The following is a 119,467-nucleotide window of genomic DNA, read 5'->3' as shown; positions in this document are numbered from 1 at the left end:
ACCAGCTTATGATGTAGTCACCTGGAATGCATTTCAATTAACAGGTGTGCCTTGTTAAAAGATCATTTGTGGAATTTGTGGAATAAGGGTGGTATACTGCAGGTAGCCCTATTTGGTAAAAGACCAAGTCCATATTATGGCAAGAACAGCTCAAATAAGCAAAGATAAATGACAGTCCATCATTACTTTAAGACATGAAGATCAGCCATTGCGGAACATTTCGAGAACTTTGAAAGTTTCTTCAAGTGCAGTCACAAAAACCATCAAGCGCTATGATGAAACTGGCTCTCATGAGGACCGCCACAGGAAAGGAAGACCTAGAATTACCTCTGCTGCAGAGGATACGTTCATTAGAGTTACCAGCCTCAGATTGCAGCCCAAATAAGTGCTTCACAGAGTTCAAGTAACAGACACATCTCAACATCAACTGTTCAGAGGAGACTGCGTGAATCAGGCCTTTGTGGTCGAATTGCTGCAAAGAAACCACTACTAAAGGACACCAGTAAGAAGAGACTTGCTTGGGCCAAGAAACACGAGCAATGGACATTATACTGGTGGAAATCTGTCCTTTGGTCTGATGAGTCCAAATTTGAGCTTTTTGATTCCAACTGCCGTGTCTTTATGAGACACAGAGTAGGTGAACGGATGATATCCGCATGTATGGTTCCCACCATGAATCATGGAGGAAGAGGTGTGATGGTTTGGGGATGCTTTGCTGGTGACACTGTCAGTGATTTATTTAGAATTCAAGGCACACTTAACCAGCATGGCTACCACAGCATTCTGCAGCAATACGCCGTCCTATCTGGTTTGCGCTTAGTGGGACTATCATTTGTTTTTCAACAGGACAATGACCCAACACACCTCAAGGCTGTGTAAGGGCTAACTCCTTCAAGACTGTTGGAAAATAATTCCAGGTGAAGCTGGTTGAGATAATGCCAAGAGTGTGCAAAGCTATCATCAAGGCAAAGGGTGGCTACTTTGAAGAATCTAAAATATAACACATATTTTGATTTGTTTAACACTTTTTTGGTTGTTACATGATTCCATATGTGTTTATTATTCTACAATGTAGAAAATAGTAAAAAATAAAGAAAAACCGTTGAATGAGTAGGTGTGTCCAAACTTTTGACTGGCACTGTATAATCTTAGCGACTGTTCAAGCAAGAATCAAAATATCATTCTAAGTGGCTGAGAACCCCCCCAAAAGTTATTTTGTTTAGAAGTAATAAAAACGTTAATCTAGATTATGTTTCTTACTGCCGCCAAGAGTAGCGTGCATCTGTGCGTGTGTACTGTACTGGAAAGGAGTCTATAAGAAAAATGTGCTAGACCCTCCGTTAAATTACAAATTTCTCAAGGTAGGAATAATCGCAAAAAATATGATCAATGGCTCATTCGAGAGAAGACAACCGATTGCGTTATAACATCGGCCAGTATTAGAATCCGACATGTATGATAGATGCTTTAACTATCTAAAACTCGTATTCCTATACACTTCTAGTGTTGTGAGAGAGACTTTATCACAGTTCTACGTCATACCGGACAGATCTCTGCCTGCTTGAACGCCAATAACTCAGATACACATGAAAACATGAAATGACCCAGGGAATCGATATAACATCACTCAGAGATGCACAAAAAACAATATAATATTCAAATTGAGTGAACCTTTCCTTTAACCTACGGTTCTTTAGCCTAATTAAAAGCAAATTATACTTTTTTAAAAATGTAAAACACTTTATAATGTTTTATAGTATAAAATAACTTTAAATGTATATCCTATTATTGTGTGGGGATTTTTTTTCCATTTAAAACTTCTGTGTCAACAGCTTTTTTGTGTAGCCCTTCTGATTAAACAGGTGAAACTTGATACCGTAGCAAGGTCCTATGTAACACTGTGTAAGGGTCCTACGTAACAATGTTACAATTCATATAGCATCACTTGGCATCTTATTTGGGAAGATGCTCTGCTCTGCAGCCTCAGCCAACACAGGAGTGATAATAGTGTATTAAAATTGAAGATGATGGTTGGTTTGAGTAGTCATTAGTGTCTTCAAAATACCCTCAAGCTATAGACTTTAGAGTTGATCACAGCTTTGCCACGAGGACAAATACTGATACCCAATAAGACCACATGATGGCACTATGTAATATACTGTCCTCAACAAAAACTATTCTGCTGAATGGTCCATGGTCACTGCCTATATCTGGTGATAATCTCCTAAATCAGTGGTTCCCAAACTTTTTATAGTCCCGTACCCCTTCAAACATTCAACCTCCAGCTGCCGTACCCCCTCTGGCACCAGGGTCAGCGCACTCTCAAATGTTGTTTTTTGCCATCATTGTAAGCTTGCCACACACACACTATACGATACATTTATTAAACACAAGAATGAGTGTGAGTTTTTGTCACAACCCAGCTCGTGGGAAGTAACAAAGAGCTCTTATAGGACCAGGGCACAAATAATAATATAATAATCAGTAATTTTGCTCTTTATTTAACCATCTTACATATAAAACCTTATTTGTTAATCAAAAATAGTGAATAACTCACCACAGGTTAATGAGAGTGTCTTAACAACACAATTTGCCAAGGCAGGCTTCTCTGAGCGCAGCCCATTCCAGAAATCTGGCAGTGGCTTCTGATTAAATTAAATTTTCACAGAACCGCTTGTTGCAATTTGATGAGGCTCTTGTTCAGATATCGGTAAATGGACTGGAGGCAGGGCATGAAAGGGATAACGAATCCAGTTGTTTGTGTCATCCGTTTGTAACGTCCTGACCAGAGTTCTTATGTGTTGTGCTTGTTTTAGTGTTGGTCAGGACGTGAGCTGGGTGGGCATTCTATGTTGTGTGTCTAGTTTGTCTGTTTCTGTGTTCAGCCTAATATGGTTCTCAATCAGAGGCAGCTGTCAATCGTTGTCCCTGATTGAGAATCATATATAGGTGGCTTGTTTTGTGTTGGGGATTTGTGGGTGGTTGTTTTCTGTGTCAGTGTTTGTGCCACACGAGACTGTGACGGTTAGTACGTTTGTTGTTTTGTATTTTGTCTAGTTTTCATGTTATTAAATCATGGAAACTTACCACGCTGCACATTGGTCCTCCGATCCTTCTCGCCTCTCCTCGTCTGAGGAGGAGGAAGAGCTAGACTGCCGTTACAGAGTTTCTGTAAAGTACCTGCGTAATTGAGCACTCAACTCACTCAGGTGCTTCGCTTTTGACATTGTCCTAAGCTTGAGTTCATTTGCACACAAAAAATCATACAATGATGGAAAGACCTGACCTTGTTAATGCAGACAGTGAAGAGCTCCAACTTATTAATCATAGCCTCAAGTTTGTACCACACATGTAATATAGTTACGGAGAGTCCCTGTGTAACAGTACTCTTCTTGCGTTGTGTACAATTAATCATCGACAAGAACTCCAACTTGTAGCACCAGTCATGGAGCTTTATTCTGATAGGAACAGCACAAAATTGCACGTCATGCAATGCACGGCTCACCATCCAACTCTGCACTCACGCGCGCTGGTTTGGTGCTTGTTCACTGGGCAATGTAGTTACCAAAATAATACAACAATTACAATATACAATATAATATTTTGAACAATGTACCTGATAGAAACAGCACAAAATTGCACGTCATGCAATGCACGGCTCACCATCCAACTCTGCACTCATGCAGATATACGAACCCCCCCACCAGACACAGTAAGTTGCTAGCTAGTATTAGTGGGAATTCTCTACAACAAAATGCACAACAAATATTCACCAAAAAACGCTGCATCTTATGTGTGATGTTCGAATAACATTTACAAACAAATTGATATAAATTGTACATTTAAATCATCACTTGGGAGTATAAAAATCACTTTTGACGTACAGTGCTTTGCAACCAACAACTTACCGCTGGTTTGGTGCTTGTTCACTGGGACGATTCTAACTGAAACATCCTCCCTCGTAAGCAAGCTACGCAAACCAGCCAATAAGATGCCATGTTGAGTAGGTGAAGGCAAGACAAAACTAAAACCAAAAACCCATTGGCTTAACAATAAAGTGGCAAGGGGAATCACCAATATAACCCTGTTACACCTGTAATCGTAGATTCAAGTCATTCAGACGAGAAAAAAACATCACCCAGATAGACCAGTCGTGTGAGAAACTTGTCATCGTGCAAGCGGTCAGACAAATGAAAATTATGGTCAGTAAAGAAAACTTTTAGCTTGTCTCTCAATTCAAAAAATACAATACTTTGCCCCTTGATAACCAGCGGACTTCTGTATGTTGTAAAAGCGTTACATGGTCGCTGCCCATATCATTGCATAGTGCAGAAAATACACAAGAGTTCAGGGGCCTTGCTTTAACAAAGTTAACCATTTTCACTAGTGTTCAAAACGTTTTTCAAACTGTCAGGCATTCCCTTGGCAGCAAGAGCCTCTCGGTGGATGCTGCAGTGTACCTAAGTGGTGTCAGGAGCAACTGCTTGCAAGCTCGTTACCACTCTGGTATGTCTCCCTGTCATAGCTTTTCCACCATCAGTACAGATACCAACATGAGCAGCAGCTATTTGGCTACATACGGACCGTTAGTGGAATTCCCGCAAGAGAGTAAAGGTTAATGTGATTGGATGTTAATTATTTGACTAGGTTACCTGCATATGACATTGAGTCATTATTTCGCTGAACACTAGATGGTTTAATTGTATTGTTGGCAGTGAAACGAGGCTACTCAGGCGAGAAAAAAAACTCACCCAAATGTATAGCCCCGTTGTAAAATATAAATGGAATGTTTGAAAATGCGAAGAAGAAAAAAATGACAATTTTTAAAATGTATTATTATGATAAAAAGAAAATGTGAATCACATTTTTATTTGGCGTACCCCCGACGGCATTCCGCGTATCCCTGTTTGGGAATACCTTCCCTAAATGTATAGTTTTGCACTTCTCAAGGTGGAGAGGATAATAGAAAAGTGACTCCAAAAAGCCTCTACGTATAATCTTGGGCATTGTAAGACATCGGCCGATTTGACTTTAGTCTTATGAATAATACAGGACAGGTCATATAAACACACTACATGATAACCCCATGACATACTTGGCTGTGACCAGGTGTCGATCAGATTACAGTACTATATTTGCACATTTACACAAATATTATTTATTTTGCTGTTCCAGTACCCAACCTCACAGGCTGGGAACAGCGGATTGACAGTATGATTTAAAACAACATATTTTCCCATTCATGTCAAAATTCTCTGATGTGTGAACCTCCAACCATCTTTGTAGTACCATTTGAAAGGCCACATTTCAATTTATTCCCATTTTAGTACGTTTATCAGTTAGAATATTACATCCACCTTGTATTCAAGAGCATGTTGTGTCTCAACCGATGGCGGGCACGACAGAAAAACCTCAGATGGTGTAAAATAGGGTTTAAGCTACAACATTTGCGAATATGAAAAAATAACTGAGTTTGTGCGTTTTTAGATAGGTCTAATTGACGTTTAAGGTAAAAAGAATACAATAAGTAAAAAAAAAAGGTGGGGTTTTCAAAAAAAGTCAACTTTGAACACATTTATCTGTTGGATGTTTTGCCATACAAAAAGTCACCACTTCTACAATGGGCACATGTGTATGGAAGGTTTGGTTCAAATGAAAAGGGGTGCTGTCAAAAAGTGATCCGAATTCAAATGGACGTGTACATACCATGGCCTCACGGGCTCCATCCTACTTATGACACCAACGTAGCGATTATATGCGAACAGCGACAGTGTAACGCCGGGGGTCTCGATCCAGGGTCTCCCAGACCTGCTAACCACGACCGCTCCAATAAGTTCTACAGTAGGCTATATATGCATTTCTTGTGGCCATATTGCAGCCTACACATTTATTAGGCCTACTTTGAAACTCTATTACAGCCAATAAAATTAGGTATTTGGATACAGTTCCCCGTGTCTCCATGCGTAATTGTCCGTGGCCGCATTGGATTGGTTGACTATTCGTACAATGACATATTTATTTAATGTCCTGAATAAATCATTGATAGATTTGAAATTGTTTTAAATATATTTGCTAGTACTCCAATATTCAGGGTGTTTCGGATGTTATTTGTTACTCAGCTATAATTGCGCTGACATGCCCCCATGAGCTGTTATTTCTAGGTGGCGTCCAGAGGTGAGAGATGTCCGCAGAAACATTTTGTATACATTTTTCCGCCGTGCGTTTTGAGTAATGTCCATAAAATAGAGCAATTTGCATCACACATGCACGTCTGTGAGTAGGCATTTTACGGGGTTGCATGTTCATGGATAAAAATCAACCAGCATGGGCGTGGATGCAAATGGAACTTTAAACCACAGCAACATGAGATCTTACGCGACAGAGAGAGCGGAAGAGCCTGGCGCAACTAACATGATTTCGGAGGCGCTCGTTCCACACTTGCTGAAGATTGTGCAAGAGGCGGTGGAGGTGGTGTCCGCCACTTCGCAGTCTTCAACTCTGCTGATGGATAATGGCACCAGGTGCGGGGAACAAATTCGGAACTACGACAAGGTGGAGAAAGTATTTATTGGAGCGATCCTCACCACGCTCACGGTGTTTACTATCTGCGGGAACTTGCTGGTGGTGATTTCGGTGTGTTTCGTGAAAAAGTTGCGGCAGCCGTCCAACTATCTGATCGTGTCTCTGGCGGTTGCCGACCTTTCAATCGCGCTGGCAGTTATGCCATTTGTCAGTATAACGGACCTTATTGGGGGGCAATGGGTTTTTGGCCAAGTCTTCTGCAATGTTTTTATTGCCATGGACGTGATGTGTTGCACTGCATCTATAATGACGCTGTGCGTAATTAGTATAGACAGGTACGTGCCGTTCCAACTCCTATTGTCCAGTGAATACATGTATCACTAGCCACTTTAATTAAACAATGCCACTTTATATAATGTTTACATACCCTTCATTACTCATCTCATATGTATATACTGTACTCTATACCATCTACTGCATCTTGCCTATGCCGTTCTATACCATCACTCATTCATATATTTTTATGTACATATTCTTATTCATTCCATTACACTTGTGTATAAGGTAGTTGTTGTGAAATTGTTAGATTACTTGTTAGATATTACTGCATTGTCGGAACTAGAAGCACAAGCATTTCGCTACACTCGCATTAACATCTGTTAACCATGTGTATGTGACAAATAACATTTGATTTGATTTGATTGACGGACTGAAATAGGTGCGGGTGTCGTGCCGAAAATACCCCTCCTGCCAGAATCCCCCACCCCTTCTAATTTCCTTCATTTTGTGGCTTGAGTCAAATACTTTCTATGGCACACATCAGAGTCAAATACTTTCTATGGCACACATCAGAGTCAAATACTTTCTATAGAACAAACTTCACGTCAGGATAGGTAACCGAAATTAATAATTAAGGCGTGTGTGTTATATTAAACAGAGGGAGTAAAATGTTGGCAAGCAATAAACATTTCAGAACAACTATGGCACGGGGCGCCCCCCGGTGCGGACGGGCGCTGAAAGGGGGGGTTCGCCCAGGGCGCCATATTGAAACAAATAGCCAAACCGAAAACTGCAAACAAAAATGGTTTCTGCTACTAAGATCAGTGAAATGTAGGCTAAACTGACAACGGAGCGAAGAGCAGAAATCTCAACTAGCAAGCAAGTCGCAGCAATGAAGAACGCGAAGGGGGGGATTCTGATAGTGTAACGACAGTCTAGTTCTTCCTCCTCCTCCTCGGACGAGGAGAGGAGAGAAGGATCGGAGGACCAAAATGCAGCGGGTTGTGAATACATAATGATTTATTAAAGAAAAGACGAAACACGAAAACTCTGTAACACACTACAAAACAAATAAACGATGTAGACAGACCTGGAAACTTACAAAATGACGAAGAACGCACGAACAGGAACAGGAACAGACTACAACAAACGAACAAACCGAAACAGTCCCTTGTGGTGCACAGACACAGGAGACAATCACCCACAAACAAACATTGTGAACAGCCAACCTTTATATGGTTCTCAATCAGAGGAAACGTCAAACACCTGTCCCTGATTGAGAACCATATAAGGCTAATTACAAGTGACCTAAACATAGAAACACAAAACATAGAATGCCCACCCCAACTCACGCCCTGACCAACTAAACACATACAAAAATAACAGAAAACAGGTCAGGAACGTGACAGACAGGGGGGAGATTTTCGGCACAACAGGGGTACTCATTTTGGGTGCCAGTACTGTTTATATTTAGGTGCAGGAGCTCCACAATACTTTTGAGCTGATATTCTATAAGAGGGACAGGAGCTCAAGCAGTAGAACATTCGAAGTGCCGGTACTCAGCTCCAGCTCCGGTGAAGCACTGCTATTACCTACATAGAAGGACAAGTGTATTGTTTGTGTTGTTTGACAAGGTTAAATCCATTTGATTATGATTGTTAATTATGCATTTAATTGTTAATTGCATTGAATTTGTTAAATAAAAATTGTGTTTTGTGCACACATAGGCTACTTGATGAAATTGTGTGTTAATATTCCCATACGGGTTGTGCACCAATTCATGTAATAAATTAAAAAATATATATTCAAAAAATCTATCATACATATTTACATAGTAAATTGAGTGGGTAACACTTTCGCTTCCAGAACCATATTTCCCCCCTGCAGCGGGATCGAGCCCTTTATGTCTCTGCTGCACCCTCTACTCTGTCTCCCTGCTTCTGCTCCTATCCTGTCTCTGCTGCTCCCTCTACTCTGCTCCTCCTGTCTCTGCTGCTCCCTCTACTCTGCTCCTCCTGTCTCTGCTGCTCCCTCTACTCTGCTCCTCCTGTCTCTGCTGCTCCCTCTACTCTGCTCCTCCTGTCTCTGCTGCTCCCTCTACTCCCCCCCCCTGCTTCTGCTCCTATCCTGTCTCTGCTGCTCCCTCTACTCCCCCCCCCCCCTGCTTCTGCTCCTATCCTGTCTCTGCTGCTCCCTCTACTCTGCTCCTATCCTGTCTCTGCTGCTCCCTCTACTCCCCCCCCTGCTTCTGCTCCTCTCCTGTCTCTGCTGCTCCCTCTACTCTGCTCCTATCCTGTTGTAATAATATTAATACAAGCGCGTAAGGAGTTCAGAATTCCATTCTCAAAAGTATAGCCTAGCTGTAGTAGTAGGCTACATTATAATAACATTGTTATACAGTATCTTATTATAATAGCTATAGTTCATTTGGGGTGAATAACTCCCCAGTGTTTGTTTTCTGTTGGAAGTTGTTTTCTGTTCATGTAATGTATTTACAGTAGTATGTTCTGTATGTATAAACAGTTTATGTTTAGCAGCTAATTAATGATATGTATTTTTGTTGTTTTTTTCTGAGGTACCTGGGCATAACCAAGCCTCTGACCTACCCTATGAGGCAGAATGGCTGTTGCATGGCCAAGATGGTGCTGTCCGTGTGGCTCCTCTCCGCCTCCATCACCCTGCCCCCCCTCTTCGGCTGGGCCCAGAACGTAAACGACAACAAGGTGTGTCTGATCAGCCAGGACTTTGGTTACACCATCTACTCCACCTCAGTGGCGTTCTACATCCCCGTATCCGTCATGCTCATTATGTACTACCGCATCTACCGCGCCGCCAAGCTCAGCGCCGCCAAACACACCATCACGGGCTTCCCGCGGGTCAGGGAGGAGGAGGCGCGGGGGGAAGAGGAGGAAGCCATGGAGGAACAGGAGGAGGAAGAGGACAACGTGGACTGTGTGTCGGCTGCCCTGAGGCTCCACAGGGAGGTGGAGGAGTGCACGCGATTCTCGCGCCTCATGAGGAGCAACCGGAGGAACATGTCCATCTTCAAGCGGGAGCAGAAGGCAGCAGCCACCCTGGGGATCGTGGTAGGGGCCTTCAGTGTCTGCTGGATGCCTTTCTTCTTACTGTCCACGGCCAGACCCTTCATCTGCAGGGCGGACTGCCCTAGCTGTGTGCCCTTGTGGGTGGAGAGGACCCTGTTGTGGCTGGGCTATGCCAACTCCCTCCTCAACCCTTTCATCTACGCCTTCTTCAACAGGGACCTGAGGACCACCTACAGCAACCTGCTGCGCTGCCGTTACCGCAATATCAACCGCAAGCTGTCTGCCGACGGGATGCACCAGGCCCTCAAACTGGTTGAAAAGACTCACTCTGTTATCTAAATGTGACAATGGTGTTATTGTTGTGGTATTGTGGGAGTTGCCATCTAAATGGTGTTATTGTTGTGGTATTGTGGGAGTTGCCATCTAAATGGTGTTATTGTTGTGATATTGTGGGAGTTGCCATCTAAATGGTGTTATTGTTGTGGTATTGTGGGAGTTGCCATCTAAATGGTGTTATTGTTGTGGTATTGTGGGAGTTGCCATCTAAATGGTGTTATTGTTGTGGTATTGTGGGAGTTGCCATTTAAATGGTGTTATTGTTGTGGTATTGTGGGAGTTGCCATCTAAATGGTGTTATTGTTGTGGTATTGTGGGAGTTGCCATCTAAATGGTGTTATTGTTGTGGTATTGTGGGAGTTGCCATCTAAATGGTGTTATTGTTGTGGTATTGTGGGAGTTGCCATCTAAATGGTGTTATTGTTGTGATATTGTGGGAGTTGCCATCTAAATGGTGTTATTGTTGTGATATTGTGGGAGTTGCCATCTAAATGGTGTTATTGTTGTGGTATTGTGGGAGTTGCCATCTAAATGGTGTTATTGTTGTGATATTGTGGGAGTTGCCATCTAAATGGTGTTATTGTTGTGATATTGTGGGAGTTGCCATCTAAATGGTGTTATTGTTGTGGTATTGTGGGAGTTGCCATCTAAATGGTGTTATTGTTGTGGTATTGTGGGAGTTGCCATCTAAATGGTGTTATTGTTGTGGTATTGTGGGAGTTGCCATTTAAATGGTGTTATTGTTGTGGTATTGTGGGAGTTGCCATCTAAATGGTGTTATTGTTGTGGTATTGTGGGAGTTGCCATCTAAATGGTGTTATTGTTGTGGTATTGTGGGAGTTGCCATCTAAATGGTGTTATTGTTGTGGTATTGTGGGAGTTGCCATCTAAATGGTGTTATTGTTGTGGTATTGTGGGAGTTGCCATCTAAATGGTGTTATTGTTGTGGTATTGTGGGAGTTGCCATCTAAATGGTGTTATTGTTGTGGTATTGTGGGAGTTGCCATCTAAATGGTGTTATTGTTGTGATATTGTGGGAGTTGCCATCTAAATGGTGTTATTGTTGTGGTATTGTGGGAGTTGCCATCTAAATGGTGTTATTGTTGTGGTATTGTGGGAGTTGCCATCTAAATGGTGTTATTGTTGTGATATTGTGGGAGTTGCCATCTAAATGGTGTTATTGTTGTGATATTGTGGGAGTTGCCATCTAAATGGTGTTATTGTTGTGGTATTGTGGGAGTTGCCATCTAAATGGTGTTATTGTTGTGGTATTGTGGGAGTTGCCATCTAAATGGTGTTATTGTTGTGATATTGTGGGAGTTGCCATCTAAATGGGGTTATTGTTGTGGTATTGTGGGAGTTGCCATCTAAATGGTGTTATTGTTGTGATATTGTGGGAGTTGCCACACTGAGAAAGTCTTAGGTCGATGGTATCTGCTTGCCTGGTCCTCTACTCAAGATCTTGCATGTTCAGACAGTCTAAACCAGGGCTCTCCAACCCTGTTCACGGAGAGTCACCCTCCTGTAGGTTTTAACTCTAACCCTGTTACTGGAGAGCTACCCTCCTGTAGGTTTTAACTCCAACCCTGTTCCTGGAGAGAAACCCTCCTGTAGGTTTTAACTCTAACCCTGTTCCTGGAGAGCTACCCTCCTGTAGGTTTTAACTCCAACCCTGTTCCTGGAGAGATACCCTCCTGTAGGTTTTAACTCCAACCCTGTTCCTGGAGAGAAACCCTCCTGTAGGTTTTAACTCCAACCCTGTTCCTGGAGAGAAACCCTCCTGTAGGTTTTAACTCCAACCCTGTTCCTGGAGAGACACCCTCCTGTAGGTTTTAACTCCAACCCTGTTCCTGGAGAGATACCCTCCTGTAGGTTTTAACTCCAACCCTGTTACTGGAGGGTAACCCTCCTGTAGGTTTTAACTCCAACCCTGTTACTGGAGGGTAACCCTCCTGTAGGTTTTCGCTCCAACCCTAATCTAGCCACCTGATTCTAATAATTAGCTGGTTGAAAAATCTGAATCAGGTTAGTTACAACTGGGGTTGGAGGGAAAACCTACAGCTCTCCAGGATCTGTGTTGGAGAGCTCTGGTACGGTATTGGAGAGGTCTGATTATGAAACAAATATGAAGCACTCTTTCCATCTGAATGTGAGTCCATGGTCACTGGCTTTGTGTCCGTGACCATATGGTTCTTCTTCTGGGCTTTTCCCAGTTGTGCTATTTGTGATGATGTCTCACAGCAATCAATGGTGGTTAGCTGTTGCATGGAACAAAAACATTTCTGTACAGAATGTCACTACAACAATGATGGTTAGCTGTTGCATGGAACTAAAACATTTCTGTACAGAATGTCACTACAACAATGGTGGTTAGCTGTTGCATGGAACTAAAACATTTCTGTACAGAATGTCACTACAACAATGGTGGTTAGCTGTTGCATGGAACAAAAACATTTCTGTACAGAATGTCACTACAACAATGATGGTTAGCTGTTGCATGGAACTAAAACATTTCTGTACAGAATGTCACTACAACAATGGTGGTTAGCTGTTGCATGGAACTAAAACATTTCTGTACAGAATGTCACTACAACAATGATGGTTAGCTGTTGCATGGAACTAAAACATTTCTGTACAGAATGTCACTACAACAATGATGGTTAGCTGTTGCATGGAACAAAAACATTTCTGTACAGAATGTCACTGCAACAATGGTGGTTAGCTGTTGCATGGAACTAAAACATTTCTGTACAGAATGTCACTACAACAATGATGGTTAGCTGTTGCATGGAACAAAACAATTCTGTACAGAATGTCACTACAACAATGGTGTGGCTCTGTCAAAAATCAACTATGGGGTGTTGCATTTTCCAGTTAAAATTTTTATTTATTTATATCACCTTTATTTAACCAGGTAGGCTAGTTCAGAACAAGTTCTCATTTACAACTGCGACCTGGCCAAGATAAAGCAAAACAGTGTGTCACAAACAACAACACAGAGTTACACATGGAGTAAACAAACATACAGTCAATAATACAATAGAAAAAGTATATATACAGCATGTGCAAATGAGGTAGGATAAGGGAGGTAAGGCAATAAATAGGCCATGGTGGCAAAATAATTACAATATAGTAATTAAACACTGGAGTGATAGATGTGCAGAAGATGAATGTGCAAGTAGAGATACTGGGGTGCAAAGGAGCAAAATAAATAAAATAAATAACAGTATGGGGATGAGGTAGTTGGATGGGCTATTTACAGATGGGCTATGTACAGGTGCAGTGATCTGTGAGCTGCTCTGACAGCTGGTGCTTAAAGTTAGTGAGGGAGATATGAGTCTCCAACTTCAGTGATTTTTGCAGTTCGTTCCAGTCATTGGCAGCAGAGAACTGGAAGGAGAGGCAGCCAAAGGAGGAATTGGCCTTGGGGTGACTAGTGAGATATACCTGCTGGAGCGCGTGCTACAGGTGGGTGCTGCTATGGTGACCAGTGAGCTGAGAAAAGGCGGGGCTTTACCTAGCAAAAACTTATAGATGACCTGGAGCCAGTGGGTTTGAATATGAAGCGAGGACCAGCCAACGAGAGCATACAGGTCGTATTGGTGGGTAGTATATGGGGCTTTGGTGACAAAACGGATGGCACTGTGATAGACTGCATCCAATTTGCTGAGTAGAGTGTTGGAGGCTATTTTGTAAATGACATCGCCGAAGTCAAGGATCGGTAGGATAGTCAGTTCTACGAGGGTATGTTTGGCAGCATGAGTGAAGGAGGCTTTGTTGCGAAATAGGAAGCCGATTCTATATTTAATTTTGGATTGGAGATGCTTAATGTCAGTCTGGAAGGAGAGTTTACAGTCTAACCAGACACCTAGGTATTTGTAATTGTCCACATATTCTAAGTCAGAACCGTCCAGAGTAGTGATGCTAGACTGGCGGGTGGGTGCGGGCAGCGATCGGTTGAAGAGCATGCATTTAGTTTTACTTGCATTCAAGAGCAGTTGGAGGCCACGGAAGGAGAGTTGTATGGCATTGAAGCTCGTCTGGAGGTTAGTTCTATGGTTAGTTATGCTATGGTTCTATGGTTAGTTCTATGGTTAGTTATGCTATGGTTCTATGGTTAGTTCTATGGTTAGTTATGCTATGGTTCTATGGTTAGTTCTATGGTTAGTTATGCTATGGTTCTATGGTTAGTTCTATGGTTGTGCTAGTTGTGCTATGGTTGCCCAAACATGACCCCTCAGAACAATGAATGATGGTTAGGTGTTGCTTAAAGGGGCAATCAGCAGTTGCTACATCCATTTTTGTACTTAAATTAAAGATATACCCATTGATTCTGGAATGATATAACTTAGAAATCCATCATGAGCTTAGTTCAACTGTCACACACCATGAGAACCCAAAATATAATTGTCCAATTATTGTAAGCAAAGTAAATGTAAACAAACCCTATTTAGTCCCAAAACATAGGTAAAACTAATGTTGATATAATGGATGGTCAGTCCTTGCATCCATAGCTCTGTCTACGAATTTGAGAGTGGTTACATTTCTCCAACCCCATCCCTCAGCTGTTTATTAAAAAGTGGGGTGGGTGAGCTTTGTTGATGTTATAAACTGCAAATTTCCCCCTCAAGAGTTGGAAATTAACATTTTCTGAATGTCACTGCAACAATTTTGTGGCTCGGTGAAAAATCAACGATGGTGTGTTGATGTTGTACCATGTTTATGCGTTTGACCTTCAGACGTCTTTTTAATTACAGTTAATGCAGACTCTAAATGCAAAAGTTGACATTGTGATGTGTTGGACATGGGTCATAACCAATGAACAAGACAACCAACACCTGATATGTTACTTGAATCTCTGTTCATTTATGTTCAATGTCTGTTTGTTGAATGGCAGCATATAAATGTGATTGACAAGTCATTATGTACTTTTTAAAATGATTAAACAGACAGAATTGCATGGTTTTGATAATAATGGTATAAAGATTCAAAGTGTAAATATAATCCGAGGGTATTATGTTAACCATTAATAGTTTTTATAGAATGGCGATAACATTGTTTAATGTACATAGCGTTATGAATCTTTTTTTAATTTATTAAATATTTACAGTTGTCATAATTTGTGTTTGACATTTTCTTGACTAAAATGTCAGTATTCTCTCAGTCATGAATGCCCAGAGAAGTACAGGAAAGCGTAGGGGTGTAGGCAGTCACACGCACTTATTAACACCCCTGAATCGTACGTCACAAAGGCATCGTTAGTCTGATTATGAGTCAAAACCAAGACAGCTGAAGGAGGAAAAGGGATTAAGCTGGCTTTCTATTTCTGATCTAAATCCAACATTTAGCCAGTCACTCACTTTGCAAAATCGGAGAAAAAAAATACAGAACACTATAGGCTATAGATTATTGATTATAATATAAAACAACACGTTATGGGAAAACGAGTCAGTTAGCTATATATAAAAACGGATATTATAAATTGTCTGTCCTCAAACGTCTTTTGTAACTGTATGAAAAGGGTCTTTCCTGTTTGTAGCGTTCCTTAATTCTCTATCAGAATTAAATACATTTCTTATCTATCTCCATCCTCCCTGACCAGTCCCCACAGCTCCTAACACACACACACACACACACACACACACACACACACACACACACACACACACACACACACACACACACACACACACACACACACACACACACACACACACACACACACACACACACACACACACACACAACACGAATGTGTGTGTGTGAGTGTCCAGATGTCCAGTGTCTTCGTGCCCAGGACGTACCGCCCTGACAGGTCACGTGACCAGCGGTAAAACACATCTTTTAAATGAATTACTACGACGGAATGTGACAAATCCAGTGGTGGATTATCAACCACACAGATCTAAATGAGCTATTAGCACCAGCGGTCCACAAGGCTCTGGGTTATGTCATTTCATAACACATCCGCTCGAACAGCTCAACCTGGTCTCAGAACATTTTTGCATTATTATGTACGTAAATCCGAGACACTCTATTTAGTAGGATATGTTACGTTTCGTATGGTACGTATTAATCTGTGGATGTCCATCACCCATTTCTTATTATATGTTACGAATTACAATTCGAGGAGTAGGAGTCACTAGAGCACAATGAGACAGGGAAATTCCGTCTGGCCAAACCCTCTCCTAATCCGGACGACGCTGGGCCAATTGTGTGCTGCCCCATAGGTCTCCCGGTCACAGCCGGCTGTGACACAGCCTGGGATCGAACCCGAGGCTGTAGTGACACACTGCGATGCAGTGCCTTAGACCTCTGCACCACTCAGGAGGCTCAAGAATTTGCTAAATTTACAAAATTACAAATTTGCAAAACATATGAAATGTTATGAATTCCAGCCAGGTGGCTAACGTTAGCTAGCTCGCTAAGGTTAGCTAGGGTAGGGTTAGGCTTAGGGTTAAGGCTGGGGTTAAGTTTAGGAGTTAGGTTAAGGTTAGGGTTAGGGGATGGGTTAGCTTAAAGGGTTAAGTAACCATCTGTCTTATTTAATCATACCAAACGTACCATATCATACTAAATGGATTGTCTCGGATTTACGTACAGAATAATATGAAATGCTCTGAGACCAGGTTGCAAAGCTATGTCAGACTGCTGTAGGGCTATGGATGGCAGCAGAGAGATGATGACTGGAAATTACCAATCACAGGCTGCTGAGACTAAACAGCCTTGCAAGCGTCATGGCCTATCAATACAATCTTCTTAATTAATCTTTAAAAGTCGACTGATGCACCTGTGTCAATCTATTTAACATAATAAATCCCCATTAAAATCCATTTGTTTAAGCTAGCGATATAGTTTTTTCTTTGTATGGGCTGCGTCTCAATCCACCACATCCTCCTATGGCGGCTTTCCTCATCTGTGGTGGAAAGGGACATAGCTACAGAGATGTTAGTCAGACCAGGAGACATCCCGAATCTCATTCTGTTCATGAAAACGTCTGTTTGGCCTACAAACTCACACGGAAAGATGAGACTCTATGGAAAGATGAGACTCTATGAGACTCTATGGAAAGATGAGACTCTATGGAAAGATGAGACTCTATGGAAAGATGAGACTCTATGAGACTCTATGGAAAGATGAGACTCTATGGAAAGATGAGACTCTATGGAAAGATGAGACTCTATGAGACTCTATGAGACTCTATGGAAAGATGAGACTCTATGGAAAGATGAGACTCTATGGAAAGATGAGACTCTATGGAAAGATGAGACTCTCACGAACACAATGGTGTTCTCCGTTTTGCTATTCAAAGGACTCGTCTGAAGGTAACCGGTATAAAAAATGAATGAAGTATGGAAGTAGTTTTGTGCCAACAAAAATAAAGGGTTAAATATGTGTCTAAAAAATATATATATTTCCTGAGCTTTCTTATATCTCCTATATATAGGACAGACACTTCAAAACCTTATTCCTTATGATTTACACTACATTACCAAATGTATGTGGACAACAGCTTGTTGAACATCTCATTCCAAAATTATGGGCATTAATATGGAGTTGGTACCCCCCTTTGCTGCTATAACAGTCTCCACTCGTCTGGAAAGGCTTTCCTCTAGACGTCAAGTTCTTCCACACCGATCTCAACAAACGATTTATGTATGGACCTCGCTTTGTGCACGGAGGGCACTGTCATGCTGAAACAGGAAAGGGCCTTCTGTTGCCACAAAGTTGGAAGCACAGAATCGTCTAGAATGTCATTGAATGATGTAGCATTGAGATTTCCCTTCACAGGAACTAAGGGGCCTAGCCCGAACCATGAAAAACAGCCCCAGACCTTTATTCAACCTCCACCAAACTTTACAGTTGGCACTATGCATTCCCGGCAGGTAGCGTTCTCCTGGCATCCGCCAAACCCAGATGCGTCCGTCGGACTGACAGAGCATGTTTCCACTGCTCCAGAGTCCGATGGCAGTGAGCTTTACACCACTCCAGCCGACGCTTGGCATAGCGCATGGTGATCTTAGGCTTGTGTTTGGCTGCCATGGAAACCCACTTTAAAGGACAAGAGGCCACAAAATGACCAAGAGTCCCACAATACATACAACTCTTCGTGTTGATCCTGTATTACCATTCCGCTGGTGGTAGCCCAGCTCTTCCTAGTTGCATACGCTCGGGAAGCTGTGACTCGGTCGCCTTCGGCAACTCTCGGGGAAGGTTGGGAAGCCTCGGGTTCTCTTGGCAACGGGATCATCGGGGACTTCCGGGATGACTCGGGGGCAAGGTGGAAGCCCTGGACGTGCGAGCGAAGTCAAATTTCCTCTCCCTCCGTCGTTCCCGTTGTCGCCCATTCGGATGGTCAAAGTGATGAGGGAATCGAGATCCGTAGGTAACTCCCGAGCAGCAAGCTCGCCCCTTGCCCTCCTCCGAGACGCTGTGCAGGAACATATCGAACAGTTCTTCCTGGGTCCAAGCTCTCTCTGCTGTCAGTGTGCGGAAATCCACTGCATAGTCAGCCGCATAGTCACTGCAGGAGTCCTGCTGAAGCTGGATTAGCTTCCGGGCAGCTTCTCTCCCGGAGAACGGGCCGTAAAAAACCTTCTTCACCTCTCCCATGAACTGCTCCAGACTAACGCATATGGCCGGCTGCTGTTCCCATACAGCAGTAGTCCAGGTGAGAGCCCTCCCAGACATCAGCGTGATGAGGTAGGCTATCTTGGAGCGATCCGAGGGGAAGGAGGAGGGCTGAAGCTCAAAAATGAGGGCACACTGAGCTACAAACGCCCGACAGGTGCTCGACTCTCCATTGAAGCATTCCGGGGGTGGTAAACAGGGCTCCCGAGAAGGTGGAGTGGCCGATGAGACGGCGCTGCGAACCCCTGAGTTACTGAGGGGCTGTGGGGTTACCACCTTGGTAGGCTACCTCCCAGACAACCCGCAGAATTGCTCCAGCAAACTGTCCAATGCCCGGTCATGGCGTTCAGCCAACGTTTGGACCTCCTCCATGAGGCCACGAAGCAGTTCCTCGTGCCTCCCAATGGTGGCTCCTTGGGAGGAGATGGTGTCGCGCAGCTGGCCCGGGTCTGCTGGGTCAGTCATGGCCAGTTCGTATTATCAGGATAAAAGTAAGAGGGGATTGGAGGGACGCCATGTGCGTCTGACATGTTTTCCGTTTGCTCCCGCGGTATTCTTAAAGTTTGTGTGAATTTTGCAGCAGAACCGTATTTATTTTCAAATATTAGTTTGGTGATCCCTTTCCGTAAAAACCAAGACTACTTTGCTTCCGAATGTCAGCATGTCGACGAAACATAAGGCCAAAAGCATGACTTTGAGAAAACCCGGCCTACAAGACCCACTCTCATCACCGCCCTCTCCTGAGTCTGAGGGCCCGGGGACTCACACTTTACCCGGGGGTGCGGCTTGGCCTGGCGGCGCTGAAATGAACATTCTCAAGGCCATCAAACTACTACGCTCTGAGATAGTTGAAATGAAAACGGAGGTGGTTGCTACGATTGAGGCCCGAATACAGGAGGTTTCTGATACTTTAAAAGCAGATCTAACCATCCTGCGGAACGAGACGGTGCCAGCAATCACATCACTCAAAACAACAACAGAGTTGCACACTACAACGATTGAAGCACTGGAGACCTCCGCTACCAATGTCTCCGACTTAACTACATCCCTGGAGGCTGACGTGAAACGCCTAGCTGCGGATTTGAAAAAGGTGAAGGAGAGCTGTGTGAGTTTAGAGGGATTCTCTCGCCGCAACAACCTGAGACTTGTATCGGTCCCAGAGTCGGCGGAAATGCCTCGCGCCACAGATTTCGTTTCTGGGCTGCTGAAGGATGTTCTTGCCTTAGATGAAAAGCCCCTGATTGATCGTGCCCACCGGTCGCTGCGCCCAAAGCCCCAGGATGGTGAGAGGCCCCGTGACATAATTCTTCGAGTGCACTTTTTCCATGAGAAGATGGAGATTCTCCGACGAGCCCGCAATACCACTCTGAGCTTTCAAGGACAGAGCTTCTCCATCTACCAGGACTACTCCCCCACTATTTCCAGGCAGCCCGCAGCTTTCGGACAGGCCAAATGACTACTTCGGGACCATCCAGGTGTGAATTATGGACTGCGATTCCCGGCCCGTTTATGGCTATCTCATGATGGTAAAGACTACACATTTGAGTCTCCGGATGAGGCTATGTCTCACATTCAACGTCATATCAAGAAGTCTTGAACTTGCTCACAGGTCAGCAACTGTTGCTTGCGAACTGTGGATAGTAAGTAACCCACCTGTGGTACAATTATGTTTAGTTATAACATGCTAGTCTTGTATAGTTGGGGAGTTGGCGAACCCATTCAGGCTTATTTGATGTGATCTAATGTTTTGATCATCTAGTGTGCTTGCCTTACAAGCATTCAGTCATTTTATTTCATTGTATTAAGGTTTTACTTAACTCCTGTGTTTCTAGGCTGTCTCGCTCACCTATTCAGTTTGTTTACATAGTGTCTCAGTGACTCAAAATATTTTTGGTTATTTGTTTACTGCATCCGTTTGCATTGACCCAGTAAACAGTAAATATTTCCCGAGGCTACACGTTTTTTGGGGTCTTCACTTCAATTTTAAAAGTTTTGAGCGTCATTTATGCCCAGCAAACGTTCAACGTTGCGCACACGTAGTTTTTTGGTCTTGGTTGTAAGCTGTCTCAGCGTCAACTAGACAACTATTATAATTATAATTATTATTATTTTTGATTGTCTTACTACGATTTCCTTACTTCAAATTAGGTTTTTGGCTGTGAGCCTTTATACATTTTATTTATTTTCTCTCTCAATGCCTGTTATAAGACTGGGAATATAATTATATACATCTACAAGTGGTGCTTCTGTAATTTCGTTTGCACAAGGGATTCACTTTTATTTATAAAAAATATATATATATTATCTCTTTTTGCTGTTTGATCCACTAACAAAACGCGACTTTAAAGAGCGGGACTGTGGGTTTAGGTTTAAGACCGCACTCTCACTGTAACGTCCTGACCAGAGTTCTTATGTGTTTTGCTTGTTTAGTGTTGGTCAGGACGTGAGCTGGGTGGGAATTCTATGTTGTGTGTCTAGTTCGTCTGTTTCTGTGTTCAGCCTAATATGGTTCTCAATCAGAGACAGCTGTCAATCGTTGTCCCTGATTGAGAATCATATATAGGTGGCTTGTTTTGTGTTGGGGATTGTGGGTGGTTGTTTCCTGTCTTTGTGTTTTGTCTGCACCAGCTAGGACTGTGACGGTTAGTTTGTTTTGTCATTTTGTATAGTGTCTTGTTTTGTGTTAATTAAATCATGGAAAATTACCACGCTGCACATTGGTCCTCAGATCCTTCTCGCCTCTCCTCGTCTGAGGAGGAGGACGACTTAGACTGCCGTTACACTCACAGACATACTGTGCGAAGAGAACATGTTCTATTTAGGCTTGTACCTCGTTTGGGGAGGTATTGTCTGGGATGGGGGGAGGGGGTGGGGGGAGGGGTTGAATTGTTCAGTTCTAATGTTGTCATTCTGTCTTTTTAGTTTTTTTTCCTGTACTTTTTCCAAACATCTACCACCGTACATTATTACTCAGACAAGTTATTCTGGGATTTTTGGGCGCTCATTGCTTTTCCATTCTATGCTCTAATGACAGGGTTGTATAACGGGAATGCCCAGAGGGGCCTAAATAATGCGATCAAGTACATTTCGTGGAACATCAAAGGGGTTAATAACCCGGTGAAGCATAAGAGGGTGTTGACACACTTAAAGGGTTTGAATGCAAATGTTGCATTTCTACAAGAGACTCACTTGAGGACTGGTGAGCATTTTAGGATGCGTAGGGACTGGGTTGGTCAAGTGTTCCACTCTAACTTTCATAGTAAATCAAGAGGTGCTGCCATTTTGGTTGATAGCTTCTGAGGTCATTGCTGATCCTAAGGGACGATACGTCATAGTAACCGGTAAACTGTTTTCTACCCCTCTTGTTTTGGTTTGTTTATGCTCCCAATTGGGATGACACAAATTTAATTTCTTCCTTTTTGTCTGCTATACCCAATTTAGATTCTCATTTGTTGATTTTAGGGGGGGATTTCAACTGTAAAATGTCCCCAGTTCTTGACAAGTCCTCACGAACAACTACAGGCCCATCTAAATGTGCCCTACTTATTCAATCCTTTCTTCAGAAATATGCCATGTTTGAGGCCTGGCGTTTCTTACATCCTACAGATAGACAGTATTCCTTTTATTCTCATGTTCATTAAACATACTCCCGGATTGATTACTTCTTTTTGGACAAAAAACTTCTGTCTTCGGCAGTGTACTTTATTGTTATTTATTGTTAGTATTGTTATTTCTGACCATTCACCATTAGTGCTTGAACTAGAGTTTCCCCAGCTACCTCCTATGTGTTATCAATGGCGTCTTAACCCCATTTTACTCTCTCTCAGATAAGGAGTTTGTCAATTTCATTTCTTCTGAAATCACCTTATTCCTAGAAACTAATTCAACACCAGGTATATCCTGCTCTACCATATGGGAGTCTCTCAAAGCATACCTACGTGGCCAAATTATTTCTTATACAGCCAACCAAAACAGAGTTCGCTCTCAGCGACTTCAGGACCTGAGCGAGTCCATAGCCACATTGGATGAGAAGTATGCTACGGATCCTTCCTCTGATCTGCATAAAGAGCGCCAACTACTCCAATCTGAATTTGATGAGCTTTCTACCAGGCAAGCTGAACAGTTACTCTTGCGAGCTCGGTACAGAGTGTATGAACAAGGCGACAAGGCCAGTAAACTCCTTGCACATCAGATCCGTAAATCTGAGGCCTCACGTTTAATCCCACAAATAAGGACCCCGTCTGGTGCCACCACAGTTATACATAAAGAGATTAATGATCAATTCAAACAATTTTACTCTGCGCTATACACCTCAATCTCCTCAAGACCCTTTGCTGATTGATTCATTATTTAATGGCCTGAATATGCCTTCAATTGATACAGACTCCCATGACTGTCTAGAAGAAGAATTTACACCTGAGGAGATTGCAACAGCAGTGTCCGCAATGAAAAGTGGTAAATCACCGGGTCCGGACGGTTTTCCAACCGAATTTTACAGGACGTTTTCTGGTCTGCTTTGTCCATTCTTGTCTCAACTATTTGCAGAGTGCCTTAATACCTCAAAGCTACTGCCTAGTCTTTATCAGGCTTCAATTTCATTACTTTTAAAGAAAAACAAAGACCCCCTGGAATGTGGGTCCTATCGCCCAATCTCGCAATTAAACTGTGATTACAAAATCCTAGCCAAGCTTTTAGCCATCCGTATGGAAGGCTCGCTGCACCAAGTAATACACTCTGACCAGACTGGCTTTGTGAGAAATAGGCATTTGTTTTTCAATATTAGGCGCCTTATGAATATACTGTACTCCCCAGCGTCGGAGGACCCGGAGGTGGTGGTCTCACTTGATGCGGAAAAAGCGTTTGACCGCGTTGAGTGGGATTACCTAACAGCTGCCCTTTATAGATTTGGCTTTGGCCCCAAATTCATTGCGTGGATAAAGATTCTTTATTTTTCCCCCATGGCTTCGGTACGGACTAACAACTTGTCCTCTGACTATTTTCCCTTGCACCGCGGATCCAGACAGGGTTATCCACTCTCCCCCTTGTTGTTTGCTTTGGCAATCGAGCCTCTCGCCATTGCACTACGCTCTAATGATGCCATTCAAGGAATAATCAGGACGGGCTCAGAGCAGAAAGTCTCGCTATATGCGGACAACCTCCTTTTGTTTATCTCTAACCCTGATACCTCATTGCCACGCGCCGTATCTGTTCTTAAAAAGTTTGGATCAATCTCAGGGTACAAGCTGAATCTAGGCAAAAGTGAGCTTTTTCCTGTAAACAAGGCTGCTTTAAAGTGCTCTTTTACAAGTTCTCAGTTTAGGATTGTCCGGGATCAATTCACCTACTTGGGAGTTAAAGTGACAAGGAAATATTCAAATTTGTTTCAGGAAAACTTTGTTGCTCTAGCAGACAGTTTAAAACAATCTTTTACTTTTTGGAATTCGCTACCCCTTTCTCTTATTGGAAGGATTAATGTCATTAAAATGAGTGTGTTGCCCAAATTTGTATATTTATTTCAATGTTTACCCATTTTTATTCCAAAATCTTTTTTTATTTCACTGGATCAAACATTCATGCATTTTATTTGGGATGGCAAGGTACCACGGATTGGTAGAAAACATTTACAGAAGCCTAGGTCATTGGGCGGTTTAGCTCTACCAAATTTTCAGACATACTATTGGGCTGCAAATTTCAGAGCCCTTCTGTACTGGCTGCAGACTGATCCTACTGGCCCTAGACCACTCTGGGTCCAGATGGAGTCTGAATCGTGTAAACCTGCTGCACTTTCTTCTGTGTTGTGCTCGTCTCTCCCAGTGTCCCTTGGCAAAAGGTGTGTCAACCCAATTGTAAAGCAGTCTCTTAAAATTTGGAATCAGTTCCGTTTAGCCTTTAGCCTCCGAGGCTATTCTCTATCAGTTCCAATCAATCAGAACATTTTATTTCCTCCATCTTTGAATGATGGGGCTTTTGGCATCTGGCACTCACTAGGCCTCTCCTCACTAGCCCAATTATTCTTTGATGATACATTTGCCTCTTTTGCTCAGCTACAGGAAAAGTTCAACCTACCCCAATCCCACTTTTTCCGCTATCTCCAGACTAGGAACTCTGAATTTCCCCATAGGCCTGCGAATACAGCTATAGAGAGCATCTTGGAGCTGAACAAGCTTCCTAGGGGCGCAATTTCAGATGTACAGTGGGGCAAAAAAGTATTTAGTCAGCCACCAATTGTGCAAGTTCTCCCACTTAAAAAGATGAGAGAGGCCTGTAATTTTCATCATAGGTACACTTCAACTATGACAGACAAAATGAGAAAAAAAATCCAGAAAATCACATTGTAGGATTTTTAATGAATTTATTTGCAAATTATGGTGGAAAATAAGTATTTGGTCACCTACAAACAAGCAAGATTTCTGGCTCTCACAGACCTGTAACTTCTTATTTAAGAGGCTCCTCTGTCCTCCACTCGTTACCTGTATTAATGGCACCTGTTTGAACTTGTTATCAGTATAAAAGACACCTGTCCACAACCTCAAACAGTCACACTCCAAACTCCACTATGGCCAAGACCAAAGAGCTGTCAAAGGACACCAGAAACAAAATTGTAGACCTGCACCAGGCTGGGAAGATTGAATCTGCAATAGGTAGGCAGCTTGGTTTGAAGAAATCAACTGTGGGAGCAATTATTAGGAAATGGAAGACATACAAGACCACTGATAATCTCCCTCGATCTGGGGCTCCACGCAAGATCTCACCCCGTGGGGTCAAAATGATCACAAGAACGGTGAGCAAAAATCCCAGAACCACACGGGGGGACCTAGTGAATGACCTGCAGAGAGCTGGGACCAAAGTAACAAAGCCTACCATCAGTAACACACTACGCCGCCAGGGACTCAAATCCTGCAGTGCCAGATGTGCCCCCCTGCTTAAGCCAGTACATGTCCAGGCCCGTCTGAAGTTTGCTAGAGAGCATTTGGATGATCCAGAAGGAAGATTGGGAGAATGTCATATGGTCAGATGAAACCAAAATAGAACTTTTTGGTAAAAACTCAACTCGTCGTGTTTGGAGGACAAAGAATGCTGAGTTGCATCCAAAGAACACCATACCAACTGTGAAGCATGGGGGTGGAAACATCATGCTTTGGGGCTGTTTTTCTGCAAAGGGACCAGGACGACTGATCCGTGTAAAGGAAAGAATGAATGGGGCCATGTATTGTGAAATTTTGAGTGAAAACCTCCTTCCATCAGCAAGGGCATTGAAGATGAAACGTGGCTGGGTCTTTCAGCATGACAATGATCCCAAACACACCGCCCGGGCAACGAAGGAGTGGCTTCGTAAGAAGCATTTCAAGGTCCTGGAGTGGCCTAGCCAGTCTCCAGATCTCAACCCCATAGAAAATCTTTGGAGGGAGTTGAAAGTCCGTGTTGCCCAGCAACAGCCCCAAAACATCACTGCTCTAGAGGAGATCTGCATGGAGGAAAGGGCCAAAATACCAGCAACAGTGTGTGAAAACCTTGTGAAGACTTACAGAAAACGTTTGACCTCTGTCATTGCCAACAAAGGGTATATAACAAAGTATTGAGATAAACTTTTGTTATTGACCAAATACTTATTTTCCACCATAATTTGCAAATAAATTCATTAAAAATCCTACAATGTGATTTTCTGGATTTTTTTTCTCTCATTTCGTCTATCATAGTTGAAGTGTACCTATGATGAAAATTACAGGCCTCTCTCATCTTTTTAAGTGGGAGAACTTGCACAAGTGGCTGACCAAATACTTTTTTGCCCCACTGTATATGTTTTGACCATGACAGTTTACAATCTAAGGTAACGCCAAGTAATTTAGTCTCCTCAACTTGTTCAACAGCCACACCATTCATTACCAGCTTCAGCTGAGGTCTAGCACTTAAGGAATGTTTTGTACCAAATCCAATGCTCTTAGTTTTAGAGATGTTCAGGACCAGTTTATTACTGGCCACCCATTCCAAAACAGACTGCAACTCTTTGTTAAGGGTTTCAGTGACTTCATTAGCTGTTGTTGCTGATGCGTATATGGTTGAATCATCCGCATACATGGACACACATGCTTTGTTTAATGCCAGTGGCAGGTCATTGGTAAAATAGAAAAGAGTAGAGGGCCTAGAGAGCTGCCCTGCGGTACACCACACTTTACATGTTTGACATTAGAGACGCTTCCATTAAGGAAACCCCTTTGACTTCTATTAGATAGATAGCTCTGAATCCACGATATGCCAGAGGTTGAAAGCCATAGCACTTAAGTTTTTTCAACAACAGGTTATGGTCAATAATATCAAAGGCTACACTGAAATCTAACAGTACAGCTCCCACAATCTTCTTATTATCAATTTCTTTCAACCAATCATCAGTCATTTGTGTCAGTGCAGTACATGTTGAGTGCCCTTCTCTATAAGCATGCTGAAAATCTGTTGTTAATTTGTTTACAGAGAAAGAGCATTGTGTTTAGTCAAACGCAATTTTTCCCAATAGTTTGCTAAGAGCTGGCAGCAAGCTTATAGGTCTGCTGTTAGAACCAGTAAAGTCCGCTTTACCACTCTTGGGTAGCGGAATTACTTTGGCTTCCCTCCAGGCCTGAGGACAAAGACTTTCCTCTAGGCTCAGATTACAAATATGACAGATAGGAGTGGCTATAGAGTCAGCTACCATCCTCAGTAGCTTTCCATCTAAGTTGTCAATGCCAGGAGGTTTGTCATTATTGATCGTTAACAATAATTTTCCCACCTCTCCCACACTAATTTTACAAAATTCTAACTTGCACTGCTTATCTTTCATTATTTGTTTTTTTATATATATAATATAATTGCTCACTGTTTGTCGTGGGCATTTCCTGCCTAAGTTTGCCCACTTTGCCTATGAAATAACCATGAAAAGAATTGGCAACATGAAATGGTTTTGTGATGAAAAAGCCATCTGATTCGATGAAAGATGGAGTTGAATATGTCTTTCTGCCCATAATTTAAAGTACTCCAAAGTTTTTTTTCCATCATTCTTTATATCATTGATCTTGGCTTCATAATAAAGTTTCTTCTTCTTTTTGTTGAGTTTAGTCACATCATTTCTCAATTTGCAGTAAGTCAGCCAGTCAGATGCGCAGCCAGACTTATTAGCCACTCCTTTGCCCAATCTCTTTCAACCATACAGTTTTCAATTCCTCATCAATCCATGGAGCCTTAACAGTTCTAAAAGTAATTTTTTTAACAGGTGCATGTTCATTAATAATTGGAAGAAGCAATTTCAATAATTCATCAAGTGCAGCGTCTGGATGCTCCTCATTAATCACATCAGACCAACAAATATTTTTAACATCATCCACATAAGAGTATAAGTGTTGGTGGGTTTACTAGGTGTTGGTGGGTTTGCTAAGTGATGGTAGGTTTGCTAAGTGATGGTTGGTTTGCTAAGTGATGGTTGGTTTGCTAAGTGATGGTTGGTTTGCTAAGTGATGGTGGGTTTGCTAAGTGATGGTGGGTTTGGTAAGTGATGGTGGGTTTGCTAAGTGGTGGTGGGTTTTCTAAGTGATGGTGGGTTTGCTAAGTGATGGTGGGTTTGGTAAGTGATGGTGGGTTTGGTAAGTGATGGTGGGTTTGGTAAGTGATGGTGGGTTTGCTAAGTGATGGTGGGTTTGGTAAGTGATTGTGGGTTTGGTAAGTGATGGTGGGTTTGCTAAGTGATGGTGGGTTTGCTAAGTGATAGTGGGTTGCTAAGTGATGGTGGGTTTGCTAAGTGCTGGTGGGTTTGCTAAGTGATGGTAGGTTTGCTAAGTGATGGTGTGTTTGCTAAGTGATGGTGTGTTTGCTAAGTGATGGTGGGTTTGCTAAGTGATGGTGGGTTAGCTAAGTGATGCACAATAATAGGCTATTTCTCCAGGATGTCAGAAAGGGGATGTGACTGCAATAGCAAAATGTTCAAATATAATTTACAGAGAGCTTATTTATTTGATACAATTTAGCATTAAAATTATATTTTATGGATTCTTGTGCAGAATTACATTTCCAGTCTTCACAGCATGATGAATGCTGTGGCTGTCTGGAAGTTAATGACTTAAAAGCCCACACCTGAAAATCTCCTTTAACATTCATGGACCTGTCCTCTTCTCAGCCTTGTCAGCACTCAAAGACAAGAACCCCCTTTCTGTTCATTAGATGAGATATATTATTCTATTCATTAGATGAGATATATTATTCTATTCATTAGACAAAATATATTATTCTGTTCATTAGATGAGATATCCTTGCCATTGTTGACCAAGGCTTGCTTTGAGGGTTGGTTTAAGAGGTTTTATTGCCTTTGCTAAGAGAGCGGTGACAATAGTGTCGTAAAAACCATCACACTTGAAAAGTGAACCAAATTTAATTGAAGTTTGTAATATCACAGGGCATTTTGACCCCACGTCTGTTGCCATGGTGCTTGGTTTCCATAGAGCAGTCCAACCCCGCCTCCCCCTTCCTGTCTGCACCTTAAGCCCTTCCCCTTATAACAGGAATTCCATATGAGCTTTTTAATTGTTTGACCTTAAGAAAACACCATATAAGGGCATAAATAGCCTGTATCGAATAGTTATCCCCATTCACGCTCTGTAGAGCATGGCGAATGAAGGGGAGGCTCAGCAATAACAAAAAATCCCTTTGCACACTTCAACTGAAAAGTCAGCAAAGCTGGAACAGCAAAAACAACTCATCAAGCTATTAGTTTTATATTTTGTACAAATTGTTAACTCTACCCACTGGTTGAATAAACATTGTTTCCACGTCATTTCAATGAAATTACGTTGAACTAAAGTGGAATAGACGTTGAATTGGCGTATGTGCCCAGTGGGTAGTGATTATTATGCCGAAGGTGCAAACCACAACCTCCACAGTGGGAGTTAACATAAAGGTAAGGGAAGAGTTACGAGTCTGTCTGATGTCAGCTATGTAGATTCAACCACCAGTGACCTCCAGTGACCTCTACATGGCAACACGTATCCAGGGAGACATTCTGTACATGTAGAGTTGGAGAGGAGGTGTCATTCTTCCACTTAAACCTACATACCACATGTCATATAACTAAAAATAATTATTAACATTTTGTGTGATTCAACAAGAATACTTCTGATTATGTACACCAGAGAACCAGAGGAGGGGTTTGGACTCTCTCCCTGGCACAGCAGTAAATAACAATAGTGGGGCTATATACAGGGGGTACCTCTTGGACCTAGACTTGGCGCTCCGGTACCGCTTGCTGTGCGGTAGCAGAGAGAACAGTCTATGACTGGGGTGGCTGGAGTCTTTGACAATTTTTAGGGCCTTCCTCTGACACCGCCTGGTATAGAGGTCCTGGATGGCAGGAAGCTAGGCCCCGGTGATGTACTGGGCCGTACGCACTACCTTCTGTAGTGCCTTGCGGTCGGAGGCTGAGCAGTTGCCATACCAGGCGGTGATGCAACCCGTCACGATGCTCTCGATGGTGCAGCTGTAAAACCTTTTGAGGATCTGAGGACCTATGCCAAATCTTTTCAGTCTCCTGAGGGGGAATAGGTTTTGTCGTGCCCTCTTCACGACTGTCTTGGTGTGCTTGGACCATGTTAGTTTGTTGGTGATGTGGATGTCAAGGACCTTGAAGCTCTCAACCTGCTCCACTACAGCCCCGTCGATGAGAATGGGGGCGTGCTCGGTCCTCCTTTTCCTGTAGTCCACAATCATCTCCTTTGTCTTGATCACGTTGATGGACAGGTTGTTGTCCTTGCACCACATGGTCAGGTCTCTGACGTCCTCCCTATAGGCGGTCTCATCATTGTCGGTGATCAGGCCTACCACTGTTGTGTCATCGGCAAACTTAATGATGGTGTTGGAGTCGTGCCTGGCCGTGCAGGCATGTGTGAACAGGGAGTACAGGAGGGGGCTGAGCACACACCCCTGAGGGGCCCCCTAGGTGAGGATCAGCGTGGCGGATGTGTTGTTACCTACCCTTACCTCCTGATCTACATTATAGAGAATAATGCCATAAATAGCAACTTATCTGATATAGGCCTTCATTCAATTGAGCCCTTTGTTCAAATTCCCCATTGTACCTTAACTCAAAGTTTCACTGAGTCTCCTCTTCTGTATCTGCCTATAATGTGTTTCAGGAAAAGGGAGGTACATTTTTCAAAGTGCCAGTCGCTCTATTGGTATTCAGCATTCAGGTGTGATGAATGGGGTTTGCAAGGCGATCTGCACAGACTGCCTGGGGACACTGATAAGACACATTGTGATTTTCCTCCCCTGTAAATAGTGTTATCCCTAATAAATCACACTCAGAAACCCAGAAGGCTGAGAGCATTGTGTCTGTGTATGGGACGTCTCTATCATTAATCAGATTCATCAGATATATAGTGACACTTTTTTGGTACGACAATTTGAATTATAATGTGGTTGTTTGTAATCTTTTCTTGTCTTTCAATCATTAGATGTTTTATTTATTTTAACCATAGATCGAGGACCGCTTTGGAAACAAGTGTTTTAATGAATACTTTCCAGTAATATCCTCTGGGAATACAATGTACATCCTACTGTATATGTTTTTTTACCCAAATATATTCAATTGAAAATTTCACACCATAAAACGGGTCTCAGTAGGCCTGAGAACCAGTATTGAGTTTAGTTGTCATACAAACACAATTAGAGTCGTCAACGATAAAACATTTATTTAGCTAGAGGTAATGTGTTTTTGTTGATTTTCTGTCATTTTTAGTTAAATCCCCTTTAAAACAGTAACTGCATCGTTGTGGTGGTAGAACTAGAGCCCTTTTGTGGCCATCTGGCAGACCAACGCACGGTTCATCTCAGAGAACTGCTTTCTCTCTCTCTCTCTCTCTCTCTCTCTCTCTCTCTCTCTCTCTCTCTCTCTCTCTCTCTCTCTCCTCTCTCTCTCTCTCTCTCTCTCTCTCTCTCTCTCTCTCTCTCTCTCTCTCTCTCTGTCTCTCTCTCTCTCTCTCTCTCTCTCTCTCTCTCTCTTCTCTTCTCTCTCTGTCTGTCTCTCTCTCTCTCTCTCTCTCTCTCTGTCTCTCTCTCTCTCTCTCTCTCTCTCTCTCTCTCTCTCTCTCTCTCTCTCTCTCTCTCTCTCTCTGTCTGTCTCTCTCTCTCTCTCTCTCTCTCTCTTTCTCTTCTCTCTCTGTCTCTCTCTCTCTCTCTCTCTCTCTCTGTCTTTTCAGTGAAATTAGCCCGCAGCTTGTAGCCGTCTACTGACACAATAGGCCTACAGCTACACTGCGGATCTACATTATCTAGTTACAAAGGCGTTCACTGTTGACACCATGCCATATGGATGTCTGTGTCGGTGTGTTACCATGGAAACGTGATGCAATCAGAGCAGAATGTTGCCTCTTCAGGATGAAGGTGCCATCCTCACTTCCCCCCCCCCCCCCCACTAAAAACAATCCCTATTGGATTAATATCGTATCTGTTTGATGGTCGTACATATTATCTCATGTTCAGAAATGTACAGAAAAATCAAGTCTTTCAACGGTGGATTAATCACCAGAGTGAGGATACCAATAATACACTGAACAAAAATAGAAACACGACATGCAACATTTTCAAAGAGTTTACTGAGTTACAGTTCACATTAGGAAATCAATCCATTAAAATAAATAAATTAGGCCCAAATCTATGGATTTCACACGACTGGGAATACAGATATGCATCTGTTGGTCACTGATACCTTAAAAAAAAAGGGTAGGGTCATGGATCAGAAAACCAGTTAGTATCTGATGTTGTGGCATTGTGTTGTGTGACAAAACTACACATTTTAGAGCGGCCTGTGTAATGATCATGCTGTTTAATCAGCTTCTTAATATGCCACACCTGTCATGTGAATGGATTATCTTGGCAATAAATGCTCACTAAGAGAGGTATAAACACATTTGTGAGACATTTTAGAGAAATAAGATTTTGTGCGTATTGAAAATGTCTAGGATCTTTTATTTCATCTTATGAAACATGGGACCAACACTTTACATGTTGCGTTTATATTTCAGTTCGGTGTATATGCCATTTAGTAAACGCTTCTATCTAAAATGGCTTACAGTAACCATACATTGTTTATGTATGGTTGGTCCCGGGAATCAAACCCACTACCCTAGCATTAAAAGCACCATGCTCTACCAACTGAACTACACAGAGTGAGGGTACCGATCCCAGGGATCTCATTGGTTCTTACTGAAACAGAGTAGATACCTCCAGACTCTTGAATTTTAAAGGGACCAGGGCTAAAGGCATTTTTCTGAAAAGATGGCTACCGATCGCTGTGGCTTACTCTGAAACAATGTGAAGGAGAAAAGGGAATCTGACATCGCTCTTTCCCTGTTTAAAGAAAAGCTTCACTCCATTTTGAATATTATGTTGTTTTTTGTGCATCTCTGAGTGATGTTATATCGATTCCCTGGGTCATTTCATGTTTTCATGTGTATCTGAGTTATTGGCGTTCAAGCAGGCAGAGATCCGGCCGGTATGACGTAGAACTGTGATAAAGTCTCTCTCACAACACTAGAAGTGTATAGGAATACGAGTTTTAGATAGTTAAAGCATCTATCATACATGTCAGATTCTAATACTGGCAGATGTTATAACGCGGGAGAATGTCTTCTCTTGAATGAGCCATTGATTATATTTTTTGCGATATTCCTACCTCAAGAAATGTGTACTTTAATGGAGGGTCTAGTACATTTTTCCTATTTGTCTCTCTCTTTAGTCCAGGGTGCATTGCATGGTGCCGTTGCCAGAGTTATTATAGAAAGGAGATAGGAATACTGTCACGTTCTGACCATGTTTCCTGTCTTTGTGTTTTCTCTGCACCAGATCAGTTTGCCACATTTGTTATTTTGTATCGTGTTAAGTGTTCACTGTTTATCGTTTTATTAAACATGTTGAGCACTGGCTACGCTGCGTGTTGGTCCGATCCCTGTTACACCCTCTCTTCTCGTGAAGAGAGGGAAGGCTGCCGTTACAGAACCACCCACCAATCTCGGACCAAGCATCGTAGCAACGGGCAGCAGCGGCAGCAGCAGCAGCAGCGGTACCAGGAGGAATGGACTTGGGAAGAGGTGTTGGACGGAAAGGGTTGCTACACATGGGAGGAGATCCTGGCTGGTAAGGATCGCCTTCCATGGGAACAGGTGGAGGCAGCTAGGAGAGCGGAAGCAGCCGCGAAGGGGAACCGGTGTTATGAGGGAACACGGCTGGCCAGGAAGCCCGAGAAGAAACCCCAAACATTTCTTGGGGGGAGGCTAAAGGGGAGTGTGGCGAAGTCAGGTAGGAGACCTGCGCCAACTTCCCGGGCTTGCCGTGGAGAGCGAGAGTACGGGCAGACACCGTGTTGTGCGGAAAGGCGCACGGTGTCTCCTGTACGTGTGTATAGCCCGGTGCGGTACATCCCAGCTCCACGTATCGGCCGGGCTAGAGTGGGCATCGAGCCAGGTGCCATGAAGCCGGCTCAACATATCTGGTCTCCAGTACGTCTCCTCGGGCCGGTGTACATGGCACCAGCCTTACGCATGGTGTCCCCGGTTCGCCAGCACAGCCCAGTGCGGGCTATTCCACCTCGCCGCACTGGCCTGGCTACGGGGAGCATTAAACCAGGTAAGGTTGGGCAGGCTCGGTGCTTAAGAGCTCCTGTACGCCTTCACGGTCCGGTATATCCGGCGCCACCTCCTTGCCCCAGCCCAGTAACACCAGTGCCTACACCACGCACCAGGCTTCCTGTGCGTCTCCAGAACTCTGTTCCTCCTCCACGCACTCTCCCTGTGGTGCGTGTCTCCAGCCCGGTACCACCAGTTCCGGCACCACGCACCAAGCTTACTGTGCGTATCCAGAACCCTGTACGCACTGTTCCTTCTCCCCGCACTCGCCCTGAGGTGCGTGCCCTCAGCCCGGTACCACCAGTGCCGGTACCACGCACCAGGTGTATAGTGCGCCTCGAGAGTCCAGTGTGCCCTGTTCCTGCTCCCTGCACTAGCCTTGAGGTGCGTGTCTACAAACCGGTACCACCAGTTCCGGCAACACGCACCAGGCCTACTGTGCGCCTCAGCAGGTCTGAGCTGCCTGCCTGCCCAGCACCGTCTGAGCTGCCTGCCTACCCAGCGCCATCTGAGCCATCCGTCTGCCCAGCGCCATCTGAGCCATCCGTCTGCCCAGCGCCATCTGAGCCATCCGTCTGCCCAGCGCCATCTGAGCCGCCCGCCTGTCCCGAGCCGTCAGAGCCGCCCGCCTGTCCCGAGCCGTCAGAGCCTCCCGTCTGTCCCGAGCCATTAGAGCCGTCCGTCAGTCAGGAGCCGCTAGAGCCGTCCGTCAGTCAGGAGCCGCCAGAGCCGCCAGCCAGTCAGGAGCCGCCAGAGCCGCCAGCCAGTCAGGAGCCGCCAGAGCCGCCAGCCAGTCAGGAGCCGCCAGAGCCGCCAGCCAGTCAGGAGCCGCCAGAGCCGCCAGCCAGTCAGGAGCCGCCAGAGCCGCCAGCCAGTCAGGAGCCGCCAGAGCCGCCAGCCAGTCAGGAGCTGCCAGAGCCGCCCGCCAGTCATGAGCTGCCTTCCAGTCATGAGCTGCCCTCCAGTCATGAGCTGCCCTCCAGTCATGAGCTGCCCTCCAGTCATGAGCTGCCCTCCAGTCATGAGCTGCCACTCAGTCCGGAGCTGCCACTCAGTCCGGAGCTGCCACTCAGTCCGGAGCTGCCACTCAGTCCGGAGCTGCCACTCGTCCGGAGCTACCTCTCTGTCCGGAGCTACCTCTCTGTCCTGAGCTACCTCTCTGTCCTAAGCTACCTCTCGGTTCGGAGCTGTCTCCTCAGTCTGATGGGGCCCTTTGTGAGGATTCCTAGGCCAAGGTCGGCGGCGAGGGTCGCCACTCAAAGGACGCTAAGGAGGGGTGGAGTGGTGTCCTCGTCCAGCGCCGGAGCCGCCACCGCGGACAGATGCCCACCCAGACCCTCCCCTAGAGTTTTAGGGGGTGCGTTCGGAGTCCGCACCTCAGGAGGGGGGTACTGTCACGTTCTGACCATGTTTCCTGTCTTTGTGTTTTCTCTGCACCAGATAGGGCTGTATCAGTTTGCCACATTTGTTATTTTGTATCGTGTTAAGTGTTCACTGTTTATCGTTTTATTAAACATGTTGAGCACTGGCTACGCTGCGTGTTGGTCCGATCCCTGTTACACCCTCTCGCTGCCGTTACAAATACATTGAATGAAGGAACGCATAACGCCACACCCAGCTGGCTGTCGACCAATCGCGTTCACGGTGTCATGCTGCGTCACGCGGTTGCTAAGCTAATCTTCACGCAATCCCTTCTCAAAGTCAGCGTATGTCGAGAAACGTGCCTATTTTCCTAAAAAGTACGTAATTTCACGATTACGAAGCTATACGATACTACATATAGCAAGTTAATTATCTCAGATCTCGGAAAAGATTTGTAATTCTGTAGTTATTGTTGGAAAATTTTGTGCTAATGTGGGGTTCTGAGCTAGCGCCCAATAAACTCCCGTTCCCTCCTTGTCCCAGAATCACACAGAATGCACTGCGCGGCCCACTGCCTTAGAATGGGCAACGTTTCCCATCTCCTCAAAAGTTTATCTGCTGTTGTGAATGTCAGACTCCACTCTGTGAGGCACATCGATCTGCAGGTTGAACATGGCGAGATTGTAGACTCCTAAATTTATAGTGCAGTTTGTTTAGGCAATTTTACAGCTAACTAGCTACATTACATGCCGATATTGACTTTGGTATTATTGTGTGTAGCTACGTTTGCTAGCTAGCTACCTAGCTAGGGAGCCTGCAAGCCCATAGATAGAGCATTGCATTGTGGATTTTGTAGTCGACTTGTGGTGCAACAGATTTCCACAATGATTTTCCATGTTGATACCAACCTTATTATAACTCCAAAATGAAACATTTGTTCACAAAAAAATATTGTTTTCACATAGTGATATTTTACACTAAATTAAAGGAATGAGTGGTTTTGGGTGGATTTTTACTTTAATGCACTTGAATGTCACTCTCCTGCTGGGAGTTTGGGACTCTAAAGATTTTAACCATGAAGGCACCCATTCTGATTTAACACACACAGAACAGCCTGCCATGCAAACAGAACAGTAGATCCTATGGTCTACAGAATGGATTGTTGAGTTTCTTCTCCTTTCCCAGATCCTCTTTTGAGCTCACAGCAGAAGCTGCATCTCCACGGTGAATAAGTTAAGGAAGTGGCTTATCTTCCTTCTATCTTCACTTCTCTGTTTGGAATCATGCTAGTGTGACACAAAGACTCTCACTCTGTCTTTGGAGAACAGGAAGCTGGAGCTGACATTCAGAAGGTACAATGGCACAGCTGTGTGGGAAGACTTTGACTTGGCTCTGAGTAGGCTACAGTGCATTCAGAAAGTATTCAGACCCCTTGACTTTTTCCACATTTTGTTCGTTACAGCCTTATTCTAAAATTGATTAAACCTGCAGCAGGTTTTCGTCAAGGATCTCTGTACTTTGCTCCATTCATCTTTCCCTCGATCCTGACTAGTCTCCCAGTCCCTGCCATTGAAAAACATCCCCACAGCATGATGCTGCCACCACCATGCTTCACCATAGGGATGGTGCCAGGTTTTCTCCAGATGTGACACTTGGCATTCAGGCCAAAAGAGTCCAATCTTGGTTTCATCAGACCAGAGTATCTTGTTTCTCATTGTCTGAGAGTCCTTTAGGTGCCTTTAGGCAAACTCCAACCGGGCTGTCATGTGCCTTTTACTGAGGAATGGCTTCAGTCTGGCCACTCTACCATAAAGGCCTGATTGGTGGAGTGCTGCAGAGAGGGTTGTCCTTCTAGAAGATTCTCCCATCTCCACAGAGGAACTTTGGAGCTCTGTCAGAGTGACCATCGGGTTCTTGGTCACCTCCCTGACCAAGGCCCTTCTCCTCCGATTGCTCAGTTTAGGCAGGCAGCCAGCTCTAGGAAGAGTCTTGGTGGTTCCAAACTTCTTCCATTTAAGAATGATGGAGGCCACTGTGTTCTTGGGGACCTTCAATGCTGCAGAAATGTTTTGGTACCCCTGTCCAATCATTTGAATTTACCACAGGTGGACTCCAATCAAGTTGTAGAAACATCTCAAGGATGATCAATAGAAACAGGATGCACCTGAGCTCAATTCTGAGTCTCATAGCAAAGGGTCTGAATACTTATGTAAATAAAGTGTTTCTGTTATTTTGTAATTATTTTATCAATTTTAGAATAAGGCTGTAACGTAACAAAATGTGGAAAAAGTCACGTTTTCAGAATACTTTCCGAATGCACTGTATATGGGGAAGATGGAGCAGCATTGATTTAGGAGCGTGGCCTTCCAGTCACACATCTATCTGTATGTTATCTCTAGCTCTACAGTGATGTAGCCTATCTGTTATCTCTAGCTCTACAGTGCTGTAGCCTATCTGTTATCTCTAGCTCTACAGTGCTGTAGCCTATCTGTATGTTATCTTTAGTGCTACGTGCTGTAGCCTATCTGTTATCTCTAGCTCTACAGTGATGTAGCATATCTGTTATCTCTAGCTCTACGGTGCTGTAGCATATATTATCTGTATGTTATCTTTAGCTCTACAGTGATGTAGCCTATCTGTTATCTCTAGCTCTACAGTGATGTAGCCTATCTGTTATCTCTAGCTCTACGGTGCTGTAGCCTATATTATCCGTATGTTATCTTTAGCTCTACAGTGATGTAGCCTATCTGTTATCTCTAGCTCTACGGTGCTGTAGCCTATCTGTTATCTCTAGCTCTACGGTGCTGTAGCCTATCTGTTATCTCTAGCTCTACGGTGCTGTAGCCTATCTGTTATCTCTAGCTCTACGGTGCTGTAGCCTATATTATCTGTATGTTATCTTTAGCTCTACAGTGATGTAGCCTATCTGTTATCTCTAGCTCTACGGTGCTGTAGCCTATCTGTTATCTCTAGCTCTACGGTGCTGTAGCCTATCTGTTATCTCTAGCTCTACGGTGCTGTAGCCTATCTGTTATCTCTAGCTCTACGGTGCTGTAGCCTATCTGTTATCTCTAGCTCTACGGTGCTGTAGCCTATATTATCTGTATGTTATCTTTAGCTCTACAGTGATGTAGCCTATCTGTTATCTCTAGCTCTACGGTGCTGTAGCCTATCTGTTATCTCTAGCTCTACGGTGCTGTAGCCTATCTGTTATCTCTAGCTCTACAGTGCTGTAGCCTATCTGTTATCTCTAGCTCTACGGTGCTGTAGCCTATATTATCCGTATGTTATCTTTAGCTCTACAGTGATGTAGCCTATCTGTTATCTCTAGCTCTACGGTGCTGTAGCCTATCTGTTATCTCTAGCTCTACGGTGCTGTAGCCTATCTGTTATCTCTAGCTCTACGGTGCTGTAGCCTATCTGTTATCTCTAGCTCTACGGTGCTGTAGCCTATATTATCTGTATGTTATCTTTAGCTCTACAGTGATGTAGCCTATCTGTTATCTCTAGCTCTACGGTGCTGTAGCCTATCTGTTATCTCTAGCTCTACGGTGCTGTAGCCTATCTGTTATCTCTAGCTCTACGGTGCTGTAGCCTATCTGTTATCTCTAGCTCTACGGTGCTGTAGCCTATCTGTTATCTCTAGCTCTACGGTGCTGTAGCCTATCTGTTATCTCTAGCTCTACAGTGCTGTAGCCTATCTGTTATCTCTAGCTCTACAGTGCTGTAGCCTATCTGTTATCTCTAGCTCTACGGTGCTGTAGCCTATCTGTTATCTCTAGCTCTACGGTGCTGTAGCCTATATTATCTGTATGTTATCTTTAGCTCTACAGTGATGTAGCCTATCTGTTATCTCTAGCTCTACGGTGCTGTAGCCTATATTATCTGTATGTTATCTTTAGCTCTACAGTGATGTAGCCTATCTGTTATCTCTAGCTCTACGGTGCTGTAGGCTATATTATCTGTATGTTATCTTTAGCTCTACAGTGATGTAGCCTATCTGTTATCTCTAGCTCTACGGTGCTGTAGCCTATCTGTTATCGCTAGCTCTACAGGGCTGTAGCCTATATTATCTGTATGTTATCTTTAGCTCTACAGTGATGTAGCCTATCTGTTATCTCTAGCTCTACGGTGCTGTAGCCTATCTGTTATCTCTAGCTCTACAGTGCTATAGCCTATCTGTTATCGCTAGCTCTACAGGGCTGTAGCCTATCTGTATGTTATCTTTAGTGCTACGTGCTGTAGCCTATCTGTTATCTTTAGCTCTACAGTGATGTAGCCTATCTGTTATCTCTAGCTCTACGGTGCTGTAGCCTATCTGTATGTTATCTTTAGCTCTACAGTGATGTAGCCTATCTGTTATCTCTAGCTCTACGGTGCTGTAGCCTATATTATCTGTATGTTATCTTTAGCTCTACAGTGATGTAGCCTATCTGTTATCTCTAGCTCTACGGTGCTGTAGCCTATCTGTTATCTCTAGCTCTACAGTGCTGTAGCCTATCTGTTATCTCTAGCTCTACGGTGCTGTAGCCTATCTGTATGTTATCTTTAGCTCTACAGTGATGTAGCCTATCTGTTATCTCTAGCTCTACGGTGCTGTAGCCTATCTGTATGTTATCTTTAGCTCTACAGTGATGTAGCCTATCTGTTATCTCTAGCTCTACGGTGCTGTAGCCTATCTGTTATCTCTAGCTCTACGGTGCTGTAGCCTATCTGTTATCTCTAGCTCTACGGTGCTGTAGCCTATCTGTTATCTCTAGCTCTACGGTGCTGTAGCCTATCTGTTATCTCTAGCTCTACGGTGCTGTAGCCTATCTGTTATCTCTAGCTCTACGGTGCTGTAGCCTATCTGTTATCTCTAGCTCTACGGTGCTGTAGCCTATCTGTTATCTCTAGCTCTACGGTGCTGTAGCCTATCTGTTATCTCTAGCTCTACGGTGCTGTAGCCTATCTGTTATCTCTAGCTCTACGGTGATGTAGCCTATCTGTTATCTCTAGCTCTACGGTGCTGTAGCCTATCTGTATGTTATGTTTAGTTCTGCAGTGCTGTATGTGCCGTTATGTGGTTAGTCATACAAAATATTTAGCTGTGACTCTTATGTGGATGATGTTAAAAATATTTGTTGTTCTGATGTGAATAATAAGGAGCATCCAGAAGCTACATTGAAATTGCTTCTTCCAATTATTGATAAACATGCACCTGTTAGAACCCTTAAAGCTCCATGGATTAATGAGGAATTGAAAACACATCTGACTGGCTGACTTACTGCAAATTAAGAAATTATGTGACAAAACTGTATTATGAAGCCAAGATCAATGATATAAAGAATGATGGGGGGAAAAAACTTTGGAGTACTTTAAATGAAATTATGGGCAGGAAGACAAATTCGACTCCATCTTTCATTGAATCAGATGGCTTATTCATCACAAAACCATTTGATGTTGCCAATTATTTTAATGAAAACTTAGGTGGGAAATGCCAACAACGAACAGTGAGCCATCGTATTCATGCATAAAAAATCTCATAATGAAAGAAAAGCATCGCAAATTTGAATATTGTAAAGTTAGTGTGGGAGAGGTGGAACAATGATTGTCATCGATCAGTAGTGACAAACCTCCTGGCATTGACAACTTAGATGGAAAGCTACTGAGGATGGTAGCTGACTCTATGGCCACTCCTATCTGTCATATCTTTCATCTGAGCCTGGAGGAAAGTCTTTGTCCTCAGGCCTGGAGGGAAGCCAAAGTCATTCCGCTACCCAATAGTGGTAAAGCGGACTTTACTGGTTCTAACAGCAGACATATCAGCTTGCTGCCAGCTCTTAGCAAACTGTTGGAAAAAATTGTATTTGACTAAACACAATGCTATTTCTCTGTAAACAAATTAACAACAGATTTTCAGCATGCTTATAGAGAAGGGCACTCAACATGTACTGCACTGACACAAATGACTGATGATTGGTTGAAAGAAATTGATAATAAGAAGATTGTGGGAGCTGTACTGTTAGATTTCAGATTTACATTTTAAGGGGTGGATCAGCTTAATATTGCAGAAAAATTGTTGCTTCCATCAATGTAATTGTCTGCATCATTTCCAATCCCCCATATATTTTGGGAGGTAAATATATATTCATATACATATGCATACATACATATATACATACACATACCTATATAGACATACATACTTTTTTAAAGAATATACCTTCCTGTATTATTGCACAAACCCTACCACCCTTCCCCCAATTGGAGTAAACTAATAAACAATAACACTTCTACCTTCAGTTTATACATCTTATACACATTTTACAGACACAGTCTATTTTACAATAGTTATATTTTGTTTGTTTTTAGTCCCTCCTCTATTTCTGATGTCCATCCAGTTTGATTTTGATTTGTAACTGTGCTATTTCACAACATTTCAACATTTTTTTCAGACCCCGTATGTTTTACATTGGTTTTCTTGTTATTAGTCCCATCCTTCAGCTCCGTTCAACCCCTCTCATCTATCTCTCAACACCATCCATTTTGGATTTCTATTTGCCATATATTTTTCAACTGTGATGTGATGCTTCACAAAAGTACTGAACCTTTCTATTCTCATAGTTTCTACAGATTGTAAATTAAAGATAAACATTTTTGCTAAAATAATTATTATATTATTGATTGATTGACTATGGCTTTTCAAATTACCCAGTATTGCTATCTGCAGGGTTAGTTTTAGGTAAATGTTGCAATTCTTCAGCCATTCCTGGACCTGTGACTAAAAGCCAGCTACATATGGACAATACCAAAATAAATGATCTAATGACTCTGCCTCCTCACAGCAAAATCTGCAGAGCTGGGAAGATTGTATCCCCCATATATATAACATTCTATTGGTTGCAAGAATTTTGTATAGTAATTTAAATAGAACAATTCGAAGTTTTGAATCCGGCGTTGTTTTGCGTGTCAATTCATAAACCATGTGCCATGGAATGGGTACATCGAAAATCTCTTCCCAACTATTTTGCAATTTATATGGCACAGCTGTCAGTTTTTTGGTCCTTAAATGAAATTGGTATATGTTTTTATTTATCACACTTTTCTTTAACCATTTATGTTCTTTAACCTGTTTGGGCTGCAAGGGGCAGTATTGAGTAGCCAGATAAATGGTGCCCATTTCAAACGGCCTCGTACTCAATTCTTGCTCGTACAATATGCATATTATTATTACTATTGGATAGAAAACACTCTCTAGTTTCTAAAACCGTTTGAATTATTTCTCTGAGTGAAACAGAAGTCATTCTGCAGCACACTTCCTGACCAGGAAGTGGAATGTCTGAAATCGAGGCTCTGTTCTTCTTCCTGCCTATACATGGGCATGATACGTAAGAGTCTACGTGCACTTCATACACCTTCCCCTGGGTGTCAAGAGGCGGTGAGAGAAGAAATTTCGTGTTTATCTTGGTCTGAGGTGGAATAAAACCTCTTTGTATGACGTGACCGTCCATTTTCTGTTTTCTGGAGCGCGCGAAAGGGGACATGGATTTGCCTTCTGTTTAGCTGTCGTTATGGACGACTAACATCTCCAGCTATGATTTTATTTGATACATGTGACCATATCATCGTAAAGTATGTTTTTTCAATATAGTTTCATCAGATTATTGAAAATTTTTCGGGAGTTTTGCCGTGTTCCGTTCTCTGACTTTGTTGACGTTGGAGAGATCCGTGTCACTTGGCTAGTGCGCGTGCTAATTCAAGAGGGAAAGAGTCCGTTCTAATTCCAAACAATGACTGTTCTGGACAAAGGACACCTTGTCCAACATTCTGATGAAAGATCAGCAAAAGTAAGAAACATTTTATGATGCTATTTCATATATCTGTCGAACTGTGTACTAGTCGTGGGCGTCCAACGTTTTGGGTACTCTAGCTATACCGAAGCTGCATATCGTAATGAAGTTATTTTTAGAATTCTAACACTGCGATTTCATTAAGAACTAATGGATCTATCATTTCCTATACAACATGTATTTTTTAGTTATGTTTATGAATAGCTATTTGGTCAGAATATGTGTGTCAGAAAAAGTGTCAGGAAAAATCCGGACGTAGTGGGAAAAAGTAGCTAAGTTAGCACAATGTGTAACCATTGATTTCAGCTCTAAATATGCACATTTTCGAAAACATAAGTGTATGTATAACCTGATGTTATAGGACTGTCATCTGAGGAAGAAAATCAAGGTTAGTCAAAAATTATATATCTTTTGCCTGTTTGTTACGATCGCTTACTTTTGCTACTGGGAAATTGCTTGTGTTTTTGGCTATTGTGGCTACGCTAATATAACGCTATATTGTGTTTTCGCTGTAAAACACTTGATAAATCTGAAATATTGTCTGGAATCACAAGATGCCTGTCTTTCAATTGCTGTACACTATGTATTTTTCAGAAATGTTTTATGATGAGTATTTAGTTATTTGGCGTTGGTGTCTGTAATTATTCTGTCTGCTTTCGGTGCAATTTCTGATTGTAGCTGCAATGTAAACTATGATTTATACCTGAAATATGCACATTTTTCTAACAAAACATATGCTATACAATAAATATGTTATCAGACTGTCATCTGATGAAGTTGTTTCTTGGTTAGTGGCTATTTATATCTTTATTTGGTCGAATTTGTGATAGCTACTGATGGAGTAAAAAACTGATGGAGTAAAAAAAGTGGTGTCTTTTGCTAACGTGGTTAGCTAATAGATTTACATATTGTGTCTTCCCTGTAAAACATTTTAAAAATCGGACATGTTGGCTGGATTCACAAGATGTGTACCTTTCATATGCTGTATTGGACTTGTTAATGTGTGAAAGTTAAATATTTAAAAAAAATATCTTTTGAATTTCGCGCCCTGCACTTTGAGCTGGCTGTTGTCATAAGTGTACCGGTGTCGGGCTGCAGCCATAAGAAGTTTTAATACAGGGCCAACATACAAGTTCCTTTTTTCCCCTTCTACTTACCTCTTCCATTTTTGTGGTAATGCTGCAACTAGTTGGTTGTAATTTTGGGTAGAGCAGACATTTCCATATATGTCTGTGTTAGCTGCATGTGTGACATAACTCCACCAGTCCTACTTATATCATTCACAAAAATTATACATTTTTTTTAACATTTCTTCGAAAAATACGTAGTTTTTAAAAATCAATTAGTATATTTGAGTTTAACCACAATATTTGTTGTATTATTTGTTCTGTCTTTTCAGGTGGATTAAACTGAAATTGCAACCAAGTTTCTAAGGCTTGTTTAAAAAATAATGATATTTTGGAGATTATTTCCTTTTCAAACAACCGAAAGTGAGCAGGTGTAATCTGAATAAAGGGGAAAAGGCCATTCTTGAACATAGGATGAGACATTCCTACCAATTTACTAGAGAACCAGTTTGGATTTAAGTATAACTTTTGTATGACTGATGCCTTTAGTGAGAGGTCTAATGCTTTAAAATGTAATCATTTCTGCCCTCCGAATTCATATTCGTTATATAAATAGTCCCTTTTAATTTTGTCTGGCTTGCCATTCCAAATAAAATTGAATATTTTTTGTTCATATAATTTAAAAAGCAGGTCACTAGGTGTAGGCAAAACCATAAGCAAATAAGTTAACTGTGATATGACTAAAGAGTTAATCAGGGTGATTTTTCCACAAATAGACAGGTATTTTCCTTTCCATGGTAGTAAGATCTTATCTATTTTTGCTAACTTTCTATAAAAAATTATTTGGAGTGAGATCATTTCTTTCTTTTGGGATTTGTAAACCGAGTATGTCCACATCTCCGTCCGACCATTTAATTGGTAAACTACACGGTAATGTAAAATGTGAATTTTTTTGTGATCCAACACTTATCATAAATTGGTTTTAATCCAGAGAAGATAGCAAAAGTATCTAGATCCTCTATGAGGCCGTGGAGAGATTCTAATTGTGGTTTTAAAAGAAAACATGAATCATCAGCGTACAATGACACCTTAGTTTTTAAGCCACGGATTTCTAATCCCTGAATATTATTGTTTGATCTAATTTGAACAGCTAACACTTCAATGGCAATAATAAATTGATGTGCCGATAGTGGACAACCTTGTTGTACTCCTCTACATAGTTTTAAACTTTCTGAGATGTAGCCATTATTTACTATTTTACACCTCAGGTTACTATACATAACTTTAACCCATTTTATAAGAGATTCCCCAAAATTGAAATATTCTAGGCATTATATATTCAAATATTCAACTCCAGTCGTACTTTATCAAAAGCCTTTTCAAAATCAGCTTTGAAAACCAGGCCTGGTGTCCCCGATATTTCATAGTATTCTATTGTTTCCAGTACTTGTCTTATATTATCTCCAATGTATCGTCCATGTAAAAAACCTGTCTGATTAGGATGAATAATATCTGACAATACTTTTTAAATTCTATGCGCCAAGCATTTTGCTAGGATTTTTGCATCACAACACATCACAGAGGTCTCCAATTCTTTTAATGGACTGGATCTTTATATATACCACTTGGGTCCTGTTTCAGTAATAATGATATCAGACCTTCTTGTTGCGTGTCTGATAATCTACCATTTATATAGGAGTGGTTAAATCATGCTAATAATGGTCTTCTGAGTATATCAAAAAAAGTTTTGTATACTTCCACTGGTATGCCATCCAGCCCTGAAGTTTTCCCAGCCTTAAAGGCTTTCATTGCATCAAGAATGTAACGTTCGTCTTTCGGGGAGAGAGTGGACCAAGACGCAGCGGGTGATAAATACATGATGATTTAATAGACAAGACGAACACTGACACGAAAGACACTTGATAATTTACAAAACAACAAACGACGTTAAACAGACCTGAACTTGTGAACTACATATAACGAAGAACGCACGAACAGGAAAAAACGAAACAGTACCGTGTGGTGTAACAAAACACAGACACAGCAACAATCACCCACAAACAAACAGTGAGAAAAGCCTACCTTAATATGGTTCTCAATCAGAGGAAACGTCAAACACCTGCCTCTAATTGAGAACCATATCAGGCAACACATTTGACCCAACATAGAAACACATAACATAGAATGCCCACCCCAACTCACGCCCTGACCAACTAAACACATACAAAAACAACAGAAAACAGGTCAGGAACGTGACAAAGAAGTTCTTCCTCTGTAATTTGGCCTTAACATCTGTACAGAAAGACTCATGTGAACTTTACATTATTATTAGGAAACAAATCCATACAATTAGTTTCAGTTAGTGGAGATGGAGGAGAGTAAAATGAAAACATATTATTTTAAAGTATTTTACTTCCTCTTTCAAAATATCATTCTGTGAATCATGAGTGACTCCATCATTTGTAACAAGTTTCAATAAAACATTTTTGGTAGCATTTCTATATTGAAGATTGAAAAATAATTTGGTGCATTTTTCCCACCATATTCCATCCAGTTCGCTGTATTGTTATAATATATTACACTGGATCCTTCTTGAATAAGTTCCTCCATTTCTTTTTGTTTTTCCTCAAACTTATTCTGTGCCTCTATGGTAAAGTTTTTATTGCTATCTAACTGTACGGTTAGTCCTTCAATTTCCTTTGTTAATATTGTGTCACGTTCTGACCTTAGTTCTTTTGTTATTTCTTTGTTTTAGTATGGTCAGGGCGTGGTTGGGTTATCTATGTTTGTGTTTCTATGTTTTTTGTTGTTGTTTGGCCTGGTATGATTCTCAATCAGAGGCAGGTGTCGTTAGTTGTCTCTGATTGAGAATCATACTTAGGTAACCTTTTTTCACCTGGGTTTCGTGGGTGGTTGTCTTCCGTGTCTGTGTGTTCCACACGGAACTGTTTCGGTTTTCGTTCGTTCAATTTATTGTTTTGTATTTCAGTGTTCAGTTTGTTCTATTAAAGTTTCATCATGAACACTTACCACGCTGCGCTTTGGTCCTCCTCTCTTTCTCCAGACGAAGATCGTTACATATTGACTCTTTTGATCTAAATTGCTTTTGTTTTATAGATGAGTACTGAATTGCATGGCCTCTAAAGGCACATTTAAAAGTGTCCCATACAATAAGGGGATCTGCTGTACCTATGTTATGTCTGAAAAAGTCAGTTATAAATTATTCTGTCCTAGTTCTAATTAATGTATCATCTAGTAGGCTTTGATTAAATTCCCAATATCCTCGCCCACGTGGAAATTCTGTAAGAGTAATATGTATGCCAATTATGTGATGGTCCAACCACATTCTGTCCCCTATCAACACTTTTTAAACTTTTGGTGCCAGAGAGAATGGTATAAGAAAGTAGTCAAGACGACTAGCTTGATTAAGCCTCCGCCATGTATATCTCACTAGGTCAGGGTATTTAAGTCTCCATATATCCACTAATTCCAATATATCCATGACATTCATGATTTCCTTAAGTGCCTTAAGGTGATAGTTTGTAGTGTGATTTCCTTTCCGGTTCATAGAGGTATTTAAGACCGTATTAAAATCTCCCACCATAATAATAGAGTCTAGTGTTGCTTGTAGAGTTGATCAACTTAAATCAAATTTTATTTGTCACATACACATGGTTAGCAGATGTTAATGCGAGTGTAGCGAAATGCTTGTGCTTCTAGTTCCGACAATGCAGTAATGATCAATTCTTATATATATTTTCAAAGAAGCTTGGATCATCATTATTCGGACTGTATAGGTTAATAAGCCATATCTGTTTATTGTCCAATAACATATTTATAATAATCCATCTACCTTGATGATCTGTTTGGACAATTTGCACATTTGGATCAAAATTACTGTTAATTAAAACCATCACCCCTTTTGAATTTCTTTGCCCATGGGAGAAATATATTTCGGCCCCCCCAGTCCTTTTCCCACGAAACTTCATCTAAAATTGTTGAATGAGTTTCCTGTAAACAATTTATATTATATTCCTTCTCTTTTAGCCAGCTAAATACTGATCGTCTTTTCTTATTATCTGCTAAGCCATTACAATTGTAACTGGCTATACTTAATTCACCATTTACCATAATGAGACAACTTTCAATTCTATTTATCAAAATATATGTTTGTAAACGTACCATTAAAAAGTAACATGATGATTGAGTGTCTATATAGCTGTACCATGATATTTGCATTGCTACTAAGTAAACCGCCAATTGGTCCCCACTATTCCACCCGCTAAAATTGAAAATAACCTGTTGTTGAAAAAAATGTATGTGTTATGGCTTTTCAACCTCTGCCACGTTGTAGATTCACAGCTATCTATCTTATAGAACTCAAAGGGTTTTCTTTAATGGAATCTTCTCGAATGTCAAACATGTAAAGTGTGGTGTACCGCAGGGCAGCTTTCTAGGCCCTCGACTTTTCTATTTTTACCAATGACCTGCCACTGGCATTAAACAAAGCATGTGTCCATGTATACTGATGATTCAACAATATACGCATCAGCCACCACTGCTAATGAAGTCACTGAAACCCTTAACAAAGAGTTGCAGTCTGTTTTGGAATGGGTGGCCAGTAATAAACTGGTCCTGAACATCTCTAAAACTAAGAGCATTGGATTGGTACAAATCATTCCCTAAATTCTAGACCTCAGCTGAATCTGTTAATGAATGGTGTGGCCGTTGAACAAGTTGAGGAGACTAAATTACTTGGTGTTACTTTAGATGGTAAACTGTCATTGTCAAAACATATAGATTCAATGGTTGTAAATATGGGGAAAGGTCTGTCTGTAATAAAGAGATACGCTGCTTTTTTGACACCACATTCCAAAAAGCAAGTCCTGCAGGCTCCAGTTTAGTCTTATCTTGATTATTGTCCAGTCATATAGTCCAGTTCTGCAAGGAAAGACCTAGTTAAGCCCCAGCTGGCCCAGAACAGAGCGGCAAGTTTTGCCCTTCATTGTTTTTTTTAAACCTTTATTTAACCAGGTAATACCCATTGAGGTTAAAACAGTCTTTTGTGAGGGCGACCTGGCAAGAAGGCAAAACAGAGAAATAGCAGCGTGTACATAAAATATTACAGAAAAATACAAAATACACACAAAAGAGTATCACAAGTTACAGATACAATTGAAGATTCGAAACCGCAGCTATCACAAACAGTGTTGTCGATCAGAGTCTTAAAAACAGCCAAGGACACTAACTCGCCTAACTTTAAAATCTTTTGATACATGTTCCTGGATGAAGGGGCATTATGGGAAAATGATTGTTTCGCCATCTCAGTTCTAGCCTTTAAGAACAGACAAGGACAGCAGCGACTGTGAACGAAGACTGTATTGAGTGACTGATCTGGTCAGTAAAGAACAGAGATACAAAGGGAGTTGTCCCATCAATGCTTTGTACACAAAAGTGCCTTGAACATAATCCTTTCTGACTAACATTGAAAAGCAAGATGTGTGCCTCAAATAGAAACCCAATTTCAGTTAGAAATGTGCTGTTTAAAATTCATCTTTTCATCTTACCAAATCCCAAGATACTTATAGGAGGTTACCCTATTTAATTTTCTGTCATTTTATAGATCAAATCTGCAAGTGACTCCATCGGTTTTTCTTTCAAACCATACATTTTGTTTTCCTTGCATTAAGCACAAGTTTCAATTCGAAAAGGCTGCCTTTAAATAACATCAAAAGCCAAATGTAAGTCTTGAAAAGCCTTCTCAATATTAGATACGCATAAATAAATCATTGTGTCATCAGCATACAGATGGAGAGGCCTTCGATAAGTCAATAAAAAGTGAAACACAGTGATTTTTATTGTCCTAAGCATCTAGAATATCACCTATAACCTTACTTACTGCAGTAATTGTACTATGCTTGGCTCTAAAATCGAGATAAAATTGAGTTATTATAAAGAAAGTCTTTCAACTGCGAGTTCATCAGGTTTTCCAAACCTTTTGCCAGTGCAGACAGTTTAGATATGAGACGATAGTTATCCAACAGGGACGGATCTCTACACTTATGTAAAGACGTGACGTAGGCTGCTTTCCAGACTTTTGGAATGGTATTACTCGCCAATGAAAGATTTAATATATGAGTGAGGGGCAGCAATGATCGCTGTGCAAATTCTTAGAAAATAAGGTTTTAATTCATCCGGGTCAGACACTTTCTTAATATCAATGAAATAATATTCTTAATATTCTGAAAGCTCAATCTCTGTAAAAATGCAAGATGAACCATAATCAGAAGGCTGATATAAATACTATTAATGCCAGTCTCTCTTGGCTAAGAGTTGAGGAGAGACTGACTTGCATCACCTCTTTTTGATAACAAACATGAATGTGTTGAAAATCCCAAATTGTTACAGAGTTACCCCACCAGACATGCCAACATGGGGTCTTTTCACAGTCCCCAAATCCAGAATAAATTCAAGAAAGCGTACAGTATTATATAGAGCCAATATTGCATGGAACGCCGTTCCATCTCATGTTGCTCAAATAAACAGCAAACCTGGTTTCAAAAAACAGATAAAGCAACACCTCACGGCACAACACCTCTCCCCTTTTTGACCCAGATAGTATGTTTGTATGTATTGGTATTGATATGTAGGCTACGTGTGCCTTTTTTCAATATATATATATATATATTTTTTTTTTACATGTATTTCAATTGATGTAGTTCTGTCTTTGTGCTGTTCTTGTTTATTAATGTTCTGTATTATTTCATGTTGTGTGGACCACAGGAAGATTAGCTGCTGCTTTCGCAACAGCTAATGGGTATCCTAATAAAATACTAAATACCAAAAGGTTCCTGATGAGGCCTTTGGATGAAGGCTCCTTTCCTTCTCTCCTAGTTCACGAAACACTAAGCACTCTGAAAATCTTTTAGCTGGATTCGATGGTGCTGTAATATATAATTAGCCGACTATAAGGCCTATCTCTGGGTTTGAGCTGATACCAACTGCCGAACCCAGAACGCTGCCAAATGATTATCTTCCTCATAGCCATCTCATTTCAAAACATAGTGAAGAACATGATTGTGCTGTGAATGAGAATCAGGCTCATTATATCACTTCCACACATTTACAGCTTTGCAGAGAAAGAAAAAGCACAAGAACCCCCACCGTCCATGCTGGATGAACGGCCATAACTGTGACATCCGTCCCAGAACAAAACCTTTTCAATACTGTCAGCCCGGCAGCTGCCTTGTCTTGATGTGTCACTTAATCATTTAGCGTATTTCGGATGCAATTCAAATATTCTATGAATAACAACAACAAAAAAAAGCAACATCCATTATGTCCCAAAACAGTGACTGTGGAGCTGATATCAGAGTACACGAATGGATGGTCACAATACTTTGAGTGGTTTGGATGCAATTGGTTCGGGTGCAATACAGTGGAGGAAAAAGTACCCAATTGTCATACTTGAGTAAAAGTAAAAGACACTTTCATAGAAAATGACTCAGGTAAAAGTCACCCAGTAAAATTCTACTTCAATAAAATATTTGGTTTTAAATAACGTAAGTATCAAAAGTAAATGCAATAGCTAAAATATACTTTATATAAGGAATTTGAAATTATTTTTTACTTAAGTAAACCAGACAGAAACCTTTTTCTTTACGTATAGCCAGGGGCAAAACTCAGTGCATGTGTTTAGTGAGTCTACCAGATCAGAGGCAGTAGGGATGACCAGGGATGTTCTCTGTTTAGTGAGTCCTCCAGATCAGAGCCAGTAGGGATGACCAGGGATGTTCTCTGTTTAGTGAGTCCTCCAGATCAGAGGCAGTAGGGACGACCAGGGATGTTCTCTGTTTAGCGAGTCCTCCAGATCAGAGCCAGTAGGGATGACCAGGGATGTTCTCTGTTAAGTGAGTCCTCCAGATCAGAGGCAGTAGGGATGACCAGGGATGTTCTCTGTTTAGTGAGTCCTCCAGATCAGAGGCAGTAGGGATGACCAGGGATGTTCTCTGTTAAGTGAGTCCTCCAGATCAGAGGCAGTAGGGATGACCAGGGATGTTCTCTGTTTAGTGAGTCCTCCAGATCAGAGGCAGTAGGGATGACCAGGGATGTTCTCTGTTTAGTGAGTCCTCCAGATCAGAGCCAGTAGGGATGACCAGGGATGTTCTCTGTTAAGTGAGTCCTCCAGATCAGAGGCAGTAGGGATGACCAGGGATGTTCTCTGTTTAGTGAGTCCTCCAGATCAGAGGCAGTAGGGATGACCAGGGATGTTCTCTGTTTAGTGAGTCCTGCAGATCAGAGGCAGTAGGGATGACCAGGGATGTTCTCTGTTTAGTGAGTCCTCCAGATCAGAGGCAGTAGGGATGACCAGGGATGTTCTCTGTTTAGTGAGTCCTCCAGATCAGAGGCAGTAGGGATGACCTGGGGATGTTCTCTTGATAAGGGCGTGAATTTTCCTGTCCTGCTAATAAGCATTCAAAGTGTAATAAGTACTTTTAGGTGTCAGGGAAAATGTATGGAGTAAAAAGTACATTCTTTCTTTAGGAATGTAGTGAAGTCAGTTGTCAAAAATATAAATAGTAAAGTAAAGATACCCATACCTACTTAAGTAGTACTTTAAAGTATTTTTACTTAAGTACTTTACACCACTGGGTATATACTTAGTTACTGTAGATAGCCTCAAGTCACTGCAATAATTCAGCAAACTAGAAAGTTAGATTTTAGTAGGCAAGGGTTTGTATGCACAAAACTTAAACAATGGATGGCTCAACCAGGTTATAGTGTTTTATTAAACCACCTTGGTATATGTTAGCAGTACAGTATTACAAAGGAATAGTAGTGTTTTATTAAACCACCGTGGTATATGTTAACAGTACAGTATTACAAAGGAATAGTAGTGTTTTATTAAACCACCTTGGTATATGTTAGCAGTACAGTATTACAAAGGAATAGTAGTGTTTTATTCAACCACCGTGGTATATGTTAGCAGTACAGTATTACAAAGGAATAGTAGTGTTTTATTAAACCACCTTGGTATATGTTAGCAGTACAGTATTACAAAGGAATAGTAGTGTTTTATTCAACCACCGTGGTATATGTTAGCAGTACAGTATTACAAAGGAATAGTAGTGTTTTATTAAACCACCTTGGTATATGTTAGCAGTACAGTATTACAAAGGAATAGTAGTGTTTTATTCAACCACCTTGGTATATGTTAGCAGTACAGTATTACAAAGGAATAGTAGTGTTTTATTCAACCACCGTGGTATATGTTAGCAGTACAGTATTACAAAGGAATAGTAGTGTTTTATTAAACCACCTTGGTATATGTTAGCAGTACAGTATTACAAAGGAATAGTAGTGTTTTATTCAACCACCGTGGTATATGTTAGCAGTACAGTATTACAAAGGAATAGTAGTGTTTTATTAAACCACCTTGGTATATGTTAGCAGTACAGTATTACAAAGGAATAGTGTTTTATTCAACCACCGTGGTATATGTTAGCAGTACAGTATTACAAAGGAATAGTAGTGTTTTATTAAACCACCGTGGTATATGTTAACAGTACAGTATTACAAAGGAATAGTAGTGTTTTATTAAACCACCTTGGTATATGTTAGCAGTACAGTATTACAAAGGAATAGTAGTGTTTTATTCAACCACCGTGGTATATGTTAGCAGTACAGTATTACAAAGGAATAGTAGTGTTTTATTAAACCACCTTGGTATGTTAGCAGTACAGTATTACAAAGGAATAGTAGTGTTTTATTAAACCACCTTGGTATATGTTAGCAGTACAGTATTACAAAGGAATAGTAGTGTTTTATTCAACCACCTTGGTATATGTTAGCAGTACAGTATTACAAAGGAATAGTAGTGTTTTATTCAACCACCGTGGTATATGTTAGCAGTACAGTATTACAAAGGAATAGTAGTGTTTTATTCAACCACCTTGGTATATGTTAGCAGTACAGTATTACAAAGGAATAGTAGTGTTTTATTAAACCACCGTGGTATATGTTAGCAGTACAGTATTACAAAGGAATAGTAGTGTTTTATTAAACCACCTTGGTATATGTTAGCAGTGGTATTGAAAAGGAGACTGGGAAAGACATTTAGATTCATTTAGTAAAAAAAAAAAAAAAGGTTTACCGAGTTAAACCAAAAGAGCAGTTTGTGAGGGTGTTCCGTCTTATCCCGGATACTACGCTGATTAGCAGATCTGACTGAATAGGGCCCCTATATCTATGTCACACCATGCATTATCAACACGTTTACAACAAAAATAGGACTCGGTAGTGGTTGTCCCGAGTGAGATATTCATTCTGCTCCACAAAAAGAAACTAGTGTTTTTTTTTTTTTTACATGAACATTGTTGAGATGAACACAATAAAGTACTTTACTAAATCCCAAGATACTTATAGGAGGCGACCCTATCAATTTGCTGGAATTTTATAGTTAAAATCTGCAAGTGACTCCATCTGTTACCTTTCAGGGAAGAGAAAACCATAAATGTTGTTTTCCTTGCATTAAGTTTCAATTGGAAAAGCTGCCTTTGAATAACATCAAAAGCCTGTAAGTCTGTACTGTAAGTCTGTACTGTAAGTCTGTACTGTAAGTCTGTACTGTGACTCTGTACTGTGACTCTGTACTGTGACTCTGTACTGTGACTCTGTACTGTAAGTCTGTACTGTAAGTCTGTACTGTAAGTCCTGAAAAGCCTTCTGCATATTAGATACGCATAAATGAATAATTGTGTCATCAGCATACAGATGTTTTTTTTTTTTTTTTTTTTTACATGAACATCTGAGATGATCACAGTAAAGTACTATACTTTACACTATACTATACACTATACTGTTTTTTTTATAAGGTACTATACTGTTTTTTTACAAGGTACTATACTGTGTTTTTATAAAGTACTATACTGTGTTTTTATAAAGTACTATACTGTGTTTTTACATGAACATCTGAGATGATCACAGTAAAGTACTATACTTTACAATATACTGTGTTTTTATAAAGTACTATACTGTGTTTTTATAAGGTACTATACTGTGTTTTTATAAAGTACTATACTGTGTTCTTATAAAGTACTATACTGTGTTTTTACATGAACATCTGAGATGATCACAGTAAAGTACTATACTGTGTTTTTATAAAGTACTATACTGTGTTTTTACATGAACATCTGAGATGATCACAGTAAAGTACTATACTGTGTTTTTATAAAGTACTATACTGTGTTTTTATAAAGTACTATACTGTGTTTTTACATGAATATCTGAGATGATCACAGTAAAGTACTATACTGTTTTTATAAAGTACTATACTGTGTTTTTATAAAGTACTATACTGTGTTTTTACATGAACATCTGAGATGATCACAGTAAAGTACTATACTGTTTTTATAAAGTACTATACTGTGTTTTTATAAAGTACTATACTGTGTTTTTACATGAACATCTGAGATGATCACAGTAAAGTACTATACTGTGTTTTTATAAAGTACTATACTGTGTTTTTACATGAATATCTGAGATGATCACAGTAAAGTACTATACTGTTTTTATAAAGTACTATACTGTGTTTTTATAAAGTACTATACTGTGTTTTTACATGAACATCTGAGATGATCACAGTAAAGTACTATACTGTGTTTTTATAAAGTACTATACTGTGTTTTTATGAAGTACTATACTAAATCTTCAGATTACTGCATTACCACGATGATGTTCTGGACTGAGAATAAAAATACTTGATTATATTCTGTTAAATCATATTATACATAGCACACAATGGAGAGAAATATTCAGAATATGTGCAACGTTGAATACGTAGAAATAAAATAGACTGAAGTGATAAATGAAGACTATATGAAAGAAAACAGGCAGCTAAGAGAAAGAGGAAGTGATTTCAGAAAATACACGACTTCTGGAAAGAAAAACGACCTTAACAATAAAGTAAACCTCAAGATGTCCTTCATTACAAAATCAATTCATTAATTTCCCTGTACCATTAAGAGCAGCGTCTTTGACTTCAGTCCGAAGTTCTCTCTTGACGATGAGATGGTCACTCTCTTTCTCGTCTGGAACTCCACTGATGATCTGAGACAGAGGTTTACAACCAAAGTTAATCAACAAGTACCTCTTACATGACACCCACCATATCAACCTCAAATGAATGGGAATCACTATCCACAGGGCAGGGCTGAGCAGCGTAGGACCTGAGCCTCTAGGTTTGCCTTCGTGCATACCTTTTTATTTGGGTACACATCTGTGATAAACAACATACCCCCCCTAATCAACATCAACTATCAACAACCCTGCTGATGAATACATTTTAAAAATGAAGAGCTTCTGTCCCAATAGCCCTGTTGTTTCCAATAGCCCTGTTGTTTCCAATAGCCCTGTTGTTTCCAATAGCCCTGTTGTCCCCAATAGCCCTGTTGTCCCCAATAGCTCTGTTGTCCCCAATAGCTCTGTTGTCCCCAATAGCCCTGTTGTCCCCAATAGCCCTGTTGTCCCCAATAGCCCTGTTGTCCCCAATAGCTCTGTTGTCCCCAATAGCTCTGTTGTCCCCAATAGCTCTGTTGTCCCCAATAGCCCTGTTGTCCCCAATAGCTCTGTTGTCCCCAATAGCTCTGTTGTCCCCAATAGCTCTGTTGTCCCCAATAGCTCTGTTGTCCCCAATAGCTCTGTTGTCCCCAATAGCTCTGTTGTCCCCAATAGCTCTGTTGTCCCCAATAGCTCTGTTGTCCCCAATAGCCCTGTTGTCACCAATAGCTCTGTTGTCCCAATAGCTCTGTTGTCCCAATAGCTCTGTTGTCCCAATAGCCCTGTTGTTTCCAATAGCCCTGTTGTCCCAATAGCCCTGTTGTTTCCAATAGCCCTGTTGTCCCCAATAGCCCTGTTGTTTCCAATAGCCCTGTTGTCCCAATAGCCCTGTTGTCCCAATAGCCCTGTTGTCCCAATAGCCCTGTTGTTTCCAATAGCCCTGTTGTTTCCAATAGCCCTGTTGTCCCAATAGCCCTGTTGTTTCCAATAGCCCTGTTGTTTCCAATAGCCCTGTTGTCCCCAATAGCCCTGTTGTCCCCAATAGCCCTGTTGTCCCCAATAGCTCTGTTGTCCCCAATAGCTCTGTTGTCCCCAATAGCTCTGTTGTCCCCAATAGCTCTGTTGTCCCCAATAGCTCTGTTGTCCCCAATAGCCCTGTTGTCCCCAATAGCCCTGTTGTCCCCAATAGCTCTGTTGTCCCCAATAGCTCTGTTGTCCCCAATAGCTCTGTTGTCCCCAATAGCTCTGTTGTCCCCAATAGCTCTGTTGTCCCCAATAGCTCTGTTGTCCCCAATAGCCCTGTTGTCCCCAATAGCTCTGTTGTCCCAATAGCTCTGTTGTCCCCAATAGCTCTGTTGTCCCCAATAGCCCTGTTGTCCCCAATAGCCCTGTTGTCCCCAATAGCCCTGTTGTCCCCAATAGCCCTGTTGTCCCCATAGCCCTGTTGTCCCCAATAGCCCTGTTGTCCCCAATAGCCCTGTTGTCCCCAATAGCTCTGTTGTCCCCAATAGCCCTGTTGTCCCCAATAGCCCTGTTGCCCCAATAGCCCTGTTGCCCCAATAGCCCTGTTGTACCAATAGCCCTGTTGTACCAATAGCCCTGTTGTCCCGGGTCTGGAGCAGGCCCACCAATCAGATATATTTCCTGTTTGTACTAATCAGATGTAGGGCTGGGCCATATATCATACGGATGGATCCGCATACAGGTATGGGTTTTTACAATACCGTCTATAACGACTTCTTGATACAAAATTACATAAATAAGTTCTACAAATTGGACTATTTCACTGTCAGTTTTGGTTGAGTATAAACCAATCAGAAGAGAGAAAATCCATTTAAACCAGAATGGAGAAAGCCCATTAAAACCATGTAAAATGTATTTGTAGCCATCCTAGGGTCCTGCACTACTCATCAGGGGTTCGAACTGATCGTTTCGTTCTGAACAAAACCATTATTTTTTTTAAATTCCGTTCCACTGTTCCATTCGGCAAAATAAAGTTCTGAACCGGTTCGAACCCCCCAAAAAGTACCGGTGTATATTGTTCCATTCTGTTCCTTTTTTGTTATTAACCTGTGTAAAATCGACAGTTGTTTACATTTAGTTCATTAAATGACTTCACCAATCAGTGTGGATAGAGCAGGCAAGCTAGTTGTTTACATGCATGATGGACAGACAAGTGTAGCCTATGGCGCAAGATGCAACTATAGAAAAATGCCCGTAACCTAAAAGAACGTTATTAGCTGGTTCCCATGCTTTTAAAATAACGGTTCTGTTCCCGATAACCATGGATCACTTTCATTCCCGGTTCTGTTTCTTGAAAAATGTCATTATTTTCCGGTGTTCTGTTCCCTTAACCGGTTCCAACCCCTGCTACAAATAAAACATATTTAATATTTGTATTATTCAGAAACATTAAATACAGCTATACTATCAACAATAAGACATATAATTGTGATATACTTTGGCCATATTGCCCAGGCCTAATTAAACGGACGTGCAGCTGGCTGTTGGTTCTCACCGGGCGGGAGGAGAAGTCTATCGGGGAGGAGATCTCTTCCACTTGGACTTCATGGGTCTAAAGCTCATGGACGACCCCCTTTCCGTCTCTGGGGATTTCCCGCTCACCAATCCCATTATCTTTTTAGCTGCAGAGAGAAAGAGGGACGTTAAGGCTTTTAAAAAGCAGAGCAGCAAAGGCCAATAAAAAGTTACAGCCAGAGCAAGCCATTACAGTAGGCCAGAAAAAACTAGCCTGGGTGCCAGTCTGTTTCCATACTCTTGTCAACTCCTTATGGAATTATGGAACCATGCTTGACAAGGACAATGGAATAGGAAAAAGAACAAACAGATCTGGGACCAGGCTACAGAAAACGGCCCTGGTGGCAGCATCCATGGGCTAGCTGTGGACTGAGAGACCGGACAGCATCCATGGACTAGCTGTGGACAGAGACCGGACAGCATCCATGAACTAGCTGTGGACTGAGAGACCGGACAGCATCCATGGACTAGCTGTGGACTGAGAGACAGGACAGCATCCATGGACTAGCTGTGGACAGAGACCGGACAGCATCCATGGACTAGCTGTGGACTGAGAGACCGGACAGCATCCATGGACTAGCTGTGGACTGAGACAGGACAGCATCCATGGACTAGCTGTGGACAGAGACCGGACAGCATCCATGGACTAGCTGTGGACAGAGACCGGACAGCATCCATGGACTAGCTGTGGACAGAGACCGGACAGCATCCATGGACTAGCTGTGGACAGAGACCGGACAGCATCCATGGACTAGCTGTGGACAGAGACCGGACAGCATCCATGGGCTAGCTGTGGACTGAGAGACCGGACAGCATCCATGGACTAGCTGTGGACTGAGAGACCGGACAGCATCCATGGACTAGCTGTGGACTGAGAGACCGGACAGCATCCATGGACTAGCTGTGGACAGAGACCGGACAGCATCCATGGACTAGCTGTGGACAGAGACCGGACAGCATCCATGGACTAGCTGTGGACTGAGAGACCGGACAGCATCCATGGACTAGCTGTGGAATGAGAGAGACCGGACAGCATCCATGGGCTAGCTGTGGACTGAGAGACCAGGCAGCATCCATGGGCTAGCTGTGGACTGAGAGAGACCGGACAGCATCCATGGGCTAGCTGTGGACAGAGACCGGACAGCATCCATGGGCTAGCTGTGGACAGAGAGACCGGACAGCATCCATGGGCTAGCTGTGGACTGAGAGACCGGACAGCATCCATGGACTAGCTGTGGAATGAGAGAGACCGGACAGCATCCATGGGCTAGCTGTGGACTGAGAGACCAGGCAGCATCCATGGGCTAGCTGTGGAATGAGAGAGACCGGACAGCATCCATGGGCTAGCTGTGGACTGAGAGACCAGGCAGCATCCATGGGCTAGCTGTGGACTGAGAGACCGGACAGCATCCATGGACTAGCTGTGGACTGAGAGACCAGGCAGCATCCATGGACTAGCTGTGGACTGAGAGACCGGACAGCATCCATGGGCTAGCTGTGGACAGAGACCGGACAGCATCCATGGACTAGCTGTGGACAGAGACCGGACAGCATCCATGGACTAGCTGTGGACTGAGAGACCGGACAGCATCCATGGACTAGCTGTGGAATGAGAAAGACCGGACAGCATCCATGGGCTAGCTGTGGAATGAGAAAGACCGGACAGCATCCATGGGCTAGCTGTGTACTGAGAGAGACCGGACAGCATCCATGGGCTAGCTGTGGACTGAGAGAGACCGGACAGCATACACGGGCTAGCTCTGGAATGAGAGACTGGACAGCATCCATGGGCTAGCTGTGGACTGAGAGACCAGGCAGCATCCATGGGCTAACTGTGGACTGAGAGACCGGACAGCATCCATGGACTAGCTGTGGACAGAGACCGGACAGCATCCATGGGCTAGCTGTGGACAGAGACCGGACAGCATCCATGGGCTTGTTCTGGACAGAGGGATTGTGGCAGCATCCATGGGCTTGTTCTGGACAGAGGGATTGTGGCAGCATCCATGGGCTTGTTCTGGACAGAGGGATTGTGGCAGCATCCATGGGCTTGTTCTGGACAGAGGGATTGTGGCAGCATCCATGGGCTTGTTCTGGACAGAGGGATTGTGGCAGCATCCATGGGCTTGTTCTGGACAGAGGGATTGTGGCAGCATCCATGGGCTTGTTCTGGACAGAGGGATTGTGGCAGCATCCATGGGCTTGTTCTGGACAGAGGGATTGTGGCAGCATCCATGGGCTTGTTCTGGACAGAGGGATTGTGGCAGCATCCATGGGCTTGTTCTGGACAGAGGGATTGTGGCAGCATCCATGGGCTTGTTCTGGACAGAGGGATTGTGGCAGCATCCATGGGCTTGTTCTGGACAGAGGGATTGTGGCAGCATCCATGGGCTTGTTCTGGACAGAGGGATTGTGGCAGCATCCATGGGCTTGTTCTGGACAGAGGGATTGTGGCAGGTTATATTGAACTTGACCATTAAGGTGTGTTTTGTTCCACTGCAGAAGTTACTTTGACTCCAGTGTGGTTTCAGTTTCTGGCTCTTTGGTCTGATGATGATGCTGATCATATAGTCTGTGCTCGGTGCTCTATACTCTGCAGTGCTGTTCTGTGTGGGATAGACGGTCATTCTGTCAGTGCAGAGTTGCACCAAGCCATTACGTGCTACTGTCAGTGTCAACTCTTACCCTTGCTACCGAAGACTCCGATCTTCTGCATCGTTCCTTCTTTCCTGCTATGCAAGCTGGACTGGGAGTCCTGGGGCCTTATGGATCCCGGGTCTTTACTGCCACTGGCCGGAGATGGCTATAGACGGAAGAGAAACCATGACATAAGTTTTTATTTATTTAACTAGGAAAGTCAGTTAAGAACTAATTCTTATTTACAATGACAGCCTACCCCCAGCCAAACCCGGACGACGCTGGGCCAATTGAGCGCCGCCCTATGGGACTCCCAATCACAGCCTGGATTCGAACCAGGGTGTCTGTAGTGATGCCTTTAGCACTGAGATGCAGTGCCTTAGACCGCTGTGCCACTCGGGAGACCCAAAGTAAACCAATAAGTAATATAAAGACTAAAGGTGAGATGCTATACTTTATTATCCCAGAGGGAAAATCTGACAGAGCTTCCACATAAACACATAGAATGAATTGACACATGTACACATGTACACATGTACATTGTTAACACTGTCATCATAATGTACACCCCCTCCCCACCCACACAAACTGCACACCCCCTTCCCACCCACACAAACTGCACACCCCCTCACCACCCACACAAACTGCACACCCCCTCCCCACCCACACAAACTGCACACCCCCTCCCCACCCACACAAACTGCACACACCCTCCCCACCCACACAAACTGCACACCCCCTCCCCACCCACACAAACTGCACACCCCCTCCCCACCCACACAAACTGCACACCCCCTCCCCACCCACACAAACTGCCATTAGTTCATGCCAGGCAAGGCTGTGACGAGGTGACACCTCCACATGATGAGGCCCTACAGGCCAGGCTCCAGTCCATTATCATCAGCCTCTGTGTCTCCCCTACTGTTTAACAGATTTATTGACAGGGGGACAAAGTCATGTTTGTATCTGTTCAAACATAAAAGCCGTGTGTCTCACCAACTCTTGATGCACAGCCAGTTTAGGAGCCAGTCTGGTTCTGGGGTTTCTATGGTTCTCCTTGCGCACCTCATCCTGAAAAACACCAGCACAGAGATGAGAGTTAGGAGACCAGGGAGAGAGAGATGAGACTTGGGAGACCAGGGAGAGAGAGATGAGACTTGGGAGACCAGGGAGAGAGACCATAGAGAGAGAGATGAGACCAGGGAGAGCGAGACCAGGGAGAGAGAGATGAGACTTGGGAGACCAGGGAGAGAAAGATGAGACCAGGGATAGAGACCATGGAGAGAGATGAGATTTAGGAGACCAGGGAGAGCGAGACCAGGGAGAGAGAGATGCGACTTGGGAGACCAGGGAGAGAGAGATGAGACTTGGGAGACCAGGGAGAGAGAGAGATGAGACTTGGGAGAGAGAGAGATGAGACTTGGGAGAGAGAGAGATGAGACTTGGGAGACCAGGGAGAGAGAGAGATGAGACTTGGGAGACCAGGGAGAGAGAGATGAGACTTGGGAGACCAGGGAGAGAGAGATGAGACCAGGGAGAGAGAGGTGTGACTTAGGAGACCACAGAGAGATAAATTAGATTTAGGAGACTAGGGAGTTAGGAGACCAGGGAGAGCGAGACCAGGGAGAGCGAGATGAGATTTAGGAGACCAGGGAGAGAGAGATGAGACTTGGGAGACCAGGGAGAGAGAGATGCGACTTGGGAGACCAGGGATAGAGACCATAGAGAGAGAGATGAGATTTAGGAGACCAGGGAGAGAGAGATGGGACTTGGGAGACCAGGGAGAGAGAGATGAGACTTGGGAGACCAGGGAGAGAGGAGACCAGGGAGAGAGATATGAGATTTAGGAGACCAGGGAGAGAGGAGAGACCAGGGAGAGAGGAGAGACCAGGGAGAGAGGAGAGACCAGGGAGGGAGGAGACCAGGCAGGAAGAGGGGAGCGGTACCTGAGATGGGAGTTCATGCGTTGCTCTCCTTTTAGCTGGACTTCGCCATCCGCTCTTCTTAAAAAAAAGAAAGAGGTTTGTTATAAAGTTAGCAAGAATAACCTGAGTCTAATACACCGAGGGCTATATGTGTCAACCATGTACCAGGTAACTAACCAACCACAAAGACGCATAGAACATCTGACATTGATGTTATATTGACACGTGAATTACATCAGTACTAAAAGGCTACAAGGGCGTGTCATAATGTTTAGATAAATAGTTTAACAGCACATTTAAAAGTTGTAGAAGCTTCAACTTCTGGTGCTTCAAATGCATTTATCTTTAATTCTAAAACCATTGCTCTGTTTATGTGTTTGTTGTGAACCTTAAATAAAATAATTAACCGTCTAAAAGATTTAGTGGCTGTGTTTTTTTTTACACCTGGATCGCTGAAGGCAGAGAGAAAGCTGATAAAACCCACATCATGAATTTAAAATAAAACGTTTATTACTAAATAGAAAACATTGTGAAAAATATTTTGAATTGAACTCCAACTTTCCCTTGTCGTCATCTCTCAACATATCTTTCTTCATATCGTGTTCAACAGAATGCTTGGCATTTTATTCCCAGCAGTGGGGAGTCAGAGACACGGGGGAGTCAGAGACACAAACCTCAGGGAAAGACTTGTTTTTGTGTCCCATCAGATAACAGAGAGGCTGAGTAACACTAAAGATAGGACCAGGAACATCAGAGCTCCCAAAGACTCCCCCGTGGTGTTGTGTAGCTAGTTACCATGTTGTTAACTAGGGGCGGCAGGTAGACTAGTGGTTAGAGCGTTGGCCTCGTAACCCAAAGGTTGCTAGATCGAATCCCCGAGCTGACAAGGTACAAATCTGTCGTTCTGCCCCTGAACAAGGCAGTTAACCCACTGTTCCCCGGTCGTCATTGTAAATAAGAATTTGTTCTTAACTGACTTGCCTAATTTAATTAAATAAAGGTTCAAATATATACAGTATATATATTTTTAAGTACAGGCAGTGGACCAAACCCCTCTCTGCCGTCAGCGCTCTCTCTCTCTCACACAGACACACACCTTTCCCAAGTCCTCGGGTGAATCCCAATAGTATTTCCTTGTTTCCTCATGTCCTCGTCTCCTTCTCAAAGCACATTGGACCAAAAGATCTGAGGTTCCTCCCCTCAGAACTTCTTAGGGAGGTGAGGAATCAAGTAAATAAAATGGAGATTCACTCCTCCCCTATCTCCCCCATCGTCTCTCCTCCCCTCTCTCCTCCCCTCCTCTGGGACAGTCAGTAATGGAATTACTTTAGTCTCAAACTGAAGAGGTTTAACCGCATAAATACTCCTCCTATATGGACTTAATACTGCACCATAGCCTTCACTCACTCCTACGCCGCCGCAGCGGCGGCAGAGACCCACCTCCTACGCCGCGGCAGAGACCCACCTCCTACTACGCCAACGCAGCGGCAGAGACCCACCTCCTACGCCGCGGCAGAGACCCACCTCCTACGCAGCGGCAGAGACCCACCTCCTACGCAGCGGCAGAGACCCACCTCCTACGCAGCGGCAGAGACCCACCTCCTACTACGCCGCCGCAGCGGCAGAGACCCACCTCCTCCTACGCCGCGGCAGAGACCCACCTCCTACGCAGCGGCAGAGACCCACCTCCTCCTACGCCGCCGCAGCGGCGGAGACCCACCTCCTCCTACGCCGCCGCAGCGGCGGAGACCCACCTCCTCCTACGCCGCCGCAGCGGCGGAGACCCACCTCCTCCTACGCCGCGGCGGAGACCCACCTCCTCCTACGCCGCGGCGGAGACCCACCTCCTCCTACGCCGCGGCGGAGACCCACCTCCTCCTACGCCGCGGCGGAGACCCACCTCCTCCTACGCCGCGGCGGAGACCCACCTCCTCCTACGCCGCGGCGGAGACCCACCTCCTCCTACGCCGCGGCAGAGACCCACCTCCTCCTACGCCGCGGCAGAGACCCACCTCCTCCTACGCCGCGGCAGAGACCCACCTCCTCCTACGCCGCGGCAGAGACCCACCTCCTCCTACGCCGCGGCAGAGACCCACCTCCTCCTACGCCGCGGCAGAGACCCACCTCCTCCTACGCCGCGGCAGAGACCCACCTCCTCCTACGCCGCGGCAGAGACCCACCTCCTCCTACGCCGCGGCAGAGACCCACCTCCTCCTACGCCGCGGCAGAGACCCACCTCCTCCTACGCCGCGGCAGAGACCCACCTCCTCCTACGCCGCGGCAGAGACCCACCTCCTCCTACGCCGCGGCAGAGACCCACCTCCTCCTACGCCGCGGCAGAGACCCACCTCCTCCTACGCCGCGGCAGAGACCCACCTCCTCCTACGCCGCGGCAGAGACCCACCTCCTCCTACGCCGCGGCAGAGACCCACCTCCTCCTACGCCGCGGCAGAGACCCACCTCCTCCTACGCCGCGGCAGAGACCCACCTCCTCCTACGCCGCGGCAGAGACCCACCTCCTCCTACGCCGCGGCAGAGACCCACCTCCTCCTACGCCGCGGCAGAGACCCACCTCCTCCTACGCCGCGGCAGAGACCCACCTCCTCCTACGCCGCGGCAGAGACCCACCTCCTCCTACGCCGCGGCAGAGACCCACCTCCTCCTACGCCGCGGCAGAGACCCACCTCCTCCTACGCCGCGGCAGAGACCCACCTCCTCCTACGCCGCGGCAGAGACCCACCTCCTCCTACGCCGCGGCAGAGACCCACCTCCTCCTACGCCGCGGCAGAGACCCACCTCCTCCTACGCCGCGGCAGAGACCCACCTCCTCCTACGCCGCGGCAGAGACCCACCTCCTCCTACGCCGCGGCAGAGACCCACCTCCTCCTACGCCGCGGCAGAGACCCACCTCCTCCTACGCCGCGGCAGAGACCCACCTCCTCCTACGCCGCGGCAGAGACCCACCTCCTCCTACGCCGCGGCAGAGACCCACCTCCTCCTACGCCGCGGCAGAGACCCACCTCCTCCTACGCCGCGGCAGAGACCCACCTCCTCCTACGCCGCGGCAGAGACCCACCTCCTCCTACGCCGCGGCAGAGACCCACCTCCTCCTACGCCGCGGCAGAGACCCACCTCCTCCTACGCCGCGGCAGAGACCCACCTCCTCCTACGCCGCGGCAGAGACCCACCTCCTCCTACGCCGCGGCAGAGACCCACCTCCTCCTACGCCGCGGCAGAGACCCACCTCCTCCTACGCCGCGGCAGAGACCCACCTCCTCCTACGCCGCGGCAGAGACCCACCTCCTCCTACGCCGCGGCAGAGACCCACCTCCTCCTACGCCGCGGCAGAGACCCACCTCCTCCTACGCCGCGGCAGAGACCCACCTCCTCCTACGCCGCGGCAGAGACCCACCTCCTCCTACGCCGCGGCAGAGACCCACCTCCTCCTACGCCGCGGCAGAGACCCACCTCCTCCTACGCCGCGGCAGAGACCCACCTCCTCCTACGCCGCGGCAGAGACCCACCTCCTCCTACGCCGCGGCAGAGACCCACCTCCTCCTACGCCGCGGCAGAGACCCACCTCCTCCTACGCCGCGGCAGAGACCCACCTCCTCCTACGCCGCGGCAGAGACCCACCTCCTCCTACGCCGCGGCAGAGACCCACCTCCTCCTACGCCGCGGCAGAGACCCACCTCCTCCTACGCCGCGGCAGAGACCCACCTCCTCCTACGCCGCGGCAGAGACCCACCTCCTCCTACGCCGCGGCAGAGACCCACCTCCTCCTACGCCGCGGCAGAGACCCACCTCCTCCTACGCCGCGGCAGAGACCCACCTCCTCCTACGCCGCGGCAGAGACCCACCTCCTCCTACGCCGCGGCAGAGACCCACCTCCTCCTACGCCGCGGCAGAGACCCACCTCCTCCTACGCCGCGGCAGAGACCCACCTCCTCCTACGCCGCGGCAGAGACCCACCTCCTCCTACGCCGCGGCAGAGACCCACCTCCTCCTACGCCGCGGCAGAGACCCACCTCCTCCTACGCCGCGGCAGAGACCCACCTCCTCCTACGCCGCGGCAGAGACCCACCTCCTCCTACGCCGCGGCAGAGACCCACCTCCTCCTACGCCGCGGCAGAGACCCACCTCCTCCTACGCCGCGGCAGAGACCCACCTCCTCCTACGCCGCGGCAGAGACCCACCTCCTCCTACGCCGCGGCAGAGACCCACCTCCTCCTACGCCGCGGCAGAGACCCACCTCCTCCTACGCCGCGGCAGAGACCCACCTCCTCCTACGCCGCGGCAGAGACCCACCTCCTCCTACGCCGCGGCAGAGACCCACCTCCTCCTACGCCGCGGCAGAGACCCACCTCCTCCTACGCCGCGGCAGAGACCCACCTCCTCCTACGCCGCGGCAGAGACCCACCTCCTCCTACGCCGCGGCAGAGACCCACCTCCTCCTACGCCGCGGCAGAGACCCACCTCCTCCTACGCCGCGGCAGAGACCCACCTCCTCCTACGCCGCGGCAGAGACCCACCTCCTCCTACGCCGCGGCAGAGACCCACCTCCTCCTACGCCGCGGCAGAGACCCACCTCCTCCTACGCCGCGGCAGAGACCCACCTCCTCCTACGCCGCGGCAGAGACCCACCTCCTCCTACGCCGCGGCAGAGACCCACCTCCTCCTACGCCGCGGCAGAGACCCACCTCCTCCTACGCCGCGGCAGAGACCCACCTCCTCCTACGCCGCGGCAGAGACCCACCTCCTCCTACGCCGCGGCAGAGACCCACCTCCTCCTACGCCGCGGCAGAGACCCACCTCCTCCTACGCCGCGGCAGAGACCCACCTCCTCCTACGCCGCGGCAGAGACCCACCTCCTCCTACGCCGCGGCAGAGACCCACCTCCTCCTACGCCGCGGCAGAGACCCACCTCCTCCTACGCCGCGGCAGAGACCCACCTCCTCCTACGCCGCGGCAGAGACCCACCTCCTCCTACGCCGCGGCAGAGACCCACCTCCTCCTACGCCGCGGCAGAGACCCACCTCCTCCTACGCCGCGGCAGAGACCCACCTCCTCCTACGCCGCGGCAGAGACCCACCTCCTCCTACGCCGCGGCAGAGACCCACCTCCTCCTACGCCGCGGCAGAGACCCACCTCCTCCTACGCCGCGGCAGAGACCCACCTCCTCCTACGCCGCGGCAGAGACCCACCTCCTCCTACGCCGCGGCAGAGACCCACCTCCTCCTACGCCGCGGCAGAGACCCACCTCCTCCTACGCCGCGGCAGAGACCCACCTCCTCCTACGCCGCGGCAGAGACCCACCTCCTCCTACGCCGCGGCAGAGACCCACCTCCTACGCCGCGGCAGAGACCCACCTCCTACGCCGCGGCAGAGACCCACCTCCTACGCCGCGGCAGAGACCCACCTCCTACGCCGCGGCAGAGACCCACCTCCTACGCCGCGGCAGAGACCCACCTCCTACGCCGCGGCAGAGACCCACCTCCTACGCCGCGGCAGAGACCCACCTCCTACGCCGCGGCAGAGACCCACCTCCTACGCAGCAGCAGAGACCCACCTCCTACGCAGCAGCAGAGACCCACCTCCTACGCAGCAGCAGAGACCCACCTCCTACGCAGCAGCAGAGACCCTACACTACATCGACTCATTATATTCACACAACAGCCATGCGTGTGTTAGATGTAATAGGAAACTCTATAATTTACTTCCATAAAAAGAAGCACAAGCCTTTCATTTCAATGCATAATGTAAGATGGGGCAGTGAACTATTAATATGTTGAACAACTTGCTCTTCAGATGAACCTAATTAACACTTCATTATGGCTTATCTGAGGCTATTTAAACATTTTGCTTCTTGCTTGGTTTCTTATGCCATTGCAATTAGTTAGGTGGGTGACTCCTGACTTTGGACATGGGATAACAGAACTGCTGCAGTACCGATGCTCTCTCTGTAAAATGTATTTAAGATGACTGACAGGAGAGAGACCACCACCTGAATGGTAAGACGGACAGGGTCTGCAACTACAGTGGCAGAAGGACCACACAGTTGTACCCTGGACTGAACCTGCAGTAACGTCCCTCGCTGTACGTTAACACCGTCTACCTTGTCAATCTCAGAGCTCTTCCTCTTGCGGGTGATTTTGACGTTGACCACGGCCTCTCCCTGGCGTTTCAGGGCCATCCTGTTGGGCTGCAGCGGGCTGAAGGAGATCTCCAGCTCCGGCTTGGGGAAGCGGCTGGTCCTGCCCCCCTCCGTTATGATCTCTGAGGAGTCTAGCACCGACGGGTAGCCCCCAGACGCCTACAGACAGACAGGGGTACACAGGATGACAGTGAGTGTGAGTTAACCTACAGGAAGGAGTGTCTAGTCAGTTGGGTTAACCTACAGGAAGGAGTGTCTAGTCAGTTGGGTTAACCTACAGGAAGGAGTGTCTAGTCAGTTGGGTTAACCTACAGGAAGGAGTGTCTAGTCAGTCGGGTTAACCTACAGGAAGGAGTGTCTAGTCAGTCGGGTTAACCTACAGGAAGGAGTGTCTAGTCAGTCGGGTTAACCTACAGGAAGGAGTGTCTAGTCAGTCGGGTTAACCTACAGGAAGGAGTGTCTAGTCAGTCGGGTTAACCTACAGGAAGGAGTGTCTAGTCAGTCGGGTTAACCTACAGGAAGGAGTGTCTAGTCAGTCGGGTTAACCTACAGGAAGGAGTGTCTAGTCAGTCGGGTTAACCTACAGGAAGGAGTGTCTAGTCAGTCGGGTTAACCTACAGGAAGGAGTGTCTAGTCAGTCGGGTTAACCTACAGGAAGGAGTGTCTAGTCAGTCGGGTTAACCTACAGGAAGGAGTGTCTAGTCAGTCGGGTTAAGCTACAGGAGTGTCTAGTCAGTCGGGTTAACCTACAGGAGTGTCTAGTCAGTCGGGTTAACCTACAGGAAGGAGTGTCTAGTCAGTTGGGTTAACCTACAGGAGTGTCTAGTCAGTTGGGTTAAGCTACAGGAGTGTCTAGTCAGTTGGCTTAACCTACAGGAAGGAGTGTCTAGTCAGTTGGCTTAACCTACAGGAAGGAGTGTCTAGTCAGTCGGGTTAACCTACAGGAAGGAGTGTCTAGTCAGTTGGGTTAACCTACAGGAGTGTCTAGTCAGTTGGGTTAAGCTACAGGAGTGTCTAGTCAGTTGGCTTAACCTACAGGAAGGAGTGTCTAGTCAGTTGGCTTAACCTACAGGAAGGAGTGTCTAGTCAGTTGGGTTAACCTACAGGAAGGAGTGTCTAGTCAGTTGGGTTAACCTACAGGAGTGTCTAGTCAGTTGGGTTAAGCTACAGGAGTGTCTAGTCAGTCGGGTTAACCTACAGGAAGGAGTGTCTAGTCAGTCGGGTTAACCTACAGGAAGGAGTGTCTAGTCAGTCGGGTTAACCTACAGGAAGGAGTGTCTAGTCAGTTGGGTTAACCTACAGGAAGGAGTGTCTAGTCAGTCGGGTTAACCTACAGGAAGGAGTGTCTAGTCAGTCGGGTTAACCTACAGGAAGGAGTGTCTAGTCAGTCGGGTTAACCTACAGGAAGGAGTGTCTAGTCAGTCGGGTTAACCTACAGGAAGGAGTGTCTAGTCAGTTGGGTTAACCTACAGGAAGGAGTGTCTAGTCAGTTGGGTTAACCTACAGGAAGGAGTGTCTAGTCAGTTGGGTTAACCTACAGGAAGGAGTGTCTAGTCAGTTGGGTTAACCTACAGGAAGGAGTGTCTAGTCAGTCGGGTTAACCTACAGGAAGGAGTGTCTAGTCAGTTGGGTTAACCTACAGGAAGGAGTGTCTAGTCAGTTGGGTTAACCTACAGGAAGGAGTGTCTAGTCAGTTGGGTTAACCTACAGGAAGGAGTGTCTAGTCAGTTGGGTTAACCTACAGGAAGGAGTGTCTAGTCAGTTGGGTTAACCTACAGGAAGGAGTGTCTAGTCAGTTGGGTTAACCTACAGGAAGGAGTGTCTAGTCAGTTGGGTTAAGCTACAGGAAGGAGTGTCTAGTCAGTTGGGTTAACCTACAGGAAGGAGTGTCTAGTCAGTTGGGTTAACCTACAGGAAGGAGTGTCTAGTCAGTTGGGTTAACCTACAGGAAGGAGTGTCTAGTCAGTCGGGTTAACCTACAGGAAGGAGTGTCTAGTCAGTTGGGTTAAGCTACAGGAGTGTCTAGTCAGTTGGGTTAAGCTACAGGAAGGAGTGTCTAGTCAGTCGGGTTAACCTACAGGAAGGAGTGTCTAGTCAGTTGGCTTAACCTACAGGAAGGAGTGTCTAGTCAGTCGGGTTAACCTACAGGAAGGAGTGTCTAGTCAGTTGGGTTAAGCTACAGGAAGGAGTGTCTAGTCAGTTGGGTTAAGCTACAGGAGTGTCTAGTCAGTTGGAACAATACAGCATGATGTTCTGACAGATGATGTCATTCTAACGCGACACACGTTGCTAGGAGCCATCAGGGCTGCACATCGTGGAACTCATCTTTAAAAACCAAGATTTTTCTTAATCTATGTGAAAATAGCTCATAAATCACTGCGCTCCCCCTTGACTACCGTAGCTATGGAACTAGTGACGGGCATTCCGAGTCTTTCAGTGAGCCGGATCATTTAGCTCCATTCACCTAAATGAGTCGTTTAGTAGTGCTTAAAATGGACCTAAAACCATGACAAAATTGTCAATCTCTAATTTAAAGCCTAAAACATTGTGAAATGCCAGTTCAAATATATTTTTACCTGACAAAATAATTAGATCTGCCCCCCCCCCCAAAAAAATGTTTTTTACTCACTGCAAAAATGAGTGTGGACTAGAATGAGGCTCTCTCCCCACTATCTATTGTTTCTGCAGTAATTTATGTTTTTATAACAAAAAATCCTTACTCGGAGTGTCTCCTGACGCAAGAAGGTAACCATGTTGGATTGATTCAATAGCTCACATAACCTTGGTTCCATTCGTAAACTTCCATCAGAGCAGACGGACGTGGCACTAACTGACATAAGACATGCAGATGAGAACCTAGCCTTGGAAACCCGACACCTAGGCAACAGCAGTGACTCCCAACAAACCACGAGGCAGACGTGCCAGAACGTAGCAACTTGAAACCAAGGTTTGCAGGCTAAACCTTTGCAGTGGTTTTAGCGAAGGCAGTTGATGCGAACTAGCCACTTGTGAAATGCTCTCATTTAAAAAAATAACCTCAGTGATCTCCATCTTGATGGCTACTATTTTGTCGTGGGGGACGTGGGCAACAGGCGGATAAGGCAGTGACGTACTTCCTGTACGCCAAACGGACGTTTCCTTACGTACAGACGTGTTAAGCCGGAAGATTGGAACATTGCAGGAGGAAACCCAGACGTCTAGAGAGATTACCTGACTGGTCCTCTTCAACGTCTTTACGCCGTGTACTCGTTGACTGTTGCCATGGAGACTCCTCTCACGGACTTTGGGAGGGCACTCCTCTGCTTTAGTCTGCGAGAGACATCATGAACAACATCCATTGTATTAACAAAACCAACATACAACATATGGATAAGGGATTGAATACAAAGTTATATTTTGGGATAATGTGTACTGTACTGTAGAGGAGAGCTTGCAAGTAGGCGTTTCACTGTACACCCTGTATCCTGAGCACGAGACCAATAAACTTTGATTTGAAGGAGGACTGCTCCCTCACCTGATTGGATGTCTCTCTGTGTTCAGTAGGGGCTGAGACGTCGCTGCTGGCTTCGGATGCAGTTTTCAGTTGTTCCTTCAGGTTAAGAATCTCAGCGTCTCTGTCAGACATAAGGCCCTGCAGCTCCACTACCTCCACCTGGCCACGGTCTCTCTGGGTGAGAGGGAAGAATAATACAACGGTAAGGAAACAGTGGACCAATAATGCCATCAATCCATATGGTCCAAAGGTGTGTTCTTTAGCATGCTTCAGTACCACAAAAAGGTCACTGAAAGTGAACTGTGTCCCCATTACAGAGTTTGTGTCCGTTTTTATTTCAAATTCAAAATAATTGATAATAATATCAAAAACAATTAATTTGTAGAGCGCATTTCAACACGCATAAAATAAGTGCAACATTTTTGAATAAGGATAAGTGCAAAATACAAATCATTTAAAATTGAAATGACCAAGAACCCTGCACCCAACCGTAACGCTGGATTGTCTTGGACTTCTAACCCCTTCTAAACATCATGCGTTCTGGATTTAAACCATTGGATTCGTCTATTTCTTCTGCATCTATGTGATTAACTGAGCTGAGCGGTGTTTGAGACAAGGGCAGATCCTGCAAAAGGGGGCCGGGTCTTTTTTTTTTTTTACAAAAACGTCCGTAGAGTCCGAATGGTTAGAGCTACAAACTATTGAAAGCTATCAATGAAAAGCTGAAAAGTCTCACGAACACACACATGTAACATGTTTTGCTCTTACGACGCTCACAAGCTACACATAGACAATCATAAGAAATCCCAGGACATAGTGTCTATAATACTGTTATAACCTCACATAGTTGCTGTCAAAGACTCCAAACAGTTGTCACTGACTAGTTGGATATCATTGGAGGCTGCTGAGGGGAGGCCGGCTCATAATAATGTGTAGTTGGATATCATTGGAGGCTGCTGAGGGGAGGCCGGCTCATAATAATGTGTAGATGGATATCATTGGAGGCTGCTGAGGGGAGGCCGGCTCATAATAATGTGTAGTTGGATATCATTGGAGGCTGCTGAGGGGAGGACGGCTCATAATAATGTGTAGTTGGATATCATTGGAGGCTGCTGAGGGGAGGGCCGGCTCATAATAATGTGTAGTTGGATATCATTGGAGGCTGCTGAGGGGAGGACGGCTCATAATAATGTGTAGTTGGATATCATTGCAGGCTGCTGAGGGGAGGCCGGCTCATAATAATGTGTAGTTGGATATCATTGGAGGCTGCTGAGGGGAGGCCGGCTCATAATAATGTGTAGTTGGATATCATTGGAGGCTGCTGAGGGGAGGCCGGCTCATAATAATGTGTAGTTGGATATCATTGGAGGCTGCTGAGGGGAGGACGGCTCATAATAATGTGTAGTTGGATATCATTGGAGGCTGCTGAGGGGAGGCCGGCTCATAATAATGTGTAGTTGGATATCATTGGAGGCTGCTGAGGGGAGGCCGGCTCATAATAATGTGTAGATGGATATCATTGGAGGCTGCTGAGGGGAGGACGGCTCATAATAATGTGTAGTTGGATATCATTGGAGGCTGCTGAGGGGAGGCCGGCTCATAATAATGTGTAGTTGGATATCATTGGAGGCTGCTGAGTGGAGGACGGCTCATAATAATGTGTAGTTGGATATCATTGGAGGCTGCTGAGGGGAGGCCGGCTCATAATAATGTGTAGTTGGATATCATTGGAGGCTGATGAGGGGAGGCCGGCTCATAATAATAGCTGGAATGGAGTGAATGGAATGGCATCCAACACATGGAAACCATGGAAACCATGTGTTTGATTCCATTCCACTGATTCCGCTCCAGCCATTACCACAGGCCCGTTCTCCCTAATTAAGGTGCCACCAACTTCCTGTATTGGATATTCATTTCCCAGTGAGAAAACAATTTCTGTACTTACAGCATTCATGTTAAATACTGTTGAAGTAATATGGCTACAGGTTCATCTGCCTCACCTAAAGCCCATTCTGGTGGGAAGCTGCTATAGACCACCAAGTGATAACAGTCTATCTGGATAACATGTGAAATGCTTGATAATGTACATTACTAGTCTGTACAGTAGACCCTGCCACGTACAGTACCAGTCTGTACAGTAGACCCTGCCACACACAGTACCAGTCTGTACAGTAGACCCTGCCACACACAGTACCAGTCTGTACAGTAGACCCTGCCACACACAGTACCAGTCTGTACAGTAGACCCTGCCACACACAGTACCAGTCTGTACAGTAGACCCTGCCACACACACTACCAGTCTGTACAGTAGACCCTGCCACATACAGTACCAGTCTGCACAGTAGACCCTGCCACACACAGTACCAGTCTGTACAGTAGACCCTGCCACACACAGTACCAGTCTGTACAGTAGACCCTGCCACACACAGTACCAGTCTGTACAGTAGACCCTGCCACACACAGTACCAGTCTGTACAGTAGACCCTGCCACACACAGTACCAGTCTGTACAGTAGACCCTGCCACACACAGTACCAGTCTGTACAGTAGACCCTGCCACACACAGTACCAGTCTGTACAGTAGACCCTGCCACACACAGTACCAGTCTGTACAGTAGACCCTGCCACACACACTACCAGTCTGTACAGTAGACCCTGCCACACACAGTACCAGTCTGCACAGTAGACCCTGCCACACAGTACCAGTCTGTACAGTAGACCCTGCCACATACAGTACCAGTCTGTACAGTAGACCCTGCCACATACAGTACCAGTCTGTACAGTAGACCCTGCCACACACAGTACCAGTCTGTACAGTAGACCCTGCCACACACAGTACCAGTCTGTACAGTAGACCCTGCCACACACAGTACCAGTCTGTACAGTAGACCCTGCCACACACAGTACCAGTCTGTACAGTAGACCCTGCCACATACAGTACCAGTCTGTACAGTAGACCCTGCCACATACAGTACCAGTCTGTACAGTAGACCCTGCCACATACAGTACCAGTCTGTACAGTAGACCCTGCCACATACAGTACCAGTCTGTACAGTAGACCCTGCCACATACAGTACCAGTCTGTACAGTAGACCCTGCCACACACAGTACCAGTCTGTACAGTAGACCCTGCCACACACAGTACCAGTCTGTACAGTAGACCCTGCCACATACAGTACCAGTCTGTACAGTAGACCCTGCCACACACAGTACCAGTCTGTACAGTAGACCCTGCCACATACAGTACCAGTCTGTACAGTAGACCCTGCCACACACAGTACCAGTCTGTACAGTAGACCCTGCCACATACAGTACCAGTCTGTACAGTAGACCCTGCCACATACAGTACCAGTCTGCACAGTAGACCCTGCCACATACAGTACCAGTCTGCACAGTAGACCCTGCCACATACAGTACCAGTCTGTACAGTAGACCCTGCCACATACAGTACCAGTCTGTACAGTAGACCCTGCCACATACAGTACCAGTCTGTACAGTAGACCCTGCCACATACAGTACCAGTCTGTACAGTAGACCCTGCCACATACAGTACCAGTCTGTACAGTAGACCCTGCCACACACAGTACCAGTCTGTACAGTAGACCCTGCCACACACAGTACCAGTCTGTACAGTAGACCCTGCCACACACAGTACCAGTCTGTACAGTAGACCCTGCCACACACAGTACCAGTCTGTACAGTAGACCCTGCCACACACAGTACCAGTCTGTACAGTAGACCCTGCCACACACAGTACCAGTCTGTACAGTAGACCCTGCCACACACAGTACCAGTCTGCACAGTAGACCCTGCCACATACAGTACCAGTCTGCACAGTAGACCCTGCCACATACAGTACCAGTCTGTACAGTAGACCCTGCCACACACAGTACCAGTCTGTACAGTAGACCCTGCCACACACAGTACCAGTCTGTACAGTAGACCCTGCCACATACAGTACCAGTCTGTACAGTAGACCCTGCCACATACAGTACCAGTCTGTACAGTAGACCCTGCCACACACAGTACCAGTCTGTACAGTAGACCCTGCCACACACAGTACCAGTCTGTACAGTAGACCCTGCCACACACAGTACCAGTCTGTACAGTAGACCCTGCCACACACAGTACCAGTCTGTACAGTAGACCCTGCCACACACACTACCAGTCTGTACAGTAGACCCTGCCACATACAGTACCAGTCTGTACAGTAGACCCTGCCACATACAGTACCAGTCTGTACAGTAGACCCTGCCACACACAGTACCAGTCTGTACAGTAGACCCTGCCACACACAGTACCAGTCTGTACAGTAGACCCTGCCACACACACTACCAGTCTGTACAGTAGACCCTGCCACACACACTACCAGTCTGTACAGTAGACCCTGCCACATACAGTACCAGTCTGTACAGTAGACCCTGCCACATACAGTACCAGTCTGTACAGTAGACCCTGCCACACACAGTACCAGTCTGTACAGTAGACCCTGCCACACACAGTACCAGTCTGTACAGTAGACCCTGCCACACACACTACCAGTCTGTACAGTAGACCCTGCCACATACAGTACCAGTCTGTACAGTAGACCCTGCCACACACAGTACCAGTCTGCACAGTAGACCCTGCCACACACAGTACCAGTCTGCACAGTAGACCCTGCCACACACAGTACCAGTCTGTACAGTAGACCCTGCCACATACAGTACCAGTCTGCACAGTAGACCCTGCCACACACAGTACCAGTCTGTACAGTAGACCCTGCCACATACAGTACCAGTCTGTACAGTAGACCCTGCCACATACAGTACCAGTCTGCACAGTAGACCCTGCCACATACAGTACCAGTCTGTACAGTAGACCCTGCCACATACAGTACCAGTCTGTACAGTAGACCCTGCCACATACAGTACCAGTCTGTACAGTAGACCCTGCCACATACAGTACCAGTCTGTACAGTAGACCCTGCCACATACAGTACCAGTCTGTACAGTAGACCCTGCCACATACAGTACCAGTCTGTACAGTAGACCCTGCCACATACAGTACCAGTCTGTACAGTAGACCCTGCCACACACACTACCAGTCTGTACAGTAGACCCTGCCACATACAGTACCAGTCTGTACAGTAGACCCTGCCACATACAGTACCAGTCTGTACAGTAGACCCTGCCACATACAGTACCAGTCTGTACAGTAGACCCTGCCACATACAGTACCAGTCTGTACAGTAGACCCTGCCACATACAGTACCAGTCTGTACAGTAGACCCTGCCACATACAGTACCAGTCTGTACAGTAGACCCTGCCACATACAGTACCAGTCAAAAGTTTTAGAACACCTACTCATTCCAGGGTGTTTCTTTAAATTTAGTATTTTCTACATTCTAGAACACTTTTTTGGTTACTTCATGATTCCATATGTGTTATTTGATAGTGTTGATGTCTTCACTATTATTCTACAATGTAAAAAATAAAGAAAAACCCTTGAATGAGTAGGTGTGTCCAAACTTTTGACTGGTACTGTATGTGATAGAGAGGCATATTTTCTGGATGATTTAAATGTTGACTGGCTTTCATCAGGCTGCCCACTCAAGAGAAAGCTTCAAACTGTAACTAGAGCCTGCAACCTGGTTCAGGATATCAATCAACCTACCAGGGTAGTTACAAACAGCATAGGAATGAAATCATCCACATGTATTGATCACATCTTTACTAATGCTGCAGACATTTGTTTGAAAGCAGTATTCAAATCCATATGATGCAGTGATCACAATATAGTAGCCATATCTTGGAAAACCAAAGCTCCAAAGGCTGGGCCTAATATAGTGTATAAGAGGTCATACAATACGTTTTGTAGTGATTCATATGTTGTTGATGTGAAGAATATGTGTTGGTCCGTGGTGTGTAATGACGAGCAAACAGATGCTGCACTTGACACATTTATGAAATTGCTTATCCCAGTTAATAATAAGCATGCACCCGTTAAGAAAAATACTGTAAAAACTGTTAAATCCCCGTGGATTGATGAGGAATTTAACAATTATATGGTTGAGAGGGATGAGGTAAAAGAGATGGCAAATCGGTCTGGCTGTACAACCGATTGGCAAACATATTGCAAATTGAGAAATCATGTGACTAAATTGAATAAAAACAACCGATAATGCCACTCCTATTTGCCATATCTTCAATTGAAGCCTATTTCAAAAACTAAAAGCACTGTATTTGGGACAAATCATTCACTAAACCCTAAACCTAAACTAAATCTTGTAATAAATTATGTGGAAATTGAGGAAGTTGAGGAGACTAAACTGCTTGGAGTAATCCTGGATTGTAAACTGTCATGGTCAAAACATATTGATACAACAGTAGCTAGGATGTGGAGAAGTCTGTCTATAATAAAGCATTGCTCTGTCTTCTTAACAGCACTATCAACAAGGCAGATCCTACAGGCCCTGGTTTTATCACACCTGAACTACTGTTCAGTCATGTGGTCAGGTGCCAAAGAGGGACGTAGGAAAATTGCAATTGGCTCAGAGCAGGGCAGCACGGCTGGCCCTTGGATGTACACAGAGAGCTAACATTAATAATATGCATGTCAATCTCTCAAGGCTCAAAGTGGAGGAGAGATTGACTTCATCACTACTTGTTTTTGTGAGAGGTATTGACATGTTGAATGCACCGAGGTGTCTGTTTCAACTACTCGGACATCCATGCATTCCCCACAAGACATGCCACCAGAGGTCTCTTCACAGTCCCCAAGTCCAGAACAGACTATAGGAGGCGCACAGAAAGACATAAAGCCAAGACTACATGGAACTCTATTCCACATCAAGTAACTGATGGAGCAGTAGAATCAGATTCATTCAACATGTCAATACCTCTCATAAATACAAGTAGTGATGAAGTCAATCTCTCCTCCACTTTGAGCCAGGAGAGATTGACATGCATATTAATATTAGCTCTCTGTGTACATCCAAGGGCCAGACGTGCTGCCCTGCCCTGAGCCAATTGCAATTTTCCTACGTCCCTCTTTGGCACCTGACCACATGACTGAACAGTAGTTCAGGTGTGATAAAACCAGGGCCTGTAGTATCTGCCTTGTTGATAGTGACAGTAGAATTAGATTAATATAAACAGATAAAATACACGTTATGGAACAGCGGGGACTGTGAAGCAACACAAACATAGACACGTATACAAACACAAGATAACATATGCACTATACACACATGTACACATGAATATGGTGTTATAGATATGTGGTAGTAGACTGAGGGCACCACACTTAATATGTTGTGAAATCTGTTATGAATGTATTGTAATGTTTTTAAAATGTATAACTGCCTTCATTTTGTTGGACCCCCAGATGAGGATCCATAATAAATACACATTTTTTTTTTTTTTGCTTTGGCAGTCCTTCAATAAAATAAAAAAACATGAACGGTTTGTCAAATTGTTATGTTCTACTTGTAGCCCTGCTTGTCCTGAAAATAACATGGTAAAACACTTAGACTGCTCAAAAAAATAAAGGGAACACTAAAATAACACATCCTAGATCTGAATGAATGAAATATTCTTATTAAATACTTTTTTTCTTTACATAGTTGAATGTGCTGACAACAAAATCACACAAAAAAGATAAATGGAAATCAAATTTATCAACCCATAGAGGTCTGGATTTGGAGTCACACTCAAAATTAAAGTGGAAAACCACACTACAGGCTGATCCAACTTTGATGTAATGTCCTTAAAACAAGTCAAAATGAGGCTCAGTAGTGTGTGTGGCCTCCACGTGCCTGTATGACCTCCCTACAATGCCTGGGCATGCTCCTGATGAGGTGGCGGATGGTCTCCTGAGGGATCTCCTCCCAGACCTGAACTAAAGCATCCGCCAACTCCTGGACAGTCTGTGGTGCAACGTGGCGTTGGTGGATGGAGCAAGACATGATGTCCCAGATGTGCTCAATTGGATTCAGGTCTGGGGAACGGGCGGGCCAGTCCATAGCATCAATGCCTTCCTCTTGCAGGAACTGCTGACACACTCCAGCCACATGAGGTCTAGCATTGTCTTGCATTAGGAGGAACCCAGGGCCAACCGCACCAGCATATGGTCTCACAAGGGGTCTGAGGATCTCATCTCGGTACCTTATGGCAGTCAGGCTACCTCTGGCGAGCACATGGAGGGCTGTGCGGCCCCCCAAAGAAATGCCACCCCATACCATGACTGACCCACCACCAAACCGGTCATGCTGGAGGATGTTGCAGGCAGCAGAACGTTCTCCACGGCGTCTCCAGACTCTGTCACGTCTGTCACATGTGCTCAGTGTGAACCTGCTTTCATCTGTGAAGAGCACAGGGCGCCAGTGGCGAATTTGCCAATCTTGGTGTTCTCTGGCAAATGCCAAACGTCCTGCACGGTGTTGGGCTGTAAGCACAACCCCCACCTGTGGATGTCGGGCCCTCATACCACCCTCATGGAGTCTGTTTCTGACCGTTTGAGCAGACACATGCACATTTGTGGCCTGCTGCAGGTCATTTTGCAGGGCTCTGGCAGTGCTCCACCTGCTCCTCCTTGCACAAAGGCGGAGGTAGCGGTCCTGCTGCTGGGTTGTTGCCCACCTACGGCCTCCTCCACGTCTCCTGATGTACTGGCCTGTCTCCTGGTAGCGCCTCCATGCTCTGGACACTACGCTGACAGACACAGCAAACCTTCTTGCCACAGCTCGCATTGATGTGCCATCCTGGATGAGCTGCACTACCTGAGCCACTTGTGTGGGTTGTAGACTCCATCTCATGCTACCACTAGAGTGAAAGCACCGCCAGCATTCAAAAGTGACCAAAACATCAGCCAGGAAGCATAGGAACTGAGAAGTGGTCTGTGGTCACCACCTGCAGAACCACTCCTTTATTGGGGGTGTCTTGCTAATTGCCTATAATTTCCACCTGTTGTCTATTCCATTTGCACAACAGCATGTGAAATTTATTGTCAATCAGTGTTGCTTCCTAAGTGGACAGTTTGATTTCACAGAAGTGTGATTGACTTGGAGTTACATTGTGTTGTTTAAGTGTTCCCTTTATTTTTTGGAGCAGTGTATAAAGGCTGGACATGGAGATAAACGACAATCAGATAAACGACAGTCGGATAAATGAAAAGCCCATTTTCGCTGGGAGTTTTGGGACTGGGGGAGTTCATATTTGTATAGTTCCAAAGGAAAATAGTGTGACAGTCCCAACCAACTAAACAGTCCATCATGTGTGCTTGCACTGACCTCTGCTGGCTGAGAGGAGGCATGGCAGCGGAGACTGGCTATCTGTTCATCCTTGTCGGCGATGCTGGAGAGGAGTTTGGTTAGCTGGACCTCCAGAGCTGTTACCAGGGAGTCCCTCTCTTTCCTCCACTTCACTAGGTCCTGCTCCTTCTCACTGAGCTGGGCCACCAGACCTTCCTGCAGGGTCACAGACAGACAGGGGTTTCTTAGTAGGTTTTAACCCCTTCTCACTGAGCTGGGCCACCAGACCTTCCTACAGGGTCACAGACAGGGGTTTCTTAGGCTGCATTTACACAGGCAGCCCAATTCTGATCTTTTTAACCAATTATTGGCAAGATGTCTGATCTGTGTAAATGCAGCCTTTGTCTGTAGAGGGTATTGTAGCTGTATTGTAAGGAAAACCTCTCCTATGGGATCCCCAGACGTTTCACAATGTTGTTGAACTAGCTCACCTGATTCACCTTGTAAAGGGCTTGATGATTAGTTGAATCAGGTTTGATAACTGTGGAATTAGTTCATACACATGGAACGGCTGGGGGTCCCCGAGGGGAAGTTGTTTTACCACTTGGGTTTGCTGCTTGGCGTGAAGCTTGCGGCCGTCTGCAAACTTCCTCATCTCCTGGTTCCTCTTATCCTCGGCCTCCTTGGCCAGCCGGATGAGAACAGTCTTCTCTTCAAGCCACTTCCTCCTGTCAGCTTGGTGTTTCTCAGTACACAGCTAGAAACACACACGATTACTTATACTTGGAAGTACACTTACATGTACTGACTAATCCAATGTAAAAGATAAAGGGAGAAAATACACACTATCAACAACTACATATGTTGACCCGTTTCAGGAAACAAGGCGTATGTCGCAAGTCACGACTTCACAGGAGAGTGAAGTTCATCATCTTTCAAAGCAAAATTACTTTCCCGTTGTTCCTCAAAAATGTAGTGTATGATATACCATTTAGTAGCTCTGAATATCTACTTTTATCCAATGTAAAATAAAATAAAAACATTTCAAATTTTGCTACATAAGACCAAATCCATGTTGGTGAGTCACATATTGAGATGTCCACCTTTAAGGTGACTTGAGCCTGAATTGCTTCCTGTATGGCTAGCTTGGCCTCGTCCGATTGGTTGTCTCTCAGGGCTCCAGTGTCTTTCCCACTGTCTTGGTAGCGTAACAGTCCTTTCAGTTTATCCACCTCTGGGGGGGGAAACAAAAAACAACAAGAACACTTGAGTACTATCACCATGTTCAGTTGTAATCACTATTCTATGTTTAATTGACTGAACAATGTTTTGTATATACTGAGTATACAAACATTAGGAACACCTTCCTAATATTGAGTTGTACCCTCAGAACAACCTCAATACATTCAAGACAATGTCAATCTCAGTCGAACCCAGCGCCGACAGTATTCAGATCTGGGGTGAAATATTATTTAGAGTATTTCAAATACATGTACACGCATATATACAGTGCATTCGGAAAGTATTCAGACCCCTTCTCCCCATTTCGTCACGTTACAGCCTTATTCAAAAACGGATTAAACATACTTTTTTGTCTACACACAATACCCCATAATGACATCACAATACCCCATAATGACATCACAATACCCCATAATGACAAACCGAAAACAGGTTAAAAAAACGGAAATATCTTATTTACATAAGTATTCAGACCCTTTGCTATGAGACTCGAAACTGAGCTCAGGTGCATCCTGTTTCCATTGATCATCCTGGTAAGTTGGTGGTTGAAGATATCCCTCTAGTGGTGTGTATTTCTCCTGTCTCATCCGGTGTCCTGTGTGAATTTAAGTATGCTCCCTCTCTTTCTCTCTGAGGACCTGAGCCCTAGGACCATGCCTCGGGACTACCTGGCTTGATGACTCCTTGCTGCCCCAGTCCACCTGGTCATGCTGCTGCTCCAGTTTCAACTGTTCTGCTTGCGGCTATGGAACCCTGACCTGATCACTGGACGTGCTACCTTGTCCCGGACCTGCTGTTTTGGACTCTCTCTCTCTACCGCACCTACTGTCTCTAACTCTGAATGATCGGCTATGAAAAGCCAACTGACATTTACTCCTGAGGTGCTGACCTGTTGCACCCTCTACAACCACTGTGATTATTATTATCTGACCCTGCTGGTCATCTATGAACGTTTGAACATCTTGGTCATGTTCTGCCTATCCAAATACATGTGATTTGATTTTGATACCTTTTTCTTTATCTGAACGGTTTGTCTTTCACTTGCCTTTTTGTGAGTGTGCGAATAAATAAACTAGAACTTAAAACACTAAATATACACCGTCATGGAAAACTACATCTTGAGATAATCCCACCTTCAATGAGGGCGTCAATCTCATCCAGTTTGGCCTCTAACACCTGCTCCTGTTGGGTCTGGGTATCCTCCTGTTCAGTTAGAGCCAGACGCATGTCCTCCATCATACGCTCCTTAGCCTGAAGGTCTGGGGAAGCACAATGAACCCCATGAATACAAGACAGAGATACATATTGGGCTCCCGAGTGGGGCAGCGGTCTAAGGCACTGCATCTCAATGCAAAAGGCGTCACTACAGACACCCTGGTTCAAATCCAGGATGTATCACAACCGGCCGTGATTGGGAGTCCCGTAGGGTGGCGCACAATTGGCCCAGCGTCGTCCGGGTTTGGCCGGGGTAGGCCGTCATCGTAATATAAGAATTTGTTCATAACTGGCTTGTCTGGTTAAATAAAGTTTAGATTTAAAATAAAAAGACAAGAGCAGCCTAACTCCATGATTACAGGACAGAGAGAAGAGCAGCCTAACTCCATGATTACAGGACAGAGAGAAGAGCAGCCTAACTCCATGAATACAGGACAGAGAGAAGAGCAGCCAGACTCCATGATTACAGGACAGAGAGAAGAGCAGCCTAACTCCATGATTACAGGACAGAGAGAAGAGCAGCCTAACTCCATGATTACAGGACAGAGAGAAGAGCAGCCTAACTCCATGATTACAGGACAGAGAGAAGAGCAGCCTAACTCCATGATTACAGGACAGAGAGAAGAGCAGCCTAACTCCATGATTACAGGACAGAGAGGAGAGCAGCCTAACTCCATGATTACAGGACAGAGAGGAGAGCAGCCTAACTCCATGATTACAGGACAGAGAGAAGAGCAGCCTAACTCCATGATTACAGGACAGAGAGAAGAGCAGCCTAACTCCATGATTACAGGACAGAGATGAGAGCAGCCTAACTCCATGATTACAGGACAGAGAGAAGAGCAGCCTAACTCCATGATTACAGGACAGAGATGAGAGCAGCCTAACTCCATGATTACAGGACAGACAGAAGAGCAGCCTAACTCCATGATTACAGGACAGAGAGAAGAGCAGCCTAACTCCATGATTACAGGACAGAGAGGAGAGCAGCCTAACTCCATGATTACAGGACAGAGAGAAGAGCAGCCTAACTCCATGATTACAGGACAGAGAGAAGAGCAGCCTAACTCCATGATTACAGGACAGAGAGGAGAGCAGCCTAACTCCATGATTACAGGACAGAGAGGAGAGCAGCCTAACTCCATGATTACAGGACAGAGATGAGAGCAGCCTAACTCCATGATTACAGGACAGAGAGAAGAGCAGCCTAACTCCATGATTACAGGACAGAGAGAAGAGCAGCCTAACTCCATGATTACAGGACAGAGAGAAGAGCATACATTTGAACTAAACAGTGTGCTCCAAAGAGTATGTAGGACAATAAATACGCAGTATGTCATTTTACTAAGTAGTATGCAAGAACACAGCTTTATGTACCTTTACAGGCGTTCGGATAGAGCTTGAGGTTCTCGTCAGCAGACTGTTCCTGGAAAGAGAAAGAGCTGGATCAAGCTCCGGTCAACAACATGGACACATTTAAAGTAAAACAACCAAGATTAACCGAGATTAAACAACATACCGTTTTCAGTTGCTGTATGGTCCTGTCTTTATTAGCCAAGTCTGCCTGCTGCAGTTTCTTCACTTTCTCCAAGTCCTGCAGTTTTCGTTTGAGAGATTTCTCCTCTTCTCGCATGGAAATGATCTTGGGTAGGAAAACAAAAGGGGAGATACGTTATGAATAGTGATTCATACATTATGAATAGTGATTCATACATTATGAATAGTGATTCATACATTATGAATAGTGATTCATACGTTATGAATAGTGATTCATACGTTATTATAGTGATTCATATGTTATTATAGTGATTCATATAGTATTATAGTGATTCATATAGTATTATAGTGATTCATACGTTATTATAGGGATTCATACATTATTATAGTGATTCAATCATTTTTAATAGTGATTCATGAGTTATCAATGGTGATTCATACATTATGAATAGTGATTGATACGTTATGAATAGTGATTGATACGTTATTATAGTGATTCATACGTTATTATAGTGATTCATATGTTATTATAGTGATTCATATAGTATTATAGTGATTAATATATTATAGTGATTCATATGTTATTATAGGGATTCACACATTATTATAGTGATTCAATCGTTTTTAATAGTGATTCATGAGTTATCAATGGTGATTCATACGTTATGAATAGTGATTGATACGTTATGAATAGTGATTAATATGTTCTTATAGTGATTCATACGTTAGCGATTCATATGTTTTAAAAAGTGGTTCACACATTATTAATAGTGATTCATATATTATTCTGATTCATACGTTATCAATAGTGATTCATGCGTTATCAATAGTGATTCATATATTATTAATAGTGATTCATACGTTATCAATAGTGATTAAAACGTTATGAAGTGATTCATATGTTATTAATAGTGATTCATACGTTATCAATAGTGATTCATACATTATTAATAGTGATTCATACGTTATGAAGTGATTCATACGTTATTAGTGGTTCATACGTTATTAATAGCGATTCATATATTATTATAGCAATTTTATATATTATAGCGATTCATACGTTATCAATAGTGATTCATACATTATTAATAGTGATTCATATGTTATTAATAGTGATTCATACATTATTAAGCGATTCGTATGTTATTAGTGATTCATACCTTATTAATAGTGATTCATACGTTATTATAGTGATTCATACGTTATCGATAGTGATTCATACGTTATTAATAGTGATTCATATGTTATTAGTGGTTCATACGTTATTAGTGGTTCATACGTTATGAATAGTGATTAATATATTATTATAGCAATTATATATATTATAGTGATTCATACGTTATCAATAGTGATTCATACATTAATAGTGATTCATACATTATTAAGTGATTCGTATGTTAGTGATTCATACATTAATAGAGATTCATACATTATTAATAGTGATTCAAACGTTATAGTGATTCATACGTTGATAGTGATTCATACGTTATGAATAGTGATTCATATTATAGTGATTCATACGTTATGAATAGCGATTCATATTATAGTGATTCATACATTATTAATAGTGATTCATATGTTATTGATAGTGATTCATACGTTATTAACAGTGATTAATGTTATTAGTGATTGTAATTATGAACCTACTATGATAGTATCTGTTGCATAAATAAATATTAAAACAGCTTTTACCTCCGTTTGAACTTGCTGTATCTGTTTTTTTGAGTCGGACAGCTTCTCTTTGAGATCAGAAGTGTCGTCGTCTTTCCTCTCAAGGTCCAGGCTCAAACTCTTCACTTTGTCGGAGTCGAGTTTAGCCCTCTCCTTCAATCTGTGGTCACGAACACATGAGATTAACTCAAACAGCACTACATTAGAGAGGTTTACCAGTAAGGAGGAGCAGGGGAAAGGAAGAAACATGTAGGCCAATCCCAAATCGTCCCCTGTGCACTACGCACTTGTGGAGATCTGAGAGGACAAGCATAATCAATCTTGTAATAGCTACACCTTGCTCCCTGATAGGCTAGGCAGGAAGTTTCACCATATTGCTTATACCAATCAAATCCCCTCAGATCTCCACACGTGCATAGGACGTAGGTTATGATTTGGGATTGGCACATAGGCCTCCCAGTAGTCAGAGTGAAAGGTACCAGCCAGCCCACCTGGTGATGACCTGCTCTCTCCTCTCCAGCTCAGCGTTCTTCTGAGTGATGGCCTCTTCAGCCACAGCCAGCAGCTCCCTCCTCCTCTCCACCTCCCTCTTACGAGCCTCCTGCACCGTAGCGGTCTCCTCTTCCTCCCGCATCTCCTGCACCTCCCTCAGGCTCCTCTGCAGGCCTGACACCTGCGCCTCCTTCTCAAACAGTGTCTTCTCCAACTCTGCCACTCTCTTCGTTTGGGACATGAGCTCGTCGTTATACGACTGGGACACCGTTACGGCTGCCTCCCTCTCCGTTTGGTGGGTGCACTGCTTCTCTTCCAGTGCAGCTATCTTTCCTTTCAAGGTCACGACCTCAGCTACAGAGTTCTCGCTGTGGGCCATGGCTTTAGCCTCCTCCATTTCTGCCTTGAGCTGCTCCAAGTTCAGTTCCTGTGGGGCCGGTTTCTCTTTTAGCACCTCCAGCTGCTGTTCTGAGATGTGCTGTGGGGCCGGTTTCTCTCCCAGCTCACTCTCCTCTAGGGCCTCTGGGAATTCTCTTTCCTGTTCCGTCAGCTTGTCTCGGAGAAGCCCACTGTCCGTTTGTACCTCCACCAGCTCCCTGCGCAATCTGTCCATCTCCTTCTGTCCTCTCCCCAGGAACCCTAACAAAGACATGGACACTTATTGAATTATCTTTAAAGGTGATGCAAAGCTTCTGAGGTTGACTTGATGGTCAACAGTGTCAAACCAAATGTAGTGTGCTCCTTAAGCATTAGCCAGTGGAATGAGACTAGGACCGTTGGTTTGTTTAATATCATAACTGGACACGTTGCAATTTTGGTCGGCAAACAATGTGGAAAAAAATCTGTCTTTTAATAACCATGTCAATATAGTGTCTGGTTAGTGAAGCCCATTTCCCAGGACATGAAGTGGTGTCTCTCTCCCAAAGAGACACAGCAATAATTCCTACCAATGCTAGACAACGTTTGGAAAATACCTGAGCACAGCAACAACAAAAAAAACTTTATTAATAATCAAAATCATATGGAATACAATACAACCACTTAAAAAACATCAAGCCAGAAATGGGGAACACAAACATGGATACATAGAAAAACATGATGAAAAGTGCTCCAGTGTCTGAAACTTTGGGCTGCATTAGTTCTTGAGCGCAGACAGTCGCCTCTTTAAGCGGGTGTTTTTGCGACCTTTGGCTGTGTTCTCTCTCCCCCCTGCTCTCACCCCAACAAACGGTGGGAGGGGCTTCCCGGCAGTGCTCGGAGCCCACCCCGTACCTTTCTTGCTGGGGGGCTGGTCCTCCAGGTTGGCCTGGAGATCCACCAGCCGTTTGCGGCTCTCTGCGCGAGAGCTGGGCCTCTCCCCTCTGGAGCAAGTGCAGCTGCTCTTCAGTTGCAGGATCTCATCCTTGATGCCGTCAAATGTAGTCTTCTGTCAAAACCCAACAAATGTTAAAGACGTCAAGCATGGCCTACTCAAGCTGGAATAAAAAAAGATATAAAAAATAATTAAAATCACATTCTAGATATGAGCATTTATAATGTGACATAAGGATGGGAAATTGGCACCAGTCAAGTATAAATGGGAGATGTAAAGGTGGAATACTAAGTATGAAACAGGCTGATGTCCATTAGCTAGTCAGATCAAAGGGCCACTTAAAAATCTACATACATCCTTGATCGTGGCTTGGACCTGTTGGTCTACAGTGTTCTGAAGCGAGGTGATCATCTCATCCTTCTCATGACACATCTCCAGGAAGTGGGAGAATTTCAGCTCCTGAGACTCGAGAGTCTAAAAAGAGAAAACAGAAAAGAAAAACTCTTGTCAGAACTACTCTGGTAACCGTGAACTAAAACCTAGCGGAATATGGTTTAACTAGAACAGACAACCCAAAAGTCCCATTGCTGGAAAAGAACCAAAACAATTGCACAATACCTTTCTAGCCTCTTCAAGCTGTTGCTTCGATTGCTGCGCTTGTCTGCAATAACGTTCTAGTTCTGAAATTTAACAGAAAGACAACGACTACTCAACCGAAGGGAAACACTGTGTGAGTTCCATCACAGCCACTGTTATGGGATGAGTCAAACCGATCTGGAGCAGTCATTGATGGATAGTGAAAACAGGTTATCGCTGAAAGAGATACACCTACTGCGTATGTGAACGTGATAGGCTACACCAGTGTTTCATAATGCTGTTCCTGGGGAACCAAAGGGGTGGCACATTTTAGTTCTTGCCTTAGCATTACACACCAGATTCAAATAATCAACTCCTCAAGCCTTTGCTTATGCTGCGTTCATAACCAAGTGGGAAAGTGGTAATTATCTGAACTTGTTGGAAAGCCAATTAGCTAAATGGCCAACAAGCTGCGTCAACCATCAACTAAAAGTACAGCTATCATGTTTATAAACAAATTATAGAGTTAAAAAGCAATCTTTATACAAATGTTTTGTTGTTGCATTTTTAAAAATGCTGTTACCGAGGTAATTTCCTGAGTAGGTGATGTCAGAGGTCAGCATGTGTGAGAAGACAGAGCTCAGGGATGAAGCATAGTTTCCCCACTAGGTCTTACCAGTTGGAGAGCCATTCAAGTGGATTTTCCCCCCTGAGTTGTATGTGATAAATATCACCTTCCCACTTGGTTATGAACACAGCATTATTGTAAATAGGTGTAGTGCTTGGGCAAAAAATGTAATGTGGGACACTGGGATATAAAACAATTCAAAATAACGAGGCAACTGGTTGTCAGTTGGCTACCATTGGTTTTGACAGTGAGCTGCTCCTGGGCTTGGCTCAGCAGCTCCGAGAGATCATCCACTCTCTTCTCCAGATTGGAGATGGTTTCGCCATTGGGTTGGGTGACCACCAGACATGTCTTGGCCTCCTCAGCCGCCTTCTTTATGCCTGCCAGGTCACTGCACATGGAGTCAAACATCCCTCCCAATGACGAGCTGTCCTCCTACAGCAGAGAAGACATACGAGTCATTTTGGAGACGCTATAATCCAGAGACACTTACAATTAGTGCATTAATCTTAAAATAGCTAGGTGAGACAAGCACATATCCCTCTCATAGTAAATACATTATTCCTTAATAAAGTAGCCTTCAGCAAAGACAGCACTAGTAAGAAAAGACAAGATAGGTTATTTTTTGTCACCGCAGTTTGAACACCAAGGTAAAGGAAGAGAGACATGGCCACATCATGAAGGTTGACACGGCTAATGTCCAACATATCTAGACGGGATGCATTACTGTGGCTCGGTCTACTCTGTCCAACTCCTCTTGGCTGGTGTTAATGTTCACTAGATTCATCAGGATCTCTAGACGCTTCTCTGCTCTCTCCTCGACATTCTTCTCCTCTTTGGCCAGACGCTCCCTGTAAGACAGAGATAGATATTTTTTTTATATTTATATTTTATACAAGTCAGTTAAGAACAAATTCTTACTTTCAATGACGGCCTAGGAACAGTGGGTTAAATGCCTTGTTCCGAGGCAGAACAACAGATTTTTACCTTGTCAGCTCGGGGATTCGATCTTGCAACCTTTCGGTTATAAGTCCTACACATGTATCAAAAAACATTTACCTTTAAAAGCTCCCCTACTATGTAAAGTGTTTTGAGTACCTCGGTAGAAAAACACTATAAAACCAAACCATTTCTTTTTTTTAAGCAACCAAAAACAAACAAAATAAATGACTGAAACAAGGCACAGAAGAGCTCACTTGTAATCGGTCTGCATTTCAGAGAAGAACTCCGAGAACTCCTTGGTGACCTCGTCACGGATCCGGGATTCCAAAGCAACGTTTTTAGACCTCTCTTCCTGCAGCTGTTCCCGGAGCTCCGTCAACTGGAGTAACTGGCTCTGAAAGGTTGACAGACATTTACCTCTTGTGGACAGACGTCATTGAGCATTACGTGACACTGTAGTTCTAGGTTAACCGGAGATGAACTTCACATTAATTAGGGTCCCAGAGTTTTGACCATTTCACCCGATGAGCAAAACTCTGGTCCATTTACTATTAGCAGGCCTAAATCTTCCCCAAATGTCTAAATCAAATCAGAGCCTGGAAATGTAGGTTTTTTAGCATTGATGAGCCAATTGGAATTTCTGTGTAAGAATCAAAATAGCAACAGAAGCAGTTCGGGGGAAGAAACTTACCTCATAAGTGTCTTTATTGATGAGAACCTTTTCGTCATCGTCCACTTCCTGCATGGTCTCCATCACGCTCTCCTCTTCCTCCTCTGTGTCGTCATGCTCCTGCACGTCCTCCAGACTGGTCTCCCAGCCAACCAGGGAGCTCCTTCTCTTCTGACCCAACAGGTACTTCCTGTCTGCGTTGTTGATGATCATGGACAGTTCTCGGGCCGACCTCTTGGTGGCGAGGTGGGGGACGGTCTTGGTGGTCAGCACCACCACCTTCTGAGCCACGGCGGAGAACTTGAGCACGTTGAGCGTCTCGTCGTACATGGAGGCACACTGGTTGACGTTGACTATCATGCAGGCCTTGCCCCGCCCACAGAAGAAACCCTGTAGGTAGTGGGTCAGCTTGCTCTCCCTGAAGGGGACGTGCTGTGGTAGCCTAGCAACAAGGGTTTGATTACATTTGTCAGTAATTTAAAAAATAATAACTATACATCCAGTACATCTATTACATCGAAAAACATGACTGGCAGAATAAGAAGTCTGACATATTTCCACTGTGGTCCTCATCAGGTCAGAACATCAACAATTCCAAGCTGCAGATTTGTAAACCCCACCCGACACTTTGTAAAATGTATAATTCCATAATCATTAAATATTTTTCTGAAAGAAGACATTCAAGGCTCACTTGGATTGCTGGCTTTGCCGTAACGTGTTGATGCACTTGCCCAGTGTCATCAGGGAAGTGTTGATGTTCCCGGCCTCTTTCAAACGCTCCCCTTTATTCTGAGTTTTAGCACACCTCTCAGACCCAGCCAGGTCACACAAGGACAGCCTGAACATAAAGAAACCCTGCCTTAATACACACACATCCACAAGTACTGCATAGGGCTTCTAAGGATATCGTTTTTTGTGCAAATTAATAAAACAAATATCCATTCCACTTACTCGCTGATAGAGTTAACACGAGGAATCCTAGCATCTTCCACCCGCAGGATACGAACAGAAAAGATGCTGTGGCTGAGCATAGGAACAGATGTCTATAAGAACACAGCGGTCAATCTGTTCTGTGTGAACTTGGCTCATGCAAGTTCGTACCAGCCTCAAAGAAAGACTCAAATAATTCAAAAAGGGAAATGATTGACGTGCTTAATACTCACCTCCTGCTCGAGAGGAGGTTGAGCTTTGTGCTGGCGAAGCTCTGGTTCTTCTTCCCTAGCTTCATTATCTTGTAGGCCTCCTCCGCATTGTTCACTTGTACCCACTTCAGATCTGAAATCACACACAGGAACATTTGGTAATCTCCGGTTCAGTTGGTAGAGCGTGGTGCTTACAATGACAAGATTGTGGGTTTGATTCCCAGGACCACCCGGATGTAAAACGTACGCATGCATGACTAAGTGTCATTGGATAAATATATAAAAGACTAAGTAATGTTACCTTTCACAACCCGCAGCCGTCCCCTTTCACAACCCGCAGCCGTCCCCTTTCACAACCCGCAGCCGTCCCCTTTCACAACCCGCAGCCGTCCCCTTTCACAACCCGCAGCCGTCCCCTTTCACAACCCGCAGCCGTCCCCTTTCACAACCCGCAGCCGTCCCCTTTCACAACCCGCAGCCGTCCCCTTTCACAACCCGCAGCCGTCCCCTTTCACAACCCGCAGCCGTCCCCTTTCACAACCCGCAGCCGTTACCTTTTACAACCCGCAGCCGTTACCTTTTACAAAGGAGTTGCCTTTGACATCCTGTGACAGCCGCAGTGTGATTCTCTTCTGGGCTCCGATCGGCTCCAGCAGGTCGTGAATGTTCTCGTTGTAGATTTCACAGAAGGACACCCAGACGGAGAACTTGGTTTGTGCTTCAACATCCAGACTGAAACGTTGTTCCGTCACAGTCCCCTCAATGTCACTTAGTGTGGACCCTGTCAGAGAAACAAGTGGTGGTGTTAGGCTGTTACAAACCTCTGGTTGGATAGAAGTCTATTGTAAATGGCTAATGATACACCAAACTACCAGAGAGATGGCGACATGTGGGATGTGACAATCATGTCTAAATGCAGGACAGGACTATGCATCGTGGAATGATAATATAAACAATTTGGTCCCATGTAGCTCAATTAGGAGCATGTTGTTTACAACGCAGGACTCTCTACAGTAACCTTTTATTTTTTTTAAAGGAGACAGTTTTGCGACCAAGTTCAAAATCATAGGCGTGCATAAAGAAATGCAGGCCCACAATGAAAAATATTTGGAGGTAATAAAGTTAGAATCGTTTCATTTTTCTAGGCGCACAAGTGCTAAATAAAAATACAGATTGCATAGCAAAATATTTAGGCGCATATGTGAGTAAAACGATCAACGTAGAACCTTGCAACGCCAGGATAGTGGGTTCAATTCCCAGGACCAACCATATGTAAAAATCTATGAACGCTCGTCTAAGTCGCTTTGGATAAAAGCATCTGCTGAATGGCATATAAAATACATTTCCTTGCCTTCCAGGGTTGTCTTGTTGGTGAAGCTTTTCTGGTTATCACTCTATGGGAGAAGAGCAATAAGGGACATCAATTAATATAAATTACTAGAACAAAAGAACAACCTGTTGAGTAATGCAATGGCTTTTATCAGGTCAATGAACCAAACCAGTACCTCCTTGAGGAGCCTGAAGAGATTTCGCTTGCTAGTGGCCTCTTCACTCTGCTGGTCTTTAGTGAGCCTGATGAACTCTCTGCATCGCTGTGGCTTGATAGTCATCTGGTCATAAACACGCCCCTCAATGCTGTTGAAGATGACATTCAAAGACCTAGGGAGGATCCCTGCATTGGCCTCTGGACCTAAAAACAGGTGTTGAGGATCTCTTCATTTCTCAATCACTTTGTCTCAGTGTTTGTTAGCAGGAGTTTACCATAAAGAGCATGTCAGTTCATACCTACAACAGGTTTTTTTGATTGCGATAGAAACTTATAAGCACCATCAGAGGATTTAAGTCTCAACATAGAATACCAGCAATGTGAAAATCCTAACAGTGAATCTGTGCCAACTCAGGTTGGCCCTCGTGTACAAGTTGGATGTTACACCAAAACGTCACAGTTTGCATTTGTCCAACTCTGCATGGGCAAGAAAATAATCAAGAAATCAAACCTAGAAATGTGAATGTCTTTCCCGCATTTGTCACTCCATATGTGAAAACGAGAGAATTTCCGCCTTCCAGAACCTCCTTGACGAGACCTCTCACAGTGCCGTCAAACATCTCCCTCTGAGTGGTTTCTGGCCCTAACACCTGAGGACAAAAATAAAAAAAGAACGTGGTTGGAAGAACCTTCATTTTCTGTTCCTAGGAAAAAGGTCATGGGTGTCTCCAACAAACCCTGCTGACTGACCTGTGAGAATTGAAACCGTTGAGCCGATTTGTCACGGAGCCGTGCTGAGAGCGAAGTCCTTGGAGCCTTAAGGAGGACCGTGTCCGGGAGCTCGATGGAAACGCAGTCCTTGAATGTGTACAGGGAAAAGACAGCAAGTCAGTCATTATTATGTTTCCAAGTCTCTTGTTAAATCGGAAGTGTGTGCGCGGTGGTGAGGTAATGGGTATCTATATTGAACAAAAATATCAAACGCAACATGTAAAGTGTTGGTCCCATGTTTCATGAGCTGAAATAAAAGACAGCACACATTTTCCATACACATAAAAAACATCTCTCAAATAGAGCACAAATGTTTATATCCCTGTTAGTGAGCATTTCACCCTTGCCAAGATATGCCACACCTGTCAGGTGGCTGGATTATGAAGAAGCTGATTGAAACAGCATGATCATTACAGGTGCACCTTGTGCTGGGGACAATAAAAGGCCACTAAAATGTGCAGTTCTGTCACAACTCCACAGACGTCTCAAGTTGAGGGAGTGTGCACTTGGCATGATGACTGCAGGAATGTCCACCAGAGTTGTTGCCAGAGAATTTGTTTATTTCTCTACCATAAGCCGCCTCCAACGTCATTTTAGAGAATTTGGCAGTATGTCCAACCGGCCTCACAACTGCAGACCGTGTTTAACCACACCAGCCCAGGACCGACACATCTGTCTTCTTCACCTGCGGGATCGTCTGAGGGGGGTGCTGCAGAGTATTTCTGTCTGTAATAAAGCCCTCGTCTGGAAAAAACTATTCCGATTGGCTGGGCTGGCTCCCCAGTGGGTTCGTCCATTCCCACCCATGGTGGCCACTTGCAGTCATGTGAAATCCACAGAGTCGGGCTAATGAATTAATTTCAAATTGACTGATTTCCTTAAATGAATTTTAATTAAAATCTTTGAAATTGTTGCATGTTGAGTTTATATTTTTGTTCAATATAGATGGTTCATGTGACAAACTGGGGTGTATTCATTACACCGAAAAACATTTTGCAACAGATATCATATATTTCAAACGCTCTTCAACATGACATAAAAGCTGTTGGGTTCTTAAACGGAAGTTGTAGTTAATTTTAATTGTATGGTTTCCACTAGGGCTGGGAATTGCCAGGGACCTGAAGATATGATATCATGACACTTGGTGCCAATAGGATATGTATTACAATTCTCACGTTTCTATGTGCATTGCGTTTTGCTGTTCCAAACATATTGTTCACCATATGTCTACTGCAGAGGGACAAGAGAGAACAATCAGAAAACACATTTTGATCCGTCATGGAAATTAGCCCTGAAAACAAATTGGCTCCCTATTTAAAAAGATGGAGAACAAGCTACGAAGGGAAATACTGGAGTTTTGGTGCAGGTACAGCCAAATAGGGCAAACATAATATTACGACAGTAAAAACGATACATGTAAAAATGTATATCCCTATATGTAACTATCGACTTAAATCCCGATATGTAACCATCGCCATTCCGAATAGTGTGCAAAGTATTTCGCACGATCTATAAATTATCGATTATTCTGTGCGCTAAGGTTAATGAATACACCCCTGCCTGGATGTCAAGCAAGAGGGGTGTGTGTGTCGAGTTCAATTACCTGTGATTCGCCATTTTCACTCTCAGTTGATGTGAATGGTCGAATGCGAAGGTACACCTGCAAGTGTTCATGCTCTTCCAGGCAAGACTCCTGGGAGTCTATGGAATTAAACTCAGAAAATAGGTCTTTCTTCAAGTCGTCGAAGTTAACTTCCCGCTCCACGTTCTCCAATTTGTTGTAAAAACACGATTCCATCATCCTGTGTCAAATAATGTTGTGGGAGATAGAGACAGCTAACGTTAGATGTTCAGCAAGCGCATCTTCTACATTCGCAATTAACTAACGTTAGCAACGCACCTTTGACATGTAACTAAGCAGATCACAACACTAATGTTAATCAGCACAATAAGCAAGTGGCGTTGGAGTAGACAAATGTTGGCATTAACTTAAACTCCTTGGTATGTGCATTGACAGCTCTGTGTTACAGCTAACATTAGCTAAACCAGAGAGAGGAAGAGACGAAGTCAATAATAATAACGTATTCTTTGGCTAAACCATTCAGACGATGACAACGCTAACTAACTATTTTCGTAGCTAACAGAATATAGAAACATGAATAACGCTACCCTATCCGAATGATAAAAAAAAAAACATTCAATTGACATAAGGCTTTTTTTCTACTTACGTGACAGAACTGATTCCCAAAATATTGATCGCATCAAAAATCTTTCTTCAGCCCAAACTGTCGCGGTCTTATTTTTAAATTCGACCAATCGGGAGAGAGTGATTTTTTTTTTTTTTACCGGAAGAGTTCATTGGGGCGAATAAAGTGTTTTTTCCATAGGCTCCAAATGCGACGTCATCCCTCAGTCTCTATGCTGCAACCCACTGATATGTCATCTCTCGGTGCAGCTCTCAGGAAAAGTGGGGGTGTCGAAAGGAACCATATAAGGAAAAATGGGGGGGGCTTTCGAATAGAGTTTTAACACTAGAATCGCTGGAATTCCATAACTACTAAACTCAGCATAAAATAAAACGTCCCTTTTTCAGGACCCTGTCTTTCAAAGATAATTTGTAAAAATCCAAAGAACTTCACAGATCTTCATTGTAAAGAGTTTACAATGAATACAACACTGTTTCCCATGCTTGTTCAATGAACCATAAACAATTAATGAACATGCACCTGTGGAACGGTCATTAAGACACTAACAGCTTACAGACAGTAGGCAATTAAGGTCACAGTTATGAAAACTTAGGACACTAAAGAGGCCTTTCTACTGACTCTGATAAACACCAAAAGAAAGATGCCCAGGGTCCCTGCTCATCTGCGTGAATGTGCCTTAGGCATGCTGCGAGGAGGTGTGAGGACTGCAGATGTGGCCAGGGCAATAAATTGCATTGTCCGTACTGTGAGACGCCTAAGACAGAGCTACAGGGAGACAGGACGGGCAGCTGATTGTCCTCGTAGCGGCAGACCAGTGTAACAACACCTGCACAGAATCGGTACATCCGAACATCACACCTGCGGGACAGGTACAGGATGGCAACAACAACTGCCCGAGTTACACCAGGAACGCACAATCCCTCCATCAGTGCTCAGACTGTCCGCAATAGGCTGAGAGAGGCTGGACTGAGGGCTTGTAGGCCTGTTGTAAGGCAGGTCCTCACCAGACATCACTGGCAACAACGTCGCTTTTAGGCACAAACCCACCATCGCTGGACCAGACAGGACTGGCAAAAAGTGCTCTTCACTGATGAGTCGCAGTTTTGTCTCACCAGTAGTGATGGTCAGATTATGCGTTTATCGTCGATGGAATGAGCGTTACACCGAGTCCTGTACTCTGGAGCGAGATCGATTTGGAGGTGGAGGGTCTGTCATGGTCTGGGGCGGTGTGTCACAGCATCATCGGACTGAGCTTGTTGTCATTGCAGGCAATCTCAACGCTGTGCGTTACAGGGAAGACATCCTCCTCCCTCATGTGGTATCCTTCCTGTAGACTCATCCTGACATGACTCTCCAGCATGACAATGCCACCAGCCATACTGCTCATTCTGTGCGTAATTTCCTGCAAGACAGGAATGTCAGTGTTTTGCCATGGCCAGCGAAGAGCCCGGATCTCAATCCCATTGAGCACATCTGGGACCTGATGGATCGGAGGGTGAGGGCTAGGGCCATTCCCCCCAGAAATGTCCGGGAACTTGCAGGTGCCTTGGTGGAAAAGTGGGGTAACATCTCACAGCAAGAACTAGCAAATCTGGTGCAGTCCACGAGGAGGAGATGCACTGCAGTACTTAATGCAGCTGGGGGCCACAACAGATACTGACTGTTACTTTTGATTTGACCCCCTCCCCCCTTTGTTCATGGACACATTATTCAATTTCTGTTAGTCACATGTCTGTGGAACTTGTTCAGTTTATGTCTCAGTTGTTGAATCTTGTTATGTTTTTACAAATATTTACACATGTTAAGTTTGCTGAAAATAAACTCAGTTGACAGTGAGGACGTTTCTTTTTTTGCTGAGTTTACAACCGCCATGACTTGATATTTCAAGTATTATATTCAATAATAAGTAATACATTATCAAATTAATGCATTTTTTATAAGTTAAGGTAGCTAACTTTAGCTAGCGTTAACATTGACGAAAAACGTAACGTTACATACAAGCTGAGGAACACCATCCCAACCGTGAAGCATGGGGGTGGTAGTATCATGTTGTGGGGATGCTTTGCTGCAGGAGAGACTGGTGCACTTCAGAAAATAGATGGCATCATGAGGTAGGGAAATTATGTGGATATATTCAAGCAACATCTCAAGACATCAGTCAGGAAGTTAAAATTTGGTCGCAAATGGGTCTTCCAAATGGACAATGACACCAAGCATACTTCCAAAGTTTTGGCAAAAGGGCTTAAGGACAACAAAGTCAAGGTATTGGAGTGGCCATCACAAAGCCCTGACCTCAATCCTACAGAAAATTTGTGGGCAGAACTGAATAAGCGTGTGCGAGCAAGAAGGCCTACAAACCTGACTCAGTTACACCAGTTCTGTCAGGAGGAATGGGCCAAAATTCACCCAACTTTTGTGGGAAGCTTGTGGAAGGCTACCCGAAACGTTTGACCCAAGTTAAATAATTTAAAGGCAATGCTACCAAATACTAATTGAGTGTATGTAAACTTCTGACCCACTGGGAATGTGATGAAAGAAATAAAAGCTGAAATAAATCATTCTCTTTACTATTATTCTGACATTTCACATTTTTTTATATAAAGTGGGGATCCTAACTGACTTAAGACAGGGAATTTTTACTCAGATTAAATGTCAGGAATTGTGAAAAACTGAGTTTAAATGTATTTGGCTCAGGTGTATGTAAACTTCCGACTTCAACTGTATATACATAGTCTACTCAATGGGGGGGCATGAACCGTGTTGATAAAACGTTTACTGGAGACAGGAGATCAAGTGGAGACATAGGACAAGGTGGATATTTGTATAATAAGGCCGTTTAATCACATGTAAAGATATCTTAGTAAATCGTGCAGCACGGCTCCTTCTGTCTGATTCGTATGGAATCGTCAGGAAAGAGAGCGCTCTAAACAGTTCATACAGATTATATAGGCAACAAGCAAAGTAGGTTGATCTTGTAGTCTGGCCTTCCGATTGGTCGATCTGGGTCGTGGGTAGTCCTGTCCGGGCCTGATGTCGACATTCCATTGGCTCTTCACACAGTTCTTTGTCTTAGTCTCATCCAAAAGCATCCTGCATGTGCGTTTGTTTTCACAGGGCCCTATTCATGGGGGAGGGGAGTGTGTGTGTGGGTCTGCGGTTATTTATAAGGGTACAAAGTAGTGGGGGTATAGTGGGGATGGGTGCATGTTGTGCCAAGTATAGCTTGTGTTGAGAAGTTGTAAAACAAGTTACCAGTATCTAATACAATTTCTTACAAATCCCCCTCTTCACGTCTTATAGACGTGAATAAACTAGTTAAAATTTGTCAGAAGACAAATTTTTGATTCCCCCTCTTCACGTCTCACAAGAGACGTGACATAAAAGTAAAAAAGACAAAGCTATGGGATAAAATTTGTCAGAAGACAAATTTTTGATTCCCCCTCTTCACGTCTCACAAGAGACGTGACATAAAAGTAAAAAAGACAAAGCTATGGGATAAAATTTGTCAGAAGACAAATTTTTGATTCCCCCTCTTCACGTCTCACAAGAGACGTGACATAAAAGTTTCTTAGTCCTCAAATAGATAGACAAGTCCAGCTTCCCCATCATCAAGCAATGGGAACATTTGGGCCCTTTCCTGATTAGGGTCTATGGCGGCAGTGATAACACGGCTAGCAAGCGTCCGCGCACATGGAATGCAACAGCATCCACAAAGTACAAAAATGCCATTAAGGGTACGAAGTCCCTCCAATGCTACAGTCAGACTCCCATCCGTAGCTGTGTTGTTGGGAATGAAAGTACAACAATGTTCACCAAACATGGCACAGACCCCCCCGTTCTGCCAATAACATATCAACCGTGATTCTATTTTAAAATGCCATCAGGGATGTAGCTGCCAATTGTCCATGGACCGCCTCAAAGCCTTGTTGAGTCCAAAATCCCACATTATTAACCAAAAAACGAGAAAATGTTAAACCCTCAGGTCCATCCCTCTATACAACCTGTACCAGGTGGGCTCGTCGCCACCCGGGAACTTCAAACCTTCACAACAGGGAGGACAAACATCACTTTTTATTCATTCGACAACCATCACTACAGCAAACCAAGGGTCCTCCTCTGTCAGGCCCACTCTCCTGCGAAAGCTTGATTCCGTATCAGCCTCCTTGCCACATCTGTAACAGACTTCTTCAAACAAGGTATGATACAGGCAGCACAGCACATGAGCATAAGAAAAACAACAACTAGAGTCAGAAATCCAGTAACCATCATTGTAGTGTACTTACCAAACCAACCACCCAGCCAGGGGAACAGTCCACTCTCCTCCACACCTGCAAGACCCTTCATCTCCACTGATAACCTTGCCAACCCACTCAGAGCTTTTGAAATGCTCCCATCCGGACTAGTATTGTTAGGAACAAACGTGCAACACTGTTCTCCAATCATTTTACATACACCTCCCTGGTTGGCCAGAATCATGTCCAGTTCTAGTCTATTTTGTCTACTGGTTTGAGAGGTAGCATCCAATCGTTCAGCCATCCCCGTAAGTACTGTGTGGGTGTAGTTAACAAATCATTGTAGATTATAGTAGATATAATTGATCCAGGCATTCTGCTTAGCATCAACAATAGCGGGGCCAAAAATGGGCAATAAATGCCACAGGCCATCATTCCTGTTTGATGTCTGATATTCGTGGGGGACCCCTATTGGGACCCCAACAGGTTGGTGTGCATGTTATCTGTACCCTCGGACCAAGGAGCGTCACGGTTCTGCCGTCTCCTGAGTTGGTACCGAGTCTCTGTGTCATGTGCAGCTCCCAGAAGTTGGTTAGCTATAACCTCAATAATAGGCAATGGTGGTATCAGACTGGCCAAAACACATGTGCAACGACAATTTCCTTTCAAAATGGGGTCAACCGCCTGGCAGGTCCACACATCCACCATACATCAGCAACACCTCTAGTTAATAGTGGCATTAGTGATGCAGGTAGTAGTAGGGAGCCTCCCATAGTCTATACCCCTACCTGTACCAGTGATACAGCTGTAATATCCCCCATATGCCTTAACTCCCCACGGTACCTCCTGGGGAGGGACTTCTGGGAACACACGACTCAGAGTTTTACACAGGGTTGAATTTGGCTTAAACTTTCCAATATACACATCCAACCTTCCCCATTACTTAGGGCAAATGGGTGAGCAGCCAGAATAGGTCTGGCATGTCCACATACGACACCGTCCTTTCTATTAAGTGTTTTGTAGGCCAACCACATATTCTCCCTTTCCTCATAACCAGTTTCAGTCCCCAAATGTTCACTATCTGAGATGTCTTTTATATTTATTATCTGTACCAGATTGGAGAGCTTAGGTGATGGCGTGGGACTTGGTCTTGAAGTGGTGGAGGAGGCCGGCTGAACCCTGGTCCGTTGGAACTGGTGGTGGCTCTGGCAGCACTGTGATGGTAACATCCCCATCGTATCCTAATCAGACAGCTCAGGACTACAAGCAGTCCTGTAAAACCCCACCCTCTCCCAGAGAACACATCATCAGCCAGAGATCAAGCAACACTTTCACCTCTATGAACGTACACAGTGATGAGAGGGCGGGGTCAGGGATTCTTCATTAAGGAGTTGATCCCCGAGCTCTATTAGCAACGGTTCTTCTCCTTAACTCTGTGATCATTCGACAGTGTCAGTGTGTCTCACCCTCCAAGTGCGATATGCCCCCAGGTTGAGTGATTCACCTTCTCCTTTAATTCACCTGCAACGCATAGAATCCTGGACATACAGGCTTGGCTAACAAACAGTTTCTCATTTGTTCTATCTGATTATATATTTAACTTCTATACCCATTTGTTAGCTAGTAACTTGTAATTTTTAATTAGTTTATTATCCAATAGGCCCCAATCCTATCCTAGACCACAATGTACCCCTCTCCCGTTTGATACCTGGCTCTGGCCAGGTATCAACCTTACCTACTCTTAATAATGACTTAGGTAAGATTAGCAAAAGGAATAACAGCCCATTCAAAACCGTCATAGCCAATGTTTAAAAACAGAAACCTGACTCTTCTGTGGTTAATTGCAATTATGGTCAAGAGTTATAAACTCTATTATAATCAATTTACCTCAAAATTAGTATTCCAAATGACCACAATTTCATTATCCTCACTACATTTCCCCTGTGGGTGATCAAACCACACGAAAATGCAATGAAGACAGGTCAAGAGGTTACATCACCTCCTTACATTCGTGTTCCATACTATATCTAGACATACTAAAAGAACCCTTTATCTTAAAAATCCCTTGTCTAAATAAAACTCAGAAAATAATCCTCCTAATATATATATAAGTGTACTCCTTTAAGATATCTTATCTCTGGGAACACGGAAACCCTTAACCTTAATGTTTACTCCAAAAAACAAAATTATGTCACCAGCATTCAACCAGGCTCCCCGTCGGCTGGGAGACCGTTGAGTGCTGCAATACTGCCATCTTCTGTCCATTCTCTGCACAGCTCTCCACCCGCTCTTATTCAACCTTCTCAATTTGAGCCATATTAGTTTCTTATTTTAACTATTGTTTTCTAATTTTTGATTTTTTAGATTTTTTTTAAAATCTGTTTCTACCTAGTTAGACTAGAGTGTCCGTGACATACATCCATGGGGATCCGGTTATAGTTATTCTATTAACCATGTGAAAGTGCCCAGGGACACCCCAAATATCAGTAGGAATATCACAAATAAGGGGCCAGATATCCCTAGCCTTGCCCAGGGAGGGAGAAATGTCCCTCTAACTGGGCGAGGTTCCTTTTTCAGGGGAGGCGGAGTTTGATGCCGCATCACCTGAGTCAGGAATGTCTTCATTTGGAATCGAATTTAAGCTGTTTAAATCAGCTCTGACTTCTGTCAGTGTTCTAGAAGGGATTGGGGCTGGAGTGCAATGTGTGAGGTGGTGCCAAGGTGCGCCTGATTTACCTTTGACCTGGACTGAGTGTGAAGTAACCTCCCTCACTTCGTACGGTCCAGTCCACCTGGGTTCTAGCCACTTTCTCTTGTGGACTTTAACCCCACCCAGTCACCAATTTTTTACCTTCAGTGGTGGCGGATCTCCCGTCAGCTCCCGTTCTTGGACCTTGTGAATCTGTGTGGAGAGAGCTGCAGAAAGTTCCGTCAATTATCAGACATTACAATTTGTTGTACATCAAGGGCGGGCATATGACCTCCCTCCCTTGGTGGACCAAGCATGACTCTTCCAGCCATTATCTCATGAGGAGAGAGATGGGTGCCTGCACCTGGAGAGGCTCTCATGGCCAGCAACGCCAGGGGCAGGGCTTCAACCCAAATCAACTTCAAACCTGCACATACATTTGATTGGCGCGTTCCACGAGACTTTTGAGATTGTGGCCTGTACACTAACCCAAACTTGTGCACAATACCCAATCTTTCCTCCACCTGTCTCAGGTGTTGGTTACTGAAATGGGACCCGTTTGTCGGATCGGATTTGCCTTGGAACTCCATACCTTGGTATGAGTTCAGTCTGCAGCCACTTAATGACTGACCTGGCATCCTCACGTGCTGTTGGTATTGCCTCGACCCATTTGGAAAACCTGTCTACCATTACCAAAAGGTTATTTTTGATTTTTTGATTATTATTATTATTATTTATTTTTTTAAACAGTGCTGAACGTGAATTCTTTGCACATCAGATATGCTGCAACTCCATGGTGGGTGTGGATTTCCAATGGATGGCACATTACCAGATGAGCTGTTTTTTCCAATAGCTTTTGCCACTGCAGCCACATACCTGGAGCATGTGGTTTGTCCTAGTTCAATGTGGTCCAGTTTGGAGGAGTGATACATCAACACTCTACTCTCCCCCTCTTAGTTCTGGAAAAGGATGGATGATGTAAATCCTTCCCTTTCAGAAACATCCAGATGGAACTCGTTTTTTTTTTAGTCAGGTGCTGTTAAGGCTGCTGCCACTTAGAGATCTGTTTTCAAGAGTGCAAAAGCCTTTGATGCTTCAGTAGTCCAGGTCAATGATGAGTGTAGGTTAGTGGTGGCCAGCTTCAGGGCCATGGGGCATATTCGTCAGACATGCCCTGGAAAGGGGGAGGTGATTGCTGATTTGGGTCTAGATTCGGGTGGTTGTATGCGGGTTGAAGGGCCGCACGTGGTTGATACATCATTGGCCTGACTCCCCCTCTTGGTCTAGGGGCGTATCCTCGTCCCCTATTGGCCAGAAACTGGCTTTGGGCCGGGGTTATTGGGTGCGGACACTGTCGCACCATGTGCCCAGCTTGTTTACAATTATGACAGCTTCCATAAGATCCAGAGTACCTCTGGGGCTGTCCCCATGTGGGTGAATAGTTTGATTGTGGTAGTGGGTAGTAGGGTTGTAGTGATGGTTCCGACGAAGGGTATGGCTGAAGCGGGTAGGCATACGACAGTTGGAATGGCTGCTCCTGGGGTGGGTGTATAGGTGGTCCCTGCTGGGTGAAGATGGGTAGTTGTTGTTGCTGTATCATTTGGGAAACAGTTTTTTCAATAATTTGTGAGATTTCTTGTTGGTCTTCAGCCACCATCTGTTTCTTGGGTTTCTCCCCCTTCTGAGCCTCTTTCAGTTGCAGTTTCAAAAGTTGTACCTGTAGGGACTGGACTTGTGTTTCAGCCCCTCCCTTATCCTTGTTGTATTGGGTGATGTGGTGATGCTCATGGGAGTTGAACTGAACCTGGGGAAGTGCCATTAACCCCACAGTGCCCCTGAGATGGGTTGGGGCCGATGGGGCTGCTGTGGTGGTAGGTGGGGCGTCATTATTGTTGGGCCTGCCCTCTTTGGTGTCAGATGGGGCTCCAGTGACCACCCCCATCATGTCAGGTTTTCTGTAGGGGAGTGCCCTTCTAATTTCTTCAATTGCCCAAGTTCCTATTTTCAGCTCAGCCTCTGCTCTTTCCCTATGCTTTGTTCCTTCCTTTTTAAATAAGTGACTCTTATTCTTTTCAACTTCACTTTCTATCCCTTCCTTCACTGCTTCCTCTAATTCTTTCTCCATAGTGAGGAGTTGCCCTTTTGATGGGGCCGCCCCACTAAGGTAACCTGCCTGCGTCCATTTTAGCCTCACTTCTTCCCAGACCCTTTTAATGGCTTTATATTGTAATCTCCCCCCTGCTCTGTCTTTCATTCTCTGATCTAAGTATTCATTGAATTTGTGTTTGGGGACGATGGTCGTGGTCATTTTGTCGTTAAGCTATGTCTGGGTCTATTAATATCTTTGTATACTTTAGCCCGTCACTGATCGAAACCAGCGAAGTATCCTTGGCTCTAACACCGACCAATCTCGTGTCCGACCCGCGTGCACAAAGAATTTTATTACCGTGTATTCGATGAATTATTTTCAGTTTTCCAACAATATTTCAGCTATATCCTTTTGGAACAATATATTAATATATTCACGCGCTCCTGATATAATTGGAATGACAATTTTAGGTACTTATATTCAAAAATTATTATTGCTTTTCGCTTATTCAATTAATTAAATACTTTGGCAAAATATTTCAGAACTGTCCTTTTGGTACAATATACTAATGAATTCAAGCGCTCCTGATATAATTGGAATGACAATTATAGGATCTTTTATTCGAAAATTATTATTGCTTTTAACTTTTTCGATTAATTTGAACTTTTTTTCGATTAATTAAATACTTTGCCAAAACATTTCAGAAATTTCCTTTTGGAACAATATACTAGTATATTCTAGCGCTTCTAAAATAATTGTCAAATTAATTCTAACCCTTAAGGATTTACCAACAGCACGAGAGGGAAAAATCAGGTCAACTTATCAGCACATAATAGCTGCTTCACAGCAGCTCACACATTCTGACTCGGCGGTCACTTTAAACACAGCCTCAACTTAGCATATGGCTAATTAGTAGCAATCGGTCTCGTGGAACGTTCAATCACCCACATTGCGCCAACACAACTTGAACATACAATATCACATTAGATTCCTCACGGTAACACCTAGCTAAATAGCTATTGCCCGACTATATGAACCGTATTTTAATTTTTATATTTTTTTATGGGTCCTCACGGTAACACCTAGTTGATTTGCCAATCCAACTATTGCCCGGCTATCTGGATCTCATCTCTTAATTATGGATTCTTCACGGTAACCCCTAGCTAATTGACTGTCAGCTATGGCCCGACTGTGTGAATCCCCTTTTTTATTTTTATTTTGTGGACTCCTCACGGTAACCCCTAGACCACAGGTGTCAAACTCATTCCACGGGGGGCCGAGTGTCTGCGGGTTTTCGCTCCTCCCTTGTACTTGATTGATGAATTAACATCACTAATTAGTTAGGAACTCCCCACACCTGGTTGTCTAGGGCTTTATTGAAAGGAAAAACCAAAAACCTGCAGACACTAGGCCCTCCGTGGAATGAGTTTGACACCCCTGCCCTAGACTGTCAACTTTCACCTATGGCCCGTCTATATGAGTCCTTATAAAGCTTATTCCTCACTGTACACCTAATAGATCAGCATATCTACTAGTGCCAGACTATGTGAACAAGTCTTTGACCTATTAATACTTAGATATCTTTACACAATGCCTTAGATTCTAAACAATTCCACATAAATTTAACAACAATTCACACTCACCCCAGTAATCCTGATCACAATTTAGATATTGGCTATAATACAATATACAGATTTTGATTAAACAGGCATCTGCTTACCTTATAGTTTCGAGCTCTTTGATCAGTTTCCTGGGTGAGTTGAATCGCGATATCTCCTTCGGACAGGTCACCTCTCCTTCTGGAATCTTTCTCCCACACGTCTCCTGTCTGATCAATTTTCTATGGACCGAATTCAAAGGTGTCTATAACCATCCTCTGCTACCAAGTTTTGTTGATAAAACGTTTACTGGAGACAGGAGATCAAGTGGAGACATAGGACAAGGTGGATATTTGTATAATAAGGCCGTTTAATCACATGTAAAGATATCTTAGTAAATCGTGCAGCACGGCTCCTTCTGTCTGATTCGTATGGAATCGTCAGGAAAGAGAGCGCTCTAAACAGTTCATACAGATTATATAGGCAACAAGCAAAGTAGGTTGATCTTGTAGTCTGGCCTTCCGATTGGTCGATCTGGGTCGTGGGTAGTCCTGTCCGGGCCTGATGTCGACATTCCATTGGCTCTTCACACAGTTCTTTGTCTTAGTCTCATCCAAAAGCATCCTGCATGTGCGTTTGTTTTCACAGGGCCCTATTCATGGGGGAGGGGAGTGTGTGTGTGGGTCTGCGGTTATTTATAAGGGTACAAAGTAGTGGGGGTATAGTGGGGATGGGTGCATGTTGTGCCAAGTATAGCTTGTGTTGAGAAGTTGTAAAACAAGTTACCAGTATCTAATACAATTTCTTACAACCGCAACAACACCGGGACACAGTGCTGTTCGCTCCAGCTTGCCAAGCACTACTGTCCAGCAAAGACGTGGGGAGTAGATACCTAGTAGATTATATCAGGGTGACAGTCACAGCAAGCACACGCATACAACTCATGAAGCAATAGTACACCCATCATTAATACTAACGTCAGTTTTATAACTGAAAATGTACAATTATTTGTGTATAACTAATAGTGAAATACGACTCATACTTTTGCAGTACGGTAGCTGAAATGTACGCTAGCTGCGTGGTAAGAAACGGAAGAAAAAACACACCTCAATCAAAACCGTGTAACCACAAGAGTTTCTAAACCCAGAGGTGCAACACAGCGAGACTTCCGGGAATGTTTGGAAAGCAAACCAAGCAGTCCAGGCATGAGTGTGGTGTTAGAGAAGTCAATGAGAGAAGTGAAACGTTCTTCCTTAGCGGTTAATTGTCTCGAAATCTAAAAGGCACAACCTAGATGCGAGCTAATGTCTTAAGTAGTTGAACTTGTTATTACTCCAACCTTGTGAGAGACAAACTGACACGTTTTAATTTTCGTCAAAAACAACTATGGAAGGAGTATTTTAGCTTCCTTTCCTTTATAACGTTTCTTCCTTCAATCCTTTCGTAGTTCCCTTTTCTAACTCACTTTCATTTCATAGTTCAATTTTCTAACTCACTTTCATTTCCTCTTATTCTAGATTCCTTTTGTCTCCTCTTTTCCTAGCTTCCTTTCTATCTCCTTTCCTTGAACTATTTCCTTCCTTTCCTCCCCTCTTTTGATTTCCTAGCCCCCCTATCATTTCCTAACTCAATTTCCATTATTCCTGTCCTTGCTCCCTATCCTTCCCTAGTTTTCATTCATTTCCTAGTTACCATTCCCAGATCTCAATTCAGGATTGTGGAAAAAGAAAAATCGCTAATGAGGCAAAGATCAAAGTAAATAATAGGAATGTGAGTGTATGGCTAATATAATAATCAGAAATAAATAGTTATCGCACATGCGATGGCTAGTAGCAAAGGTTGGCTTGTGGGAGAGGCTATACGGACACGCCTGGTTCCCAACATTGATGACGCGCAGTATTGTCGAACAGTGAGTGTTGAGTGGGGACGAATGGATTGGGTTCAGTCAGTTCAGCCAGTCTTCCTAATGAGCCCTCCCCAGCTAGCTAGCTTATACTTGTGGCTAGAAATGTCAGTGAGAATTTCAGGAGGGGGGATGAATGTCTGCCAAAGTTGGGACTGGGTACAGACTGGGTAATCACCACCAGCTTCCAACTGGCTCATTCATTCCACCCTCCTCTCCCCTGTAAATATTCCCCAGGTCGTTGCCGTAAATGAGAATGCGTTCTCAGGCATCTTACCTGGTAAAATAAGGGTAAAATAAATTCAATAAATAAAACAGACGAGGCGCAAGGATGAAGTGACTAAGGGGGCAGTTGAAATCGGTGAGGGGGTCACAATTTTGGGGGGTTCTTGCATTGGAATTATATTGAATTCTGCTTATATCACGCTATACCACAATAAACATAGTTTAATTTCCGTTTCCATTAAGTGCTTTTGAAGTGAAATCTGTATCCCATCTCCGCTGTAACAGCACAATGGACAGCGCCCTACACAGTAAAGCAAGGCCTATTTGGTAATGAATATAGGCTACAAGATAGATAGGGTAATTCACCTATTACAAACAGCCTATATGAATGCAACTGAATAAAACTTGTTTTTTCTTTCCACAGTGCAGTGCATTTCAAATGCTCCTTGCTAGATGTGTGCCTAGCAAATCCTTTGGTTCTATCGATAGCATGCTCCCAGTTAGAATAACTGCCTTGGGTGTTAGCGTTAGCGTTGGATGCAATACAGAACATGGGAACCAAAATGCAGCATCTGCAGGTGTAGTATTCCCGGCCACTCTCTTCATATGAACCAGTTGCTATTAAATGAACGTTTTTGGACAGAAAACTTGCGGCTAGAGTAGGATTCTAGGCTAACCTGGGCTAGCTCCTTTAATCCAAGATCGCCAGGAACAGTCGGGGTGGAGGGGGGCTGTGGAGCCATATTATCCTGGCGACACTAATGGAAGGGGGGTAGGCTCTGCGCACGGAGCTAGCTGGAGCTCGGCAGCATCATCGCTGCTGGGCTTGGTGGCGGCCTCGGTGGTGTAATTTCATATCCATCATGTTAGATTAGCTGGTTAGAGCTAAATAGGCTAATAACAATAATGCCTTTTACTGCTAGCTAAGAAGCTAACTAAACTCTGTAGTGGTGAGGCATGAGGCAGAGTTGAGTGAACCAGCTTCAACTGTAAACTCGAACCGTCCTTATAAATCTAAATCAAATATTACAGACGGAAGCAAATCTTTATTCATGTAGCCTACCACGTTATTCACATAGCCTACCACAGATCATTTGTTAATATATATATATATATACACTACCGTTCAAAAGTTTGGGGTCACTTAGAAATGTCCTTGTTTTTGAAAGAAAAGCACATTTTTTGTCTATTAAAATAACATCAAATCAGGAATACAGTGTAGACATTGTTAATGTTCTAAATGACTATTGTAGCTGGAAACGTCCGATTTTTTTATGGAATATCTACATAGGCGTACAGAGGCCCATTATCAGCAACCATCACTCCTGTGTTAGAACGGCACATTTTGTTAGCTAATCCAAGTTTATCATTTTAAAAGGCTAATTGATCATTAGAAAACCCTTGTGCAATTATGTTAGCACAGCTGAAAACTGTTGTTCTGATTAAAGAAGCAATAAAACTGGCCTTCTTTAGACCTGTTGAGTATCTGGAGCATCAGCATTTGGGGGTTCGATTACAGGCTCAAAATGGCTAGAAACAAAGCACTTTTTTCTGAAACTCGTCAGTCTATTCCTGTTCTGAGAAATTAAGATTATTCTATGTGAGAAATGGTCAAGAATCTGGAACTGCCATTGGAACACAAGAGAACACAATGGTTGCTGATAATGGGCCTCTGTACGCCTATGTACAGTTGAAGTCGGAAGTTTACATACACCTTAGCCAAATACATTTCAACTCAGTTTTTCACAATTCCTGACATTTAATCATAGTAAAAATTCCCTGTCTTAGGTCAGTTAGGATCCCCACTTTATTTTAAGAATGTGAAATGTCAGAATAATAGTAGAGAGAATGAATTATTTCACCTTTTATTTCTTTCATCACATTCCCAGTGGGTCAGAAGTTTACATACACTCAATTAGTATTTGGTAGCATTGCCTTTACATTGTTTAACTTGGGTAAAACGTTTCGGGTAGCCTTCCACAAGCTTTCCACAATACTCCAATACCTTGACTTTGTTGTCCTTAAGCCATTTTGCCACAACTTTGGAAGTATGCTTGTTCATTTGGAAGACCCATTTGCGACCAAGCTTCAACTTCCTGACTGATGTCTTGAAATGTTGCTTCAATATATCCACATAATTTTCCATCCTCAGGATGCCATCTATTTTGTGAAGTGCACCAGTCCCTCCTGCAGCAAAGCACCCCCACAACATGATGCTGCCACTCCCGTGCTTCACGTTTGGGATGGTGTTCTTCGGCTTGCAAGCCTCCCCCTTTTTCCTCCAAACATAACGATTGTCATTATGGCCAAACAGTTCTATTTTTGTTTCATCAGACCAGAGAACATTTCTCCAAAAAGTACAATCTTTGTCCCCCTGTGCAGTTGCAAACTATAGTCTGGCTTTTTTATGGCGGTTTTGGAGCAGTGGCTTCTACCTTGCTGAGCGGCCTTTCAGGTTATGTCGATATAGGACTCATTTTACTGTGGATATAGATACTTTTGTACCTGTTTCCTCCAGCATCTTCACAAGGTCCTTTGCTGTTGTTCTGGGATTGACTTACACTTTTCGCACAAAAGTAAGTTAATCTCTAGGAGACAGAACGCGTCTCCCTCCTGAGCGGTATGACGGCTGCGTGGTCCCATGGTGTTTATACCTGCGTACTATTGTTTGTACAGATGAACGTGGTACCTTCAGGCGTTTGGAAATTGCTCCCAAGGCTGAACCAGACTTGTGGAGGTCTACAATTTTTTAAATGAGGTCTTGGATGACTTCTTTTGATTTTCACATGATGTCAAGCAAAGAGGCACTGAGTTTGAAAGTAAGCCTTGAAATACATCCACAGGTACACCTCCAATTGACTCAAATTATGTCAATTAGCCTATCAGAAGCTTCTAAAGCCATGACATAATTTTCTGGAATTTTCCAAGCTGTTTAAAAGGCACAGTCAACTTAGTGTATGTAAACTTCTGACCCACTGGAATTGTGATACAGTGAATTATAAGTGAAATAATCTGTCTGTAAACAATTGTTGGAAACATTACTTGTGTCATGCACAAAGTAGATGTCCTAACTGACTTGCCAAAACTATAGTTTGTTAACAAGAAATTTGTGGAGTTGTTGAAAAACGAGTTTTAATGACTCCAACCTAAGTGTATGTAAACTTCTGACTTCAACTGTAGATATTCCATTTAAAAAAAATCTGCCGTTTCCAGCTACAATAGTCATTTACAACACTGTATTTCTGATCAATTTCAGGTTATTTTAATGGACAAAAAAATGTGCTTTTCTTTAAAAAACAAGGACTTTTCTAAGTGACCCCAAACTTTTGAAAGGTAGTGTAGGGCACTCAGGGAATTCTGATTGCCATCACATTTGCAACACCGTGCATCCTCAGACTCTTCAATAATGATATTCCGTTTTCAAAGACCTGGCCAAACGTGTTACATTCATGACATTGAAGTGGCTTTTGTACATAAGCTCACACCGCGTCATATCTCATATATCCCACCTTTACGTGGGTCGGGAGAACTTCTTCATCAAACATCAATCATACATTAAGGCTTTCCTCCTATCCATTCACAGTGCGGGTTAGACAACGTGAATCAACTATTCCTGGCATGTTCATCGTAAACCATGATGCCTCAATATCGGTGCACTAATCTGATAATCATACCATTCCACTTCATGCATCGATAATTTTGTAAATCCACGGTGCTTTCTCCTTTTGTTCTTTTGTCCCACGTGAAATCGACATCATACCACTCCTGGTCACTCTGACTGACTCCACTTCTCCCAATGCATCCTTCACCATCTTTGTGACCGCAAACTTGCCCCCCCCCCCCAAAAAAACATCCTTGCTCATGAATCACACTCTTAACAAGTAATGAGGCATTATCATACAGAGACATCTTGATTTTAAACTTTAGCTCCATTCTTAGATGTTACAGTATTCCACTAATTTCCTCTATCTTAATTTTCTCCAACAGAATCAAACATTGCTTCTGTTTCTGTCATTTCTATCCTCCTATGTGCTACCTCCAAGCGCCTAGCCAGAAAACCCCACCTCTGAGTATTGTTCCTCCTCGAATCAGGGACTGATTTAGACCTGGGACACCAGGTGTGTGCAATTAATTATCAGGTAGAACAGAAAACCAGCAGGCTCTGGACTTGGTAGGGTAAGAGTTGAATACCTCTGAACTAGTAGCTAGCTGGGAAGAGCTTATCAGGACCACTGAATGAACAAGATCTATTCCTCTCCACTAGACTCTCAGCTGCACCACATACCTCATCAATTTGGGTACCAGGTGTGTCTGTAAAGCCTCACCCGTTTGTTTGAAACAGAACACACAAAGATAGTACAGTAGAAACTCTGTGGAATAGATATCTGACTGCATGTGCCAGTGGCCAGAGAGAGGGGGGCGCTGCATCCCAATTCATGATTTATGCTGAACAAAAATATAAACGCAACATGTAAAGTGTTGGTCCCATGTTTCATGCGCTGAAATAAAAGGTCCCAGAAATGTTCCATACACACAAAAAGTGTATCTCTCTCAAATGTTGTACACAAATTTGTTTACATCCCTTTTAGTGAGCATTTCTCCTTTGCCAAGATAATCCATCCACCTGACAGGTGTGGCATGAGACGAAGCTGATTAAACAGCATGATCATTACACAGGTGCACCTTGTGCTGGGGACAATAAAAGGCCACTCTAAAATGTGCAGTTTTGTCACACAACAGAGTGCCACAGATGTCTCAAGTTTTGAAGGAGCGAGCAATTGGCATGCTGACTGCAGGAATGTCCACCAGAGCTGTTGCCAGATAATTTAATTTAATGTTCATGTCTCTACCATATGTCCTTTTAGAAAATTTGTCAGTATGTCCAACCGGCCTTCAAAACCGCAGAACCCGTGTAATCTCGCCAACCCAGGACCTCCACATCCAGCTTCTTCACCTGCGGGATCGTCGGAGACCAGCCACTCGGACAGCTGATGAAACTGTGGGTTTGCACAACAAAATAATTTTTGCACAAACTTTCAGAAACCGTCTCAGAGAAGCTCATCTGCATGCTTGTCATCCTCACCATGCTCTTGACCCGACCGCAGTTCGGCTTCAACCGGTTTCAACTGTACTGGGAAGATGGCAGAAAGCGTGTATGGTGTCGTGTGGGCGAGCGGTTTGCTGATGTCAAAGTTGTGAACAGAGTGCCCCATGGTGGCGGTGAGGTTATGGTATGGGCAGGCATAAGCTACGGACAACGAACACAATTGTATTTTATCAATGTCAATTTTAATGCACAGAGATACCATGAAGAGATCCTGAGGCCCATTGTCGTGCCATTCATCCGCCACCATCACCTCATGTTTCAGCATGATAATGCACGGCCCAATGACGCAAGGATCTGTACACACTTCCTGGAAGCTTAAAATGTCCCAGTTCTTCCATGGCCTCCATACTCACCAGACATGTCACCCGTTGAGCATGTTTGGGATGCTCTGGATCGACGTGTACGACAGTGTGTTCCAATTCCTGCCAAAACCCAGAAACTTCGCACAGCCATTGAAGAGAAGTGGGGCAACATTCCACAGGCCACAATCAACAGCCTGATCAACTCTATGCGAAGGAGATGTGCAGGCAAATGGAGGTCACACCAGACACTGACTGTTTTTTCTGATCCACACACCTATCTTAAAAAAAAAAAAGGATTAAAGGTATCTATGACCAACAGATGCATATCTGTATTCCCAGTCATGTGAAATCCATAAATTAGGGCCTAATTTAAATAAATTAATTGACTGATTTCCTTATATGAACTGTAACTCAGTAAAATCTTTGATGTTGCGTTTACATTTTTTGCTCTGTGTATAATAATGGAGGAACACATTCTACGCATGAGACAATATGTAAACATTGTGACTTAACACACATCAGCTACCTTGACTACCTTTCTCAACAACGTAGACAAAAAAACTTAAAGGGTATGACTCCTTGGTCTACTTCTCTGCTATTGAAATCTGAAGAGCAGAAATATCTACTATCAATCAATAGGAAACAGAACAAAAATGTAATTGTTGCCAGCATGACAGTTACAGTCACCAACACTCTATATAACATGAAAAAAGCCTAACCAGCTCTGCTAGAGCGAGTAAAATGGTCAGAGTCTGGTGTTCTCTCATTTGTGTCTGGAAGTAGCTAGCAAGCTAGCCAACTTTAGCCCAGTTAGCTTGGGTGCCGTTGTGAGGTCAGAATGTTCAGATCAACCCGACTCGTCCAGTGTGTGCTCTGAATTCTCCTAGAGCGAAATGTAGAAACAGACAATCTGACAAAGCTCTGAATTTACAAACACACCCAAGTTTAGCTAACTTTCCACAGTTAACTGCCATTAAACTTTTCATAACTTTCAAATTATAACAATGGGGAGCACATTCTAAGCATTAAATAATGAGTAAACAATGTGACTTTTGACACAAATTAGCTACCTGGACCACTTTTCTCAACAAGATGTTGTAGATAAAAAAAGGTAAAGGGTATGACACCTTGGTCTAATTCTCTGATATTCAAATCTGAAATCAGAAAACTACTTCAACAATGCCTCCTTGTCTTCTGTACTTTGTTATTACAGTTTGCATATACCGTGGTATTCTAGTAGGAGAGTGTATACAAGTGTAGTAGTCTGAGTGTAGTTATTTGTGATTAAATAATGCGCTCTAACTGCTCAACAATCTAAAGTAATAAGGTTGATAGTGTAGTCTATCAAATAAATAAATTATTTTACTAAATGTAACTTTGATTAAATGTAACTAATTGGCTTAAGTAAAACATTTTAAACTTCTTCCACTAAAACAAAAATACTTGTAAAGAATACCACCATTTTTTTTCATGGAAATTACCATCTAGTTTTTAACTCGATGTCGCGCTGCCTGGGTAGCATACGTAGTATTGCATAGATACGCCCATCCGTGAAATCCGAGGAAGTTAGCTAGCTAGACAATCTAGCTCTGCATTTTAGTTTAGCTTTCTAGCTAGCTCATTTAGCTACAAACAAATAATAATCCACATAAATAGTTATTATCAACGATGGACAAGCTTCGTAGTATGATGGGGGGACGAGAAGACAACGAGGAAACGGGTCTCACGGCGCAGGTAACACAGCAAGAACGTCGAACTTTATCAGTCAGTGCTATGATGAAACCTTGGGATGTCCCTACCCTAAACTTAACCTCTACCCCCATGACCCTCACCTAACCCTACCCTGTGTACATTGCAACTTTAATTTGGGATAGGGACGTCCCAAGGATCCCGGAGAGCTTGCCAACGCAAAACCTTGGCTTGACACATGTCGAGTCGAGTGGTTATATATATATATTTATTTTTAGAGTGACGGTGCATTTCCGTTAATCACATCAAATGCATAATATAAATGTTGTTCGTCACGAGTATTTCAGCTACCACTGTGTACCTTATTTTCATTGATACACCTCACATATGTGTCGACTGTGCTGAAATAGTTTGGTAGCTAGACCAGTGTGTCGTGAACAACATTTGACTCGGCGTTTTTTGTCGTCAAAAATAAAAGTCCTCAATTGAAACTGATGAAAACGGATACCATTTGTGAAAACATGCCACAGTTGGACTAGGTAATGCTAAACAAGGTTGGAATGTTAAATAAATTCAACAAAAGACAGTTACTTAATTTGAAAACAAAAAGGTGTAAAAGTCAGTTGAAATCGCACAGGGGATGTATTTGAATTGACAATTGCATTTGGGGCATACTTACACGAACCCCCTACCCATAAACAAATAAAGGTTAAATAAAGGTTAAATCAAATAATTATGCACTGTACAGCCTAACCTATGGATTGGGCACTGATGAAATGGGGTATCAGCCTACTCCGTGACACCCACAGAACACAACTATGTAGCGTTTCCACAACTATTAGCCTCTTAGTGCAGGACTTTGACTGTGGGAATTCACCTCACTATTCAGTGCAATATGAAAGTCTTGCACTAAGAGCTTAGACGCTAATATTTGTGTAAACTTTGCAGAGTCGTGTTCTGTGGGTGTCACAGAGTCGGCTGATTTCCCATTTCATAGGTTAGGCAGTACAGTGCATATGCTGCCTTCAGAAACTCTTC

The 119,467-nt window shown here is 44.0% G+C and overlaps 3 protein-coding genes across 3 annotated transcripts in view; 2 read left to right on the top strand and 1 right to left on the bottom strand.

Moving 5' to 3' along the window:
• The first annotated feature begins 6,411 nt into the window (after positions 1 to 6,411).
• On the top strand, positions 6,412 to 10,184 carry LOC120045318 (5-hydroxytryptamine receptor 7-like). The gene is made up of 2 exons (XM_038990199.1): positions 6,412 to 6,857; positions 9,377 to 10,184. Exons 1-2 carry the CDS (start codon positions 6,412 to 6,414, stop codon positions 10,182 to 10,184), a joined length of 1,254 nt encoding a protein of 417 aa, XP_038846127.1.
• Positions 10,185 to 53,478: 43,294 nt separating this feature from the next.
• kif20ba (kinesin family member 20Ba) lies at positions 53,479 to 98,189 on the bottom strand. Its single transcript, XM_038991006.1, has 31 exons — positions 97,992 to 98,189; positions 96,368 to 96,475; positions 96,129 to 96,267; positions 95,637 to 95,821; positions 94,709 to 94,970; positions 94,153 to 94,264; positions 93,941 to 94,012; positions 93,687 to 93,827; positions 93,011 to 93,305; positions 92,574 to 92,713; positions 92,105 to 92,228; positions 91,611 to 91,812; positions 90,792 to 90,853; positions 90,528 to 90,647; positions 90,134 to 90,287; positions 88,861 to 89,500; positions 88,391 to 88,529; positions 86,721 to 86,843; positions 86,579 to 86,627; positions 85,120 to 85,245; positions 83,848 to 83,978; positions 83,346 to 83,501; positions 82,784 to 82,960; positions 73,534 to 73,686; positions 73,230 to 73,328; positions 69,981 to 70,178; positions 63,887 to 63,943; positions 62,937 to 63,011; positions 61,989 to 62,106; positions 59,284 to 59,410; positions 53,479 to 56,816 (listed from the first exon to the last, which is right to left on the bottom strand). Exons 1-30 carry the CDS (start codon positions 98,187 to 98,189, stop codon positions 59,301 to 59,303), a joined length of 4,665 nt encoding a protein of 1,554 aa, XP_038846934.1. The 3' UTR covers positions 53,479 to 56,816; positions 59,284 to 59,300.
• A 20,075-nt stretch (positions 98,190 to 118,264) lies between these two features.
• Positions 118,265 to 119,467, top strand: part of LOC120045405 (vesicle transport protein SFT2A-like) — a 23,322-nt gene continuing 22,119 nt past the window's right edge. The window contains exon 1 of the mRNA XM_038990283.1: positions 118,265 to 118,474. Coding sequence (XP_038846211.1) covers positions 118,409 to 118,474 — 66 coding nt within the window. The 5' untranslated portion in view covers positions 118,265 to 118,408. The remainder of the gene's footprint in view (positions 118,475 to 119,467) is intronic.

This window comes from Salvelinus namaycush, chromosome 4 (genome assembly GCF_016432855.1).
Source record: "Salvelinus namaycush isolate Seneca chromosome 4, SaNama_1.0, whole genome shotgun sequence".
NCBI lineage: Eukaryota > Metazoa > Chordata > Actinopteri > Salmoniformes > Salmonidae > Salvelinus > Salvelinus namaycush.
This window is presented reverse-complemented; position numbering and strand designations above follow the sequence as displayed.

Excerpts from the sequence above, each read along its gene's own strand:
- LOC120045318 (XM_038990199.1), top strand. The coding sequence starts at position 6,412 with ATGATTTCGGAGGCGCTCGTTCCACACTTGCTGAAGATTGTGCAAGAG. Across the intron at positions 6,858-9,376 it reads TGCGTAATTAGTATAGACAG|GTACCTGGGCATAACCAAGC; the intron begins GTACGTGCCGTT and ends TTTTTTTCTGAG.
- kif20ba (XM_038991006.1), bottom strand. The coding sequence starts at position 98,189 with ATGATGGAATCGTGTTTTTACAACAAATTGGAGAACGTGGAGCGGGAA. Across the intron at positions 93,828-93,940 it reads CGTGTTAACTCTATCAGCGA|GCTGTCCTTGTGTGACCTGG; the intron begins GTAAGTGGAATG and ends CTTTATGTTCAG. Across the intron at positions 92,714-93,010 it reads TCAATAAAGACACTTATGAG|AGCCAGTTACTCCAGTTGAC; the intron begins GTAAGTTTCTTC and ends TCAACCTTTCAG.